The following is a 121896-nucleotide window of genomic DNA, read 5'->3' as shown; positions in this document are numbered from 1 at the left end:
GTCGTAGCCCACCGTCTGAGTGTCATATGAAAGCTTATTAGGGTACAGACAAAAAAAATAGGCACACAATGGGAAAAAAGCACGAAATGTCAACTTTAATCTCGAAATTTCCACTTTAATCACGTAGTTTATTTTGCCATTAAAGTAGAACATCATAAACTTCATCTTAAAATCGTTTAATTTACTAGTTTCTCAAATCCCATTGTAACTAAAGTGGCACATTAAATGCTTTGTTCTGTATTTGATCTTCTTTGTGCTCTGCGTGTGAATCACTACCTGCTTCTTAAGCTTTCTTTTTCTCCGACAGGTCACATAATCCATTACATTCGTGATATTACAGCTCTCTGAATAATTAAAATACTGAGATGTATACGTGATATCTTTTTCATGATGATAGGAATGAAAGCATGTTATTAAACATGGGAACACGGTAGAGCAGTGCTTGTTCATGTCTCACGCAAGAGGCTTGCTGCGCCATGCGCGACCTTCAATGAAATAATTTATTACAGAAGTACTATCTCTTTCAAGGGCGGCACGGTGGCGCAGTGGGTAGCGCTGCTGCCTCGCAGTTGGGAGACCTGGGGACCTGGGTTCGCTTCCCGGGTCCTCCCTGCGTGGAGTTTGCATGTTCTCCTCGTGTCTGCGTGGGTTTCCTCCGGGCGCTCCGGTTTCCTCCCACAGTCCAAAGACATGCGGGTTAGGTGGATTGGCGATTCTAAATTGGCCCTAGTGTGTGCTTGGTGTGTGGGTGTGTTTGTGTGTGTCCTGCGGTGGGTTGGCACCCTGCCCAGGATTGGTTCCCTGCCTTGTGCCCTGTGTTGGCTGGGATTGGCTCCAGCAGACCCCCGTGACCCTGTGTTCGGATTCAGCGGGTTGGAAAATGGATGGATGGATGGATATCTCTTTCAAACGTACTAACCTCCAATTCCTGTCCTTACTTTTCTTTCACCAAATACCCAATCGCCACACAATCAGCTCTGTAATAGACGTTAAGCCATCTGTAAGCTTAGAACGACGATTCTTCAAAACTTTTAAGGAACATTGAAATATCTTCGTAGTACATGTTTAATTATTCTATCCGTCTATCCTTCCAGTGTCACGTCAGCACCAGCAATAATACAACGCAATGCAGGAACAATCCCTGAACTAGCTAGCGCTGCGGCACCGTGTCCTCACATGTTTAATTATTAACAATACGCGTTTTATAAAGTGGCGGAGGTTGTGCAATATTATAACTGTAGTGCAAGTTTACAGTGAGGTAATTGTACTTATAAGTACAAACAGTTCTACATGGAGCACTTGATGGACTGATTGAGTGCGTTTATAGTTCTTGGGATGAAACGTTTTCTAAACCGCAAAGTCCGTACAGGAAGGTCTCTGAAGCTTCATGCTGTATACCGATAATTCTCTTTCCAATCAGCTGCTGCTGTGATTCCCCACTCAAATACAGTGATATAAATACTCTGAGTGGTGCAGTGAGAGTAATATGGAAAAAGATTATCTGCTGTGGCAACCCTTAACAGGAGCAGCTGAAAGAAGAAGAATACTATGGCTATTCCCTGGACCATTATATTGCTGCAGGTTAATTACAATCAGATGCATTACACTAATAAACAATATGCAGTTAGTTTCAGTGTATTTATAAAGCCGCTTCAGGAATGTGGATCTAAGAAAGAAAGGGTGACCACACAGGAACAGTAGCACTGCTTTGACGCTGGGTGCTGCCAGTCTGCAAAACTGAGCGGAGAAATTGCGTATGCCAGGGTATGAGGTACCGTGGAAATGTGCGTGGCTTTACGCCAAGTTTAGGTTTTATACATCGCGATTTGAGCATGGAAACGTGTGTACGCACCGTTTATACATGAGGCCCCAGGCCCCTTGGTTCCAGTGAAGGCTACTTGATGATGTGCAGAGGAGAGCATCCCAGGGTGTAAGGACATGATTTACTCAGACAGTCTCGAACAGAGAAGACTTTGTGGGGACCTAATCCAGGTATTTAAAATCCTCAAAGGCACTGATAAAGTAGATCCAGCAACATTCTTTCAGCTTAAATGTGAATCACGTACTCAAGGACATCAGTGGAAATTAAGGGGAAGTGCATTTAAGATTGAAGCCAGGAAGCACTTCTTTACAAAAAGAGTCGTGGGACTCTGGAACAAACTACCGAGACATGTATGTGATGCAGAAACTTTAACAACCTTTAAGACGTAATCTGGATGAAATATTGGGGCAGCTTAGCTATTAGCTAAGCAAAGGAGCTTGATGGACTGAGTGGTCTCCTCTTGTTTGCTCAAAATTCATTGTTCAGTGACCACAGTGAGTGGGCCTCTGGCAACAATAATAACAAAAGACAAGGAGCAGAGAAAACACATTGTGTGGATGGAGAACTTGGAAGCCAGGATAACCGAGCTCTGGCAGTAAAATCCATGACTTGTCTTCTTCATCAGACCATGACCAGCAGGAATGGGAGAAAGGTTAACCGGAGATCACCCAATGACAACGTACTTCAGCAAATATTTACTAGAAGAACCCAAAATAAACACACCCAATGGTAAATCACATAGTCTACTGTATGTACCTCCAATTCTCTCTGTAAAATAGACAATGTATTTTCCTCATCTTCCTGACCATGCACATGTCCAGTTATGCTTTTAGAGCACAGCAACGCAGGCAACACAACTTTTTTTCTTTCTTGCCATGTAGCCATACTGTTTTTTGGAAAGGGCAAGGCTTAACTGTGGCAAGGCAAGGGTCCTCTGCACATATAGTCTGAGCACACATGTCAATTGGACCAAACTTGTTTGTGCACTTTGAGCACATATTCAACTGGCGACTCTAATGTGTTGTGAATAGTCTTTTGTTTCTGACAACTGCACAGCGTATGCCTGGCCTGAGACTGTTGATTACAAACAGCACCTTAATCTCCACTGAGAAACATTTATTAAATTTAATTTGACCGATTTTCAAAATGCCCTCCTATTTACCAGGTTTATCAAACTTCAGCTCAGTCCATACCACCTTCTAGGACAAGATCAAGAACTCCCAGTAATTACTCAGTTTATCACTCAAACAGCACCCATTTGGTTGAATATCTGAAGAGTTTGGGAGTCATCCTGTCTTCAGTGAAAATTAAGAAGTCCACCTGTGTGTTCCTCAATGTCACTGTGGTGTCAGCTGTAAAGACTATCTAATCAACACGCGGTATCAGAGCTGAAGTCTATAGAGGTGGAGGAGGCTGGTGAGGGTCATTGAGCAACCTGTATTAGTCTGGTTCATGTGTAGGTGAAGCTGAAGCAGGGAGGCTAGGCTGCCTTCTTGTGTTTTGTATTATGTGTTCTATTGCTGTTTTTGTTGTCTTTTTTGATGGGCGGCCACGGCAATTACCTGGAATGGAAGGACCGGGGGAGAGTGAATCACTGAGGCAATACCTCCCCTGGGAGGTATAGAAGATAATAGATCAAGATGCAGAAGACAGGAAGATATGGAAAAAGATGATCTGCTGTGGCAACCAAACCCTAACAGCAGCAGCCGAAAGAAGAAGAAGAAGAGCTATTGTACATTAGATTGAAACAAATGTCACTATCGTTATTGTAAACTCACTTCAATTGTATGGAAAGGCCCTGAAATCTCTAAAGGAAAAAGTAATGTATCAAGAGGTACACATTAGTAGAATCATATCTGAAGCATAATTATCTCTCTGCAACTCATTTCCCAATGATGTAGATGATACAGAAGAGTTGATACTTGTCATTCATTGTGCACCAAGCTGAATGAATCCAACAGTCACAGATTAATTTATACAAGTATACAAGTAGAAGCTGTGTATATAAAATAAAAGAGAGGGACACCGATGCTTGTTTTTATTTGTTTTACTAGAATCATTATTGTTATGCATTTGCGATTCTTTGGGAACACAGACGCACTGTTAGACCAATAAAGCTGCTTTTGAGTTTAAGGGAAGGGCAGAGGTGTCACAATGCTGCACAAACAATACCCCTGCTCTACTCTCTCACGCACAACCACATTCATTTCACATTACTCAATTGCCATGCCTGCTCATGGAAGGAAAGGAGATTTTGGTTTTGGAGTCCAAGTCCAGTCCAACCTCCCCTTTGTATTCTTTGAGAATGCTTCCCCAATGGTTACCATATCAGAATGCTCCTTACAGATAAAACCATTGTCAGTCTGGACCCCTCAGCCCAATCGTTTGTGCATTACAGTATACAGATTTGCCATTTCAAAGTGCTCTATGTAGTCCACTCCTTCCTTAGTTGTGCCATTGACACTTCATTCTTGGTCTTGAATTAGAGAATTAGAGTAGTCGGTAGGAACAGGAGAACAAGTCAGATACACGGCACTTCCCCAGGAGAGTCGTATGTCTTGGTTTTCATCTGCGATTTTTCCAAGCCCATATTTGGGGTGGTGTGGCATGATAATTTTTGGTCCTCATGAAAAGGCACGAATGATAGCCTGTGTATGTGTGTTGGCCAAAAGAAGGCACTTTATTGACCTACAAAAAGGCAGTGGAAATTGGAAAGGGCTGGTGTTTGGTTTAGTTTGTAACGATTTCTGCTGGTGTTTGTTACACGCTTCATGCACTCATCTTCCAGGACCACAGAAAGGCATAAGCTTTGGTAGTGAAAGGTTAAGAGTCAAATTCTTTAAACATGGTTAGGACAAGACTCCTATCACAGTGAAATATTACCTGCAGTAACAGTAAGTGTCATATCGAACTCATCAGTCAAGATAATGTCCGTCAGGTGAAGGCACACAGGCCTTCTTCTCAATACCTGGTTGTGTAGATTCTGTTCATATCAAAGGCCACGTCTTCCTTTCCATTTTTTCTTGTGTTTTTTCTTGTGCGATGTGGAAGCATTTGTTTGGGTGTCCAAACAGGAGTGCGAAAGGAGATCACATCAGGCTGAGGTGGGGGGTGGCCCCCCACTTGTTCCTGTCAAAGCCTTCATTTGTGTTTGTAGCTGGGACAGCTGCTCTGAGGAAGCGATGGACTTGAGCACGCTGTTCTCTCGCTCCAACAGTGAATTCCTCTCAATCAGCTCCTTAATTTGCTCTCGGAGGACTTCAACCTCTTCACGTACTGCGTACATCAGGTGGCTTTTCACTAGGTCCTGAAAAAAAAAATAGCAAAGAATCAAAAATTGAAGGGGAGTGACATATTTTAAACAAAGAGAATCAGCAGGCATACAGAGAGACAGCAAATCAAAGGGGCAGTCTGTCTGGAAGTGCTTGGCATGTAAAGATCCCGTCACACTACAAGATTTTTCCAGTGATTTTCAGTTTACATAATCATAGCAGGTTGGGGACAGTCGCTGTGGGCCTCTGTGACTCCTAACTGTCTGCTATTCACCCCAACTATGAGAAGTTGTGTCACGGGCAGTTTTATTAATTGACTCTAGTGGGTTTTAAGAACTGCCAGATGAATTAATGAATTAGTGGCTCGCGCATGAAGATTACCTACTGATTACCAGACAAGTGGTACAGTAGTTAAAAAGGCAGCTGCTGGAGTAGGGAAGGGGTAACTGTTAAAAGGAGGGCGGAAACAAGAATGAAAACAAAGAAAGAAAACTCGATCGAGACCAGAACAGTGTGAGGTGTCTCCAAGTTGACAGTGTCAGGATGGACAGCTCTGGGAGGGAGCAGGACCGATGGCTGTCATTCAGTTCTGTAGGGAGTCAAAATTCGAGGCTGCTGACTTACTTTCAGAGATAACAGAGGAGAACGAAGAGTTGCCGCAGGGTGGAAGGGGGAAGGACAGAAGTGGGAACAGTGGATCCAAAGCGTAGCAGAATCGTTAATTAAGAGGGCAGAGCTGGCGGAGGTTATTGGGGTTCTCGTCGGAGGGGCATTGCGATTATCTTGCTCTGTCGAATGATCTGCAAGTAACAATGGAGGTGGCAGATTGGGATGCGGTGGACTACGCAGGAGGGATTTGCTCTGCTGTCCTGGCAGTGAAAATGGAATACATCGTTGATGATTTTTTTTTTTTTATTTTAAAAGTGTTAATTTGTATATCGGACTCCTAAAGACACTGCTTTTTCATAGGCACAATTTTAAAAGAAGATTTATTGGTACTTGTGTACTAAACGGACAGCAGTGAAAGCTCCCCCATGGAGCCCACTACTAGAATGAGTAGGGGAAACCTTATGCAACCTCCCCTCTTCCCAATAAATATGTTATGAATTCATCAAAACACTTCCGTTTTCCTTTGTCACGACGTCCGTCCATTTAGTTCACAAGTACCAATTTATTTATTGAATACCTCTGTAAACACTGTGATACTTTATTTTGGTTTTTAATAAACACTATACACTTTTGCAAGGAAAGTTTGGTCTGCCTTGTCACTTGTTAGTGGTCAGTCTTGGTCATGAACTACTAGATGACCAAACAGGTTTGTACATGTTCAGTCTCTCCCTGTGCATTTCCTGTGCAGCTAGAGAGAGCGAGACACACACACACACACACACACACACACACACACACACACACACACACACAGGCAGCCCGAGACGGAGAGAGCCGAGAGAGACAGACACACACAGCAGCGCTAGAGAGACACACACACAGGCGCTCCAGGCTCGCAAAAGAGAGATGCACACACACACACACACAGGGTGAGAGAGAGAACGAGCGAGCGAGAGAGAGGGGGAGGGACGCATAAGGTAGAGAAGGCTTGTTTTTGTTTTCAGTTCTGTTTACAGCGATCGGTTCGTAGCCTGCATTGTTGCAATGTTACTTTTCTTGGTGGTTTATTAAATTACGGATTTTTCAAATGTTCATTTTTTTCCCCTGTGCTTAAAACTCATTAAAAAAGTGTTTTTAGCGAGCGGTTCCTAGCACTATAGCGCGAACTATTGCAGTGTTAGTTTTCTCTGTTGTTCAAGGTTTTCTCGGAGTGGTGGCTCTGAGGCTAGGGATCTGCGCTGGCAATCGGAAGGTTGCCGGTTCGAATCCCGTAAATGCCAATATGGACTCTGCTCTGTTGGGCCCTTAAGCAAGGCCCTTAACCTGCAATTGCTAAGCGCTTTGAGTAGTGAGAAAAGCGCTATATAAATGCAAAAAATTATTATTAATTATTTTTACATTTAGTTTACTATTACGCTGTGCATTCTATGGTATAATTAACTATATTTGTGCTTAAAAACTAAAAAATATATATATTTACATGCAGTTCGTATGGTCTGGAACGGATTAATTGTATTTACATACAATCCTATGGGGCAAACTGCTTCGGTTCCACTGTATTTGTCTAGTTATCTATTTTTTATCTTGATTATATAGTTTCTATGTGCATATATTTGTTCTCCTTCTAGTTGGTGGGTGGACTATCAAGAGGCAGGGCCAGCAACACCTGACCACAAGGACACTTTTAAAGGCGAGCTGGGAGATTGACTTCCTTGCCGTTCACTGAATGTGCTTTGAAGGAGAGTTAAGTGAGTTTTTGTTTGGATTTCTGGTTTTGTAATTTTGTTTTCTTCACTCTAAATTATGATTTACGGATTTCAGATTGGACTTGCTTTGTTTGGATTGTCTTGCTCCTTTTTCTGAACCTGTTTTTATTTTCTGGTTGTTAAATATTTTTATTTATAAAGATTTTTGGAGGACTATTCTTTGCTAAGCCAAAGGCTTTTCAATGTTTTTTTTTCCCTTTCCCTTGAGAGACGCTTTGAAGTATTGAGATATTTAAGTGTATTTAAACATTTTGGACTCAAAGTGCTACCTGGCCAGGTGTTGAGTAGTCACTCTGGCTGCTGGGAAGGGAGCGTTTTCTGGGCAGTCTTGCTAGAATACTGGCCTTTTTCTAGTTCTGTTCTGGAAGCCCCACATATTTGCTTCATTTCTGAATGTACCGATTCATAACAGTCTGATGTCTTGTGTTTGTACCACTGCAGAATGGAAAAAGAAAGGCTGAGATTGTGGCTGAACCTGCTGTACCTAGAAAGCGTTTGTACAGACACTGGTGCTGTCAGGTTGCACTTTGATTGGCTGTCAGCAGGCAGTAATCCCATGATACTTTGGGAATTTGAAATTGTGCTAGAAAGGCATTGAGGAGTCATATAATCTGACATCCTCGAGGAGGTGATATCCAGTAAACACAGTCGTCAAGTTTGACATCCTTTCTAACTAGAAGTCATCTGATGTGCCTCTGGCTTAAGAAAGCTGTCTAAACATGCAACTGGGCTCTGGAAAGGTGCCATTAGGAGGTGCTACAGCTTTTCCAAGGAATGGTGCCTGAAGTATGTCAGATCTCTAGAAAGTGGCACAACTATAACAATTAGAAGCTTTGTGTGCAGCTGCAGAGAAGATGAGGTAGCTTTTCAGTGAAAAAGGATCAGGGAATGAAACATTGTTTAAATTCTAACAGGCCTCATTAACCAGAAAAATCAAATCAAGTCATCAAGCCCGAGCATGTACCAGAATCAAAGACGTAACTAGAAAGTCTTATTAAAAATGCTCACACCACTTTTACATTCTTTTATCCATCAGCTAAACGGTAAGCCTATGTGCTGACATTTATACCTAAGGACCTCTGATGTCATGTGCGAAGTCAGAGAGAAAGTGGCAGCACCCACAACAAAACATGGGGAGACGTTAAAATATTTTAATAGTAAAGCTTCATGAAAACCAGTCGTCAAAACAAGAGTCTACTCAAATCCAAACTACAGCGTGGACAAGAAAACTGAGGAGAAAGTATGAAATAAAGTTCTGAAAAATGTACACCAAAACCAAATCATAGCACTCCTAATTTTGACAGAAAAAGGTGCCACTAGATGATGGTTCACTTTTGACAAGTAAGCATCTTGCCATTTTCTGAATCTACTTATTCCATTACAGGATTGCTTAGAGATGAAGCCTTTCCTGTGCATATGGACAGAATATGAAAACTCCATGCAGGCCAAAGTCCCAGGAACCACCAGGTCTCCATGTCCACCACAAGCAAGAATGTTACAGGTACAAGAGGATGGTGCAGCTCTGACAAGTAAAGCTAGCGGCCCGTATCATTTAAATATCCCAGCAGGCGTACAATCTGGAATTAGCAGCTATATGGGAAGTGAGAACTGAGCAGCCGAGGGCAAGTAAGTAATGATGTCCACCAAGGACAGGAAACAGATGTAGAAACGTCAAGTGTTTGTCTACACATTCTGTCTTTATTAAGGTTAACAACTCTACCAACTTTTCCAAAATTACAAATTATGCAAACACATCACGACATACAGTGGATGCAGAATGTATTCAGACCTTCACCACCCCACTTTATTGTGGTGTAAATTTCATTTTAAAAGGAATAAATTTGCCATTTTTAATCAATCTAGCCACTCAATCCTCCTGCCACTACTTTTATACTTTTTATTTTTTTCTCCAGCTGTCTGGAGTTTTTTTTTTGTTTTTTTTCTGTCCTCCCTGGCCATCGGACCTTACTGTAATTCAATGTTAATTAGTGTTCCCTAATTTTATTTTCTTATTTATTTTGTCTTTTTTCTCTTTCTTCATCATGTAAAGCACTTTGAGCTACATCATTTGTATGAAAATGTGCTATAGAAATAAACGTTGTTGTTGTTTATAGGGAAAAGTGCCACTAGATGACAGTTCCCCTTTGGAAAGAAAGCATCTTGCAGTTTTACATTCAATAACCCATAATGATAAGGCGAAAGCATGTTTTCAGAAAACCAAAACTGGACAACTTTCTAAATTCACTGTCACATGATGATGGACAGCACTTCCAGATGACGTGTAAGTGTGCCCAAGTTGATGAGTGAGTACAATCTCCTCTTTGCCCACGGAGTGTTAATACCAGATCAACAGACTGACGTGACTTACCATGGCCTGCTCAATCTTGTTGTCAATGGCGATCATGCTGCTGCTGGATCCGCTAGAAAGGCAAACAGAGGCACAGTTAGAAGGTGAGATAAAACCATTCCAATCGTAAAATGTGAGTCATAAACCAGACCTGGACAGACAAAGATCCATCAAAAATCCACTTGTAATGTTTTAAAAAGGGTGTAGACTTTTTAAATTGTCCTGGTGACACCATCACTGATGACGTGAAATGGGCACAACAGATGCCAGCTAGCATTAAGAAGGCCAACCAACATCTTTACGTCTTTTGATGTCTGAAGAAGGCCAGGATACCTCATTTATGCTTGCCGCTTTCTACAACAAACCCTCTCTGGTATGGCTCCTGCTCAATTCAGGAGGGGAACGCATTACTGAGTGTGGTACATCTAACATGGAATATTGTGTTCAGGACACATATAATACACGCTGGTCCACACCACTACACCTAACCAAGAGAACAACTGAGTCATCAGTCTAGAAGCAGCTGAGTCCCAGTCATCAATGGAAATGCTGGATGCTCCAAATTAGAAAAGTTACATAGCTGGTCCTTCATTGTAATCAGGTCTGAGGTCTTCCATCTAGAAGCAAGGAGAAGTGTAGAAGCTACAGTGCTCAAACAGAAGAATGAGTGCTGGTGCACTGACACAACAAGGTCTGAAAGATCTAGGCGTATAAGAAGAGGTGGCAAGAGAGGAATAAGAACTGATACCATTGAGGAGAATGAGCAGGAGGTTAGAGACCAAAAAACCAGGACAGAAGGACAAAACCAGTACATATGCATAAATGTGCCAGGGACATCATGTGGACAGAAGTGGCAGAGGGAATCTGGGATGGTATCCAGCAAATGAACTAATTTAGGTAACACTTTAGTTTAGGTACTGCAAAAATGCATCTATTATTCATTTACTGTTATGTAACAGGACCTTAACATACACCTTTTGGGTCTTCATAACTCTTACAGTGCATTAGTAAAGTGTGCATTCATTGCTGCAAGGTGACCTGCTAACAAAAGTCACTTTGTAGTGGAACGAGAGTCTTCACCGAGACACATTTCTCTTGATATTACATATTTAGTATAAGACCTGTGAATCCTTCATATTAACAAGTCATTTCTACCAGCATGCCAATACCCCACACTGCACAGACATGAATAACCCATCTACTGATGATTTGTAAGTGTTATGAAGACCCAAGACGCCTTTGTTAAGAGCAAATCCATAAATAGATGCATTTTTGCAGTAGCTAAACTAAAGAGTTGCCCAAATGTAAAGTGAGTGAATTAATGGTTGAGGTTTCTAAAAGAAAATTTGATAGTTTTAAAAATGCTATCGTGGCCACCATTGGCAGAGGAGAATGTGAGATGCCATGACCAGTGAGGGATAAGGGGTAGAGGCTCATAGGAAGGCTTATATAACAATAAACTGAAAATTGAGATGGGCTTTCTGAGAGGACATAAACAGCTAGCAAGAGAGAGCAGATGATAATAGGACAACGGAGATGTCAGTGAGATGCCATAGGCCATGAGCACTGAACAAAGCTGAAGGTGGTAGTAAAAGGTGAAAATAAAGAATACCAAATCAAAACTGAAGATTTTGGAATGATTTGAGGCCAGAATCCCCAGACAGACCACTCAACGGACTGATACCACTCTTCATTCATGAAGGTAGAAACCTTGAATGACCACCTAATAGCAACACATAATTATTAAATGTGACTGAGTGGATGCCTAACTTCTTTTCAGTTTTATGCCAGATTTAAATAGTACATGCCATAATGTGCACAAGGTGAAGTTAAGCAGTTCTGAGATTTAAGCTAGCACTAAAATCCAATTTAATTTATAGGGCAGTGCAATTGCAGAGGCTGGGAGGATTGAAGTGCTTAACCAGGTCCAAACTGGACCATAACACACAAGCCCATAGGTACAATTCTAGCACTACACCTAGAAGTGCGACATCTTTGTCCTGCCTTTCAAGTCAAGTTAAGTCGGGGAGCATGCACTGGTACAATGCGTTGCCGCACCACTACACAACGAAATAACTTGGGATCCCGGTTTGCAAACCCCTTTGTCCCACCTGTCCTGGATTCAAACTTCAAGTTCCATTCTGGATCTCCTGCTAGGTGGTAGAGGAATCATGGAAGAGGCACAGCTTTTCTCCACAGGTCATACGGCGCCTCAACTGACCATTGCAGTGCTTTTTCTATATCTATAGACAGTATGTGTAGTGTTAACATTCATTGTCTATTGTTGGGACTGGCTGTCATTAATTTGTGGAAGACATTAAAGTAAAAATACCAATGACAGTAAATTTGAACTTGAATCATAACATGAATTGCCTAAGTGAATAAAAATTGATCACCAGTAACTCAAGTTAATATGAGCTGTCTGAGCATTGTGTCCATCTTTTAGCTACAACACAATATTAACCCCTGTGTAACACACACGACATATTCTTGATGATACTAAATAAGTGCGACTTCATGATCTGAAACAATAAAAATAAGTATCTCCCTTTTTTAAAAATAAATTTATTTTGAAGATTTACCCAAATTACCCAACACAACTTGCATATCACATGTGCTTAGAAGTGTAATTATTGGCTAATTTTGTAGACCCACTCAGAAACACTCAGTGAGTTAGCAGTGAGAATAGAAATGGCAACCTGGCGATTTCCAGTTCATCACCTCAGCATTGTGGCTACACCGCCTGAAGCAGACTCACCAAAAGCGTGCTTCAATGTATCAATCCTGGGTTTCTGTTACACGTGACACACCATGACATTCTCAAATTTGCTTAATCCAGTTTAGGATTGTCGGAGGTCAGAGCCTATCTGTACAGCAGTGGGCACGATGCCTGAAAGAGCTCTGGACAGGGCATCAGTCCACCACAGAGCCCACACACTCATGCACCCACAATAACCTAACAACCAGCAGGTCTTTGGAGATGTGTTAGGAAAACTGGAGTGCCTGAAAACTCCATGTGGATTCAAAGCCAAGAACACACTGTGGGTAGCATAGATCCATGTTACAGTGCCACCTTTTTCAGTGATGGAAAACGTACTGAAGTTGTACTTAGCAAACATTTAAAGATTTCAAACCTGAAATGAATCGAGCTATAACAAAGACTTGGACATTGAATAAACAGCCAGCAATCAGGACACTTGGACAAATTCTTTTGAAACAAAACATATTGAACTGCGTGCATCTTTGAACTGAGAGCAGCACAAGCTCCTAGGTATTTAAATTCCAGATTTTTATTGATTTGAACTTTGCATCTAATACTTACTTTTTTTTGTATTACAGAATGTTAGGAAAGTCCAAAAACAACCTTAGTGATTGCATGAACTCTTATAATAACTAACTCCTCCATGTGGACAGAGACACAGAGGTCCATATGTTTGGGTGGCATGCTACACAGGAAAGAACCGAGAGAGAGGATCGTCACCATCACCCAGACAAGAGTTCTGTATTCCCACTGGAACCGCCATAATTCAAGACCTCTGCAGACAGAGGACATGTTTAAGCAGCTATTCATCCTCATCATCATCTTAAATACATTTCCTACTTTTTGCTACTATTAGCTTTATTGTGTTTAATTAATTTTGCTTGATTGCAATAGAAAGCTTTTATTGTTTGGTTGGGCCACAGTATAAAGTTAGGAGCACCTGCTGGCCTTCCATATTCCCACAGTGGTGAATGGGCTTGGAGAAACGCTTCCAAAAGACAAGCAGTGCAGTGAGTGGGCACCTGAATTGGAAAAGTGGCACAGATGTTAAGTGATACTTAGGTCTGAAAAAAACAATTCAATCTGTTTATGTCAAGCTAGGACGTCTCTTTGCGCCCCACATGCAGGTATGCCATACATATGGGGCGCTATAAAGAAGCTAAACCTTTTATTTAATCTCACACCATATAACTATAACTACATGGTGTAGGTGAACCAAATAAGGAACAGAGAAATGTCCACGATAACACAGTCCCTTTTCTTACACATGCTCTTCAAAAACAAAGTATAGGTAAGGGACAGCGGCAAATATGTCCATCAGCTTAGCTTCTAAGATGGTGGCTTTCCTACCTTTCGTCTTCTACTTTAGTTCTCTCTTTCAAAAAGTGAGTATCTGCTGTTGTGCAGAGCCAAAGGAAAGAAGGCACACAGAAATTTCTTAGCACCTTTCAAAACCATGCCAAGGTAGATAATACTTTGTGCTACAGTGCAGCATGGGCAGCACGGTGGCGTAGTGGTTCTGTTTTCTAATCCCACCCCCGGCCACTATTTGTGTGGCGCTTGCACATTCTTCCTGTGTCTGCAGGGGCTTTTCTCCAGATACTCTGTTTTTATTTCCTCCCACATGGCAAATATGTGCTCATTAGTTTAAATGATTATTCTAAGTGTGTGTGTGTGTGTGTGTAGGCCTTGTGATGGAGTGGCACACAATCCACTTCCACCTGAAACATTTTATCTCCCTGGTAATCCTGAAGCTGATTGGAAGTTTTGAAAATGTTATGAACAGCCCACTCACACATTCTTACTAGCAAGAAGCTCAATGAAATCTGGAAAAGGTTTTCACAAAATTAGGGTTTTGCACCTAGCATGACTTTCTGATGCTTAGAGTAGTAAGAAGTGGGTCATCATGGGCACATATTGTCCGGCTTATTACCTGTACAAGAGAAGCAGCAGTGAAAACAGCATCTCGTCAATGTTGCGGTTGAATGGCGTCCTCCGGTGAGAGCAGCTGCTGGATGAGGCATTGCTGTTAATATCTAAGTGCATCTCGGTGGGCTCCTTCTCATTTAACATATTTTGACGTTGCTCCCTGTTCTCCATGTGGTAGCACTTTGACATGGCAGGCAGGACGTGGCTTTTCAGCACTTCAGTGTTGTTTCCATTGCTAGAATCTTCACTTGAAGTGACAGTCATTCTCTGAGGTTGGGGGGTCTTCTGTTTGTAAAGAAGTGGGGCACCTTGTGCACCATGCAGCATGTTGAGTGCCTCAAAAGAGCAAACCATTTTGTTGATGTCCACTGGCATGGCTGAGGAGCTGCTAATTGCCTTCTTTTGAAACCAGTAACTTCTTTAGAAAAGACGATCACAAGAATTTAGGAAGCCAGCAGTATTTCTCTGTGTTACTTGATCCCCCCTTACTAGAATTACTATATTAAAAAAAATAAAGGAAGTCTTCAAACGTTGATAGAGTCTTGATTAGTCTTCCTGCAGGACTTGGCTCTTCTGAGCTAAATGCTTACAGACTTGCCAGTCTCCTTCTCTCATGGCCCACTCTCTCTGTTTAAATGTGTTCCGGCCACTGCCCATTGACTAGCTGGCACCAGCGTCACCACCTCCTACTGATTCACGACCCCCCCTACCGAAGACATTGAATAACCTCTACAGTGGGGCATTTCATATCATACCAACCAAGAAGTGACGGCTAAATGCCAATGTCATTTTAGAGGGATTGACGCAAAGGTGAGTGGCAACCTACGTAAAATGCCCATGATAAAAATCTAACCAGCTGTGATTTGCATCAGCCTGTGGGCAAGGAACTTTACTGGAATTGTTACAGAAAAATAAAAGCACTTATGAACTGGGCTGGCTGGGCACCTGACACCTAAAAAAAAAAAAATCAAAAAACCATATGCACGTCGGGCTTCTGAACCATGCAGTCACTTAGAAAAAATGTTTTTTGATTCATTATGAAAAACTGAAGGCAGGAGCCACTTATGCCCAGTGGAATAAGAAGCAGGAGACAAAGTCAGAAGAAAAAGATCTGAAAACAGAGGCTGGGAAGTTAACTCTCATGTGGATGTGAGAGCAAAGAAAGTGAGAAGTCATTTGAGTCCGGGGATGACAGGACATGGAGACCACACTGCCATCACCCTCCAGGAAAGACAGGACATAAGGAAGAGCAGCAAACAATAATACAGTTGACTATACCGAATAAATAACCAACTTAGGGTGAGATGTCCTCTCTGTTCAAGGAAAAAAGGAACTACAAGGTGTGATCAAAAAATATGGTTAATGTTTAAATAATAAAAAAAATGATTACAGTAAAAGACACATTGCCATTAATCCCCCTTGCTTTAAACACAGTTATCCCACCATTCTTGCCACTTTCTGAAGCAGTCCTGGAAGTCCTCTTTCATGAGTATCTTTAGTTGATTCGAAACATTTACCTTTCATGGTCATTTTGACTGTGGGGAAGAGCCAGAAGACACACGGTGCCAGACCCGGTAAATGAGATGGATGAGGACACACCATAATGTTTCTATTTGACAGAAATTGCTGTACCAGAAACGATGTGTGACATGGAGCGTTGTCATGATGGAAGATGAAACCGTTTGCCCTTTTCTCAGGTCGTTTTATATGCACATTGTTTCTCTAATAAGCCCTTATAATATTCAGAGTTCACCGTAGTGTTCCCGAGTACAAACTCCACTCATACAGTTCCATCAAGGTCAAAAAACACAATCATCCTTACCTTGATTTTGGATCTTGATTGACACACAGGACATTGAGGCAGCCACGATTGTGCAATTCAAAACACTCATGAAAGATGACTTTCAGAACTGCTTCAGAAAGTGGCAAGAATGATGGGATAAGTGTGTTCAAAGCAGGTGGTGGAGTATTTTGTGGAGAATTAACGGCAATGTGTCTTTTACTGTAATCATTTTTTTTTAAAATGTAAACCTTCACCAGATTTTTTGATCACACCTCGTATAGGCAGAGAAACCACCCAGAACTCTGTCAGTAATGTTCAGAGATCCAGACTGTATGAATACTCTGTCTTAAAGAGATCTGGACACAGAAGTGAAGATGCATGGAGATGAGGAAATAAAAACAGAGAAGCTGTCAGAATTCAAGGAAACAGAGGACATGTACATTGAGGGACAGCTCCTGTGGCTGCCAACAGACTACAAACTGAGATCCCCCATTGTCCCACGAATAGACATGGCAATCACAAAACATTTCTACCCAAAATGAGCCACATATCATATCGAGAATATTGAAAAGAAGAGGCCATCTTAACTTTGGAAAGAAAATATACAGTACTTAGGCTGTGAAGCCATCCCTGTTAACTTATACTGGCACAGACATCAAGACACTGAGAGAGGATGGAGACTGCTCAGACAAGAAAGGGCCTGAAGACCAATAGGCTCCTTTCACAAGACTGCTGAGAAACTGGAGGCAATGTAGTAACCTCAACCCAGAGAAGCAGAGTAGCCAATGTCTTCTAAGAAAGGTGGGATTAATAACCAAGAAGCCACCTCTGCCATGACACTAGGAAACTGAAGGCAAGAAAGAAAAAGGCATGAAAATTATGAAGCTTCCTCTAACTCGAGGGAGAAGCTATGTGTCATATGGAGGGGATGAAATGTAACTAAAGAGATAAAGTAGGGCGTGAAGATTAAACAGTAACCTTACCCAGAGAGTGTGGCATGGAATCTGAAGATACACCTCTACCATGGGTAGGTAGATCATAATAGGAAGAACCTCTTCAAGAACAAGTGATAACTGAAGACACAACTTTTATTTCACCGAATCAAAGTCACGTTGCTCAAGCCATAGCCAGGAAATCTGGCCAACATCATCAAAAGGAAAGAAAACAGAGCTGCGCAGGAACGAGCAGATGAGAGTCAGTGTGCCAGAAAAAGAACTCAATGACTCTCAGCAGGAGAAGCCTCAGTGGTTGCTCACATCTCTGTTCTCATGTGTAAAAATGGCATTTTGTTGAAGCCCAACATTTACGCAACAACAGGAGTTGTGAGACTCGGCACGAGATCTTATGAATACTTTTACTACTAGACAGTCTGTGGTCAAACAATGATTTACTGTTTTTCTGCCCCCAGAACATTCTGTGTCTCTGCAGAGGAGTAGCCTGGATCTCAAAGTAACTCTGAAAAGTTGATGTTCTCCCACTCCCCTCATTCCATGACAGTAAGGCGTGGGCACCCGAGTAGCGCCACATCACAGGCCTATTGTCTCCACGGTTTGTTTCTTGTAAATCTGCAGTGATTCCAGTCTTTGTCAGACTGTGAGAATGTTCTGCTCCATCCCACCCACATACCTGCTTGCCTATTGTCACATGTCTGGGGTGGCCACCTCCAGGCCCTGTGCTAGCTCAATGTTTACCACTACTGGGTGGTGGGAGCAAAGACAGTAGCCTTCCTTTTTTTTTTTAACAAGCCATGTTCTGTGTAAAGCTGACAAAGGGGAACTGGAAAAATATACAGGGGACTATAAAGTGCACTGCCAGCAGGGGCATTCAAAGGAAAGAAAGAACAGAAATATCATAATACCAGTAAAGGCGCACTGCACAATAACGTGCAGTGAATACACTTGACTTGAGCATTCATAGTTTTCATCCTCTTTCTCTGTAAATTTAGCATTTGTTTCCTCAGAGGTTGATGTGCCTGCTGCTTCCTGAGCTGCTCCCTAGCGGCCTGCTTCTTCTCTTCTTACATTGGCATCTTTTCGCATTAAAACCTACAACCTGAATCAGCTGCAGGTACCACCTCATGCTACCAGGAGTGAAAAGGACATTAGGAAAATGCAAAACTAGAGAAGAATCTGTCAGGACAGATAAGGAGAGAGCAATTGACCGTGGCCAGCACCTGCAAAACCATTTTGTTTTTGTGGGAGTCTTGCTGTTGCCTCTGCTGGTGAAGATTCACAATTGCTTATGTCTCCTAACTGGACAGAGTGATATCCCTGAAGCTTAACTGACTTGGTGTTAGACTGTGATGATTAAGTGTTCCCTTAATTTTTTGAGCGGTGTATATAAATGTAATAGATGGAAAGAGGCAATGACACTCGCCATTTTACTTGAGTCACTCTGACTAGACAAAGCCATTCCTCAGCTTATATAGGCATAGAATAAGAAAGAAGCTATAAAGTAGTAAATCATTCTTTAGACTGTGGAAAGTTACCATGAAAGTAAAACAATTTATAGTGTACAACTGATCACACAATTCAAGCTACGCCGGGTTTTAGATGAGGCCAAAGGAAATCCTTTGTTCTGTGATAATCTATGAGTGAGTACACATTTGTATAAAATTAGTTATGTATATACTGTATATAAAGATATACAAACATACACAGATAAAATATATAGGAAATAATTTTTTTCATGACCAGGCATGGTTTTTAACTTATTTGTGTATTACACCTTCCAAGGTAAGCAATATATACAGTATATATATATATATATATATATATATATATATATATATATATATATATTATATATAAAAAGCCAAATACCACTGACTCACTCATCACGAAATCTCCTGAACCATGAGGACTTGAAATTTGGAATGTAGGTTACTCTTGGCCCATAGGTGCTCGCTAAGAAACGGTTTTAAAAATTTCGTGGTCCAAGCGCGAAATTTCTTATAGTTTTTTTAGACCCGTTTGTATGTCTGTCCGCTTTTCACAAGAGAACTACTTAACGGATTTAGATTGGGTTTTTTTTCTATAATTTGTTTGAACATTCTAGTTGATTTTCTGCAACTTCTCTCATTGCGCTAAGTATCATAGTTCGCTTGTGGTATCAATTTATTAGCGCGAATCCGAGAGAGACTCATCAGGCTGCGGGGCCCTCGTCACTCACGCGTCTGCCTCAGGGCGAAACCTTAACTCCACTTATTTAGCGAACGGGAGAACTACTTAACGGATTTAGATTTTTTTTTTCTATAATTTGCTTGAACATTCCGGTTGATTTTGCGACTTCTCTCATTGAGCTAAGAATCATAGTTCGCTTGCAGGAGCGATGCATTTGCACTAATCCGAGACAGAGGCTGCGGGCCGAGGGGATGGGGAAGAGTGACGTCAGGAGTAGAGAGCTGCGCAGGGCCCTCTTTGCTGTCCTGTTTCATTACGATGTGGGCGAAGCCTCGGGGGATGGCTAGTGTCATATAAATTAAGAATGTTTCTTCTCCTCTGTATAACACATATGTCTTTACGCAGAAGTCAGTTTTTATTCTATAAGGTACTTTTGATTATGAATAATTTTGTTACATTTATGTAAATGTACATTCCCTGGGCTAGGAGGGTGGGTGGCCTTTCAGCCTTGGAACCCCTAGAGCAGGGGGTCTATAAAGTTGGACCTGAAAGGCTATAGTGGCTTCAGTTTTTGTTCCAACCCAACTGCTTAATTAGAAACCAATCCTTGCTAATATCAGATCTTAGTTAATTTTATGGATTGCTAGTGTTGTCATTCTGCCATGTTAGATCATTTTCATGTCATAAATGTTTACCTTTCCAGGGATATCATCTAAATGATTTGTAGTCTGTAGCGGATTACCAATTCTCAGTCCTTCACTTTTTTATTCTGTAAATATTTCATTAAACCAGTTAGTTTACGATGAATACACACAGGTTATAATAGAAACAAGTTAGATGGAGAACTGCTGATTTATTTCTCTTTGCATCTTACTGCTAATAAGGTGCAATAGATACCAGGTTTAATTTCTCAGGTGCTCCCTGTGTGGAGTTTGCATGTTCCCCCGTGTCTGTTTGCTCTGGTTTCTGTCTACTGTCCAAAGACAAGCAGGTTAGGTAGACGGGTACTGCCAAGTTGACCCCTGATGTGTGTGTTCACCCTGTGATGTGCTGTCACCCTTTGCAGAGTTTGTACCTGCCTTATGCATGATGCTTGCTAGTAAATGACTTGCGGGTAAATGCAGACAGAGGCCATTTATCTGTTCTCATCCTCTTAGATCTGAGTGCCGCATTTGACACCATTTTTCGCAATATTCTTAGAAATCACCTTAGTCAATGGGTGGGCCTCTCTGGCAGTGTCTTAAATTGGTTTGAATCCTACCTGGCAGATAGAAAATTCTTTGTTAGTTGTGGTAATTACAACTCAAAGACACATGATATTCTACATGGTGTTCCACAAGGCTCTATCCTGGGTCCACTGCTCTTTTCGATCTACATGCTTTTGTTAGGTCAGATTATCTCGGGGCATAACGTGAATTACCACAGCTATGCTGATGACACGCAGCTGTATTTATCAATAGCACATGATGACCCCGATTCCCTTGATTCACTAACACAATGTCTTACTTGTGTTTCTAAATGGATGAATAGTAATTTTCTCAAGCTAAATAAAGAGAAAAAAGAAATTTTAGTGATTGGCAATAATGGATATAATGAGGTTATTAGAAATAAACTTGATGCATTAGGATTAAAAGTCAAGATGGAGGTAAAGAATTTAGGGGTAACTGTTGACTGTAACCTGAATTTTAAATCGCATATTCATCAGATCACTAGGACAGCATTTTTTCACTTAAGAAACATAGCAAAAGTTAGACCTTTTATATCACTGAAAGATGCTGAGAAATTACTTCACGCTTTTGTTTTCAGTCGACTAGATTACTGTAACGCACTCCTCAGGACTACCCAAAAAAGACATAAATCGTTTGCAACTAGTACAGAATGCAGTTGCTAGAATCCTAACTAGGAAAAGAAAATCCGAGCACATTTCTCCAGTTTTGATGTCACTACACTGGTTACCTGTGTCATTCAGAATTGACTTTAAAATACTGCTTATGGTATGCAAAGCCTTAAATAATTTCGCCCCATCTTATATATTGGAATGTCTGACACCTTATATTCCAAATCGTAACCTTAGATCCTCAAATGAGTGTCTGCTTAGAATTCCAAGAGCTAAACTTAAAAGAAGTGGTGAGGCGGCCTTCTGCTGTTATGCACCTAAAATCTGGAATAGCCAGCCAATAGGTGGAGTGGTGGCTCTGAGGCTAGGGATCTGCACTGACAATCGGAAGGTTGCCGGTTCGAATCCCGTAAATGCCAAAGGAGACTCTGCTCTGTTGGGCCCTTCAGCAAGGCCCTTAACCTGCAATTGCTGAGCGCTTTGAGTAGTGAGAAAAGCGCTATATAAATGCAAAGAATTATTATTATTATTAATAGGAAATCACCAGGCTAATACAGTGGAGCACTTTAAAAAAACTGCTAAAAACACATTAGTTTAACATGACCTTCTCATAGATTCATCTTAGTTTAATCCTGATGCTCTGTATATCCAATTAATTATCATAACTATTCATGGTGGCTCTAGAATCCATACTAACCCCAACTCTCTCTACTGTTTCTTTTCCAAGTTTTTTGTGGTGGCGACCTGCGCCACCGCCACCTAATCAAAGCACCATGATGTTCCTACATTGATGGATTAAAAGCCAGAAGTCTACATGACCATCATCATCAAGTCTTTCCATGAGAACCCTAAATACAAAGAGGACTGTTCATTTATGTTAGGTAGAATGCCCAGAGGGGTCTGGGCGGTCTCATGATCTGGAACCCCTGCAGATTTTTTTTTTTTTTCTCTAGCCGTCTGGAGTTTTTTTTGTTTTTCTGTCCTCCCTGGCCATTGGACCTTACTCTTATTCTATGTTAATTAGTGTTGTCTTATTTTAATTCTTACTTTGTTTTTTTTTTTTCATGTAAAGCACTTTCAGCTACATTATTTGTATGAAAATGTGCTATATAAATAAATATTATTATTATATAATTATGGACACCAGCTTCCCTGTGACAGTGCTATGGGATAAACTTTGGAAGATGCATGGACAGATGGATTAAAACAGTGAATTCAGCAGTTTATGACATAAGTAAGCAATTAAGGATGTGGAATCTTAACAAACAAGAGACTAAAATGAAGCAGATAAATGTTACTTGAGCAAGAAGTGCTTCAACAGCAATAACTGAATTCTCATTAAGAACTGGGTCGAACAGAAATCCACAGCCACTACAGCCCTACAGGTCCGACTTTACAGGCCCCCATGCCCTAGGCGTTTCATTTCTCCAGAACGCCATTGACTGGAATTTTGTTTCTTTTTCTCCCTGCTACTTGACCATAGCTTATGTTATAAAACTAGACATTATAACTGTTACTGCAATAGTCAACAACTATTTAATTTATGCTTAATTCTCCTGGGAACCTTTCCATTTTTTATTTTTATTTATATGATTTTATTTTTTATCTTTGTAATGGTACTTTTATTTTACTTTTTGTAAAGCACTTTTTGTATGAAGATGTGCCATATAAATATTGTTCATGTGGTTGTAAACACTTTCATATGTAGCAACATTATTCATCCTAATCTGTACATTAATAAGCACTATCATAAACTTCACAAGCACAAGAGTCTTTCTTTTATATAGCTTTAATCTCTTTCTGAATAAGCATTATTATTAGGATGCAATCCATCCCTCTATCCCTTCATTATCTTTATCCACTTTGTCCAATCTGGGGTTCTGAGCACTGAGCACAACTCTGGATGGGGAGCAAGACCATCAGAGGGCAGGCTCCATTAAAACCTCCACCCTACAGGAACAATACCGAGCACTCAGCTAACTGTGATGTGGTAGACAATTTACACCTTCAAATCCAAGACTGCTGTAGCTGAGGCAGGAGCGGGAGATTCTCGCTAGATGGTAGAGTTGACACTGAAATTAATGAGAGAATGGATGCAGCAGTGTCACTGCAGCTACTATACTGGATGGAGGTGCTAAAGTGACAGCAAAGTCCCTGGACATTTTCCAGTTAGCCTACATTCCAATCCAAACATATGGCCAATAGCTGTGGGTGATGGCAGAAAGAAACAGAGCACAAGTATGAGTGGCTGGCAGAGCTGTGCCCCTCACTGCTCATTACAGAATGAGGAACTTAATGTCTTAGGAAAACGTCATACAGGAGGTAAGGGCAGAGCTTACAGTGAGAAGTCTATCCATCCACCAATAACTCAACCTGCTTAATGCGGTTCTGGGTCACAGAGGCTAGTAGAATATTCCAGCATCTTCAGGTGCAAGGCAGGAATCAAACCCAGAGGAGACTTCAGGCCAAGACAGGACAAACCCACTCATGTAAAAAAATGCAATACACATGCAGGGCCTTTTCAATTAACCTCACACACAAGTGTTTGTGAGAAGAATATTGAAGAACCCAGAGAAAAACGCCATGAACATACAGAACCCACGCTGTCAGTGACTGTTATTTTATGTTATTTTATTTAGCATGTCTTATTGCTGTGTGATAAGTCATTGTAAAGCAACCTAACTTACTGTAATATGTATTTCACTTACATGCACACACAAAGCAGATAAAAGTGAATAACCTGGTTAAGGCAGCAATCTGGTTTATTAAACACCTGTGTTTACATGCTCAACCTACTGGAGTTTTCCTTTAGCAAAACACTCCAACATCACTAAACTGTGCAAAAACCACTTAAATGTCATCATCGGCCACAGTAAATTCAAAAATAAGCATAATGCCAGTGATAGTTTTCTTGTGTTTTTTAAATGTGTTTAGTTAAACTGAGGCTTTATTTATAGGTTTCTGTTATCGGATTGCACACAGCGCACTCTTTTCTGCTTGTCAGTACAACTGAGCCCTGCAAAGGACCGGTATGTGTGCCTATTACATTACACCCAATGCAGCTGGAATAACGAACAACAACTTCAATAAGATAAACACAGCCCGTCAATCAACAACAATAACAACAACATTTATTTGTATAGCACGTTTTCATATAAGTGATGTAGCTGAAAGTGCTTTATAAGATGAAGAAAGAAAAAAGGAAAAATATAGAAATTAGGCAGTACTAATTAACAAAGAATAAAGTAAGGTCCGATGGCCACGTGGGACAGAAAAAAACAAAAACAAAATCTGCAGGGGTTCCAAGGCCATGTGACCGGCCAGAAGACAAATCTATGCATCTTATGAGGGGTAGCATTTATATAAGTTAAGCGGCGTACATTCTGTACACCAACAGGCACTCGCTCCTTAAAGTCTGTGGTATATACACAAAGGAGGGCCAATGTCCATTCACTTTGCCCAGGGCTTAAAATGGGCTTCGACTGCACTGAAGATCTGAAGTAATGTGTTAGGCTCCTCATTACTTTTAAAAGTAATTAGAATATGTAATGTGTGTTACTTTTAATGTGTTACCCTACTGCTCCCAAGATTCTGCTGCTGAGTTTAGCACCTGCACCTAAATTGAAATGTCCAGACATCGGTTACAAAGGTACACATCTATGTATATAAGGTCCACAAATTCACAGTACAGGACCTGAAGTTTGAGGTGCCCTTTCTACACCTCCATGATAAAACTGTGGTGAAGCATATAACAGAGACATATGCATTGCATTTGTCATTCCAACATATGGTGCACCACAAACATTAACAGTGTTTTAATGAATTCCACACCAAATGGCATCCAAGTGAGACATATGTATTGCATTTGTCATTCCAACATATGGTGCACCACAAACATTAACAGTGCTTTAATGAGTTCATCACCAAATGGCATCCAAGTGAGACATATGCATTGCATTTGTCATTCCAACATATGGTGCACCACAAACATTAACAGTGCTTTAATGAGTTCCTCACCAAATGGCATCCAAGTGAGACATATGTATTGCATTTGTCATTCCAACATATGGTGCACCACAAACATTAACAGTGCTTTAATGAGTTCCTCACCAAATGGCATCCAAGTGAGACATATGCATTGCATTTGTCATTCAAACAGATGGTGCCTCATAAACATTTGTAGCAATGCATTTTATTACTACATTATAAAATACTTTAAAATAAATGGTGCACTGCAAACGTTAACGCTGAAGTCTACATTTTTACAACTTTGATTTCAACCTGTCTTAGACAGGAAGCACAGCTAGTAAGTAATACCTTTACTGATTAGAAGGACACAGAATAATGCATGCTAGTGAAGTAAAATCCAAAGCAGTAATAACAGGCACGCATTGTTGTGCTGTTCCTGCCAAGGGGTTTAGTTGATTAGTTGACTGATCTTTATTTTAGGTTGCATTTTTCATATTGCACCATCACTTGGCTTTTCAACAAGCAACAGATGAAATTACAAAAAAATCAACATGCTGTACATTGCAAACTTAAATAGCAGATTATAACATATATAAAATAAATATTATGTGGTATACTTGGTGTACAGTTGTCCACCAAAATGCCACTGTTGCTTCCTAGGTATTAAATATGGATATATTGCTCCATTGGTGCCATTAGCCTTTTCAGCACTGGATTGTGGTCAGTTTTAATCTTTAATCCTGTCATTACATTTTCAATCATCACAATGTCTGCTACAGATCACAATCCATAGATTTAAATTGTTTATTTGGTTATGATTTTCCTTAAATATTTTGTTTAAACTACTGACTACTCCAACACAAACATTTTGAGGTTAAACTGATTTCACTTAGCCCATAATTTACAATAACTGCAATACCATCATTGAACGTTCAGTGCTCAGCATATGTGGGGCCCAGTGAGGCTGTCCCAGACTCTCCGCTCCATCTGAACACTTAGGCAGCCACAGAAGTTATGCTCATCCCAATGACACAAACATGCATGCACACGCTTTCATGCAGATAGAAACATCTGGATGCACTTATGATCGCAGAGCTTGACATGCAGACGAACAGATTAATCGAGGAATAATTAGAAGTTCACCCAGAATGCATTGAGCTGATGATGTCCCCTGGTGGTTGCAAATGGGCACTGCGGCTAGGCTACTCTTAAAATATTACAGTTGAGGCACTCAGAGTTACTGCCTTCCCCTCTCCTTTCTCTCTCTGATTAATGATGCCTTAAGAGTCATCGCAGGGAAAACAATAACAGCATTCCAAGGATTTGCCTGCTGCGTGCCTAACCCCTTTTAAATGGCCTTGAAGAAAGGCTCATCTTGTAAAAAAAAATAAAAACACCTCTTGGAGTGTTTAAAAAAAACAAAAAGCAGATTCCTTCATTTTCATCTTGTGGTCGAAATAATTATAATAAACTATGAAGAAGTAGACAAAAAAGGAACAAATCATCACTTCCTCATTAAAATTAGCCTAAAACTATTAATATTCATAGTGAGAGCTCCAACTCTGACTGAGGCCATTTATGATGGGAGTATGAAGACTGAGACCTGTTCAGAAATGAAAGGAATAGTTTCTCCAATATGGTGATGCAATGGGTTTGAGTCCTGTGCTGTTCCTTGTCTCTGAGGAGTGTGTCTGGTGAGTCCATGTGGGTGTGTGAAGAATCAGGCCCTGGGAGGGCTTGTGTTTTGCATCATGTAATGCTACCAGAATTACCTTTACATTTACTTGGCTGACACCTTTATCCAAGGTATCTTACAACATGAGAGATACAACTGGTTACATTTCTTGTTTTTCCAATTTGAGGACAGGCATGTGAAGTGGCTTGCTTAAGGTAAAATGGTGTCAGAAGTGGGATATGAACCCACAATATCAAGGTTGGAAGCTCAGAACCTTAACCACTAAGCCACACTGCATGCAAACTTGACTCTGGAGGGACTCAAATCCACAACCTTTGAATGTCTAAACTGTGACCCATCTAGAAGTCCAATACACTTGCACATGGGAGATGGGACATATAATTCTTGAGGGTAGCCATGATTGATCTAGAGTAAATTCTGAGTAGAAGAGAGTATTCCTATTGGTAGTTTTTATTCTCCCACTCATGCTCTGGAACTTCCTCAGCCAGAGTAGTAATGTGTCTAATGGACACAAAGAATATAGATAAGAGGAGATTGATCAACATGGAGTGAGGTCATCAATGGAGTCCCTCAGTGGTTTGTCCTTGGACCGTTACTTAATGACATTGACCCCAGTATAGTTAGTAAACTTGGGATGTTTGCAGATAATACTAAAATTGGAAGAATGCCTGCAACTGTGAATGCAGCAAAAACAATTCAGAAAAACATGGATAATCTTCAGAACTGGGCAAACACTTTAAAATAGAAAAGTGCAAAGTGCTACACGTGAGCAACAGGAGCATCAATTATAAATACAAGATGGGAGACACTGTCCTACAGAAAACAAGGATTTATGATGACACAACACTTTCATCATCTAAGCATTGTACAGAAGCAATTAAAAAGGCAAATAAAGGATAGGTTATGCTGTTCAATCTTGAATATAAATCAAGGGATATTATGCTCAGACTTTAAAATACACTAGCAAGAACACATCTGGAGTATTGAGTGCAGTTCTGGTCACCATGCTACAAGAAAGACATAGCAGCACTTGAAGCTGTGCAATGGAGAGCAACCAGGTGCATCCCAGGACTACCTTGACAGACTCAGAATTAAATCTGCTCAGTTTAAGCAGAAGAGACTGCATGTGGACCTAATCTAGGTATTTAAAATCATCAAAGGCATTGATAAAGTAGATCCAGCAGAATTTTTTCAGTTTAAGAGTGAATCACGTACTTGAGGACATCAGTGGAAATTAAGGGGAAGTGCATTAATGACTGAAGTCAAGAAACACGTCTTTATGCAAAGTTGTGGGAATCTGAAATAAACTACTGAGACATGTCTTTGAAGCAGAAACCTTAACAACCTTTAAGAAGAATCTGGATGAGATATTGGGACAGCTTAGATATTAGCCAAACACATGAGGTTGACGGGTTGGATGGTCTCCTCTCATTTGTCAAATTTCTTATGTTCTTATGACTTTGTAAGCTCTAGTATTAACAGCAGCAACCAAACACTGGAAAAAAAAACACTCCAGACCATTATCCTTCCTCCCCCAAACTTTATGAACTCTGGCATCCACCAAGCCCAGATTTGTCCATCAAACTGCCACATAGTGAAGAGTGATTCATCACTGCAGAGAACACGTTTCCTCTGCTCCAGAGTCCAATGGTGAGAAGCTTTACACCATTCCAGCTGACCCTTGGCATTACACATAATGATCTTAGGCTTGTGTGCACTGCATAACCATGAAAACCCATTTCATGAAGATCCCAACCCACAGTTCTTGTGCTGATGTTGCTTCCAGAGGTAGTCTGGAACACACTATGGACTTCCGAATTGAGCAGCCCTACAGTTTGCTTGGTCTACCACTTCATGTCAAGCTGTTGTTACTCCTCCTTGATGCCTAGACTTCCCAATAATAACACTTACAGTTAACTGAGGCAGATATAGCAGAACAGAAATTTCACATACTATATATACTCACATGCAAGTCGGGTCTTGAAACCCAAAAAAATCGATCATAAATTCAAACCCCGACTTATATGCCCGTTCAAAAATGTGACGCATTTTTTTTTCTTTTACATCTTCTTGCCTCCTCCAATCTCACACAAGTTTTTCAGACACATCGAATTTTGTTGCAGCAGCGCAATTACCAATTTCTTTCACCACTTCAACGACTTTTAATTTAAAACCAGCTTCATAGTTTCTTCTGATCGAACGCTCCATCGTTGATAAGGGATGCTGTTACGATAAAGGTGTATGAGGGTGTGAGATACAAAAAACACAAAACAGTGCAAACGTCACTTCGGAATAGTTCGGGTATTACCGTGTGGTCATGTAGGCACAATACATAGAAAAAAAGGCAGTGTGCTCCGTGGTTACTCTCTCAGGTGGATGTTAGCATATCATAATCTCTTGGACCAATAGCGTGAGTTTTCCACATTCGACTTATACGACCAACATTATAAAATACCAGAAATTATACGGTAAAATCAAGCTCCGACCATTCTGCAGGAGTACTTAAACGTGAGTATATACGGTACTAATTACAGCTAAGGTGGCATGCTACGATAGTGCCATGTTTAAAGTCACTGAGCTCTTTACTGTGACCCATTCTACTGCCAGTGTTTATTAATGGAGATTGCATGGCTCTATGCTTAATTTTATGCATTTGCTAATAACGGGTACAGCTAAAACACCTAAAATCAATCATTTGGATGGGTGCAGTGCAGGTTTATATTATATTTTACAGCAAGCTCTATTGCAAGCCTCTTTATTTAACAACCAACCATTTCTACCTTAGCTATACAGAGAGCCTGTCAGGACAATTACAAAGAGCTTTACAAATGAACCAGTATATAATGTCCTTCATAGTCAGCATGGCCAATGTAATTACACAAATAGCCAATGAGGGCTTTGTATACAGAAGTGCCTGTTCTAGTCATTATTGTGCTTTAAAATTGTGATTATCTTGTTTTTTGACATTAAACATTTCGACTCTTGCCACTTTGCCTGGGCTAGCAGGAACTGGACTATCCACGATAGTTTAATATTAGATGTTTCTTGCAATGGAGTAAATAGTGAATTCTGAAAACTCACAGAGGCCAGGACTCACCAAGCCGTTCTGGTCCAATCTGCTCTAAAATAGCAAGTCGATCATCCCTCCGGTCTGCACACCCTACACGTCTGGACGGCTTTGGCTTGCATGGCTGGGTCAGCGAATGAGCCTGGTTAGTTATTAAGTTATTGAAACAAACCATCAATCAGACCATGTGGTTTGCTTGAAATGTCTGACGCAAACACATAACAGCGGTGCGGCCAGTGCTGCTCCAGAGACAGCTTTCAGCAAAAGGGGGCTGGTAGAGGGGATCATTCCAAGAAACATTCCCTAAGTAGGCTTCTAGACATTTATAGAGATCTGTGGAAACCTTTATTCCTCCTTCTTGCCAGCACTTGTCACCCCCACCCTTGGTTCAAATAAAACCCTCCTGCTTTTCTTCACGTCCTTCATGTGTGACTGCCTGAAAACTATAAATACTCTGGCACTTTGGTAAGCACACTAACTATAATAATATAATGCACTTTATTCAGTGTGGCCTTGTTAGTAAGGTACAGTATTAGACTGTAAACCTAATGTGACTCTGAGCAGATTAACTATGCTAGGCACTTGTGCTTTGTAAGACACTGGTTAGGTAAACAAATACAATGAATCTGGGCTGGCCCACTACCCAACATGTTAGGGGCAGCAGACAGATTTTTTTGTTCAATCCTGAGGCACAACTTGCTTTAGGTGGAGAACAATGCAGCTTAAGCAGTATGTAGATACTGACCTCTCCAGCACCCCACAGTCCCTTTGCATACTGACATTCTAGTGACACGGTGCCAACTCTGTGCCAGCCAGCAACCGAACAAAGACAGCAGGTGAGAAATTCAGAAACTAAGTCAGAAATTCTTCAGGGCTGCAACTCACACTTATTTTAAAATGAGACTCCATAGAGCATGGAAGAAGGCCAACACAAGGTCTTAATTTAACTAGCAAAGTCTGCTCTTCAATATGCACATTCACATCAACAGGAGCTGCAGAAAACTCTAGTGGGGGGTGGGGGAGGAATTGAATGAGACTGGTGGTCTGCTTTATTGCTTCAAAACCCACACCCTCACCACTGGGTGTTTGTGAATAAATAGACTTGTTCACTTCAACTGATACGTGCAGTGGGCTTCAGCAAGCAGGGTACCGTTCTTTCCCTAATTTTATCCAGTCCCAGCCGGTGCCTGCCAGTTGTATAACCTACGCATTTAAGATTTTGCCACAAGTGAGTCAGTATTCCACCAGGGCATGTAACTAAATCTCACCCTGCTGCTGGACAGAACACTCCTTTCAGAAGCCTCCTTTGTAAGAGTAACAAGGGGGGCAAGTTGCTCCTTCACTGCACTTTTAGGAAAGACGTCTAGGGGTAAGGGGTGTTGAACGAAGTGGGCACACAAGTAGCTTTTTCTGTATTGGATGTTGGGAAGATTGCAATGTTGAAAGTATATCAAATATTGTCGGAGCCATGGGCAGTGGACTAATGTATGTGACGACTGATAATCTGAGATCAAACCCCACTCTCGTACAGCAGACAATCAGGATTGTTGGCATCACCTTCTATCTCTAGTTGCCTTGCTGAGAGAAGTTTGACTGCTAGTTGATGCCATGAAGCAAAACTTCCATCCACTGTGTGACATTTTATAGCTGCTCCAAATGCACACTGCTACTATCTTCCCAGAATGCCTACATGAAATGAACACTCTTCCACGGTAAATCATGTCTCCAGGACTGTCTCTGAAAAACCATCTGTGGGACATACCAATCCACACCCTTCACGGACTTCAGTGGTCCGGAATGAGGCCTTGTGTAATGTGTGGTTGGATATTCCCCACCTCGGTACCTGAATGTCTCCATGCCATGAGAGTTTGCTTTTTGTATTGTTAACCATGGAGATTTCACCCAGTGTTCACAACTAGCTACATCAGCCCTTGTTCTGGAGTAATACATTGCCCCTTTCCTCACAAGGCATCATTTCTGGAGAGGTCATACCATAAATATGTTGTGCTGGACTGGTCACACAAATTGGTCACCATGCAAAACACTATATAACAAGCAGACTAAATAAGTGTCTGTTACTCAGGGCATACAATGTGCAATTTTTTAATATTACGGTCAAGCAACTGCTCACCCTGCCCAACAGAGTCGCCAGCCATAGATGTGCTCAAACTGTACAAGCACGTACAGTCTGAATTGACATGCCATGACATGGGTACACACACTATACATGTACATGGCCTTGACAGACAGTTTTTCTCATTGACATTTTGCAATAAGCCTTTACCTATTCAAAAAAGAAACAACATGGCCACAGGCTTCTCAAAATGTCCACAGAGAAAAGAGCTGTGTCACTAACTCTTGTTGCACTGTGCTTTGAAACTACAAAGAAAATAAAAAGGCATAATGATGATTGGGAAGGCACAGACAATATGAGTTGTCTATTTTACATAGAGAAATGGGGGGGTTGCAGTCTAGTACTGGATCAGTACTTACATTTTCAATTTGGTCCCTATACCGGTTCTTGGACTTCAATATCAGTACCAAAATGGTTCCAAAGCAAATAATGGATAACTCCCCTACCCACCCTCCATCTCACAGCACTTTGTGCCTCCCTTGTACACTGTAATCCATACATCATTAAAAGAAGCCTCCACTTTGGACTATCCAGCACCTTTACATTATTTAATGTTTAAAGATTGGGAGGATTGGGGGGTTTGAATTGGGTCCTCCTTAAAAAAACGACAGAGAACAAGGTGCTTGAAAACTACCGTATATACTTGCATATAAGTCGGGTCTTGAAACCCGAAAAATCATTCATAAAAATCAAACCCTGACTTATACGCCCGTTCAAAAATGTGACACTTACGTTTTTTTTTTTTTACATCTTCTTGCCTCCTCCAATCTCACACCAGTTTCTCAGACACATCGAATTTTGTTGCAGCAGCACAGTTACCAATTTCTTTCGCTACTTCAACGACGCTTCACTTAAACCAGCTTCATATTTTCTTCTGATCGAATGCTCCATCATACAGTTGTGCTTGAAAGTTTGTGAACCCTTTAGAATTTTCTATATTTCTGCATAAATATGACCCAAAACATCATCAGATTTTCACTCAAGTCCTAAAAGTACATAAAGAGAAACCAGTTAAACAAATGAGACAAAAATATTATACTTGGTAATTTATTTATTAAGGAAAATGATCAAATATTACATATTTGTGGGTGGCAAAAGTATGTGAACCTTTGCTTTCAGTATCTGGTGTGACCCCCCTTTGCAGCAATAACTGCAACTAAACATTTCCGGTAACTGTTGATCAGTCCTGCACACCGGCTTGGAGAAATTTGAGCCCATTCCTCCATACAGAACAGCTTCAACTCTGGGATGTTGGTGGGTTTCCTCACATTAACTGCTCGCTGCAGGTACTTCCACAACATTTCGATTGGATTAAGGTCAGGACTTTGGCTTGGCCATTCCAAAACATTAACTTTATTCTTCTTTAATCATTATTTGGTAGAACGACTTGTGTGCTTAGGGTCGTTGTCTTGCTGCATGACCCACCTTCTCTTGAGACTCAGTTCATGGACAGATGTCTTGACATTTTCCTTTAGAATTCTCTGATATAATTCAGAATTCATTGTTCCATCAATGAAGGCAACCCATCCTGGCCCAGATGCAGAAAAACAGGCTCAAACCATGATACTACCACCACCATGTTTCATAGATGGGATAAGGTTCTTTTGCTGGAATGCAGTGTTTTCCTTTCTCCAAACATAACGCTTTTCATTTAAACCAAAAAGTTCTATTTTGGTCTCATCCGTCCACAAAACATTCTTCCAATAGCCTTCTGGTTTGTCCACGTGATCTTTAGCAAACTGCAGACGAGCAGCAATGTTTTTTTTGGAGAGCAGTGGCTTTCTCCTTGCAACCCTACCATGCACACCATTGTTGTTCAGTGTTCTGCTGATGGTGGACTCATGAACATGAACATTAGCCAATGTGAGAGAGGCCTTCAGTTGCTTAGAAGTTACCCTGGGGTCCTTTGTGACCTCGCCGACTATTACACGCCTTGCTCTTGGAGTGATCTTTGTTGGTCGATCACTCCTGGGGAGGGTAACAATGGTCTTGAATTTCTTCCATTTGTACACAATCTGTCTGACTGTGATTTAGTGGAGTCCAAACTCTTTAGAGATGGTTTTGTAACCTTTTCCAGCCTGATGAGCATCAACAACTCTTTTTCCGAGGTCCTCAGAAATCTCCTTTGTTCGTGCCATGATACACTTCCACAAACATGTGTTGTGAAGAGCAGACTTTGATAGTTGCCTGTTCTTTAAATAATACAGGGTGCCCACTCACACCTGATTGTCATCCCATTGATTGAAAACACCTGACTCGAATTTCACCTTCAAACTAACTTCTAATCCTAGAGGTTCACATACTTTTGCCACTCACAAATATGTAATATTCGATCATTTTCCTCAATAAATAAATGAGCAAGTATAATATTTTTTGCCTCATTTGTTTAACTGGTTTCTCTGTATCTACTTTTAGGACTTGAATGAAAATCTGATGATGTTTTGGGTCATATTTATGCAGAAATATAGAAAATTCTAAAGGGTTCACAAACTTTCAAGCACAACTGTAGATGAGGGATGCTCTTATGATAAAGGTGTACGAGAGTGTGAGATACAAAAAACACAAATCAGTGCAAACGTTGCTTCAGAATAGTTCAGATATTACCAAGTGGTCACGTAGGCATAATACATAGAAAAAATAAGGTTGTGTGCTCCGTGGTTACTCTCTCAGGTGGGTGTTAGCATATCATGATCTCTTGGACCAATAGCGTGAGTTTTCCGCATTCGACTGTTCCTCAGCCTACATGCATATGCACCTTCCTGCTTGATACTTCCCATTAGGGTTACCAAGTTCCTAAAAAATGTATAGCCCAATGCTTGAGGTAGACAAAATGACACACCGGAAATTGGGATGCGGTGTCAGAGCGAGAGGTGTAGGTACATACCAAAGCCTAAGCTGCCCCCTTCGAGAAAGATTTCAGAGTGATAGAATTGGTATATACCATCACACAACGGTGTTTAGAATGGTAAAAACATAATGCAAGTGCAAATAGCAGGGGAAGGGGTGCCAGATGGATGAAAAACATGGTAAACATTAGGTTGGGGTTTGAAAAAATAGCCCAGAATACCATGTTGATTTTTAAATAGTAGCCCAAAAAACACAACATTGCTTCCTGTGTGAAGCCTACATGCAGATCTCAACACAAAGCACAAATGAGGTCAGCAACTGAAACACATTCATACTTGTTGAGACCCTTTTCATCGGCTTGTTGATATTCTCCTAGTCAGCAGGTGACAGTTTTTGATCAATATTGCATATCTAACAATGTCACAGCAGAGAAAGTGCGTCTCTCCTGATGGATGATCACTTGTACCTGCTACCACTGGCTTTAAGGGTGGGGGAGGAAGAGAAGGCAGAGTATGAGACCCACTAACCAACCAACAGTATAATCTTCTGAGTGAATGACCTACATGATGAAGACATGTACTTCAGATATTTTTGCACATCTTCCTTGAGCTTTGATGACCTGTTGCGTCATAGTCTAGTCAGCCCTTTGTTCATCGTTCTGGCATGTAATCGTAGTAGTATTAGTAATAATGATAACAATAGCACTACATAAAATTATGATTGAGTACTTTATTCATTTAGTGAATGCTTTTAAATGCAGTACTTTGTGATGATGCAGGTTCAGATCCATGCTCCCATCGGCTGTTAGGGAGCCCTTGAACACAACACCGTCGGTAATGTCACCGATGAGCTAGACAGTGAGGCAATAACAATAAGCAAGGGGATGGTTCAAAAGTGCAAAGTGCTTTTATTAAAAGACAATCAAAAACAGTCAGTGTTCAAATAAAAGTGTTGTGCAGTTCATTGAACAGTTAAAATAAATAATCCAATAAAAGAAAGGTGTGGAGGTTAAAATACACAAAAACAACAATCCTTTAAAACGAGGTTAAAACTCAATGCAGGAAACTGTCCTTTTAAAATCCGATGCATCCATCTTCTACTGCTAGTGGCTTCCCCGTTTCACCCAAATGGATCCCGCAACAGAGGAGTCACCCAACCTGCAGCTGACCTGCTCTGCCTACTTCGGCTGTTCGGTTTTGCTTTACCGATCCCTGGCTCCGGCAGGCTCCTCCAAACAGTGACTTGGGATTCCCCCCACAGCCAAGGCTCTCAAGTGGAGGACACCATATCCCATGTCCAGACTCCCGCTGCCATCTGCGGCATCATGTGGAGAGTCACCCGTCTCCCGGTCAATCCCGTCCTTCCCATAACAAACTCTGCGGGAGCGACAACCACTACTACGCCCTGGGTGTTGGCCTAACCCCAGGCTGTCTGCTCAGCTGCCGCGAGCCTGCTTTCGCTCGGTCACTCACTCGTACTGGTGCATGCTCTCTCTTTCTTGCTTGCTTCCTCCCGTAACCTCCGTCTTTCTTTCTTTCACCTCATTCTCTTTTTCTTCTTTCCAGATAATCCTCCCCTCTAACCAGCTCGCGCTTCCCTTTATGCCGAGGGACATAGCAGCTGCAGCACATTAGCCACAGGAACAATCACGGATGTGGGCAGTCTCTCACCTGTGCACTTAGGTGAGAAACGCTCAAACCACAGATCGCCCTGCGGCTCGCTACAGCCACCACGCCCCCCCCCAAGCCGCGAGTGCGGTGATTATTTATTTAAAAACGAACTGGCCTTTGCTGGGAGAGCTGTGGACCCATAACACCACATACTTATAAAAGTATTCACCCCCTTTGGAAGATTTCACTTTTTAGTGTTATATAGCATTGAGTAACAATGGATGTAATGTGGTCTTTTTGACACTTCTTCTTTCGGCTGCTCCCGTTCTAATCAACAGAAAAAGACTCTTTAATATCAAAGTGAAATCAGATCTTTGCAAAGTGTTTTAAAATAATGACAAACATAATGATAACTGATCATGTAAGTATTCATTCTTTTTAATAGGACAACACACCTAAATCACCACTAGTGCAGCCAATTAGTTTCAGAAGTCCCAGAATTTGTTCAATGAAGGTCACCTGTCTGGGGTTTGGGTTGATTGTGGTCTACATGCACCTTATCTGGAAGGGCCAACTTGTCACGAGTCAGTATGGTGGCCTAACTTACACAATGAATACAAAAGAACCCTCCAAGTAACACTCTGAAAAGATGACTGAAAAGAACAAGTCAGGGAATGGAAACAAGAAAATATCCAACACACTAAATATCCCTTGGTGTCCAGTTAAGTAAATCAGGAAGAAATGGAAAGAGTGTGGCACAGCTGTGTATCTGAATAAAGCAAGACCGTTCACAAAAACTTGAGTGTTTGTGCAAGAAGATGATTAGCGAGGGAGGTCACCAAGACACTTCTAATAACCCTGAAGGTGTTACAAGCTACAGTGGATAAAATAGGAGAGACTGTGCAGACAACAGCTACTGCACGGGTGTTTCACCAGTCTTTATGGGAATGATAAACACTCACGACACTGTCTAAAACACAGTCCAGTTTCACAGGTACAGAGGATGGTGAAGAGCAAACTGGAATCCCCTATGAACAGCCTGCTGAATGTAATGTAAAACTGACCTACTGTGATGGAGTTGTTCAAAGATAATTTATGGAAGTTAAGAGAAAGAAGACAAACTCGGACGAAACCATACACACAAGCAGGCACAGTTCAAGAACACAAATCTAGTGAAAACTGTAACGCTGGGGTGTAGGCAACTGTAATCCAGAAAGGTTTGCTACAGCAGCGAATACAATGCAAAAATACACAAAACAATCACACCTTCCTGACGATTTTCTATAGTTCCCTTTTAATTTCAGCATCTCATCTTTTCTCTCCCAGGAGCCCCAGTGAACAGCTGAAGCTGCCTAGTGAAGTGGTGATCTGGAGACTGCTGGGAATTGTAGTCCATGTTAAGTAGTGCTGCTACAAGCTTGAAGAAGGTTCTATTGTCTGATAAGACCAACATTGAGCTTTCTGGTCATCTGACTAAATGCCATGTTTGAACACTTTGCAAGTTCTCCAAAACACACCTTCCCCATTGTGAAGCATGGTGGTGGCAAAATCATGCTGTCTCGATGCTTCTCTGCAGCAGGCACTTGAAGGCTTTTGAGTGCAAAACGAATGCTGCAAAGTATGTGCAAGTCCTGGAGGAAAACCTGATGCAGTCTGCAAGAAACCTGCTTCTTGGGAGAAAACTGGTTTTCCAGCAAGACAGCAACTCCAAGCATAAAGCCAAAGGCACAAAGGAATGGCTTTAGAATAACATTGTTAATGTCTTGGAGTCCAAATGAGAATTTAAAGCTGGACTTTTTAAAGGCTGTTCACTCATGATTTCCATGCAACCTGGCAGAGCTTAAGCAGTTTTAGAATGAACAATGGGGACAAATGGCAGTGTCCAGATGTGCAGTGCTGACTGAGGCCTATGCACACAGACTCAAGGCTGTCATGGCTGTCAGTTTACATCTACTAAATACAGACATGAAGGATCTGAATACATACTGTATGTAATAAATTATTTGTTTTATATTTGCAATTACTTTAGACCACTTTGCAAAGATCTGTTTTCATTTTGACTTTAAAGTCTTTTTGTTGATAACTTCAAAAACAGCAAATTAAATCCATTGTGATTCAATGTTGTTTAACAATGGAAATGTGAAAACTTCCAAAGGGGTGAATATTTTTAATAGCCACTGATTGTGCCGTAAACTCTTTTTGTTCTTGCACCTCCCATCTCAAAGTGACTTTTCTCCCAGGAAGTTCATTCCAACCAGGCGCCCCACCCCTCCTTTAAATGAGGTCTTTTTAGGACTCGGTGACACCCTGAGGCACCGAGTGGAATTTTACCAGCTTGCCTTTTGCTTTTAATACTTCTGAATTCCGGAAAGTGTCAGGCAGGTCTTTTGGAAGAAACTCCTGATCAGAACAGAAAAGCAAGACCGCCCACTCTAAGAAGCTTCAAAAAGGAATCTTCCTCATAATTGAGACCTGTCACCACCAGTAAGTCCCTTGAGGAAAATGACCTCCCTAGCAAAGGAAGTTTCTTTATGGTTCAAACAGCCTACAACCATATAGAACTTTTTACAACGTGTTGGAAAACAACATTCTTTTGGAACATTTGACTAAAGCATCTCCTCTGTAATGTCGAAAGACTGGAGAAGACCAAAGAATGTTGAACCATCAAAAGAACTGTTACCCAAATCCAGCAATCCTACATGTTTTGTCATGGAATCACACTACATACTGTATATGCACTGTGCGGTCATCAGAAGAATCTCTTTTTCCTATGCTGTTTGTGTCTTTAGGAATTGTCCAGACTGTGATGGATCATGGAGTGAGTCCATGATAAAACACTGCAAATACACTCAGGGTCACGTTCACATACCTTTGAACAGTGGTTTTCAACATCATTGACTGGGCTGGCAGAATACTGAGAAATTGTTCCCTGACCGATACAGTAGAATAGAAAACACAATAAGCTTATTTACTCTTTATCATAATTAGTGCAGCCAGTACAGAAGTGGAAACACATACTGTAAGTACCAGTACTCTCTTTTTTAAGTCTGATTTCTTAATAGACCAGACATTCTAGTGCCCAGAGATTCCGAAATTAATTTGATCGGAGAGAATGTTTAAGGAAGGGTGGTCCTCCTAGGAGTTTGAGCATCCAGGGATTATACTGAATGGTTTTTGGAACCTTTTGAATCAGAAAGGAAATCCAAATTTCAATGTACACCTCATACATAGGACAGAACATGATGTCATTTTTCATTCAAAATGTTACCTGAAAAGTGTTCACCTTGGCTAAAAAAACATGACTTTTGAATCCACTGCCTTCCATGGACAGGCACAAAGTAATGAACTGACGACAGGTCCCGCCGTTAGGGAAACTGTTAAATCCTTTCTTAAGCTCCCTTTCCACCTCAGCAAAGTTTATAAAACAACTTAATAAGAAATAAAACCTCCAAGTATGGTAGTTATGATAATATGGCATGTCCAAAGCGGAAGCTGAATTTTTTTCACAAGAAGAATGCACTGCATAACCCCTTAAATAAGTCAAGACACAATGTCATTTTGGGCAAACAAAAGGTGTGCTTATGCGCAAACTGAACATAGCAATTTGCTCGTGTGTTTATACTTGTAGCAGTCTTCACATTCCAATGAGTTATCGCTTTTCATAAATATTTTTAAATACATGAAGGTGTTTTAGGATGCATTTAACTCTGTCTTCCACCCACGTTTTCACAGTGAAATTCTTGCTAGTCTACATGGATCACATTGCAGGGAGAGGTTAGGGTTGTAGAAACTCAATGAACATTATTTAAAACCTCATTTGCAGTGGGAGCTTTGGAGAGCTGTGGCCTAAAGGTGGTTAATTTCCATCACGGTGACAACCCTGGGTAAATGGATGACATCAAGTTACAGAAAGATGGTTTCCATAGCAGCAGGCTCCCTAGACTTGCAGAAATTCTGGTAGGCTGCAGCAAAGGTCAAGTGATGGAGGAGTATGCAGAGTGAAGACTTCTAGAGGACTTCAAGGAGGTTCTGGCAAACTATTTTGTGACTTGATAAGGTTAGCCAGGATGTTCCTCAAACTGTCCTCAGCAAGGAGGACAAAACTGGGGACTGCTGAGAGGTGGGAGGAGAACCTTTGAGGAGCTTTAATGGGTATGCCCTTATCTTAGAAGCATGGGATGTGTTCATTGCTGTGATTAAAGAGCTCTGTAGTGGATGACATCTGTCTGGAAATGCTGAAAATGCTGGATGTGTTTGTTTCAACTAACGTTTATTTTCAATGTTGAACAAGATGGGAGCTGTGCCTTGGGATTGGCAGATGCAGAGTTGGTCCACATTTGTAACTAATTAAAAAATACAGTGTACACAAGGTGTTACATTTGGGTGTGTTTGGGAACTTCGTTAACTGTTTTTGAAAGTTGGAGTATTTTTTACTTGTGTTAACTTCCTCAAAGACACAGATGTGACAGTTTGGTGCATTAGATATTGTTTTAAGAATTAGTAATATTAAAAAAAAACTAACAGTGATAATAGAATGTACAGACATGGACAAATTTGTTGGTACCCCTCCTTGAAGAAGAAGAACCCACAATTGTCTCTAACATAACTTGAAACTGACAAAAGTAATTGGTGCCTATCATTGTTTATTCCACATTTAACTAAAATCAGACTTTGCTTCATAATTTTGATTCAAGAGAATATTTCAAATAATAATATAATTGAAAATGGCATGGACAAAAATGATTGGACCCTTAAGCTAATATTTCACTGCACAACCTCCAGGGGCAATCACTGCAAACAAGCAATTCCTGGAGCTCTCAAAGAAGACTTTTGCACTGTCAACATGTAGTTGGGCCTTTCTCCAGACTGCAGGTTTCAGTTCTCTCCATAGAAATTCAATAGGATTAAAATCAGGACAAACAGAAGGCCACTTCAGAATAGTCCAATGTTTTATTCTTAGCCATTTTAGGGTGCTTTTAGCTATGTGTTTTTGTGTCACTATCCTGTTGGGAGGATCCGTGACCTGAGACTCAGACAGAGCTTTCTGACACTGGGCAGTATGTTTCGCTCCAGAATGTCTCAATAGTCTTCAGATTTCATTGTTCCCAGCACAGTCTCAAGGCACCCTGTGGCAAATGCAGCAAAGCAGGCCCAAAAAATAGCCGAGCCTCCTCCTCCTCCTTCTTTCACCTGGTCCCATTTAGGGGTTGCCACAGCAGATTATCCATCTCCATCTTCCCTATCTTTTACACCATGTTTCACAGTAGGTATGGTGTTCTTTTCTTTGAAAGCTTCACTTTTTCATCTGTGGACATAGAGCTGATGTTACTTGCCAAAAAGCTCTAGTTTTGCCTCATCTGTCCAAAGGACATTCTCCCAGAAGCATTTTGGCTTGTTAATGTGTATTTTAGCAAATTTTGGTCTGACTTTTTTGTTTTTCTATTTAAAGGTGAAGTCCTGCTGGGTCATCTTCCATCGAACCCACTGTCACTCAAAAAGTGACAGATTGTGTGATCAGACAGTGATGGATCTTGGAGTTTAGCTTGTATGTCTTTGGAAGTTGTCTTTTGTCTTTTTGACTACCATTATCACTATCTTTCTGCCCATTCTGGGGTTGATTTTTATTTTTTTTTATGTTCTTTTCTAGGGGTACCAATCAAATATGTACAGGCTAGTTTAGAATATCTTTGTAGGATAAACAATACTTGATTTGTTTTCACACTTGCTTTGCTTTACTCGATGAGCTATTAAAGGCATGCAGGTACACATGGGATAATCGCTTTTCATTAGGCATATACAGCACTTTCTCAATGAGCCATAAGGGTACCAACAAATTTGTCCATGTCACTAAATATCTGTATTAGTACAGAACATAAAACATGCCTTTTGATAACATTTTACAAACTCTAGACACTGTCTAAATCTGTCTATCAGTCAACCCAACATGGCTAAGAAATATCAGGAACTTCACACATTCTGCTTCACCAGGTCCATCAACTCCTGTGTATCTCCACAGGTCACTGCTCTCCACTGCTGATGTCTGATCCTTTCTGAGCTGCTTCTGGGGTCTGTCAATAGCAAATTGGTCTTTGTAATTGACTGCAGTTTTCATTTTAATACTTTCAGTGATTATCTTCGCAGTATTTAACTTGAACTTATTCTTTCTGCACTGCAGTAGAAGTGTTCACTTTTTAAACATTATGTGCATCTATTTAAATCATCTGTACTCTCCAGGTTTTTAACGTACACATGTGCTACAGCAGTTTTATAAGCCGTAAATATAAAAAGAGAAGTTATGTGTAGTGACTGATGCGAGATTATTTTTGTACAGGAAGGTGAGTCTGATTCAGTCACTCTTACTTCTCAGCTATGCTTTGTCACGCTCGACATATGAACCCATCTCTTCTGCAATATCCTGTGTTTAATTTAGCAACTTTTTCTTTTTAATTTCCTTCACTGTATTCTTTTTTGTTTTCTGCCATTTAGAACCAGTCTTCCCTTTATACAGTGTCCTTCACAGTGGGCCCTAGCACAAACTGCTTCACAGCTTGATTATTGTTATTCATAAAACATTCACTCCACTTTGCTTTTTAAAGAGCGATTCAGAAGTCCCTGTGATGGACTGGCATCCCAGAGATGGTCTGTGTTTTATAAAGTGGCAGTCCTAAAGTGGTCCAGTGTAAACAGGTGTGCTCTGCATCAGACATCTATCTTTTGGTCTTTCTCAGAAATTCTAATATTAATTCCTAGAATCTTTGGCTTTTTAATCATTTTCATTATTTGTATGTATGTGTTAAAATAAAAGAGGTTCAACACTTAATATGTGTGGCTTTTAATACACAATGCCCGTGGAGCATGTTACAAAGTTGTTCAAAATAAAAGGTACTACAGTGATCCCTCGCTATATCGCGCTTCGCCTTTCGCGGCTTCACTCCATCGCGGATTTTATATGTAAGCATATTTAAATATATATCGCGGATTTTTCGCTGCTTCGCGGGTTTCTGCGGACAATGGGTCTTTTAATTTCTGGTATATGCTTCCTCAGTTGGTTTGCCCAGTTGATTTCATACAAGGGACGCTATTGGCAGATGGCTGAGAAGCTACCCAATTTACTTTCTCTCTCTCTCTCTCTTGCGCTGACATAGGGGGGTGTGAGCAGGGGGGCTGTTCGCACACCTAGACGATAGGGACGTGTGCAGCTGCTTCCTGAAGGACATGCTGCACTGTGCTTTGCATACTTAAAAGCTCAAAGGGCACGTATTGGTTTTTGTTTGAAAACCAAACTCTCTCTCTCTCTCTCTCTCTCTCTCTCCCTGCTCCTGACGGAGGGGGTGTGAGCTGCCGCCTTCAACAGCTTTGTGCCGCGGTGCTTCACATACTTAAAAGCAAACAGCCCTATTGATTTGTTTGCTTTCCTCTCTGTTTCCTTTGAAGAGGAAAATATGTTTGCATTCTTTTAATTGTGAGACGGAACTGTCATCTCTGTCTTGTCATGGAGTACAGTTTAAACTTTTGAAAAAGAGACAAATGTTTGTTTGCAGTGTTTGAATAACGTTCCTGTCTCACTACAACCTCCTGTGTTTCTGCGCAAATCTGTGACCCAAGCATGACAATATAAAAATAACCATATAAACATATGGTTTCTACTTCGCGGATTTTCTTATTTCGCGGGTGGCTCTGGAACGCAACCCCCGCGATGGAGGAGGGATTACTGTATACAAAATAGACGGAATGCAAACAGAAAAGAACACAAAACACCATTGTCAGTTATATGTCACATGTTTCAAATGGCATGACGGCACAGTGGTAGCGTTGCTGCCTTGCAGTGAGGTGACCAGGTCCTCCCCTTCGTGGAGTTTGCATGTTCTCCCCCTGTCTGCATGGGTTTCCTCTGGGTGGTGCAATTTCCTCTCACTGTCCAAAGACATGCAAATTGGATGAATTGTCAATGCTAAATTGTCCCTAGTGTCTGTGTGGGCGTGTGGGTTTGCTCTGTGATGGACTGGCACCTTGTCCAGAGTTTGTTACTGCCTTTGTTCCTATGGTAGCTTGGATAGACTCCAGCACCCTCCCGTGACCCCTCACCCCAGGACCCTAGTCTGGATTAGGCAGGTTAGAAAATGACATGACATGTTCCAGATTGTTATAACAAGTAGTGATTAATATAAAAATCATGGAAAACACTGTTATGGAGTGCATGAATGGTGCATTATAAAATAAATACAGTGGTACCTCGGTATACATCCTTAATCCGTTCTAGATCCTTTGACTTATACCGAACAGGACGTATACCAAACAAATTTTTCCCATAAGAAATAAAGGGAAAATGATTAATCCATTCCCATGAAAAAAAATCCTATTGTTATTGGCATATTATACATTGATGGGCTTGTATAAAATAATTTAAACACTGCTTAATACTAAAATACATGAATACAAAAGCAATTAGATGAAATAAATTAAAATTTAACCTCACTTTACTTTTTAATAACGTCTTTGTTTTTCACAATCGTACATACCGTCGTTCTCGGCATACGGTATGTAGCAGCCATGTCCCGGATACGCATGCCACCTTCATACTTTTCAACAATCAATTCAAATTTACGCGAAAAAACACAAAATCACGTGAAAATTCACATAGAGTTATAACGCAGGTTGTTCACTGAATGCTAGCAACTGGCGTACTGACGCTCGTGGGCAGCGTAGGGTAGCGCGCGGTGCGATGATGCAGGTCCGCTCCACACTCCCATACATCCTTACTGGGAGTCCTGAACCCGACAGCGTCAGTAATGTCACCAAGATGAGCTGACAAATGAGGACAATTCTCAAATGAAGCCAGGGGATAGTGCAAGAATGCCAAGTGCTTTTATTTAAAACAAAAATCAGTGTCCAAACAAAAAGTGCAGTGCATCTGGTTTCAATAAATAATTATTTAATAAATATCCATAAAAACAAGTGTTCTGTGGGGATAAAAACAACAATAAATAAATTTGATAAAATCCGAGGTTAAAAATGCAGTCTCACTCTTCCCGATCACAGCCCACCTGTGCAGGTGCGACTTGCTCCAACTACCTCATTAACTTCCCCGCGGTTTTGCAATCGCGCCCACGGAGAACGACACGGCTATACGGGTTAAAACCTGGCCCTTTTTTTGAAGCCGCGGACCCGCTATACCACACGCGGTGTTCTAGCACGCGAGTCATATTCCAAACAAAGGTCGTATACCAAGCAAAATTTTTCGCATCCAAACAGGACGTATACCAAATTGGACTTATACCGAGGTACCACTATACAGAAAAGAGGCATAGCATGTAAGGTTTTGAACTGAGGTTGTGGGCTCATATCCCACTACTGACACCATGTGACCATGAGCAAGTCACTTCACCTGCCTGTACTCCAGTTGGGGAAAAACAAAGGAAATTTAAGCAACTGTATCTCAAATGTTGTAAGTTGCCTTTGATCAAGTAGGCAAACAAATAAGTTACTAATAATAAGAGAGAAGAACAAGCACTTCTTTAATGCTCTATGTAAAGCGATGCAAAGGGCTGGGCATTCCAGTAGGGGACTGGGTGCCAGGTCTTCTGTATAAAGAGAGAGAGGATGGCAAGAAACATACAGTAATACTAACACTTGCTGGCTCTCAGAGGGCACACAGTTACTGGGTGGCCATGCTATCCCTAAAACAGTGCAGGCTGCTGCAAGGCAGCCAGGGAAGTCCTAGGCATTCAAGGCTGATAGAAGGCTTGGCAGGGTCACCAGAAGCTGCTAGACAGAGAGTTCTGGCCTGGTGTCACTTGAGTAGCTAAAAGACTATGTATGAGTGGGACCTATGATGGACTAGCTCCCCCATTCAGGGCTGTTTGTTCTGGCCTCTTATGACCTAGAATTGAATTATGTGGGTTTGAGAATGGTAGGTTATATTTATTCTATATAATTTACACTATAAGGCCAAATGTATGTGGATCTCAGTCCATATTACCAAGTTTAGGTGTTCCAGGCACACACTTATTTTTAATAGGTTCATAAAATCAAACACACGGCCATGTAATCTCTATTGACAAACACTGGCGCTAGAACGGCTCATACTGAACAGCTCACGGACTTGGTAAGTGTCGCCTTGTCATAAGATGTGACCTCTCCCGTATGTTCATACACAAAATTTCTGCTCTGCTAGTTTTGTAAATGCTTTTACTTTGAAGTGGAAGCATTGAGGAGAAGTGGTAAACCATGCAAATTGACTGAGAGCTGAAGTACATAGTGTTTAAAAATCACCTATTCTCTGTTCCATCTCTCACAACAGAGATCCAGACTGCCTCTGGAAGTAACATCAGCACAAGAATGGAGCATCAGGAACATTATGAAATTGGCTTCCATGGCCAAGTAGCTGCACACAAGCCTAAGATTACCATAAGCAATGCCAGCCATTGGCTGGAGTGGTGTAAAGCACACCAACCATTAGACCCTTCAGCAGTAGAAACGCATTCTCTGGAGTGATGATTCATACTTTACCAGCTGGCAGACTGCTAGATGAATCTACATTTGATGGATGCCAGGAGAAAACTACCTTCTGGTATATGGACTGTATAGTGCCCACTGTAAAGTACGGTGGTGGAGGAAGGATAATGACCTTGAGCTGTTTTTCAGGGTTTGGGCTAGGCCTCTTGGATCTAGTGAAGGGTTATGTTAATGATACAACAAACACAGACATTTTAGGCAATTGTACACTTCCGACTTTGTGGCAACATTTTTCTGTTCCAGCAAGACTATGCACAACACCAGGAACATGACTGGACTGTACAATGCCCGTATTGAACACCTTTGTAATGAATGGGAACACAGACTGTAAGCCCGGTCTTCTTGTCCAGCATCTCACATATGCTCTTTTTGGCTGAATGGGCAGAAATCCACACAGATACACTCCAAAATCTTGTGGAAATCCTTCCTAGAAGAGTGAAGGCTGTAAAAGATGCAAAGGAGAGGGGAACTCCATAATAATGCCCATGCTGTTTGAAATGGGATGTACAAACAAGTAAATACAGAGGTGATGGTCAAATGTCCACAAACATCTGGCCATATAGTAAATTAATTTATAAAGACGCCATAGTGGAACATATAGTGGCATAGTGCTGTGCTATAATAAGTGACGTATATACTCACGTATAAGTTGAGTCTTGAAACCCGAAAAATTGATCATAAAGTCAGACCCCGACTTATACACCCGTTCAAAATTGCGACACTTAATTTTTTATTTTTTTTTTTACTTCATCTTGCCTCCTCCAATCTCACATCAGTTTCTCAGACGCATCAATTTTTGTTGCAGCAGCGCAGTTACCAATTTCTTTCGCAACTTCAACGACGTTTAATTTAAAACCAGCTTCATATTTTCATCTGATCGAACACTCAATCGTAGATTAGGGATGCTCTTACGATAAAGGTGTATGAGGGTGTGAAATACAAAAAACACAAATCAGTGCAAACACTGCTTCGGAATAGTTTGGGTATTACCGTGTGGTCAAGTAGGCACAACAGAGAGAGAGAGTGAGAGGTTAGGAGCACACGTGGATACAACGCATTACCACACCCACACAGAAAAAAAGGGCAGTGTGCTCCGTGGTTACTCTCTCAGTTGCGTGTTACCATATGATAATCTCTTGGACCAATGGCGTGAGTTTTCTGCATTCGACTTATACGACATTATAAAATACCAGAAATTATACTGTACAATCAGGTCCTAACTTATCTGCGGGAGAACTTATCCGCAAGTATATACGGTAAAAGTGCAATCAGTAACATAATGTAAAGTGATTTCAAATTTTCTAAAACAAGGTACTACTCTCATCAAAAACTTCCTTCATGAAGTGTGCTATGAGTAGGCTCACAGTGAATGGTTCTCTAAATTTGTATTCTTTTCCTAATTTTTTTTTAATGCTATGGTGTCACCATTACATTTTTCTGTTTTATCTGTCCTATAAATTAAAGTCACACGGTGGACCACTGGTTAGCATTGCTGCCTCCCTGCTTCAGGAGCCCGAGCTTAACGTCTGCCTGGTCCTGGGACTTCTCTAAATGCACAGTCTCACTGTGGCTGTGTGAACTCTCTTCAGGTACTTTGGTTTTCTTCCTACGTGTACATTTTATTTTACTTAGCAATACCAAATCGGGTGCGTGTGCGAGTGTGCCCTGTGATGAACTGGTGCCCAATTTAGGGTTGTTTCCCACCATAGACATTAGGCTACAGGCAGTTTAGAAAAGTAACGGATGGTACATGTGGTTGTGTGAGTGAGATTACCATCCATGAGCATCCAGGGTTGGTCCCTGTCATTCTTCTCTTATTGCCACGATAGGCACTGAACCCCAATAATCCTTACAAAAAAAGGAGGACGACAGGCACTACTCATTGCAGGCGTTGTGCATTTGTGAAGTGTCAGTCAGAGCCCCATGACTGCAAGATTTCTATTTCAGGAAACAGCATAGTTTTTAATGTAAATGTATTTGACACCATTGCTTTTTGGAAAAGCACACATATAGAAGAGCTGTAATGACAGTTTTATTTATAACTATTCATCTCCACTAACCTATTCCCACCTCCTCATTAGTGTCTATTATTCCCACCAGCATGGCTCTATTTGGAGAGGGGATATCCCCAGGGTTCTTGTTCCCTCCTGAGGCACATGCAGGCAGACTCCTGTCCCACCACATGTCACCGCCTACCTGAGGATCACCAGGTTTTTCTTGTTTTCTCGGTTTCATGCATTTAGCCAGCAGCTAACAAAACAGGTTTTAACAAGCTGCTCACTTGGAAGGCACGGATTCCAAACAAGCCTCTTGCTTTGGCAGCTTCCAGATGTGAGCTGATCCTTTTACTAACATGTGCATGTGATACACCCTGCTTTGGACACAGAACCAGGAGAACGTTGCGGAGGGGTGGGGGATGGGGTGGGGGTGGGCTTAGTGACTCTTCCAGCTCTGGTCACTCTCCAGTTTCTTATACTAGTTGGAAGCACAAGCCACAAAGAGTAGAAACAGTGCCATCACTGCAAACCGAGTGCAGTGACCCTCAACGTGAACACAGACTAATGACAGCTATTGAAAGACGTGACTTTTTATGTGTAGACAACATAATTCAGGTACACAATGAGGTAAAAGTCAACAAGGATGAGATATGCTCACCCTGCAATCCTGAAATGAACTGAGCGGGTTTGAGAATGTTATGTATTTTACAATCTCAGGAACATAAGAACATAAAACAAACTCAAAAAGGCTATAATATCCATCACGCATAATTTGGTTAGCTAATAGCTCATTTATTCCAGTAACTCAAAGATAATTTTGAAAAACTAGCAAAAGTTTTTATTCGACTATATGACTCTGTAGTCCGTGAATCTTTACACAAGGAAGCCCATCCTGGCCTCCATTCATTTCCCCTTGTGTCCTTGATTGTTCTCAAAAGTAAGGAATGATGTTTGCATGTGGGAGCAAATCCATCCATTTACCCAAATGACTGGATTTGCTGAGCCAATTCAAGACCACTTGACCCCATCAACATTAGCAGCAAGGCATAAACCAACCAAGCCTGGGGTGGTAGTCCATCACAGGGCATAATTCTGAAGTTTCTAACCAAGCCAGCATGCATTTCTTTTGACTTTTGGGAGGAATGGCAGAGTACCTGGAGAAAAAAAAAAGAACTTGAGAAATTCACACAGATTGTAAGAGGTGTCAGAACACAAAATGAGTCTTCTGAAGCTCTGAGACAGCAGCTTGAATTGCTATGCCACTGCTCATCCTATAAGAAAACTGGAGACGCAGAGATCCGCTCATTTAATGAATCAGAACAAATGTCAAGTTCAGGTGGCACAGTCTTAGTGCTGGACAACTTCAAGGACCTGACTTCAGCTTCTAACACAGTTGAGGTCCAGGTGAAGCATGCTACTTTATTCTATCCACCCAACTATTTACCTTCAGGGTTCCACAGCACCTTGGATGCAAAGCAGGAACCAACATTTGATGAAGCTCCATCTTAGTGCATGGCACACTAGTGCACACACACAGTCTCACTCACACTTGGCCAATTTAGAGTCTTCAAATAAACCTGACTTGCATATTCTTGGGATAGCAGATGAAAACTACATAAAAAAATGAAAAAGACGCAGGGAAAGTGGGCAAACTCCACACAGACAGGACTAGGCTGAGCTTCAAACCCAGTCTCCTGGAATTGTGAGGCAGAAACTTAAACCACTGTGCCACCTTTATGCTGATGATACACAGCTGTACCTGACCTTTCCTCCAGAGGACAACACTTCATCAGCTTGCATCTCTGTATGTCTCACTCATATTGCAACCTCAATTTAGGAACACCATCTCTAGCTTAACCTGGAGAAATGGACCTTCTGGTTATTCCAGCTCATTACTCTGTTCAGCAACCCATCTCTGTTTAGCTCAGCTCATTATCACTAACACCCAACAAGTCTGTACGCAGCCTTCAAGGACTGTGCTAATTCACTCTATACAAGAATCACAAGATCAGAACATATCTGGACTACTGTACTATAACCCTCTGCTGGCAGAGGGTACTGACATTTCTCATTATGCAACACACCTTTATGTTTTCATCTAAAGCACTTTGGCTACAGTATTACTGATGTTTTAAATCCATCCATCCATTATCCAACACAACCGGGGGTCTGCTGGAGCCAATCCCAGCCAACGCAGGGCTCAAGGCAGGAAACAAACCACCGCAGGGCGCGCACACACACACCCACACACACACCAAGCACACACTAGGGACAATTTAGAATCGCCAATGCACCTAACCTGCATGTCTTTGGACTGCGGGAGGAAACCGGAGTACCTGGAGGAAACCCACGCAGACACAGGGAGAACATGCAAACTCCACGCAGGAAGGACCCGGGAAGCGAACCCGGGTCTCCTAACTGTGAGGCAGCAGCGCTACCCACTGTGCCACCTGATGTTTTAAACGTGCTCTATAAATAAAATGACATTGACCTGACGTTTAACCATCTGAGACGGCCACATGTCACTGCACTTTTCAGATCACTGCATTGGCTTGCTGTAATGGCACATACCAAGTTCATATCTTTGATGTTTGCCTAATCAGTGGGTCAGCAGCTACATATATGTAGACACTTGTGAGGTTCTGTGCTCCTTCTCGACCACTGAGGTGTTCTGATATATGGCGTTTGGTGATACCACCCCTGTGTGGCATCAAATCTCAATCCAGACACTTTTCATAGGTAGCTCCTAGCTGGCAGAATGAGTTGACCACCTCTATTTGAAATTCTGACTGTGACTGTGTTTAAGAAGCATTTCAAGACTCTCTTGTTGGGTGAATTCCTGGAACTTGAGTTCAATTCTCAGGCTAGTCATGGTGGGATTTCCTCCCCCATCTTAAACACTTATTTTTTAGAATAATTGACTTGGCCTGGTGTGTGTCTGTGTGTCCTGTTATTGGCATATCTCCTGATGTTGACAATTTAAGCTTAAACACCACCTGTCCTTGTGATGGGATGTTGAAGGATAATCATATGTTTTTTTTTTATTCTAGCAAGCCAACAGCACATGTATTTTCATGGGGAGCATACTGCTCACAAACAGTAAAATGAACTCACTTAGTATCAATCATCCATTCATCCAAGTGACTTCATATTAGTATATGTAACACATATGCTCCAGATGAAAATACACAGCTTACTGGGGAACCCCAAAGAAGATTGTGACTATTTAGCCATTTTCCAAACCCACTTCACCCAAAATAAACTGACAGAGGTACCCATCTCCAGTAGTGTAAAAAAAACAAAAAAACAGCTGATGCCAGGTCACAGATAATGCATGTGACATTCACACAGAAAACACCCATATCCACACTATTCCCGACCATATTATATCAGACAAAAACCAGGAATGGTCATCTGCACAGGCTATCCTGGGCTGCAACATAAGGCCCCAAAATTAATCAAGATGTATAAAAGAATATTTCCTTGAACTTCAAAGAAATGTTCCCACTACTTGACTGGCCGATTGAGTCCTCTTTAATACAGTTATCCCTGAAGTTGCTAGTCTTTGCAAATGGTGAAAATGCTAATGTGTTTTTATTTTTAACTGTGTTTGTAAAATTTATTTTTTATCCATTTTTCTTTTGTCTTAGTTTTACCTTAAAACATGAAAATGCATGATATTGTGAAAGTAAATAGTTGCCAGGATAATGTTTTTAAATCTTTTTTCCTCCCTCTTTTCTTTCTCTTTCTTTCGGCTTCAAAATAGATAGCTAATGAATCACATTCGCTTTTAATGTTCCACATGGTGTTTTGTGCTCCGATGGTTATCAAGTAAGCTAACCGGACAAAAAAAATTAGTCACCCCTGGCTAATTCTTATCTAATAGTGTGCAACTCCTCGATGAGACTGCAGAATAGCTGCAATTCTATTTGGCAAAGATACCACCAGTTTTTGGATCTCGTGGCCTGGAACCCCTACAGATTTTATTTTTTTCTCCAGCCTTCTGGAGTTTTTTTTTGTTTTTTCTGTCCACCCTGGCCATCGGACCTTACTCCTTTCTATGTTAACTAATGTTGTCTTATTTGAATTTCTTATTTTGTCTTTTATTTTTCTTCTCTTCATTATGTAAAGCACTTTGAGCTACTTTTTGTATGAAAATGTGCTATATAAATAAATGTTGTTGTTGTTGGATGTAGGTGACATCAATTTTCATCCAGTACCAAATCCCGCAGTTTGGCCAAATTGGCTGCCGCCATTTCACTCGTTGCCCCAAATTGTCTCACATATTTTCTATGGGATTTAAGTCTGGGGATTTTTCGTGGGCTAGACGAGATACAAGACAAGAATGCTTCAGAATGTTCTTCATGTCAATCACAAACAGTTCCAAGACACCTGTCATCTTGGAAAATTGGGGTAGCCATTCTGTGTTCACTCAGGAGATGAAACACCAAAGGTAACGCAGTTTGTTCCAGCACCGCATTTACACAAACAGTGGGTTTATAAGTAATCAACAAAACCTATAGGAATTGTTTGCTGTCACAATGCGTGACACATGGCAACGGTCTGTGAGCACAGCCTTTCGGTCGCAGTAATGGCAAGGATTGTCAGCTGATTGAAAGCTATTGCTGGAAGACCCATGGGACAGTGCGTTTAGACATCCGTGCAAAATTGTCAGCATTTGTACAGTATACCCTCTGACACAGCCAAAGGCAATAACCTTTTCTTGACAATCATTCATGTCTGTCATGTGACCCATTTTACATGGAAAGTAGCAAACACGTGACACACCACTATTCCTTATTACTCTATGAGCCCCAAAGCACACAACACCTCTATTTGCAGGACGGTATTCATACTGGGGTTCCCATCTTTGCTGTATTTCACCTCTTGCATGGGCAATAACTACATTTTTTCTCTAATGAGCTTATAATTCTGCACTTTTGCATTGCATACTCTGTCTCGGCATATTATTCTTAATTTCAGATGCTGTTTCAGTGTTTCTTGCTGCCATCCACAAACCTCCACCTTGCCCTCACACTGCTTGCTATTATTATATGGTGCCTATTTAACTTTAGGTGACTCTTAAGCTTTGACATTATATATTAGTATTTCTGTGGCTTTCCTTGAGAACACTTAGGTGGAACCCAAGCAATGGTTTAAACCCAGAGAGCCCCTCCCTCTTAAGTCTGCCCCTCTCAACAACCAATGGAAACTGTTCCTGCTCGAACTAAAAAAGTAAAAAGCTTTCAATTCCATTTAAAAAGGCTTCTGGGCCAACCTGCTCACATTTTATGATGTGAAAATGAAACTGAGCTCCTACTATGGGGAACTGGGGGAGGGGTAGCCACTCCATCAAAATATCTTCATGCTGTTATCGAGCATCAGGCTGCTAAAGGGATCACTTGGGTAAACACTAAAGAACGTATTGACTACAAGCTGGCCGAAGACGTTGATCAGTGAAATCGAGGAGTGCCGGGGACTTGCTGTCAGCAGGGGCTGTCCAAAACAGGACACCAAAGGGTTCCAAATACCGGTAGCTGCTGTGTAAACCCATTCCAGCCTTAGGGCAATGAGCCTGACGTATGTATGTTGGCGTTCAGCCCTGGGGCCCAGATTTATATAAACTCACCTTCCCGGTCTTAAAACAGCAAAAGAAAAAAAGAAAAAAGTGAACATGCAGTTGGCTCCCACCCCTCCCCCACTTGCCGGCCCGCCTGCTCATGCCATGAATGAGCTCTCTATTCTGAATGTCATAACCTTTATGAAAACAGCAGTGCGAAAGCTGCAGCACAGACACAAACTGCTTTGGGCTTTGCATTTACTCTCAGACTTTCTTCCTTGTTGCTGTTGATCCCATGGAGACTGTTTGAAAGAAATGCCAGATTATAATTTTCTACCCAATTTATATATATATATATATATATATATATATATATATATATATATATATAGTGTGTGTATAAATAAATGTATACATACATCCTCAGAATCCCGGTTAACCTAATTCAGGGTCATGAGGAGAAGGAGCTTATTCCAGCAGTAATGGGCACAAGGCACTGAAGTGGCAGTCCATCACAGGTGACACACCCCACTCACCCACCCACTCACTCACTCACTCACTCACTCACTCACTCACTCACTCACTCACTCACTCACAATGGGGACACTTTGTCCAACATGAACATCTCTGAGGATGTAGGAGCAAAATTGGAGTACCTGGACAGAAACCTGCACAGACACAGGGAGAACCTGCAGACTACACACAGATAACATCTAGCCACAGGATTTGAACCGAGGGTGCTAACCCAGCATCCATTTTGGAGCTGGTTGCTATGCCTGGTGTCAGGAAAGGCATCCAGGCATAAAAATCAGGCTGAAACCTCTATGAGAGAAGCCCAGTCGAAAAAAAAAAAACATACAAATTGGGAATGGCTAAGGAAGAAGAAGAAAAGAAGACTTGAGCCGAGGGTGCTGGATCTGTGAATCACCACGATTAACCACAAAAGCACTGTTCTGGCCAGCATTTAATAAAAGATAATTAAAATTGACAAACTTAAAAATAATAGTAAATTATTTTTTTCACATTTTTGATACAGGCTACATTTCTGTTTCAATTACAATGCACGTTTGTTGGCTACCAATGCACTGGTGGCGGTGGCCCTATCACAAAGTAGCACATGTTTTTTTTTTTGGAGCACAAATACTGGTAGGTAAATAAATTTGATAAGTGACTTACTTTTTCTTTGTTTCTTTCACCAAGATGTGCAGGACCACCACCCTAAAATCCACAGGTGTGAGCCCTGCAAAATTCCATGTAATAACTTGCTCTTTGTGTGCTGTAGATTCTTGTGACCCTGATATGGATTAAGCATGTCTAAGGATGGATGGATGGATGGATGGATGGATAGATAGATAGATAATTATTAATCCCAAGGGGAAATTCACATATTTATTCACATATATTGTCTGTTTTAAAGCCCACTTTCTGAGTTCACACAGGTTGGTAGGTTTTCTTCCCTCAAAGGACATTAGAAGCAGAAATATTTATGGCCAGAGGCCTTACTGATGCCAGACTTCTTCAGTTGCTTTTTATGATATGCAAGAGGTCTAGTGACCTTATTCTGACCCTAGGTCACTAACACAGTATGTGTGTATTGCTCTGTGGCCACTTTATTAGGCACATCTAAATGTTAATACAGGGTTCATCGTATACAGTATATGTTGTGGCCTGTGGGGCACATCACCGAACCCCAAACCCCAGATACAATTACCTTTAAACAAGTCTCTTCTTTTACACACAGCACACTGCAATGTACAATGTCTTTGTTAGTGTATTTCCCACTCCTCCACACCTCCAAGTGATTGAGGTGAGACCCAGGAGCACAGCATTACATAGTGGAAGTACTTCTCAGTCAGCCTTAAAGTACGGATACTTTGTTTTGTCAGTTTCCTCTGGCAGCACCCACAGAACCCAGCAGGGCTGCCCAATTGGACTACAGTTTCCAGAATGCCCCAAGGGTGTGCACATGTGCTCTAGAGACTTTAGAGAGTATGTAGCCCTGGTAGGTAATCTCCCCCTGCCCTTCTGCTTCGTTGTCCTGCCTGGAAAAGTGAGCACCAACCATCAGGGCCCTCCAACCTTGCTATCAATTATAATATTATATTATATTATATTATATTATATTATATTATATTATATTATATTATATTATATTATATTTATATTGTGACACTTTTATTTCCCAGTGCAGGTTCAAGTATAAAAAACGCACTCTTAGGTAGGAAGCAATTTAGCCATGCAGGACTAAATGCAGGCACAAAGTCGTGCGTCTTGTGTTATTTTTCACACTAGCAGAAACCTATAAAGCGCCGCAGCTTCCTGTATATTAGGTTCACTGTTCGGCCGAGTTTTCTATCCTGTGGATTATTCATGAAGCTCAACAGTGCTAATGGAGATGCTTGTGCATTCTTTGGATTACCACAAAAAGATGACTGAAGTCAAATAACGGAATTTATTGTGTTTGCTGTCTCCCTTTAAAAGACCCCAATATTGTTCTTTCAAGTTCAACAATAAAGTGTGCAGACTTTTATATGTTATATGTGCAACTCTGAACCAGAAATGCTACAATATATAGCATGAGGACAAGTTCATAAGTTTTAGTTATTATTTGACTTAATACTATAATGAGCAAAACATGCCACCTAAGTGGCTTTGACTGTGATACAATTTTTGGTGTTAAATGTGGCAGTTGCATCACAGAAATAACTGCTATCCTTTGATTGTAATGCACTACAGCCAAAGGACATCAAGAGACTGGGATGATAACCAAAAAAAGATCCAGTGTGTGGCACATCTTTTAAATAAAAGAGGTTAGAAGAAAATGCCCTGACTTGTTCAAGGTAACAGAAAAGTCACAAAAGGCTCTTTAGAAAAGTGATGTGCGAAAGACCATCTCTGAATACAGAAGACGTCACACTTTGAAATAGATGGCTTCTGTATATCAACATGAACACCATGCCAGTGTCCATTCCTGTTAGGTAAGAACAAGAAAATGAAACAAAAGTGCACACATGCAACACTGAGCCACTGGTCTAATGAATGTCAATTTCTAATGCAATATACAAGTGGTGGGCTCACAAGTGGAGAGATCAGATCAAAATACAAACTAGCTATAATTCCTAGGTTACAAAAACCTAATAGAGAGAAAATCATTAAAAAAGATTCTTCTAGCACTTCTTAAACACAACGAGGGAGTCAGAATTTCACATGGAGTTGGGCAGCTCATTCCATCAGCTAGAAGCTACACAAGAAAAGAGTCTGGACTGAGATTTGATGCAGTGCAGTATGGTGGAAAGAATATGACCTAAAAATAAATCAAAAGATACACACACCTTTGGCAAAAATACATAAAAAATAAATACATTGTTGGTAGAAATAAAGATACTATTCCTTGCCATAAATGAGAAAATAAATAAATAAATGAATAAATAAGACTTTATTTATTTATTCACACAAAAGGTGTATTGATTTATTTGTTTCCAGATTTATTAATTAAATGATTTATTTCCAGACTTATTTATTTATAGATTTCTTCATTTCTATGTTAATGAGTTGGGCAGCCCTAACCTTTTTCTCAAACACTATTGGTCAAGGTGGGAAAACCAGGCAGAAGCAAGAGTAGATGATCAACTTGTTCTCTTCACCCCTCTCTAGTCATGCAATGGCTTCCACAAGGAAATCATTAATGAAGGTGGTGGGTAACCCACTGAAGTCTGTCCAACACGGCTGGATCTACAACTACTGCATATCTAAGTGGACATTTAGCTGGGCCAAATTATCCATGAATCTCTCCAAGTGAAACTGAAAAACACCATTTGGTGCCCCGTTTTCAACTTTATTAGCTGATGTCAACGGGTCAATAGTAAGAACTTGTAAAGCATTTGCATTCAGCAAAAAATTGTTCCCCTTTTTTTTTTGCTAGCTATCATTAGCTAACAAGAAAGATTCTTCTTGCTTCTTCAAGTAGTTCTTCTTATTCAAGTAAGGCCAAGGTAGTGCTTCAGAAGGAAGTTAGGGCTGCCTACCTCAATAACATAGAGATAAAGAAATCTGTAAATAAACACATCTGAAAATAAATAAATCTTACTTATTCATTTATTCTACAGAATTAGTTATAAATCATGCTGAAACCTCTTTTGGAGAAGTCCACTCAAAAAAAAATTAGCAACCCCATATAAAATGAGAATAGCTACAGAAGAAGCAGAAGAAGAAGTAGAAGAATTCTTTTATTTATGGCAAGGATTTATTTATTTACTGTATTTCTACCAACAACTTACTTATGCCAAAGACATATGTACTGTATATATTTATTTATTTATTTTCAAGTCATGTTTAATTTTCAATAATGCAAAGGTGGCATTATCAGATGCTGTTCATCAGCAGACCAGAGTGGACAATAATTTGCATTGGACCTTACAAGTGTCTCCATATACTGTATATGGGTGGTGACCCACTCACTGCTCTGTAGGCAAGCATCAAGGATTTGAACTTAACATGTGCCACTGCAGGAAGCCAATGCAGTGAAATGTGCCCGCCTCAGCTGATTGGACACCAGACATGATGTTATGTGTGTGTATGTATATATATATATATATATATATATATTATATATATATATATATATATATATATTTATATATATATATTATATACACATACTCTAGCTGTGTAAGCCTGTGCTGCAAAAAGCCTGGGCTCCTAGAAACTATTGAAAAAGTCAGAAAAAAAATTGAAATGCAGAGTCGGCAGTTTCATTTTGCAGATGTGCTCACCCCCCTTGTCTATCAGCAGCTAAGCGAGTTTCTCTCTCGTTTGACTTTCCTCTGTGGTTTCACTTTGGCGATGGAGTTGCTTTCTTTCAGCTTCATGCTGTAGCCTCGTACATCTTTCTTCTTCTGACTCATTAACTTGGTGCCGCCTTGCCGGCTCTTTGAGCTCCATGCTATAGCCTCGCACTTCCGGGCCGGACAGACAGACAGACACACTTCCACGTGTAGACGTTTATATTATATTATATATATATATATATATATATATATATCTCAAAGGAGGATAATGAAGCATGTCACAAAACATGCATCTCTAGCTGTTCCATATACATGACAGTGATTTCAGTGCCCTGCATAATCCCAGCATCTCCATCCAACTGCACACCTTTGGAATATATGGAATCTGAGGGTTATGCATAAAGGGCCGGATGGAAAATATGTAGGAACGAATAATGGTATCGAATTAGCTTGGACTAAAATCTTTAAGAAATGTTTTCCAAATCTTTTAAAATGTATGCCTTGAAGAATTTAAACTGTTCTGGAAGCCAAAAGGGGTACTAGATAGATTGATATATTAAATATGGGGTACTTGTCTGTTATATATAGTGGTTATCGAGAAGGCAGTATATACAATGGAAGTGGTACAAATGACTTGTTAGGTCAGCAGTACTGACCTGGACCCCAAGTGTTGAATGTGAAACCTCACCAATAAAATACAAAAGTATAATTAGCAGGAACAATATAACACACTTTATATTCAACCTCCTAACTCTGAGCTGTACAGAAAAGCATCTGCCTACATCAAGAAAAATTACTGTGTTGACAAGGCACATAACCTAGTGCAAAATGGCTGAAGCTACAGCATATCATACAAGATATATTCATACATGACCAAATGGTACACTTGTCAGAACAGTTTTAGATCCAAACTTTTCTAACTAGTCCAGAGTCAATCAATTTATGGATCTTTACAGTTAACTGGATAAAGCATGCTGACAGGTAAAGCTATGGCATGAAGCAGATATTCTCTTCTGTTTGGGGCCCACACAAGCAGCAGCAGCAGCAACACCAACCCATATGATCTGTATTTGGCACTGTGTACTGTTCTCTGATTGATTTTACACTTTATAATCCTAACCATTTTATAGCAGAGAGCTTAGTGTTGTACCTTAGTATTGTACCTCCAATTTAAAGCCCACATATCCTTCAATTTACAAAACCTTTTAATCCAGTCCAGGGACATGGGAAGAATTCATACTAGCATCACTGAGCACAACTCTTGATGGGATGTCAATCTTTAGCTGAGCACACTGACACAGTCACACTCACGCATGGTGACACAGGGCTAATCTGGAGACATTATGAACAGGTCTTTGGATAGATGACAAAAAACAAACTTCTCACAAACACAACGAGGATAGGCAGTCTCCACCTAGTGCACATGATTTTCATATCACACGTGTTTAACACAGTTATCTCCATATTTCCATTGCACACCTTGCCTGTTATTTGACTTCATCAGGATCCCACTGTCCGACAGAGGTGGTAACCTATTCAACTAGGCCACACTGCCTGAGCAAAGCGCCTTTATTATTCAATAATCTGTGAAGAACTTTCCACATCTTGGTTTCTTTTCTTCAGTATCTATTGCTCGATATTCCACGATTATATTCAAACACACAACACCAGTTAGAACAGAAAACCCCTTTAAACTGAGACCTAGTTAGCTTGTTCAGCCCCAGGACGTTCTGCTGTTTCGTCCACATTAGCAGTGGTTGAGGATACACAGTGAGGCTTGGTGACCTTTATCCCAGTCTCCACCACAGCCATCCTTATGACCCTACAACTGTTGGCAGAACACCCATTTGTGGTTTTTAGATCTTGGCAGCACAGTCACTCTGCCTTTCCACTCTGAGGCCCAATGTCAAAGCAGACATTTATTTCCAGGTTGTGAACAGGTAAGGTGTGAAAGCAGCAAATTAGACCTGCCTGCCAAATAGTCAGCAGTTACCACAATGGGGCCCAAATTCAACAAGGTGAAAGTTGTTCTTAAATAAAAAAAATAAAATAAAATCAAGCAAAGTCATTGACATCGCATGACTTGGAGTCCAGCCAAAGCCACGTTCTATCAACACTGATGAATCTAACAAAGAAGCAATTTTTACATTATATAATGTACATTATATAATATACAGTTAACGTACTTAGACAGGCAGATGACATGATTTGCTCAGTATCACAAAGTGTGTTAATGGTGGGCATGTAATCTGCTGACTTTTACCTTCTGCTGCAGACCCTTACCACTAAGCCACATTGTGGAAGGCACAGGAGTAATCTCAATCAGACATTTAAACACCTAAAAGTGTTATGTTTCTGGTTGAAGTTTTATGTTTTATTATTGTTTTTGCGAGAAGTCAAGCAAAATGACACCTTTAATTGGTTAACTAGAAAGATTACAATATGGAGGCTTTCAAGGCAACTCAGGCCCCTCCTTCAGGCAAGATATTTGTTTTTGTTAATTTTAATTTCTTATTTTTCATGTCTGTGTGTCATTTTTGTGTATTTAATAAACGATTTTGTAATTGTGTAGTGTCACTAGTCATGCTCCTTGAAGAGTCTGCATTGAGAGTTCATTGGATGTTCATGATGGTGTGTACAAGTGCAGAAGAACAGTCTGCCAGCCATTGAACTCAAAGCCAGTATCACTTCATACCAATTCTGGCCTACAGAATAAGGGTAACACACTGTACTGTATATCAAACTCTATGGTGGAGTTTCCATTAAAACGGTGATGGCTGCCCTCATGAGCCTGTTTGCACTGGTGACAAAAGTTTTAGACTAGAGTGTCATGCCTGCCTGTACAAAGAGCACCCATTTAGGTCAAACTCTGTGAAATAAGTTTCATGTGAAAACACTGTATAAAAAGAATTCTGTTTTCTTCGTTATCTAATGTAATGACCTGTGTCCAAATGGAAAGCATGTCTCAGTTGCTCTTAGGCCCTAATCCCACTAATTGCTTTGTAAGGCAGCGTGGCTGGTGTTATCTAACACATGACATAACATCCTCACAGCTGCTCAACCCAATTCAGGGATGCAGTCAGCTGGAGCTATGGAGTCACTGGGAGGAAACCCAAGGTCCCGAAGAGAGCCCACGTGGACATGGGCAGAATATTCACATTGACGTAAGTTCTGTACAGACAATGGATAAGCTGGGGTTTGAACACAAATCTCTAAAGATGTAAGGCGGCAATGCTTACCAAAGTGTCATCTGTATAGCATATCCAACAACTGCACTATACTTCACTTGATTTAATAAATAAAATGTAAATTACAGTTAAATAATACAGCATAGAATTTGGCAAATGACACAGAAGTACAGCAAAAAAAAATGTAGCAATAGACCAACATGCAGCATATAATACATAATGTGTGACCAGTAAAGAAAGCTCCAGTTGTCTTATTTTGTAACTGATTCAAATAAAAACTGAACTTCAGTGGCTTCAGTTGTCACAAATTATGAATGTGCTATTTGTTTCTCTTCATTATGTACTGATGCTATCAGGACAGACGCTGGTCCCCACGCCACTGAATTACCTTAAGCACATTTCTAAACAGACAGGGGGGAAGGACTTTAGGGGTTGTAGTATTTTAGGCGGGGACAAGCAGGTCCAGGAATTAGAAGCTCACACACTTGAGTCCCAACTGGCTTTGAACAATTTTCCAAAATACTCCCCTAAGAAAAGAAAGTAGGGAAATTCATGGCCATCCTAAAAATACATTTGTTCATTTGATTGATTTGGAAAACACCTTAAAATTTTTCAACAGGTAGTGTAACTCATGGTTAAAGATTACGGATGCTGGTTTAATTTATGCCTAAGCCTTACTGTGTGATCTGAACAAATCACTTAACCAGCCTGTGCTTTGTAAATAAGATAAATGAGCAATTATACCCTATAAATGTATTTGACTATAGAAATGTGACATATAAAATTAAATGTACTTGACTATAGAAATGTGCCATATGAAATTAAAGGTTTAATAAAAAACATCTGAACAATATAGGGCTTAGGTTTTGCACCCTCCCCATTATTGTTCTCATTCATTGTAAAGAATGTTGAAAGTTTTTGGACTAAGTACTAAGCCAAAGGTGTTATGTAAAATGTTTCCATATGCCTTGCACTGCACTGCACTGCACAGCAGCAATCTTCTCATCACCCTCTCTTTGTCCAACTTATAATCATCTCAGTGGGCCTCACAAAGCCCAGTATAAATGTGCTAGGAGTGAATACCATCAGTAGTTAGGAAGGAAATCTAGGGTATTGCATGTACCAAGTAAAAATGTTAGATTTAAGCATACCATGGGAGGTCGGAAACTTGAAAGTGCCCCTAATGAGAAGATAATGAGATGGACTCGGGAGTTGTATTGGACTCATTACATCTACATCAAGACAGTGTAGAGAAGCCATTTAGAAGACTAACAGAATGTAAGGTTATATATCATGATGTGCAGAGTACAAGTCAAAGCAAGTTACGCTTAAGCTTTAACTCACTAGTGATGTCTCACCTGGATTACTGTATGCAGTTTGGGCCTCTGAGCTACAAAAAAAGGCATAGTAGTACTAAAGAGTGTCCAAAGAAGAGGAACTACACTGATTCTGGGAATGAGAGATATTATTTTGATTGGAGATTGTTGCAAAGCAAAACAGCCAAGGCCTCAAAAATTCAGTAAAGAAGCAGGCCAGGATCTTCACTGGTCTCCTAGGCCCTAAATACCATCTGCTAGCTTCAGCTGGAGCAAGCCCAAAAATGTAGAGCTGGCAAAAATGGCTATAAATATTAATAAAAAAACCCACTTATAGAAGGGTCACAGTAAACCTTCACTTGATCACCAAAAGGGCAAATAAATAATCTTTATAATGAAAAGATTTGTTTACAAAATAGAAAAAAAACAGAAAATGCTTAAAAGAACAAAAAAGGAATTGCCTGAAAAGGCAGTCCACAGTAATCAAGTCCCAATATGTTAATTAAAAGTGGAAATCCTAAAACAGAGCCAGAATAATGTGAAAAGGCCAGAAAATCCAAAGAAATAATAATAAATACTAAGAGGCAAACTCACCAACACCAAGTGCATACAATGTACCGCAAAGGACTGCATTTCCCATCAGCCTTTATAGAACTCCCTCAACAGCGACAGACAGGTGGCCGTGCCTCTTAGGGGCCCACCCACAAAACACAAGCGACAAGACAGAACAAACTCTCATACATAGAAACTAAATGGCAATGAAAACTGACCAAAAATACGTAATTATACAAATAATAGAAAATAAACAATAAAAACATAAATGATGATATTAAAAAGGTAAAACATGGACAAAAAAGACAAGTAAAAAGGAATTTAAACAAAAGCCAGGGTGGAAACCTGGGTAAAAACATAACAGAAATTACCTAAGAGGAAAGACTGAAGGGGTTGAACCTCCAGCAAATGCAGATTAAGAGGTGGCATGACTGAAGTGTTTAAAATTATGAAGGGAATTAGTACAGTGGATCCCAGCTGCTACTTTAAAACAAGTTTGAAATTTCTTAACAGTGATTTAAATATAAATGTTAGGAAGTTTTTCTTCACACACAGAGCCATAGACACATGGAATAAGATGCCAGGAAGGTGGTAGAGAGCAGGACCCTTAAAGTTCAATTTGATGTTATTTTTGAGAAATTAGGAGGCTAAGATTGGCAAGCTTTGTTGGTCTGAATGGCCTGTTCTCGTCTAAATGTTTCTAACATTCAGACACTTTTAATAACTTTTTAAATATTTTTGTGAGTGATTACCTTGTAGCTATAATATGTGAAATAATACCATCACTTTTCCAACCCTTCTTTTTTTCCTTTTTTTTTTTTTTTTTTTTTTTTTTACAGATTTCAAAAAATCTTTAAAATGGGGGAGGAAAATAGAGGACTGAAGAAAATTCACATGGACACCAGTAGACAGTGTGCAATCCTCACAGACAGGCCTGAGAAGCGGATGCCACTCCCTGTAGCTGTATGCAGGCAGTGCCAACCACTAAGCCAACATGCCACGCGCTACTCTCGTCTTAATTAAATAAAATAACAGTGACATTGCTTGGTTACAAATCCAGATTAAAATGCCCCACAAAGCAGTTTTTCGTATGCCCCCCACCCCCCCCCCCAACCTTTCAGAAAGTTCAAGTACAAGTAATGTTAATCTACTCCCACCATCAGAGACAGAAAAGTAAAACCCACATTGTTAGTTAAGGAATTTTTTTTGCTGGACTTGTATTTTAGACATTGACTTTGTGAATATGCAGCTTCATCCATCCATCCATCTATTTTGACTCCCACTTCATTCACCTACAACCAGCCTGGCTGGGAACCTGCATCTTCTCTTTAATTTCTAGCAAAGTATTTGTCAGATATCTTTTTTTGTAAGCTGCTAATGTAATGCTTAGTAGCTACAAATAAAAAAAGATACTGTATTTTTCTCAAAATGAGTTTAAAATGCTAAAAATGAGTGAATGACACAATTAAACAAACAAACAAAAAAATCCTATCCATCATCTAGACCAGTGTTTCTTAAACTTTTTTCTTGTGAACCAATCTTGCCCTTTTTAGTGCCCTCAAGTCCCAGTCAATGAAGGCCAAAAGTTCCTGAGGGGGTGGGATCCCCTTTTTTAGAATCTCAGCAAGCAGTCATAATGGGGTTGAAAGGGGAGGGGGGAGTTCCAATTGGAGGATCACCACTGTCAGTCTTAGCGAAGCAATGTTGATTTGCTTAAAAAGCATGTAGTGATGTGAGAAACTTTCCAAACCTTTCTCACTATGGACAACAGTGAGTCGCGACCCAGAAGGTGGCAACCCGTTGCAACCCATAGTTTAAGAAACTATGATCTATAGACATTTCTTTTCTGAACCTGCTTCATCCAGTGCAATGTCATAGGGAAACTAGAGGCAAATGGAAGAAGCAGCCCTGGGATAAATGCCAGTCCATCACAGGTCACCCTCAAGGTGACACTTCTAGGTCCTGGAAGGCTGTAGCGGCTAAAAGTTATGGTTTTAAATCAATGCTTAATTAGAAACCAATCCGTGCAAGTAACAGATCTTATTTAATTTCGTGGCCTATTAGTAGTGTAGAAATTTGCCAAAGCGTTTTTTGAAATTAATATGCTGTTTTCGGTGGTGACCCTTTTCGACGAATATATTTTTCTGGAAATCTGCCATGCGGCTGGCTTAGGTAAATATTATTGTCTAAGTGCCCCTTGATGCTTTTCAAGGGCAGAGTGATATCACTGCTATAGCTGCCATGTACAGAAGGTTCACACATGCCTACTGCATGATCGTTGTCGATGTGGCCATCATGAGGTAAATAAATGAATAAATGTCCTATTGTGCTTGACAATGCTGTACAATATTTTTTCCCTGTTTCCAAACACGCTCATTTCACTAAAGGGAAATGCCGCTTTTTCACTCACCTCACGGTTGTTTTTTCAACCAAAACCCCCGATATTTCCATCCTGCATTAGTTTAAAAAATATTTTCATTTGAGTGGTGCATTAATTGATCATAATGAGAATATTACAAATACTGTCACTGGATATATAACACTGATCCCTTTACAAAGGCAATGCAGCACTGCATGGCTAATTATGCATAAAAATCAGCCATGTACCCAGCCTATCCCAAAACATGCCTCATCCTCCACTCGTCAGAAAAAAAACAAGCATGCTATGAAATAAAAAAAACAAAAAATGTATTACTGTTTACAAAGTGGTTCTTCTTGAAGTAAGTATCTGCCCAGATAAATCGGAAACAAAACAGATCTGCCAGCTGCATACTTAGGCAAGTCAAACTGCTACTTATTGGCACAGCCAGTTTGTGCCCCAAGAGTGAAACTCTGTGAGTGCAATGATCTATATTTTATTTATTTATTTATTTCTACTTTGTAGGTATTTGTTGTATTTTATTTTTAACATTTCTTCTGTCTGAGTCTTTTGGTTTTGAGGCACTAGTGGCAACCAGTGGCGCACTGGTTAACACTGTTGTCTCATATGTCAGATCACATTTATGGGCACAATAATCAGTCTGGCAGAGTTTGCAGACTTTTCTCTGGCCCTCAGAGACACTTAAAAGACCACTGCAACATTATATTCCACACAAAACTAGTTTAGTTCCTCCTCTATTGACTTGAAAGTAGAGTTTGGCGAAGTTCTCAAACATTTCTGGGTTTTCACTGAACTTATGGAGAAGCAAATTCAGCAGGGTTCACTCATCACTAGTTGTTAGTGTTTTCATTCTGCCGCCAAGGATGTCATCCACATGACTTGTACTCTGAAGAAGATGCGTAATTCTCTGTCCTTTGCTATTTTCTCTTCAGTTTCCATCTAATGATTTTAAGAAATCATATGGTTCACAATGAATCAAGGTAAATGGACAACTGCTGGTTCCTTTGTCATTTGCACCTTATTGCTCATAAGGAGCCACTGAAAACATTGAATTTGGTTTAAGACCAAAAAAAGCAGTTAAACATTGAGGTGTTTAAAATAAAGTATAAAAATGAGCCTTGAGCAATAAGTGTTTCAATAGCAGCCACTGACTTCTCATTAAGAAATTGGGTTGGAACAAAAACCTGCAGCCACTACAGCCCTCCAAGGCTAACTTTCCAACGGTTAATGACTTTTGGACTGTGTAAAAATACAAACATGAATGTAAGAAGAACATCTAATCTAAATATAAAAACATCACATGGAAGGTGTGCTGGAGTGTCGGTGAATGAGACCTGAAGAACTAGAAGACAGCAACAACACCTCCGTGCACCATGCCAGCTCACTGCCAATTATAGCATATTGCAATATCTCCTATGCCTTGATGACAGTGTAATCATTTTACATTTCTTAGAAACACATGCACACTGAAAGTAGAACCATGTCATCTACATAAACAAGGAGCTCATTTAAAAGGCCAGTGCAATTAATATCGATGTGCTGACAGCCAAGAATCATTGCCATTGATGACACACTGGTTAACTGAGTGATCAATGGCAGTAAGCCAACAAGCACACCTCTCAAGGTCAACGTGAAAACACCTGTAGTAATGATTTGAGGCCAGTGGAAACAGAGTGATGCTAGTAGTTTTAGTTTGAGAATATTTATTAGTAATTTGAGTAGTAGTACATAAAATAATTGCAGCATCCGATTTGACAGGTGCATCTCAAAGTGTGGATTCATATTGTGACACTTCAGAAAGCTGAAACAGCCACAGCAGTAGGCAAATGGCAACATCAAAGAGCTCCATGCCACCTGATCACATGACACGTTTAGCTTTACATTGAGTATTTATTCATGTTGGCATTTGCCTCCAGGAAATCTGCGTTACACCAGAGTGGAAACTCTGCTTCATTGGTTAACCAATATGACCATCAGTGTAACCAAACACTCCTGCCTTCCAGGCAGCAAAAGGGAAGTTACTATGTTAAAAGTTAGATACACGTCTGCTACAAAGGAACTGTCTGCAATCAAAGCAGTTTTGTGTCTACTGAAATTCTCAAACATCCATTTCAAAATCCACAGATACATGCCTTTCATGCTTTGTTTTGGATGGCTACACGGTCAGGACAATACTATGTAAGCTAGTGTTGGATGAATGTCTTCCCCTTAATTTGCCATTTCACAAATTGAGGTAATGCAGAGAGGGCCAAGCAGACTGCAGATATTGTTGACTATGGTTATAAATACTCCTGTCTATTTTTTAACCACTATGCAATGCTGTGTTCTTGCAGCTGAGAATGTCACCAGTGCTTAGCGTATGGTGAAATGATAGAGGGCTTCCTCCATGTAGAACAGAACAGAATGTAACATTTACATTTTTGTTTATTTGCTTAGCAGATTATTTTATCCAAAGTGACTTATAAAAAGGGTAAACATCTGTCTTGGGGACTGTTTGGGAACAAGTGTTACAGAACATGGCTACAGAATTAATTAGCACAAGTGAAGAGCTCAGAACAAAAATACACACAAGTTACAATTCTTAGGTTACAAATGCCTAACAGCCAATATCAGATTGACAGAAATTCACCAAATAGAGTCTTCAAACATGAGTTTGTCCAGTTGCTCTGCTTCTGTCATTCCAACAGATGGCACATCACAAACGTGTAGTAATAAAATGCATTGCATTTGTCATTCCAATAGACAACACATTACAAATATTATCACTTCTTTTATGAATCTCACACCAAATGGCATATAAGAGACACAAGCGTTGCGTGTGTCATTCCAACCGATTACTCATCATAAACATTCATAGGAATGCAATATTCAGAATGGCAAATGCAATACATTTTATTACTACAGATTATTTAAATTTCAACCCGCCTTAGATGGTTAGCATGGTTAATATTCTAACATTACGCTTTGACACGAAAACACAAGTACTGCATGTGACATGACCGTTTCCTTGGACTGACTATAATGAAGGACTGTCAGACATTCACTTTACTGTCTTTATCAGATAATTTTTTGAAATGCACCAAAATGACTTTACTCTTCTACTCCTATCTATGCAAACAATTTGGAAATGAAAAGTTTGACCCAAACCCAAAATGGAGTGTAGAAAGACAGTGAAGCCAAAGGAGAACTCCTTCATCTCAAATGACTAATCTGCCTTCTGACTGCGAAGGTGTTGCTTCTTCCCAGTGGGCTCACTATATTTGAGCCCCACTACAGTTAGATATGAAGATTCTCAGTGCTTGGAACAACACTAAGTTACCACAAGGAGATTTCACTTGGAAATATAATACTAATTTATCGACCTATGTGGAAGATTCTCAATTATATTTATCAATCAAACCTAATGACATTTATTGAGTTGCATTAATAAGTAAAGCCACAGTCACACTATTTGATTTTATTTGACGCTGTCATTTATATAATCTTAGCAAGTCATGGACGGTCATGGTCCGTGCCCATCGGTCATGTGATGTGACATCTTTGACTCATTCAGATCAGTCTGCAACTCACCAAAATCAAGAGCTTAAATTGTAGGGACAGGCTGTTGTGTGTGCGAGAGTTGACAATCAATGAGAGTTCAGCTAGAAATACAACACATACAATGCACTTGTAAGGAAACACGTGGTGATGTAATCAGTCATCCTCTGTACTTCCTATCTGACATCCTCAAGAGAACAGCATCCAGTAACTACTGTACTGGTACTAAGTTTGATATGCTTTCTAGCTCAAAATCATGTAGTGTCCCAACAGCCTAACTTTCAAAGAGATAAACCTCGGGGCAAGTGTAAACTGCTTATCCTTAACTCTGCAAAAACAAATGACACAGAGTTGCGTGGAACTTTGAAAAAAATCAAGAAACAGAACTATCAACCATATAGTTACAGGCCTTGAACTGCTTTAAAATGAGATGTTGTCTTTGACACTTACTAATTCTAAAGTCCTGGGTTTACTGTAGTAAGATTTGCTTTTTCCACTTTGAAAAACAGGAATACGGAGATGTTTTCTCACCATAAATGACACATGCTTTCTCACCATATTTGATGTATTCTTTTATTTCAGGTAGAATTAACATCTTTAGTGCTTTATTCACTATTTTTACATACACCATAAAATCAACTCAATATCCTGTAAAAAGGATCCAGGCAAGAATGGGAAGAACTGTATAACCATGGGAGTCCAGCTGTTGAAGCATCATATTTGATACCAGTTAAGCTTACAGCAGATTTCACAATCCCTGACCTGACATTTAATGCTACGAAACTGTGTTCTCTGCCATTCCTGAACTAAAATTATTCTTATAAATTTAAAGAAACGAAACAAACTAATGCAGGAGGTAAAACCGTCATTACCTAGTATCCACGCTCTAGAATGATCTGCTTACCAATGTATCGAATGACTCACTGCTGCCTTCTGTTCTTCATTTCTTCATAGTATTATTTTGTGGAAGCATTGCTATGAAACAAGATTAACACTACTGGCCTGGCCTCAGTGGTGACACACTGAGCATTTAACTGTTATGTAATCTGAATACAACTTTGTATGCTATTACATACTTAACACATTGCAGAATGGACAGGCTGCATTCTGGGCAGCTGACTGAACTCTAATTATGTTATTTCTAAGAACTGTAGATCTCAAAAGCTTATTTTCTCCCAGAACTTGTCATCTATAGTTTTTTGTTTCCCTCTTCTCTATTTTCTGATACCTCTTAGCTTGCTATTCAACTTGTGGAAAAAAATAAAACTACTAGAAAGCTTGTGATTCATTGAACGTGTTTCCATGAAGGTACATATGTACATGAGTCATGGTGTTATATTTCTGTAGTTATTTTTTTTTTATTTAGGAAGCCATGATAACAGAGTGATGTTAGCCACACAGTGCCACTGAACCAGCCTCCCATGTCAAATCTCGTGCAACAGTCACTGTGTGTGTGGAGTTTATAAGTTCTTCCCATGTCTATATGGGTTTTCCTTCATGTACTCTGGTTATTCTTTCCAAGGATGTACATGTTAGCTGTACTGACACTTCCAAATTGTCCCTGTGTGGGTGAGTGCCTGAGAGGGCCTTACGATGAACTGTTTCCCTGTCTCTAAATGTGTTGTAAGTGCTCAACAGCCATATTGGGGATAAATGTAGAGAAAACATTCTTGAAAGTGACTCAAATCAAAGTAAAAAGTTACCCATGAGATAACTACTCAAGTAGAGTTTTTAAAATATTGGATATTAAGTATACTTAAGTATCACAAATACAAGTTAATGTAGGGTCTCTCCCTTTTATGCAGTATATAGTCAAAATTAAGTTGTTAGAAATTAAAATAACTAAGGTGGCCTTTTTTTTGTGTGTAAGTCATATTTTAACCACTTAAGTATGAGCCAAGTAACTGCAGCCTGAAGCAGTGACATGTAGTGCAAGAGAACATTTTAATGATTGCATTCTAATTCAGTGTCGAGGGCACCACTAGGAGAGGGGTACAGGCATCCCTCTCTTTAAGAAGGAGCTAATGTGTTTCTGAAAAAGCCATTTTAAAGTGAATTTTCTTCACATGAACTTATAATTACAGTTAAATGCAAAATATTTTTAAGCATTCCATGTCCCCAAAAATGACTCCCACTTTTGTTCAAACAACACTAGACTGCATGAAAATTGACAGAATTAGTTTAGTAATAACATTAGTCATTGATAGCATTGTCCTTCATTAAATAATCTACAATAGGATAAAACACTAATGTCTGTGTATCCAGTCCTCAGAGCAATCTGATTGGTCCGTTTTGGCCTTGGTGTGATTGGTCCGTTTGACTTTGGTGACGCGATCAAAAGAGGAAGTGTGAGTGTGAGATGCACTTGCCACAGAAAGTGACCTTTAAAGTGGGAAAGTGCAAAAGCAAACAGGAGGTGAGAAAGTTGCCTCAGAATGACAGAGAGGCTAAGAAGCAAGCCTTGCAGAAACGCACTTGACTGAAGGAGCACTGGTGAAGAGACATTCAGATTCATGTGACTACTGGGGAAAGGCGGTGAAGGTATATGTAGGACAAGAGATAGCAAATATTTATAAATCATTTTATTACCTGTCTTCGATGATTTTGTGCTCAAGGCCAAGCTTATTAGTGTTCGATAGCTAATCCGTGAGGCTGTGTCCCCCCCCCCACCATTATGATCTGCGCCATAGGCGAAAGTCTCATTTGCCTTAATGGTGGTGCCAGCCCTGTCGACAGGTACCATGACTAGTGCATAGAAATGCTTTACCTAGACTTTATCATTTCTACTTTCACATTAAAAGAAATGCCTTTTCGGTTTTTCTTGGGCTTTTCCAACAAGTTTTGGAGCCGTGAGCAACACATGTGGCAAGCTGAGTGACTACCCAGCACACAGTTTCTCTCTCAATTTCCCTTCTCAAGATTTCTTCCATTTTGTTTTTTTCTACAAGGTTTTTTGTTGTCTTCTTGGAGAGTCAATGCTGGGAGGCTGTCAAAAAACAGAGCTTGTTAAAGCCTATTAAATCATTCCTTGCATGATTTTGGGAATATACAAGAAATAAATTGCTGTTGCTGTTGTTGAGTGAACCACAGCATGTGAGCACACAAGTATACCACACAGCAGCTTTCAGGTCTGCCCCACTTTGTTTTGCAGGCTGCCATGAGGACAATTTATGAACACAGCAGAGTCAGCAGTGGAAATAACCTGAGACCACCCAGCTTCACCCCAAAAATCTGGTCTAATCCTGTGTGAGGACAGTGTCATCAGTTTTGAGAATGACTAAGACTGGGGTTGCACTTCACCAACATCCAGCTCTTCCCCATTCTGCAGGCTGCAGCTAGGTGAACAGGGAATGACTGCATAGATGATCAGGTGTTAGCGGCTGTGACATGCATTTGAACATCGCCCCAGATTCGTCGTATACAAGAAGTTTCCTAAAGCAGGGGGAGTCCATATTTTAAATAAAAACCTGAGCAATGCACTGAGCGTGTTTGCATTGCCATTTATTTTTCTGGTTTAATTTTACAGTAATGAATGTTTCTAGCAAAACAGAGTAAAAGTATCCATTTGCATTTGAAAATGTAGTGAAATCAGACATAAAATTGCTTATTCAAGTATAGTAGAAATATTCTCAAAACATAGTTAAATGCAGTAACACAGTATTTCTGCTTCATTACTGTACCACACTACTCTTTACTGCCTAGTGCTACTCGGATAGACTCTGGCTCCCTGTATTTTCAGCTGCTTTTAGAATGTTTTTTTATATTAATGAATCTGTGCATGCTTCTGGGTAGAGTACCACACAGGAGTAAAGTGAACCAACGCAAACCTTTAGCTAAATAAGCTGACAAGGCTTTCTATACCCACTGAAATGTGCAAAAAGGAACCGAGAGGACTAATTAAGCAAGCAGTTCAATGAAACATGTTGAAACACGTTAAAGAGTGTGGCTGGAATAAAATCCTTTAGTCACTGCATTCCAGGAGGAGCGGCACTTCACACCCCCATTTTTAATCCACCTTGAATTTGTAAAGAGAGAACTGAGAAGTCGATTTAAGAAAGGCGTTCCGTTAGGAGGTCAAATTAACCACTGATTACAGATGAATAGAAAACAGCAGCTACTGCAAATTTCCAGAAGAAAATCAGAGACCCCTTCTCTAGTTGCTGGTTCCATTCACGTGCTGAGTCTGCTCTTGCTTCTTTCACAAACCTTCATGCATAACGCAAGTGGATTAAAAAGGTGTCCCTTACCTGTCATCGTCGCTGTCTAAGGATGTCCCTGTGCTCAACATAGACTGAGATAAACTGAGGTGGGGTGGGCTGGGGCTGGAATAATCCAGGGACCGCCTGTGAGGACTTCGCTCTCGGACGAGGAGAGGTGATGGTGAGACTGGACGTGAATGAGACTGGTGCCGCACCACCTGTAAAAACAGAGTAAAGATCATAAAAATGAGCACCTGCTGATTATAAAGACAAATAAGAGGAATCACAGGAATGGAGACTCCGCAGGCAAAGGAGTACAAAGAATAAAAAAGAAAAACAAACAATTAAAACTTTATCCTCAGTTTGACTTTTTCACTAAACTCATATTACTTTTATTTAACCGGTTATTTTATAGGCAGTGTGGTAGCGCAGTAGTTAGCTCTGCTGCTTCAGTGTTGACTCCAATGGCTGGTCACTGTCTGTGTGGAGGCTGCACGTTGCCCCCATGTCTGCATGCAGTGCCTGTTGAAGCATATTTGGAGTCTTAGGCTTGTGGGGATGAAGACCCTTGTTGTCTGGAGCATGTACCTCTTCAGTTACATAAACGGTGCCCCTCCATGTACACACTGCGGAATTTACGGCGCACACTCCCCTTAGCTTTCATAAAGGGCATACAAACAATATTACCAGACCTCAATGACTGAGTGGTTTCTCCTCCAGTCTCTGGGGTGTGCACCCCTTAACCTTCATGGGTTGATTGGCTCAGACTATAATCGCCATTTTAAATTTTGTGGTGCTGGCCCTGGCAAGATGCCATCCTGGGCGGTTGTCTATGTTGTCCATATCAGTCTTGAGCACAGTGATAAGCTCTGGACCCTGCAACTCTGAGCTGGATGAAGCAAGTTTGACCCTGACTGCCTGGCACTTCTCTCCAACCCAACTTGTTCAAGGACACCAGCAGTGGAGGCTTCATAGGTAGCCCTGTGGTTTACAATCTAATGAATTAACCCTTAAGCCGTATTGGTTACCAATCACTGGACAACACAAGGAATAGGATTGTTGTGAACAACTTTTAGGTTATACAGTTCCTTTTTAAACTTCATTATTATACACAGCCATACTCCCATAATTTACAGAAGCAATTAGAACACAAGCGCATGTAATGAGCTACTCAGGGTCACACAACAAGTAGGAGACTGAACTGTCAACCTTGAGGTTTAAAGCCCAGTGCTGGAATCACTTGTCACGCATGTGCACCAGGCAACCATCTTCAAGGTTTTGAGGAGGTAACCAGCGCCACACTGGGACTAGAGGGGGCTTAAGCGCCAAAGGCATCTTCTCATGTCACAGTACAGTCGTGGACAAAAGTTTTGAGAAGTATTGGTTTACACGATTTTACACAGCCATAAATAAAGAATTATACAAAAACATTACCCGTGAGCAACTTCTCCCAACCATCCAAGAACAGTTTGGTGACAAACAATGCCTTTTCCAGTAGGACGGAGCACGTGCCCATAAGGCAAAAGTGATACCTAAGTGGCTCAGGGAACAAAACTTCGAAATTTTGGATCCATGGCCAGGAAACTTCCCAGACCTTAATCCCATTGAGAACTTGTGGTGGACAAGTGGACAAACAAAAACCTACAAATTCTGACAAACTCCAAGCATTGATTATGCAAGAATGGTCTGCCATCAGTCAGGATTTGGTCCAGAAGTTGATTGACAGCATGCCAGGGAGAACTGCAGAGGTCTTGAAAAAGAAGGACCAAAACTGAAAATATTGACTCTGCATAAACTTAATGTAATTGCCAATAAAAGCCTTTGAAACTTGTGAAATGCCTTTAATTATACTTCAGTATACCATATAAACAGACAAAAAGATCTAAAAACACTAAAGCAGCAAGCTTCGTGAAAACCAATACTTTTGGCCATGACTGTAGTGTCAAAAAGCCACCCAAGGAGGACATCTAGCTCTGCCCACAATGCCTGAGAAGGCTCCACCCCTTCCAGTACAGACAGCATAAAATAGAGCTGCTCCCAGTAGGTGGCGTCAGACAATCAAGGAGGACAGATCTCAAACAACTCTTACAATTGCTTAAGGCTGTCTGAAGCCATTTTAATTTCTGTTTGTGTGCCCAAGTGGCTATAATTTTCATTTCGTTTATTAAAAGGGGTGACATGGCTAGTACCCTAACATTTCTTTAATGTACGCTGGTCTGCTTCCCCTGGACACATACTACATCCCACTGTAGAAGCAGCTGTCCTCTGCAGTGAGTTAGCCTTGTTTATGACAGCATGTCTGTACAGGTCACTACTTTCATGGCCTTGGGACCCAGTTTTATTTGTTTTTGTTCAATGACAAGCCTCTATTTGAAGTCATTTTAATATAAAGTAGCCAACATTTTCACCTGAATGGTACACAGTAACAACAGAAAATACAAATTCAGCATTTAACTATGGTGAAAATGACAGAAGAAATACAAATAGTACTCATCCAAAAATAACTGGACATGAGTGTATAATGCAGAATCAAATTTAGTGTCCATTTGTCTTTATAACTGGTAACCTGGGCTTGTCTGACTGTCACAGATGTGTGGTGTTTTATTTGTGTGTTTTATTTGGTGCAGATAACACACAATAGCCATTGCTCACCAAGCTTCACAGTAAAAGTAATCTGGGTTGTTTAACATTCCTATTTGGATCAGATTTTTGGGATGAATCTTAGGTTGATAAGGAATTAGAAATGCTATGGGGCACCCAGGGAAATTGCCTTTCTTAATGAAGATAACTGGACTTGTTTCAGTCATTGCATTTCTTCAGCATGTTGAAGTAAAGTGTCTGGGTGCAAATCTAAAAATCTACTCCCTAAAATACTAAAGTGATGGCTGATGAAATTATTATTGTTATTTTTTTAAACTTAACCTAATGACTAGTGCTGGGAGGTATACTAGTTCATACCGAAAACCGTTTTTTATTTTTGTTATGATGTGGATTTTTCTTATACCGCAACACCGGCTTAAATAGCCTAAACAACGTTCAGAACGCAGCACAGCCGGAAACTGTTTAAGTGGGGGACCTTTTTCGCTGAAAATGGACAGAGGACATTCTGAAACTGAAGCTGTAGCAGATGATAAAGTTGTACTTGTTGACACCGAATAACTTTTGCCGAAAAAAGGAACCATGTCTGTTGTCTGGAGATACTTTGGTTTTAAAAGGTTGGATGTGGACCAAACAACTATTTACTGCAAATGCTGTCGAGCAAAAGTTGCCACCTGCCGCGAGCAATTTGCAGCACCCATCTTAGCCGTAAACATGATTTGGAGTACCATGAATGTATGGAACTAAGATTGGCACCCTCCACGTCCTCAGGTAAAACTGACAAAGCTAGAGGACACTCGAGTCAGATGTCACTTGTAGACGTGTTTGCTAGAGGCACTGCCTACAACAAAAAAAAGCAAGCAGTGGATCGAGATGACCAACGCCATTACAATCCATATAGCTAACATGTCAGTGGACAGAGATTGTTAACATTAACAGAAAGTGTATTTAGTTTACAAAAAATATTTACTATTTATTCCTTTTCTAAGACATGTTCAGTGCAATACAACTTTTGACAAGCATCTCTGGATATTTTACCAAGTCTAAATGCCTGTTTGGATGGTTGAAAACATGTTGTCAAAGTTGTTTGCAAAATGTGTTCAATAAAAAGGTTCTATATTTTGATGGCAACTGTCATGCAATGTGATTCCTTCTCTTCATTAGTGCCACCCCCTTGAAAAATATCACTTTATGGGGCCATGCAAACCTGTATTAATACTTGTGTGCACATTAAAATGTTTTTTTGTACAATGTACAATTCTCATGACGTGGAATAGGTTATTCTTAGCCAGTAATTCCAGTGGAAAATGTGGTTAATATCCACTCATGCATGAGGAAAAAAATACCATCCAATACCGTGAAACCGGTATAATTTTGAAAAATACCGTGATATTGAATACCCAGCACTACTGACGACCCTTCTAAGGTGTCCACCCATGGATTGAGAAACACTGACCTACTGTACAATGACAGTCCACTCAGTTCCTTTAACCAAGTTTTAATGCTTTGATTTAGTATCAGGTTTCTAAGTACATACTGGTAGACTTTGCTCATCTTTTTGTGCCATGTAAAACATTACTTGTATCAGATGACATTACAGATGCCATTTTCCCTTTACTTTGTTCTGAACACTTGGAAAAACAAGTTCTTAATTTATGAAATATTTATTGCTGAATGGTATATTACAGTACATTCTTTAACTTTGTAATTATTGTACTTATTTCACTTTCAGATTTAAACTCATCTTTCAGAATTGTTGAATTTAAATGTGTTTTATTTTAATCAGGTTCACTGCTGTGGGCTGCACACTGTCCTAGTCTTTGTGGCTGCAGCCTCACAGCTCCAAATCCCTGCTTACAAATGTGACGGTCGCATGTTCTCCCGTTGCGTGTTTTTCTATGGGTATTCCAATTTTTCTTACACATCCTAAATAATGTGCACGGCGTTTCTAAATTGACCCAGCGTTTCTATGTGTGCTCTATTTTGGACTGGAAACAGGAAAGAATTGATTTCAGGGGGGATGAGAAAGTACATGAACCATAAATCTGTCTATGATCAATCAGCTGGAACTGTCACAAAACGTATATCTTGGGGGGATTCAAAATGCTTCAGCTATGCCAATGTCCCTTTGGTTTCTGCTTTGTGCCACATGCTGCTAAGTCAGGCTCCAGCCCCACAACCCAGAACTGAACTAAGGAAGTGTGCAGAATCGCTGGTTTTTCCCCTGAGCTGCCCACTTTGTAAAAGTTCTAATAGCCAATTAAATTAAAGCAGGAATTTACATGCTAGCAGTAAGATTTACAATGTGTTTTATTTTGGACATTATTGTGTTAGTGATTAACTGCTTTAAAGCTGCAGGCACCTGCCTTTGATGCCAGGCCTGAGTAGCATACCAAATCATTTCTTGAATCCCTTCTCCCTGGGTAGAATATGAAAGAAATGTTCCAAAAAATGAACTGGGACCAGCTTAAGTTTCATTAATCACAAGAGGGTACATGCTGCCAATGTGTAAAACAAACTGTATGTCATCATTTTATATGACTATTAAAAAGCCATTCTCATTTATAATAAACACAATTCAAGACTGAAAACACATTTGAGAATACAATTTTCATGCTAATCAAGTTTCACACTGTAGGACTGAGAGTTGTAAAGGTAAAATGTTTTCTGCCACACTATACAATAAACGGGGATTTTGGGCACTACCTAGGTGGACAGCTGGTATCTTGAGCTTTTGCTTTACTCTTCTCCGTAGCCACAAAGCCATATCTTGGTCATGTTAACATTAACATGATTCTGCTGTATTTACCCATTAATATGTGTACATTAATATGTGTGTATTTATGTAAGAAAATTGTAGTACTTTACTGTCACAATATTATAAATCTAACTTCTTGCTCACTATGCTTAATACTACAGTAGCAGAAACAGAGAGGCCACAATGAGATTATGGCGTACACTAAGTGACAGCTGTGTCACTTGCTACTATTCTGTAAATTCAGATAGAGTAGCATTATACAAGCCATTTGTACCTTTGACTACAGGATACAGTTTGTTGTCAGACCAGAAGAGGAAGACCCAGACAAACAACAGCTACACAGGAAGTGGTTATCAGTTGACCATCTGAACTTTCATGAGTCAGACCTCATTGCCTTTTTTGCTTTTTCTTGGCAAATAAACCTACAGTTCAGGTTTGATCCCTAACCCTTTGTAATCATCCTTTGTGTCATTATTTATAAAATATAACAATGTGATAATTGATGCAGTGACATGTGCATGTCACCCAAACGGAACTCAAATTCTGAGTCCTCCTATAATGGCTGGACTATATTTGGTTGTAAAGTTATGGATGCAATGGTGTGAGATATTTCAACACTTTAGGGCAATGGTTCTTAAACATTTTTTTTTCTCGCAAAGTAAATGTTGCTTATTCCTTGTTCTTGCAACCCATAACCGCCACTTATTTCAATCATGCAAGTGGTGCCCCAACACAGAGCTATACGTGATCCTTTCTTAATCACTTCAATTGTAATTCACAACTCAAGGTGAACCAATTAGAAATGTCTCACAACCCATAGTTTTAGAAACTCTGCTTTAGGATGCAGGGAACTCCTTTGACCACCTTTGAATGATGCACTACATCTCAAGCACATTATTATACAGTTTTCAGAAGTCTTATGGGGTAACGTATCACAAGTCAGTGCATTAAATTCAAAACAGAAGTGATGGGAGAGTGTACCATGCTTACAGCAGATTTAGAAAGCATTCAGACCTCTGCACTTTTTTCACATTTTGCTATGTTGCAGCCTTGTGCTAAAATCATTTCAATTCATTTTTCCCCTCACATCAAGCAACACTAAATACCCCAGAATAACAAAGTGAAAACATGATTTTAGAAATTGTTGCAAATGTATTAAAAATAAAAAACTGAAATCTCACATTGACACGAGTATTCAGAGCCTTTGCTAGGTATTCTAAAATTTGTCTCAGGTGCATCCCATTCTACTGATCATCACTGAGACTTTATTACACCTTGTTTGGATGTCCACTTGTGGTCAAATCAAATGTATGGACAGTGTTAGCAAAGGCATACACCTGTCTATAGAAGGTCCCACAGTTAATGTGTATTGGAGCAAAAACCAAGCCAAACATATCAGAGATGGGACCCTACTTGTGAACAATGCCTCGTAGCTCCAGCCTCTTTAGATCATATGTTTTGGGAGTGTCCAAAATAAAAACCATAAAGACAGAAGCCTTTTTTGTTATCTATCATTTAAGATATTTGCAGATATGTTTGGGAGTTATTTCAGAGGAGTTTATACAATCTACTATTAAAAATTACCATTATTGCATTAATGATAGATTATATAAAACTAAAAAAAAAAAATCTTATTTTCGTTGCGGGTAACTGTGCAAAGCTTCTGGGATATATGAGACTGACTGTATTTCTAATTGAACAGACTATTACATTTTTGTTTTGCTGAAGCTCATGTTTCATTGTCATATTATAGCACTTTTGTAATACATATGAAATATATGTAAATGAAATTTATAAAAGAACTGAACAGCTCTGAGGTGAAGAAAAGGACAAGCACAATGCCATGAAATGACTGTACAGACTGCACACGGCATGACTCGACCTGCACACTGCACATCTGGTAGCAGTGCTAACTACCATGTGGCCAGGTGTTTGATGGTCAGGGTGGGCCAACAAACAACTGAATAACGACCTTGTACATATATATCTGCCCCTTCAACATCAGGACTTTGCGCTTCTTTGAAACAACGTTTCTAGTGAAGTAGAAGGAATGCTGTCATCTTCAACATGGGTGAAATCAAGATTCAGCCTTATATCTTGTGAGTGATACATTCCTTATACTGATCACCTTTCTTGTTTTCAAATTACTGTGCTTATCTTAAAGGCAGAAAATGGTACTGGACTTTTTGTATCTCTTGCTGGTATGTGCTATATTAGCTCCAACTGGGAAAATCTTGAACTGGAAGTGCAAGTGTGTGATTAAAAATAAAAAAAAAACAAGTAAAACAACATGTGATCTACATTTTATTGCAACTGATGACCTGCAATATCCATTGCTAAACTGGACAGTTCAGGTTGTGCACATGTAGCTCAAGAATAAGACAACACTGAAAGGCCTATTGGTCTTGTCGTGCTGGGCACGAAGACAATTTCACATACCACAAGAAGCAATATTTTCTTAATTACCTGGTAAATATTGCTTCTTGAGGTATGTAAAATTATTGATGATATGGTAGAAATTTTTAAAAATTGTTGCTTAAGAATACAAAGCTGAGGGTTTTTATAAACATGTTAATAAGAAGCAAGATTACTAATGGAAGACTATTATGTATCTTGTACAACATCTGATGAAGCTTTGGCCATTAATGCAGAAATGCCACTGTTCAATAGAAAGAATACTTTACTATAACTGCCCTTAGACCCCCCGAGGTGTTATCTTCTGCAGTAATGGTGATGACTGGGAGTTTTGTTTTTCCTCTTTTCCATTGTCAACTGGCCAAATCTCAATTATAATGTTAATGAACAACTTCAAGGTGGATATGGAAACAGTCCACAGCAAAAAGATGATGTCCTTGCAGTCAGAAGCCCACTTGATCACTAGAGTGAAGGGGACTCTGCTTTAGCTCATCGGGCTAACAGTGTTACACTCTGCACTCTAAACCCAGCGAACCAAGATTATACCCTGCAGTGGCGAGTGTGAAGATGTGTAACTGAGAGGGGCACCAACCCAAAAAATCTGTCATACTGATATGGACTTATGTCATCATGACTGAAACTGGTCTGTTCTACTGTCTGTGATTCTAATTTGTGTGTTCATGTTGAACTTTTTCTACCTACTGTTGCACATTGTCCAGATGATGAGATTGGTTTTTCAACATCAACCCCAAAGTTCTTCTCAAAACTGAAATCTTGCAGAGGTTATTGTCCATCTTTTCTCAATCTTCCCACAAGTTTTGTTCCCAGTTAAACCAATTCAGAAGGCCAGCGACATTGCTTACAGATAGGGACCTACAGAACATGGGATCACTCCACTGAAGATCATATTTGCTCATGCTGGACCAGTTTTGAATTACTGATGAAGCCAGCATAGAAATTTATAAGAAAGAAAGAAAGAAAGAAAGAAAGAAAGAAAGAAAGAATATGCTTATTCCACACAAGCAATAACTAAGACTCTGATTCAAACCTTGCCTAACAAATCAGGGTCTTTTGTGTCTTTGGTGTTTCTCATTTTCGGACTGTTTTGGTTTTTATTTTTGTTTCTTTATATATTTTTCACATTTTGTGCCATATTTTTTAATGGTTGCCACCATTTAATAAGTATGTTTGGATGGCCACAATCATGTTCTTCATAGTTGCAATGTCCACTTCATTTCATGTAATGGCTGGTGTCATTAAGCACAAAACAAAAGTTTTCTGCATTGTTACAATTGAGCAATAAATACGTGCTTAAACCGTTAGGACCTTTGCAACATTATGCTTACTTACATAGTTCCCTTGGTTTTCCGATTCTCTGCTTTCTCTAAAATGACGTTTTACGCCTGATCCTGTTTGCCTAAACCTTTCATCTCTTTGTCATTTCCCCTTCTTTTTCTTTTCTTTATTTTTTCAAAAGTATCCATAACATTCATGACTCTGAAGCTATCATGCAGTCATTACATCATAACTAATCAATAAAGAACTCATAAACCTATAATGTACCTTTAGGCGTGGCATACATTAAACTCCATTTTCCAAGAGTTTGCTCTCTTTTGAAGATTGTCCAGGTCTTTTTGAATTGTTTATGCTTCCTCCTCAGTATTTGCTAAGTAACCAATTTTGGTGTAATCAATAAAACTTCTCAATTCCACCCACTATGTCAAAATAATGTTATTAATATTAATAAAAACCTAAGGAAAGCTGGAGTGCAGGCCACTGAGAGACACTACTGACTACTTGCAGCCAACATATCTTGTCCATTAAATAGTTTACAATCCAATTTTATAATTATGTTAATGTCACTGAAACCCATGCCCATTTGTCTATGTGCTTTTCATGGTTTCCTTGTACCCGTACGAGTTCCTCACCTCTTATTTTCCCTCCCGCCTCCCAAAGACATGACAGTTAACTGGCACTTCCAAACTACCTCCATGTCAATCTCAGTGTGGGTGTTTGTGTGAGTTGGGTCTCTGGCATTCTATCCACTTCCTGTCTTGTGCCCAATGTTGTCAGGGCAGACTGGCATATTGGAGCAAGCAGAATCAAGAATCAGAATCAAGAAGGTCCCTTTTGTCCTGTGGGACTCTGGAGGCAGCTAATAGGTACCGGCAGGCCAAGCGGAATGCGGCTTTGGTGGTTGCTGAGGCAAAAACTCGGGCATGGGAGGAGTTTGGGGGTGGCCATGGAGAACGACTTTTGGACGGCTTCGAGGAGATTCTGGTCCACCGTCCGGCGTCTCAGGAGGGGGAAGTAGTGCAGTGTCAACACTGTGTATGGTGGAGATGGTGCGCTGCTGACCTTGACTCGGGATGTTGTGGGTCGGTGGGGGGAGTACTTCGAAGACCTCCTCAATCCCACTAACATGCCTTCCAATGAGGAAGCAGAGCCTGGGGACTCAGAGGTGGGCTCCCCCATCTCTGGGACTGAGGTCACCGAGGTGGTCAAAAAACTCCTTGGTGGCAGGGCCCCGGGGGTGGATGAGATACGCCCGGAGTTCCTCAAGGTTCTGGATGTTGTAGAGACGTGTCAACCAAGACAGCCCTACAACATCGCATGGACATCAAGGACAGTGCCTCTGGATTGGCAGACCGGGGTGGTGGTCCCCATCTTTAAGAAGGGGGACCGGAGGGTGTGTTCCAACTACAGAGGGATCACACTCCTCAGCCTCCCTGGAAAAGTCTATTCGGGGGTCCTGGAGAGGAGGATCCGTCAGAAAGTCGAACCTCGGATTCAGGAGGAACAGTGGTGTGGTTTTCGTCCTGGTCACGGAACAGTGGACCAGCTCTACACCCTTAGCAGAGTCCTGGAGGGTGCATGGGAGTTCGCCCAACCAGTCTACATGTGTTTTGTGGACTTGGAAAAGGCATTTGACCGTGTCCCTCGGGGAATCCTGTGGGGGGTGCTCCGGGAGTATGGGGTACCAGACCCCCTGATAAGGGCTGTTCGGTCCCTGTACAACCAGTGTCAGAGCTTGGTCCGCATTGCCGGCAGTAAGTCGAACCCGTTTCCAGTGAGAGTTGGACTCTGCCAGGGCTGCCCTTTGTCACGGATTCTGTTCATAACTTTTATGGACAGAATTTCTAGGTGCAGCCAGGGTGTTGAGGGGGTCCGGTTTGGTGGACTCAGGATTGGGTCACTGCTTTTTGCAGATGATGTTGCCCTGTTTGCTTCATCAGGCCGTGATCTTCAGCTCTCTCTGGATCGGTTCGCAGCTGAGTGTGAAGTAGCTGGGATGGGAATCAGCACCTCCAAATCCGAGACCATGGTCCTCAGCCGGAAAAGGGTGGAGTGCCCTCTCAGGGTTGGGAGCGAGATCCTGCCTCAAGTGGAGGAGTTCAAGTATCTCGGGGTCTTGTTCATGAGTGAGGGAAGAATGGAGCGTGAGATCGACAGGCGGATCGGTGCGGCATCCGCAGTGATGCGGGCTCTGCATCGGTCTGTTGTGGTGAAAAAGGAGCTGAGCCGTAAGGCAAAGCTCTCAATTTACCAGTCGATCTATGTTACTACCCTCACCTATGGTCATGAGCTATGGGTAGTGACCGAAAGAACGAGATCGCGAATACAAGCGGCTGAAATGAGTTTCCTCCGCAGGGTGTCTGGGCTCTCCCTTAAAGATAGGGTGAGAAGCTCAGTCATCCGGGAGGGGCTCAGAGTAGAGGCGCTGCTCCTCCGCATCGAGAGGAGTCAGATGAGGTGGCTCGGGCATCTGATCAGGATGCCTCCTGGACGCCTCCCTGGTGAGGTGTTCCAGGCACGTCCAACCGGGAGGAGGCCCCGGTGAAGACCCAGGACACGCTGGAGGGACTATGTCTCCCGGCTGGCCTGGGAATGCCTTGGGATTCCCCCGGAAGAGCTAGAAGAAGTGGCCGGGGAGAGGGAAGTCTGGGCATCTCTGCTCAAGCTGCTGCCCCTGCGACCCGACCTCGGATAAGCGGAAGAAAATGGATGGATGGAGAATCAAGAATGTTGCTCAATATTACAAGAATTTAAACATAACAATACCACCATTCTATACCACTTTTTGAGGTAGAGCACCCTTCCTGTGCTTTAAGTGCTTAGCAAACATTCAGGTGGAAACAATAGAAAACATAGTACAAAGTCTAAAAAATAATGAGCCAAAGACTGGCTTCTAGTTTCAAGATCAATCCTAGGCATGGAATTGGATTAAAGGTCTTAATAATCTAACTAGGTCATCGTCTTGTTGTGCTAAGATTGGAAAAAGAGTAATGAGATGGGTAAAAGATAAGGAGAAGAGATGTAATAAGTTGGCATGTAAGGATTGATACTGGGAAGATGAAAAACATGCGAGACTAAACTTTAAAAGTGAACCAAAAATTAAACACAAAAAGAATAGCCAAAAATTTGTTAACAAGAAGACAAAAAAACTTTTCAGAAACCACAATGGGGTTAACTGCAATCTCATACTGAGCCACAACTCAAGTGATAACCTTTTATCCCATCGTCCAGATGACATCTGGGTCATAACTAAGCCATAAGCAGACAAAAAAAGGCAGTGGACCGATAAAATCAAATATGAAAATACCACAGAAAACTCAAAAACAAAAAATAACAAATCAATTCCTTCTATTCATAAACTTAGTCAGGATGAGAAAAAAAACTAGGAAAATTGTGCAGAAAGCGCTTAAATAAAATGTGAAATGCCATCCTAACAGTTGAAGGGTTTGACAGTTCACACGAGCCTACTGGGACTAAGCAATGGGAATCAAATGTGAGGTCTACAAAACACACCAGGGAATTCGTGTATTTGTGTGCTTCCTCCACCATTCTGACATCGCCAACCTTTCAGCAGCTCCTCCACCAGTCGTGGCTGAACTCTTGGAGAATGTCTCATTTTATTGTATTGTGCTTTTGGCATGGCTGACCATGTCTTAGCGCACCTACTACTTAACCTTCCTTTAATAAACAGGGCTTTCTATACAGAATTGCCACCCCTGTGCTTTATTTCCATATTTCCTATTACTCCAATTGCCTGTTCAAAGAATGCAAATTTGTTTGGTTGGATCATCACCCTCCAAATACAACTTTGCTGGTCTTTTACAATGCATTTTTTTTTTAAAGTTGTCTTCGAGCCTATGTCTATCTTTTTCATTATTGTGCACTTGACAGACAGAATGTTTAAGGATGTATAATTACTTGGATCCAATTTATTTCCTGTCTTATGAACTGGACTCAACTTTCCGGTCATCAGGTAAATCTGCCTTATGAAGTGATTGCCGGAATGTGGTTGCTGACTGATTTTAAAATATAAATATTAGAACATTCGAATTTTTCGTCAAGAACAGGTCTTTTAGCCCAACAAAGCTTGTCAATCCTATCCACCTAATTCCTATTAAGCATCATTGAGTCTCATTTTGAAGATCCCTAAAGTCCTGCTCTCAATCACACTACATGGTAGCTTAATCCAGGTGTCTATGGTTCTCAGTGCAAAGAAAAACTTCCAAATTGTTTGTGCAAAATTTACCCTTAACAAATTTTCAATTGTGCCCTATGTTCTCGTTGAACTTATTTTAAAGTGACACCATGTATCCACTGTATCAATTCTACTCATAATTTTAAACACTTCACTCATGTCATCCTGTAACTTCTTTTGCTTACGTTAAAAAAGGTTCAACTCGTTTAAATACTTTGTCATAGATCATCCCCTGTAGCCCTGTGATCAGCCTAGTCGCTCTTCTCTGGACGTTTTCTAGTGCTGCTATGTCCTTTTTGTAGCCTGGAGATCAAAACTGCACACAGTACTCCAGAGGAGGCCTCAACAGTGCATTATAAAGGTTGAGCAGAACCTCCATGGACTTGTACTCTACACATTATGGCACTATGTTACGTATCCTGTCATGTAACAGTCTTTTAGCCTTCTTAATGGCTTCCCAACACTGTCTGACAGTATATAGTGTTGAGTCCACTACTACTTCTAAATCCTTCTAATAAGATGAACTTTAAAGTTTCAGACCTCCCATTGTGAATTCAAATCTAACACTTCCTATGTTTAATAAGTTACATTTACTTACATTAAATTTCATCTGCTGGAATTCTATGAGGAAGCAACAAAAGAATACAATCAGGATGCTGTGGGTGCGATAGAATTTATCTTGACTTTCAGAAAGCATTTGATAAGATGCTAGTGTTGGATAAGTACTAAAATTTTGCCATCAGTATCGATACCAAGCTTTCAGACTTCCGTAGCAATACAAAAACGGTTCAAAAGCAAATAACAATTAACTTAGTTTAAGTAAAAGGAGATCAAGAGGTGAAGTGACTGAAGTGTTTAAAATAATGAAGGGAATTAGTGCAGTGGGCCAAGACTGTTATTTTAAAATGAGTTCGACAAGAACATGGGGACACAGTAAGTCATGATAATTCTCACACAAAGGTTAAGAAGTTTTCGTCACACTTAGAACCATAGATGAATAAAATAATAAATTACCAAGGAGAATGGTACACAGAAAGACCTTTAAAATTAGACCTGATGTTATTTTAGAAGAATTATGTGGATAGGACTGCCTAGCTTTGATGGGCTTAAAGGCCTGTTCTTGTCCAGATTTGTAATATTTCTAAATCTGCCCAATGATTCGATTGGTAATACACTGTCTGTCAGTCCCTCTATGTTTGGTGTCATCTACAAACTTAACCTACATCTTGACTATATTCTTATCCAGATCATTTATCTATATTAGAAATAATAGTGGTCTTTGCACTGACCCCTGAAAGACACCACTTTTAACTTCACCTAATTCTGATATGGTTCCACACACCATAACCCTTTACTTCTGCTCCTACCCCTTAGTAATTGGTAGTAGTTGTAGCTTTGTCACATGTGAGAGTGAAGTTCGGGGTAATTTATACTTGCACATCTGACCAACATGCAACACAATGATAATGCATTTAATAATGGGGGAAGTGATTAGGGCTGCTGGCTAAGGTATAAAACATTCTGTGTTCAAATACTGTGTCCATGTGCCTGTTGGGTTTGCATGAGTTTCTTGTGCCCATGTAGGTTTTCTACCAAGCTCTTCACTTATAAACTTTCCCTCCTACCACCCAAAGAATTGGTGGTCAACTTAGCTATCCATCCATCCATTTTCCAATCCGCTGAATCCGAACACAGGGTCACGGGGGTCTGCTGGGGTCAACTTAGCTAGCAATTCCAAATTGGTCTCATGTCAGTGTCAGTGTGAGTGTTTGCGCGAGTAGGCTCTCCTATAAATCCTATGCTTTCTGCTTGATAAGGCCAGGACAGACCAGCAAATTGGATTAAGCAGAATAGAGAATATTCTTCAAAATTACAAGAATTTAAATACACTCTATACAGCCTTTCGAGGTAAAGCACCCTTCCCATGCTATAAGTGGTTAGCAAATATTCAGATTGGAACAAATGAAAACATAGTACAAAGTCCAAAAAAATCCAACACAATAAGACTTCTCTGCATGGAAGCTAATATTAGAGATATTAGAAACTAAGGAATTAGATAAATAAATAAAACCTCAAATCTGAATCAACAATGAATGGGAATACAATTACAAAATGTTTAAAGAAAGTGAAAAAATGTAACTTAAGATTCTTGTGTTTTTAAGTAAAAGCATAGGTTAGCAAAACAAGAACTTGGTCAGAGAGAGACTGGTATTTAGAGGTAGAAGGATTTAAGGGGTCTTTTAAGGAGTGAACAGGTCTAATAACTAGAAAGAACCCATTCAGAGGTCTGGGGGCAACAGAATCAAGGGCTTTTATTGTAACCAAACACAGACACCAGAAAGGCTTACTGACTGGACCATAAAAGTGTGGCCTTACCAGAGCTGCTGGTAAAGCTGGCTTCATATTTCTTATATAAGGAGCCTACTGTGGAGGTCATCTGGTGGTCTGTCATGCTTTAACAGGACCCGACTATTTTTCTATGTGCAAAATACCAATGGACTCTTGTGTGACACATTTCACAGGCAAAACAACGCAGTGAACCCAGTGAGGACTTCAAACACGTACACTTGAGGGGACACTGTAGGTAAATCAAAGACAATTCTAGAATGTGGCCTTGTCAGGCGACAGCGACCCCATCTGTATCAAATGGAGAAGTGGTCACTGCCCAGCTCTGTGGAAATGATGCTGCTGGCAGCAGAAAACTAATCTGGCAGTACAATTTGTTTCTAAGGTAACTACAGCCCTGATCCAATAAAGGCTTCCAAAGGTGTAGGCTTATTAATTCACTTAGTAAACAGAAAAATGCCATAAAACTTTGCATGCATTTTTTAATTGCTGCTCAGTGTGACAAGAATTTGTTTGCATTCCGCCCTCTGGATGGGTAATAATACCTCAAACCTCCTAACAACACTCACCTTCCTGCCACGGTCAGAGTCAAGGTGCAGAGGCAGCATCCCAGCTAAAGGCTTTGCAACTCCATGTTCTGCTGTTGGCACACTAAGCAATAGTGACCGCGGGCTGGTAGGAGACACTAATTTAGAGCTAGGGGTCTGTGGCCTCGAAGGCTGTTCCTTGGTCAAGCTTGCTGGAGGAGAGATCAGGCTAGCAGTAGCACTTCCGTTAGTTGGAGCTGCCCCTTTACTGGAAAGATGTGGGTTGTCTTCAGGGATCATGGGCCCTGATTCACTGCTTGGTATCGGAAGGACATTTGGGGGTGCCCTCTTGGCAGTCTGGGTTGCAGAAGCCGGTTGTGGAAATGCAGCTGGAGCTTCAGTCCCTGTCATTTGCTGCCCACTGGCTGGCGTCTTTGCTAGACTGAGAGCCGTGTTCTGGACCAGCAAGTGCGTCGTCCCCTGTGAATGAACTACATGAGGTGGCTGAGAAGGTTTCAAGGTCCGAAACTGAGTCAAAGGCTTGTTACTGCTGTTGCCAATACCAAGGACTTCCAAAGATTCCATTGAATGTGCATGACGCATGCTATCCAAGATTTTGCTAATGGCATGGTTCTCAGTGTCCCCATCATAGAAATCAACACATGTCCAGCGGCCTCTCTTGTAAGGTTCACCTGGCCCTTGGTCAAGCTTGACTAGTCTAAAACGAGAACTACTGGAGGCTACAGAGAGCTGGGGGACGCTGCCAACAGAGGTCTGCAAAGACAGAGACAGGGGCGCCAACAGGCTCCTGGAATGGGATGTAGTTCCAGTCAGGGAGGTCTGTCGTCTGGGCAAGGTGGGAGTGCTCGGGGTGCTTAAGGATGAGCCAGGCAACTGTAGAGAAGGACCGTTTGGCAGGATTGATGACACAGACAAGTGTGCCATTACTGCCTCTGTGCCCAGTGATTTTCTCTCAACACCACCAAAAGCCAAGGTCTGTTTGTTAGGTATGTCTACTTCATCCACCTGCCCCGTGCCCCCCGTACTATCGTGCTCCACTTTGAACCCAGTCCCACGCTCCACATTGATAAAAGGGCAGGGTGAGGCACTACGGGAAGACAAACCAGGTGAAGATGTGCCAAGACCCTGGCCTCCATTTATGAGGTGGTTTGAGGTTGAAGTGGGGCTAAACAAGCCACCAGATTCCACTGTGTATGTGTCCTTCCTGGGTGACCCACCACCTGCCTGCTCATAGTCAGAGGTGACGCTGGTTATCTGGAAGCCACTCTTCTTTTTTCCTCCACTCATTTTAAATAATAACTTTATTTACTGCTACCAATATGCGCCAATTTCATGACACAGCTGGATTCACTGTGTGTCAAGGCCTGCTCATAATTCAGTTCATTTGAACCCATGCATCATATTTATATGGAATGAAGAATATGTTTCACAGCGATTTCCTTGAATTTAGTGTTTGTAAAATTGAAAAATTAAAAAAAAAAAATTAAAAAATTCAAGTCAATACATATCAATTAAAAAAAGATCACAAGGCCATGCAATATTTTTCACAATAAGGACAAATTTGCCTTTAAAGATGTTATTAATATGTTTCCACACACACACAAAAAAAATTTGCAAAGGAAAGTTTATATATTAATTTCACTCCTCGTTTTGAAATCATTTTCAGGAGGCATTCTTTAACTGGCAGCTTAGTCACCAGTTTTCATATTTCGCATGTCCTGTCATTTTTCTCTCACTGCCACTCAGTGTCAAATGTGTTGCAGCAAGTCACCTCACCTTCAGTTTCCGATTTCTTCTTTTAAAAAAGCCAGCAAGTTGGCTCCCCCCTTGTCGACTGGCATGGGATTTCTCTCTTTTGGCGTCGAACAAGCTTTATTCCGTTGTTAGTTTAGCTATCATTTGTACTTTGGAAGACCTCTTGGTTATCTTTTTGCAAGTGTGCTCTGTTGCATCACTTTGACACTTCTCGTATTAGATGTTTCTTCACTTCACACTGCGACCGACACTTCTTATTTTCAGCTTACCGACTACCCCCTGCGCTTCTTAATTTTCACTTTTAGTGTCTCTGAACAGCTCATACAAGTCCAGGTATACGGAAACCTGCAGAGGTCTGCCCGTTGTCATCGTCCGCTTTGCAGTGGTGTCACCCGATTTGTTTAATAAGCAATTCCACATTTGTTTAAACAGACAACATGGGGCACTTTGATTGCAGCTGGAATGAGTGACCACCTGAGCTCAGCCGTGCGCCGCTCCTGTGTTTCTAACGTACCTTCAGGATTCAACAGGTTCTGCGTCCACGCAAGTCCCTGGCCACTCAAACACGACCCCTTTCTCAATACCTCCACAAGTCTCCCTCGCTTCTCCAAGCACAGAGGCTTCAGTGTGCGCGGAGGAATTAAACCACTCCCGGCGAAGGGGAACGGGGATTGCTGCGATATCGGCGGACTCCTCGAGACTTGTGTGCTCAGCTGAGGTCAGCCTCGAACTCGCCGAGGTGCTTCTCGGCGAAGAAGACGTGCGCGTCTGCCGGAGCGCATGCCTCCGCAACTGTTAAAGTCAATCTCAGTTTTCGCACCCACTTATTTTCCACTGTTTCAAACACCTTCGGCCTGGCCTTGCCAAACTTCCAGCTTATTGTCCGATTGACCGAATCCTGAAATCAGTCTGGGTACGGGGCAAGGCGAGCCAGTGCCTGGAGCAAGCTCACATCGCATCGAATCCGAATGGCTCACCACATCGCCTGGGGGTCGCGTACTGGATATTCAAAAATAATAAGTTTTCGAAGACAGGCAGAGTTGTCAGCTGCTCATCTCCCACTGTCAGAGTCTTTTAGGCAGGACTGAAATCCGAAGTGCAACAGGAACCCTCTTTGACACACGCTTTCGCCTATCTTCTGTTGCGCTCGGCTTCTTCATTTAAGATGCAAAATCACAAGAATTTGTGCTGTTGACAAGTTTCAGACCAGGAAGTCCCACCCCGAGCCTCCGATTGGATGCACTGTCTCCTAAAAGAACAAGTTTCTAGCTGGAGTGTGAGGTCTGTAAGCGGGGGTTCGTTTAAAGGGACAGCAGCGCGTAACACAGGACGTCCAGCCGTCTCTCGTGGCCTATATTTTTGATTAATGTTTCATCCTTGTCCACCAGCATCTAGACAGCACTGGGGACAGAAACAAAAAGCACACTGCGCATCAGATACGTTTACAGCAACACCCGAAAGAGAACATCACGGCAAGCAAGTCGCCCTGTAACCGGTAGAGAAGAGCGCTGAGTGCGGGACGGCCGTCCCCGCACAGCCCAGTCACCGACCCGACGGAAGAGCGCTTCACCTGCTTCGGCTGTACCTTTAAACCCAATCCTAACCAAACTATCGAAGAATTCTGTGAGTTCAGAAATACGCTACTTAGGGAATCCATTCTTCACAGTCTACTATGAGTATGTCCATAGCGGAAAGCAATATTACTGATGCGATAAAGTATTATTTTTATTTTACGTTAATCTTACTGAACGTAAAGATCACATTATAATATGTAAAACCCATCCAATAAAAATATATAATTTCAAAAACAGAATTAAGTAAATGAAAATGACCACTTCAAGCCCCACAATTACCCCAAAACGTAACATTACATTTAGCATACAATTAGCACAATAAGAATAAAAAATATCATTCCCTTTTAAAAGTCTTACCTTTTGTCACATTTAACTCTGGAAATGAAAATACATTACGTATAAATATTTTCAGTTGCACTTACTTATTATAACCCTCAACATCAAAGCGTGAATAACATTAAAAAAAAACAGAACAATTATTAAGATTTAATTAAATACCTAGTTTGGATAAGTAAATTAGACTCTTAAAGTAACCACTACACAGGTCTGCAAAATCAAACTCATAAAAAAAATGCTTGTGAATAATTATTTTTATTTGCGTTCTTGAAAACAAAAAATAATTAGAATGTTTCTGTGACATCATATTAAAATACAAAATTGAAAAGAAATGTAATTCAGATTTAACAAATAATGTATTCATGCATACAGTATTGTTCAAAATCAAAATAATATGAAAATATTTAGTCAACCTAATATTTTTAAACATACATATAAAGAACGTAATACAACCCAGCCACAGGGGATGCACAAACTAGTGTGTTTCTTCGTGCCAGTCCCAAGGCAGGATAAATGGGGAGGGTTACATCAGGAAGGGCATCCGGTGTAAAATTTTGCCAGTTAAATATAAGGAAAACAATACAGATTTTTATACAGGATCAGTTGAGGCCCGGGTTAACAATGGCCACCACCAGTACTGTTAGCCAAAAGAGTGCTGATGGAAATTCGGCTACTGTTAGCCAAAGAAGGAGAAGAAGAGAGTGAAGGTGTGTCCAACAACAACAACAACATTTATTTATATAGCACATTCTCATACAGATGATGTAGCTCAAATTGCTTTACAGGGTGAAGAAATAGAAAAAAGATAAAATATATAAAAAATAAAATTAGGCAATACTAATTAACATAGAATAAAAGTAAGGTCCGATGGCCAGTCAGGACAGAAAAAAAAAAAAAAAACTTCAGATAGCTGGAGAGAAAAAAAATCTGCAGGGATTCCTAGGCCATGAGACCACTCAGCCCCCTCTAGGTATTCTATCTAACATAAATGACCTCAGTCAGTCCTCATGGTATTCAGGGTTCTCATGGAAGAACTTGATGATGATGGTCATGTGGACCTCTGGCCTTTAATCCATCAATGTAGGGACTGCAAGGTGCTTTGTTCAGGTAGTGGTGGTGCAGATCGCCACCACAGAAAACTGGAAAAAGAACAGCAGAGAAAGTAGAGGTCAGTACGAATTTCGGAGCCACCATGAATGATAATGATAATTAAATCATATACAGAATATCAGGATTAAACTAAAATGAAGCTATGAGGAAGCCATGTTAAAACAATGTGTTTTTAGCAGTTTTTTTAAAAGTGTTCCACTGTATTAGCCTGGCAAATTTCTATCAGTAAGCTATTCCAGATTTTAGGTGCAAAACAGCAGAAGGCCGCCTCACCACTTCTTTTAAGTTTAGCTCTTGGAATTATAAGCAGACACTCATTTGAAGATCTAAGGTTACGATTTGGGGTGTAAGGTGAAAGACAATCTGAAATACAGGATGGAGCGAGATTATTTAAGGCTTTGTAAACCATAAGCAGTATTTTAAAGTCAATTCTAAAAAATGCTGTCCTAGTAATCTGATTAATATGTGATTTAAAATTCAGGTCAGAGTCAATAATTACCCCTAAATTCTTTACCTCCGTCTTGACTATTAATTCTAATGGATCAAGTTTACATTTTTCTGTTTTCTCCTTATTTAGTTTGAGAAAATTACTACTCATCCATTCAGAAACACAAGTAGAACATTGTGTCAGTGAATCAATAGAGTCAGGGTCATCAGGCGCTATTTGTTTGTCATCAGCATAGCTGTGGTAGCTCACGTCCAGAGGCAGGGGGAGAAGAGAGGGTAAAGAGAGTGGAAGTGAGGGTAGGAACATTGAATGTTGGCAGTATGACTGGTAAAGGGAAAGAATTGATATGATGTAGAGAAAGGTTGATATATTGTGCATGCAAGAGAACAGATAGAAGGGGAGTAAGGCCAGGTATATCAGATGTGAGTTCAAATTGTTCTTCCATGGTGTGGATGGGAGGAGGAATGGTGTAAGGATTATTCCGAAGGAACAGTATATCAAGAGTATTTTACAGGTGAAAAGAGTGTCAGACAGAGTGATAATTATGAACTAGGAAACTGAAGGTGTGATGATGAATGTTGTTAGTGCATATGCCCCACAAGTAGGGTGTGCAATGGATGAGAAAGAAGATTTCTGGATTGAGTTGCATGAAATGGTGGGGAGTGTTCTCGAAAGAGAGAGTGGTGATTGGAGCAGATTTCAATGGGCATGTTGGTGAAGGGAACAGAGGGAACAAGAAGGTGATGGGTAGGTGTGGAGTCAAACAGAAGCATGAAGAAGGTCAGATGATAGTAGATTTTGAGAAAAGGATAGACATGGCTGTGGTGAATACACATTTTAAGAACATTTTTAAGAACAACCAAGATCCAGGCCTTTAATGACTTCTTGGGCACAGCCATCAGCAGTGTGTCTGTTTGCGGAGAGAGTGTTGACCTTGTTGAGAGGTTTACTTACCTTGGCAGTGACATTCATGTCTCTGGTGACTCTTCCTATGAAGTCAGTAGACGGATTGGGAGAGCATGGGTGGTCATGCGGTCACTGGAAAGGGGTGTGTGGCGCTTCCGATATCTATGCAAAAGGACGAAGGTCCAAGTCTTTAGAGTCCTGCTGCTTCCTGTCTTGCTATATGGTTGCGAGACATGGACACTATCCAGTGACCTGAGACGAAAACTGGACTCCTTTGGTACTGTGTCTCTCCAGAAAATCCTTGGGTACCATTGGTTTGACTTTGTGTCGAATGAACGGTTGCTAATGGAGTCCCGAATGAGACACATTACCTGCATTATGAGGGAGCGTCAGTTGCAGCACTATGGCCATGTGGCGCGTTTCCCCGAGGGTGATCCAGCTCACAAGATCCTCATTGTTGGGGACCCGAGTGGCTGGACCAGACCAAGGGACACCTGGCTGTGGCAGATAGAAAGTTATTTCCGGAGGGTGGGACTGGACCGCGTGTCTGCCTGGGGGGTTGCAAACCAGGATCCCGAGTTGTTTTGTTGTTTAGTGGGTGCGACAACGCACTGTACCAGCGCGTGCTCCCCAACTTGACTTGACTTGACTTGGTGTGGTTAAATCTCTTGGCACAAAGTCTTATCTTGCGGGACGTGAGTTCTTGATATTTTATAGTTTATAATTTAAAAATGGAATAAGAATCTGAAAATCTAAAAAATCACATTAAAGTTCGATAAATGCTGAAAAGAATGATACCAAACATATATATTATGTGTTAAAATAAGCCTGATTTAAAGCGTGACATAAAAACGTCACATAATATCGTTGCACAAAATAGGCTTAGGACTTTATATATAGAGTAGATACATATTAATATACAGTACACATATACTGTATATATATATATATATATATATATATATATATGTTAGTAATAAGGCGCTATATATGTGCCCGACCTGACACAAACTGACAACGGAGGCACGTTAAAATAAATCAAAAGAATTTATTTTCCTTCTTCAGCTGGGGGCCCACGTCTTCCCCATGTCCCTCAGTCACAGCCCAGTTCCACAAAACCACAAGTCACAAGCACAAATAAACTCTTCAAGTCCTCCACTCCTCCTTGGCAGCTTTGTCTCCCTTCTCCCAACACCGGCTTCTGGAGTGGTGGCTGCTGGCCCCTTTTATAGCTCACCCGGAAGCGCTTCAGGTGCTTGACCACCTGCGTCCAATTGCGCCTCCAGTTGTGGCTGAACTATGGCCCAGATGGGCTCAGGGACCTCTGCAGCACCTCCTGGTGGCCACCCCGGATCCCAACAGGGCTGTGGAGAACTTCATCTCCCATGGAGCATTCTGGGTACCTAAGGCACCACAGTCACCCAGGGGGGCTGCCACCAAGTGGTCTGGGGGAGGTACTGTGCAGCCCATGCTTGCTCCCCTGGAACATATAGAGAAGGGGTGTCCCGGCCGGGCATGGGCCCTGGCGGTCCGCCACAATATATATTAAATACAAAAAATGTAAATAGATGATTTTTTTTTTTTTGAAAGAGAAGTGCCTTTCTAAAAACACTGATTATGTTTCAGGCCTACATTGGTTATTCATTGTTGGCATAAGCTCAATGTTATGTTAGACAGGAACTTGTATGTATATGCAAAGTCAGTCATGTATACATTTACAATGCAGAGACTATCATTTGTTTCAAATATTATAATGTGAATATTAGAAAATGTCTAGGATCACATTGTAAGCCATTATTATAGCTGAGGACCCCCACATTGATTGATGGTGACTGGGAACAGAATACAACTAACAAGTGGTAGGAACAGCGCTAGTTTTAACCACAAAGGAGGCTCTACGCAGAGTCAGACAAAATCACAAGTGCTAAGTTTGTTCACTATGGATCATGTGGGCACAAACAATCCTAAATAAATTCTACTGAACAAACACTGAGGGAGCTCCTTAGGTGGCATGTTATCATTGTCATTGCTCTCTGCTTTGCTACATGTGTGCACATCTTGCACTCGCCCTGGAGTTTGTCCTGAGTATACTGTACATATGTGTTGTTTCTGCCTTGGAGATGTTGATTGTGTAATTATTATACAGTACTGTATAGCATTCGGTTAGTATAATGCTTGACTCATACATTGTTATATTATACCTACAGAATCTGCTGTCATGTTCAAAACATTTAATGCGTTAATTGCCTGATTGCATTTTTGTGCTGTTTTTTGGTAACTCTAGCTTGGCTTCTAAATGAAAGGTCCATTCTGATAATGATAGTTCATCTGCAGGAGCATAGCACATCTGCTCAAGGTAGCATTGACTTCTTGCTATGAACCATCTCTTCAATCTGGTGCATAGCTGATTACATCATCTGCATCACTGCTTTTTGTTTAATTTAAATTATTCTGATATTGATGCTTTATAAAAAATATTTTTTATAACCAACACTTAATTAAGAATTAATTTAATTTTATATTGGAAATTCATATTAACAAGTGTCCACCTCAGAAATGCCAATGCCTGCCTTGAGATTTGGTTAGGGCAGGGGCGGGCAAATTCATTCCTGGAGGGCCGCAGTGGCTGCAGGTTTTTGTTCCAACCCAATTGCTTAATAAGAAGCACTTATTGCTCTACAAACACTTCTGCTTCATTTTAGTTATCTCCCTCGTTAAGATTATGAACCCTTATTGCTTATTTAAGTCTTAAACAGCTGCGTTCTTGGTTTTTAATTGCTCCTTATTAGCAATAAGATGCAAATGACAAAAGAAACCAGCAGTTATCCATTTTGTTTGTTACCCTTTACACCTGCGTGTATTTATTGTGCACTAGTTGGTTTAATTAAATACTTGGAAGGAAAGAGAAGAGAAAAAAGTGAAGGACTGAGAATTACCCATCTGTTTTACACTTCAAAGTATTTGGATGATATCCTTAGAATGGGAAAAAAATCTAGAATATGAGAATGACTTGACATAGCAGAGTTAAAGCACTAACAAGCCATGAAATGTAATTATTGGCAAGGATTGCTTTCTAATTAAGTAACTGGGTTGGAACAAAAACCCGCAGCCACTGCGGCCCTCCAGGAATGAATTTGCCCACCCCTGGGTTAGGGAATCATGTCTTTCTGGCACTTTTTCTTTATTTAGCCTTTACATCAATTAAAGCTGACACTTGGTAAACTATATTAATCCCGGAGGGAAAATTGTCTTTTCACATGACCTGTGGAGGTCAGAGCGCAGGGTCAGCCGTTGTAGAGCGCCCCTGGAGCAATTGTCAGGTGAAGGGCCTTGCTCAATGGTGCAGCAGAGCAGGATCCCTTCTGGCAATAATGGGATTTGAACTGGCAACCTTCCCGATACCATCTAAAGGATAAGTTTCTTTACAAACATGGTATTCTGTAAATGTTTTGCCACACAAAATTGTGTTCTAAAGTTAAGTGCTTTCTATAAATTAAAAAATATATATTTTGTCCACACTGCCACTTTACAGTAGAGAGTATGGGGTATGGAGGAAAAGATTAAAAATGTACCAAATAGGTCTATTTTTCAACCCAAGATCAGATGTTGAGTATTGATCCATGCCTTCCATTTTTCCAATGCATGTTTGTGATAACAAAAGGAATCTTTATATAATCTTTTATTGCATTTTCTTGGTACTCATGGCCTTGGAACCCCTGCAGATTTTGTTTTTTTCTCCAGCCATCTGGAGTTTTTTTTTGTTTTTTCTGTCCTCTTTGGCCATCGGATCTTACTTTATTCTTTGTTAATTAGTATTGTCTAATTTTTTCTTTGTTCTTTTTTCTTTCTTCATCTTGTAAAGCACATTGAGCTGCACCATTTGTATGAAAATGTGCTATACACAAAAATGTTGTTGTTGTTGTCCTATTTTTCTCATGGTAAGGATATGTTTTCTATTTGTTTGTGTGAGTTCTCACATAAATGCAGTACATAAATCAAAACAAAACCAACCACGCTGCATGAAACGTTCACTGTGAGTTGGTCTTTTGAGAGGAAAACACCCACTGGGGTTTTAAAACAAGGCTGCACAAGAAGACTAAATGTTGAGCTATCGTACATGGCTGATTTTCTTATAACAAGGCTGAATCTCAAAATATTGATTATTTTGTGCAAAAATTACATATACAAAGTATTTTACAATGTGTGTGTAATTGCAAGACATGGATAAATACTCAAGAGCTGTCTTAGCTTGAAAAATGGATGTATTTGGTGAGTTTTTTAAGCTTTTCCTCTGTGCCCCTTAGCCTCCAATGTAAAGTGCCAGTGTGGGAAAGTGATGATTTTTTTTTAATTATAGAAAGTGGTTAACTTTAGAACACAATTCTATGTAGCAAAAGTAATGTATATTTACTATGTTTGTGAAGGAATAACTTCAAGTTGTAAAATGCCAAACTTATCATTTAAGTAAGGGTGTGCAGACTCTTGATGTCTCCTCTCTTTACCCACAGACACTGGGCCTTTTTATGCCATGCCAAGGGTTGTTTTTCCTCCTCGCACCCTGCAATGCTGGGATAGGCTTCAGTCACTCAGTGATCCTGAATATCTGTTATAATTATAATGAATTATTTAGTACATATGCTTGTTAATGCAAATAGCCTACCCTTCCAAACAGCCAATTATACAGTGTTATTCAAATAAACAATAGAACAGCCAAGACGCATGATCTAAATGACTTCAACTACTGTTTGATTGTTAGTGCCAGACATGGTGGTCCCATCATCTCAGAAGCAGCCAGACTTCAGGGGTTTTCTTGCACTACTGCTGCTGGAATTCACAGAGTACTGTGTAATAAACATCACCCAGTGAGCAGCAGTCCTGTTGCCACATATCACCTTGTTAATAAGAGAGGTCAGAGGAGAATGGCCACACTTGCTCAAGCTAACAAAAAGGTTTTAAATAGTGAAATAACAGCTCTTTTCTGAACATGCAACATGCATGGGATAGAGAAGAAGAAGTCCACTTTGGGTTCTGCTCCTATTGGCTAACAGTAGGAGATAGTTGGAATGAGATCACCATCCATGTTGCCATGTTTCAGCATTACAGACTGATGATGGCAGTATAATGGCACGGGGAAATGTTTTCTTGGCACATATTAGGTTTTTAAATACAAACTGAGTGCCATTTTAATGTCACAGAATACTCAACTGCCATTGCTGACCATGTTTATCCTTTATGGTCACAGTTCTTTCAAAAGGATACCTGTAGAAGAATAAAGTGGCATGTCACAAAGCACACATCATCTCAAGCTGGCTTTCCTAACATGACAGTGACTTTATTTTACTCCAATGGCCAACATAGTTCCCAGAACAGGGGCAGATCAACTATAAAACTAATGAAGCTTAAGCTTCAGGGCCCCTAATCCCAGAGGAGCCCCAGAAGCAACTTAAGTCTACATTGTGTCTACTGTATGAGAAGGTGTTTTTAAAATCCCTACATGTAGTGGCTAAATTAAAAATACAATTTTGGTGTTCTGTCATGGAACAACAACCCCATTGAAGAGAATAACAAATAACCAGACCTCATTGCTGATTGCAAAAGGGCCCAGATACAAGTTTAAGATTCAGGGACCATAAATGTAGATTTGACACTGCTCCAGATCTCAATCCAGCAGAACACCTTTGGAGAAGATTACAACACAAGATCTACTAGAAGTACATGATGCTTATGAGTCAAAATGGACAAAAATCCCTATGGAATATTTCCAGCACTTTGCTGAATTTATGCCTCGGTATAACATACATTTTTATATAATATATAGACCTAAATTTTAAATATTGAATTTATTGTTCTCCATCCCATTTCTTCCACAGTAAAAGCTAATGCTTACACTGCATCTTTTAAAATAAACACATCTTATGCTGACACCAAAGGTCTTTCTACTTTGATCCGAGTACCCCTTCATTTCAATCAGGGATCGGGGAAGTCAGCCCTGGAGCTCTCAACTTGCTGCCTGCAGTCAGTCTGACAATCAGCAGCTCCTTTCAGTCTGAGATGGAAAATCTCATCTAATTCTTCTGGCTGTTTACTGATTCTTGCCTTAAAAAGAACTTGGCAGAATCAATTTCAAGTTTTTATCCAAAATATCAGCTCACATTTGTTTTATTTTTCCATACCAAGACTGTACTTTTTCAGCTCTGTCATTTATTTGCAAAAAGGTCAAAGCACTTGTGAGGCAGACGCCAATGTGTATGACAAGAAAGAATTACACTTTATCACTGACACTGCTTTCTGCTCATCTGAGTTTTATTCTTTTATAAAAACCTTTTAAAAAGAACTAGCCTTTCTCATTTGAACAGGCTCATGTCAAAAATAAGACAGATCCAAGTGAATATTTCTTAGAAGTCTAGTCATTGGTGTAACCCAGCATTAGTTGTTTATTTGCAGCCATTAAATTGTAAGGCCATCTTGACTAAATATTCATAACATTTGAATGGAATGTTCAGGCAGCCATATCTGTCTCTTGTGATAGATGGCTGCACAGTCGGAATGCCTGGGATGTGGAAGGACTGGGAGAGCACCGATACCTCCCCCGGGACACGAGAGGGCAACCGCCCTGGGATGCAGGGGAGCCACAGGATTGGAGTTTGGAGGCTCCATCCAGTTGGGTCATGTGGCCACCGCAAGGGGACGCCCAAATGTTTCAGGGAACATGGACTGCAGCACTTCCGCCACAAGAAGACGTGCTGCTAAGCCCAAAGGCAAATACACCCGGTGTGCTTCCGGATGCTCATGCAGCACTTCCGCCACACCCGGAAGTGCTGCAGGAAGCTCGTCAGGTAGCACCTGGAGCACATCTGGGTACTGGATAAAAGGGGCCAGAGTTGGGAGGTAGTGTGAATGAGCTTTGCGAGAGAGGAGCGGCGGCAGCAGGACAAGAAAAGTGTAGTGGAGGACTGTGAGAGTTGTGTGCATTGTGCTGTGTTGGAGGAAGAAAAGAACAATAAACGTGTTTTTGTCAAAACAGTCTTGGGGTCTGTTTGTGGTCGAGGCCGGTCTTCACACTCTAAATGACAGGAAAGGGTGAAATGCTCAGATTTGAACACATCTGTGTTATCTGAGTTTTTCTAGCACCCTAATGTGTTACATACTAAGCTAGAAAACAGTGTCAAACTTAGAAAAATATGATCTCTGCACATGAGTCCTCAAGTCGAGATTCAGGAGGACTTTGGCTCTCATTGTCACACAAATCATAAACAGGATCTAATGTGGAGGTTAGTAGTGCTCATCACAGTCCAAGAGACTTGAATTCTAGCCTAGCCTTGTCACTTCCTTGAAGAGTTTTTATGATCTCCCCATGTCCCCACGTTTTCCTCTCTCATCCCAAATCGGCACAGTATGGGTAAATTTGTGACTTTAAATTGGCCATGTATATGTAAGTGTTGGAATATAAATGTATTAATATTTCCTGTAATGGACTGACATTAATTCTAGTGCCACTTCCTATCCTGTGCTTGATGCTGCAGGAACTGAACCTGGGTCCCCACATCCCTTTATGATAATAAGTGGAAGTAATGATATGAATTTGCCTTGTTAGAGAAAGTATAGGGGTCAATGTGTGAGAATGACCTACGATGAAATTTTGATGCCCTGCACCTAATGTTGCCTGCTCACTGAAAAGCTCACTGAAAAACAGGTTAGAAAATGCATAGATGGATAGATCCAGTGTTAGGTTTTAGCAGGCCTATTTGAATAATTGCACTTTTGTTTCTCTCATTACGCTTAGATATATCCTGAAAGGCTGCTCATCAAGGAAGAAGCACACTGCTCTTAAGCCTCCATTAAAAAGGCAGACTGCAGTTTGCAGTGGCACATGGGGTCAAAGCACTTAACTTCTAGAGAAATGTCCTCTGGCCTGATGAATCTATGATCGAACTGTTTGGCCATAGTGACCATCATTATGTTTGGATGAAAAAGCGTGAGGCTTGCAAGGCAAAGAACACCATCCCAACTGTCAAGCATGGGGATGGGAGCATCATGTTGTGGGGGTGCTTTGCTGCAGGATGGAATGGTGCACTTCACAAAACAGATGGGATGATGAGGAAGTAAAATTATGTAGATATGCTGCAGCAACATCACAAAAACTCAGCAAGGAAATTGTAAACTGATCATTCACAACATTGAAACCATTGACAGTTGAAGTAAATAACGTTGATTATATCATTACAATGGCACCTGTCAAAGGATGGGATGTATTAGGCAGTAAGTGAACGGTCAGTTCTTGGAGGTGATATGCTGAAAGCAGGAAAAATGACAAAGCGTAACGATTTGAGAAACTTTGACAAAGGCCAAATTATAATGTCTAGACAGCTAGGTCAGAAAATCTCCAAAACTGCAGGTTTTGTGGCGTGTTCCTGAATAAAATGGTCAGTACCTATCAAAAGTGGTCCAAAGAAGGACAACTGGTGAACTGCCAGCAGAGTCATGGGTACCCAAGGGTCATGGATGGGCATAGGTAGCAAAAATCAGCCAATCAGGTCTGATATCACAGAAGAGCAAATTGCTGAAAAATGTAATGCTGGCCATGAAAGAAGGGTGTCAGAACACACAGTGCATCAAAGGTTGATTTGTATGGTGCAGTATAGCAGAAGGCAAGTCAGAGTGCCCTTGTTGATCCCTGTCCACCACTGAAAGCGCTGACAATGGTCTTGAGAGTATCAGAATTGGACCATGGAGCTATGGAAGAAGGTGGCCTGGTCTGATGAATCACATTTTCTTTTATATAATGTGGACGGCTGGATGTGTGTGCGCCATTTACCTGGGCAAGAGATGGCAGCAGGATGCAGTATGGGAAAAAGGCAAACTGGCTGGGGCAGTGTGATTCTCTGGACAATGTTCTGCTGGGAATCTTTGGGTCCTGGATGTTACTCTGAGATGTACCACCTACTTATTGAATGCTGCAGACCACACACACCCCTTCATAGCAACAGTATTCCCTGATGGCAGTAGCCTCTTTTATCAGGATAATGCACCCTGCCACACTGCAAAACTTGTTCAGGGATGGTTTGAGGAACATCACAAAGAGTTCAAGGTATTGACTTGTTCTCCAAACTTCCCAGATCTCAACCTGTTTGAGTATCTGTGGGATGTCCTGGAAAAACAAGTGTGATTAATGGATATCCCACCTTCAACTTACAGGGCCTAAAGTATCTGCTGTTAATGCCATGGTGACAGATACCACAGGACACCTTCAGAGGCCTTGTGGAGTCCATGTCTTGACAGGTCAGAGGTGATTTGGCAGCACGAGGGGGGTCTACATAATATTCGGCAGGTGGTTGATCAGTGTATACCTCATGTTTATGATTTCTATGCCGATATGTACAAAAAAGTCAATCAACAATATTGTTAACTTATTAGTTTGACACGGTTATCCAAGGTGACTTACAACACTTAAGATACAATTGGTTACATTTGGAGCACAGACAGGTGAAGTGACTGGCTCTTGGTCACACAGTGTCAGTAGCAGGATTTGATTCCTCCATTTCAGGGTTTGAAATACAAATCCTTAACCACAATGCCACACTCTCTAATAAAAATGTTAAATAAAAATAAGGTTAAGAAATGTTGTAACTAGCATGCAAAAGAGATTAAAAACAAGTGAACAAAATAAGGTCTCCTAATAAAATTAAACTTCACACCAGATTCAATTCATACTGTAAGCATACACTGCAATTAAAATGGTCTTCCTCTGATTATTGTTGTTTTCAAATATTTAATATCATGGGTCTGACTTAAAGGTGGCACAGTTGGTAGTGTTATGCCCTGTGTTTCTATTCTTAGCCTTTTTTAAACATTTTGCATATTAATATATTTTTTATACACTGCTATGGGCTTGATTTGAAGGACAAATTTCTTAAGGTAGTTCAGTTTTTGGTAATTTCAAAATTTCATTAAAAGTACATATTATGAAAGTATAAGGTGAGTGACTAGACTAATTGAGCAAATTATGAGAAACATTTGTGCTCCTGCTTATCCATGCAATTATCTATTAGCCAGTCATATGTCAGCTGTAAAATGCATAAAGTCCTGCAGATACCAGTCAGGAGCTTCAGTCAATGTTCACATCAAACAACAGAATAGGCAAAAATGTGATTTCAGTGATTCTGGTCATGGTGTGATCGTTGGTGCTAGGTGGTCTGGTTTGAGTATTTCTGTTACTGCTGATCTCCTGGAATTTTCATGCCCAACAGTCTCTAGAGTTTACTCAGAATGGTGCAAATAACACAAAAATACATTCAGTGAGAGGTAGTTATGCTGATGAAAATGCCAAGTTGATGAGAGAGGTCTAAAGACAATAGGCAGACTGGTTCAAGGTATCAAAGAGGCTGCAGTAACTCAGATAAGCACTCTGAACAAATGTGGTGAGAGGAAAAGCATCTCAGAATGCACAGCACATTCAAACCTTGTGGTGGATGGGCTACAACAGCAGAAGACCACATCAGTTTCCATTCCTGTCAGCCTAAAAAAGAACGCTAAGTTTGCAGTGGGCATAGGGTCAGCAAAACTGGACAGTTGAAAGCTGAAAAAATGAACCCTGGTCTGACAAATCTCAGTTTCTGCTGAGGAACACAAACGGTAGGGCCAGAATTTGTTGTCAACAGCTTGAATCCATGCACCCAACCTGCTTTGTGTCTACAGTCAATAATAGTGGTGGTGGTCTAATGGTGTTGGGAATGTTATCTTGACACACTTTGGGCCTGTTAATACCAATCAATCATCACTGGAATGTTTCTGTAACCCTTTATGGCCACAATGTACCCATCTTGTAATGGCTACTTACAGCATGATAATGCACCATGTCACAAAACAAAAGTCATCTCAAACTAAGATTCATAAACATGACAATGAGTTCATTGTTTTTCAGTGACCCGTAATCACCAGATCTGAATCCAACAGAGCACCTTTGAGATGTGATAGAACCGAAGATTCAAAGCATGAATGTGCAGATGACAAACCTGCAGTCTTGTCAACATGGACCAGAATCTCAAAAGGATGTTTCCATCATCTGTGCCACCCATATTAATATAGTGGTCCTAAGAATTTGTTCAGTGAGTGTATATCAAGCCATGTCTGTACCATTGATCTGGCCCTGGGTTAGTTGCAAGTCTCACCTATAGATAAGGCAGCCCTGGTTTAACCATTAATCAAAAGAAGCCCATGCTTAAAGCACCAAGGGCTGGGGGCAACACACAGTTTTGTATTCTAGCTATCATGATCTTTACTCTTTGACTGCCACACTTAACTTTAGTCAATTTCTTTTTTTGTAATTATCCTTCTCTGCCTTGTTCGACCAACTTTAATCTGCATTATTAAAAAACAATTTCTTCGGCATAGTGAATGACTAAAGTTTAAAAGATTGGTTTGAAGTTGTCATCAGATATCACATTTGCTTCCTTCTCATGATGTAAGTGTTTCTCTTCTGTGGAGTGTAAACACAGCTGGATCTGGCCAACATTTAACTCATCAGCTGATTTGTGTAACGGCCCTTAAACTCTTTATTTTCTTATTTCTCTTACTGATTTTCCCATAAATGGGTTACGTTTTTAAGTTCTTATTTCACCTCCAGCACTAATTAAGCCCTAATATTTTGTCAGTTAAGCAAAAGAAAGGCTAAAGGGGGTTGGGCCACCATTATTGAGCTGTGCTTACTTCATCGTTCGGATTTAATCCAATCCAGAGATTAGGTGACAAAAAATTAAACTGAACAAAATGGACAGAAAGAGGAGGTGCTGGTGAAGCATGGATAATTCCTCTTAAAGACCTCAGAGTTTAAAAAATGCAAAGAGTGTAAAGACAGTAGAAGTAAATCAATATGTCAGCCTTGAGCTAATTCATCAGCAGAAACTTTTATCTGGAAGCTAAACTCAGAAAGATGCACATTATTGGCAGTATGGACCTAATTAGTAATATGTATGGCAGGGCAGTTAAGATGTCCCAGGGAACAAATGTATGTTGTGAGTGTCAGATACTGTAAAGATATTTTGTTAAAGATCTCACAGGAGAAAAACTGGGTAGGTTAAGCCAATGTCACATTGAGCAACTTCTACTTGGAGAGGATGCCAACCAGTGACTCCAGTTGCAGATCTTGTCACTGGATAATGTCACACTACAAATCTCAGGATATGTCAAAATAAATTACTCCTTTATGACTTTCCTGTGGACTTTCACATTTCCAAAGTATTGGAAGCTTGTCCTTTTCCTGACAGCCAAAAACCCGCTGCCTGACAGATACATGAAGGTTTACAGGTATGGCGAGTTTTACTTCTTCCATTCTATTGTGTTACGTAAAACACACAACATCAGACTGTTAAGCTTCTCTTCTGATTGCAAGGTCCAAAACACCTGGTTACCTTATTCCTCATCACTGCATTATGTACGTTATACTTCTGGGTAGGCCCATATTGGTTACAATACAATACAATACAATTTATTTTTGTATAGCCCAAAATCACACAAGAAGTGCTGCAATGGGCCTTGACTCTCTAAGAAGACAAGGAAAAACTCCCAAAAAACCCTTGTAGGGAAAAAATGGAAGAAACCATGGGAAAGGGAATTCAAAGAGAGACCCCTTTCCAGGTAGGTTGGGCGTACAGTGGGTGTCAAAAAGAAGGGGGTCAATACAATGCAATACACTGCAGAGAACACAAGTAATCTTCAGTACAATATAAAATTAAAAATATTACAAGCACGAGGCAGAATTTAGCAGTAGATGATATCACATAATATGATTTGGATTTGTTTAGAGTCCTGGAGACCTCAGTCATCAAGCTGCCTCCCCCAATTGGCCATTTCACAGCTGAAACATTTCAGTACTAAGAAGAGAAACAGAATAGGTGATGGTTAGTAACAAATTCTAACTATCATGTTACTTATGTTTAAGTGCTAATGACTAACAACAGAGATGCAGTCTGTACATTTAATCAGCAGCACTAGTCAGGATATGCTAAACTGAAGTAGTGAGTCTTCAGCTGGGATTTGAAAGCTGAGATCGAAGGGGCATCTCTTATAGTAGCAGGCAGACCATTCCACAGTTTAGGGGCCCTGTAACTAAAAGCTCGACCCCCCACTGTTATTTTATTAATCCTTGGAATCATAAGCAGACCAGCATCTTGAGATCTTAATGTGCGCTCAGGTTTGTAAGTCATGATAAGTTCAGAGAAGTAAGTCGACTTGGCCATTTAAAGCTTTATATGTTAAATGGAGGATTCTGAAATCTGCCCTAAACTTAACCGGGAGCCAGTGTAAGGATTTAAGAACTGGAGTTATGTGTTCGTATTTTCTTGTTCTTGTAATAATTCTTGCAGCAGCATTTTGGATTAGCTGGAGGCTGTTTAGAGAACAGTTTGAACATCCAGTGAACACCGTATTGCAGTAGTCAGTCCTACTAGAAATAAATGCATGAATTAATTTCTCAGAATCCTGTTTATTTAGAAAGCCCCTTAATTTCCCAAATTTTTTAAGATGGAAGAAACATGATTCGAACAACTTTGTAATATGCGCTTTAAATGACATGCTAGAGTCAAAGATAACTCCTAGATCGTGGGCTGATTCAGTAAAATTAATGGCGATTCCAACTGAGTTAAATGATGACAAAATATTGTTGTGATCAGCGTCATTCCCTCCAATAATTAACATCTCTGTTTTATTGGTGTTTAAAGATAGGTAGTTCTCCTCCATCCACTCCTTTAATTCACTAACACAACTAATTAAAGACAACATCGGAGAAACGTCATTTGATTTAAAAGAAAGGTATAACTGGGTGTCATCTGCATATGAGTGAAAATTAACATTATGTTTCCTAATGGCAGATCCCAGTGGAAGCATGTAAAGTGAAAACAGTGAAGGTCTGAGTACTGAGCCCTGCGGGACACCATATTTCACTTCTGTGTATAATGATGGAGTACTGTCAGCACATTTCTGTACATATTGGAATCAATTTGATAAATAAGAACTAAACTAAGCGAGCACAGTGCCTGTAAGCCCAACATCATTTTCTAGCCTGTGCAGTAAAATAGAATGGTCAATGGTGTCAAATGCTGCGCTTAAGTCTAACAAAATAATTACAGTGGAGTTTCCTTCATCAGAGGATATCAGAATGTCATTTACAACCCGCCTTAGTGCCGTTTCTATACTATGACCAGTGCGGAAACCAGACTGGAATTTCTCAAATAAATTGTAATGCGTAAGGTGTGACTGAGGCTGATTGGTGACTACTTTTTCTAGTATTTTAGAGAGAAAGGATACATTTGAAATAGGCCTATGATTATTAAGGATGTGTGGGTCTAGGTCTGACTTTTTAAGTAATGGTTTAATGTCAGCTCTCATGCACACAAGCCTGCACCTACAACTTAAGACAACATCCAACCTGTTAGATTTTGTCTGGGTAAGTCACAGACTGCTTGGACTGAGTCACTGGGGACGTCAGACTACACAACCAGTGGTCACGGAAGCATGCAGCATCTGCCACCCGTTCACTAAGATTATGTAAATGAAGTCTGCAACTAAAAATCAGCGAAAGAGTCATGTAATGTGACATGTCCTTTAGCAGAGTCAGTACGTGGATAATCATAAATCATTACTCATATTATAAGGACTGAACCAGAGTCACAGCCATGAAGTGAAACAGTCAAAAACAGATTTTCTTTCCTAAATTGCTTTTTACTTCTGGTTTCTTTTGATTTTCACACACACCTGTCACTAACAAAGTCTTTCCTTAGAGTAGTCAAAATTTGAACACTTTTCGCTGTTTACCAACAGGAGACAAAGAGAACAGACGAAAGGTGAAGGCTCTATGTGCAGTGAGGTCATCAGAGCAGTCCCTCAGGGGTCTGTCCTTGGACTTTTAGCTTTTCTAATGTATAGTAATGACAAAGATTACGGCATAGTTACCAAATATTTGAAACTTCCAGATGATACCACAATTGGGGGGATAGCAGAGACTGAGGAGGCAACAAAAATAATTCTGAAAGACCTGTGAAGCAGAATCTCCTTCTGTTTGTTTGTTCTTTGAAGCCACCGACTTGACATTTGGTACACAGATCCTCCTCTCCCTAACAAAAGATCCTAAAAAATAATTTTGGACCTCTGGATTTCTTGAGAGAGTATCAAGAAATACTACAGTGTAGTCTATAGACAGAGAAATCTAGGGCCATGTAGATTATGAAGGTGGCATAATGGTTAGCTTACGTGTGTTTCAACCTGTAATGCCACCATTAAATCAAACTTTTTCTTCAAATATTTAACTTACAATTTTTGTGATGGGTCCCAAGCCATCCCAGTGTGGGTTATATTGTCTGCACACTTGTTTCTTCAATTTGTGGTTCTTTATACCAGAAAGAAAAATCAAGACTCATTTTATGCAAAGACATCTTCCAAAATTAGCTAAAGAATCTGAAGGTAATTAAGTTTTGGTAACACATAGTTTATAGTGACTTTTAACCCTTACACCTTTCAACATTCTTACCTAGACAACAACGGGTAACTGGGTTTGTTTAAATTATTACCACAAATTGGCAAATATAAAATTGCACATATAATGAGTGAATCCCAGAAATTTCCAGATCCCAGTGAGCCTTTGTTCAGAGACCACAGTACTAATCACACTGAACTAGGAGTCCATGTATTAGTGTCACTTAGCATTTGGTCACTAGTTTGCAGCCACAGTGTCCATCCACTATCAATTTCAGGATGAAATGTCCAGGTAGAAGCCATATCTGTCACTGCAAGACAAGAAGCTGCAAGATACTCAGCTTTGAACACACATTGCCTAATTTTTGATGGGGCCCCAATGTTTTACATGTTAAGCTGGAAAACTATGTCAAACTGAGCAAAACATCATACTTGTGCTCAGGACACCCTGTTAAGGTCTAGGAGGGCTTTGCTCATCATTGTAACACATCTTATGTTAAGATTTAAATATGGGTGGAATAGCACAGCTCCACACAGTTCTAGACTCCCGAAATCTAAAGTGACCTCTTTACTTTTCTTGCAGCATTTATATGATTTCCTCATGTCCACATGGATTTTCTTCAACTATTCTGTTTTTTCTCCAACCTCATAAGGTGGCACAGGTTGGGTTAATTGGTGACTTGAAATTGGTCATACAGTATATATGCAATGGTGGCAGAGAGAATCGATGATCAATGAACGAGTTCTGTGATGGACTGACATCCACTCCATAATTGCTTCCAATCTTGTACAGTACTTGATGCTGCAGAGATTGAACCCAGCTCCCTGCAACCCTGGGAATGAGTGCAGGAAATGAAGTAAACTGGCTTTTATATATACATATATACATATATTTTGTGACAAGTGTAGAGGGTGTAGCAGCCACTCAACCCGACACAGAAAGACGCAAGAGGCACATATAAAAACACAAATTTTTTTAAAATTTTTTCTTCACCTCGTGGGAAACGCCTTCCCCATTTCTCACAGGCAGAACACAGTCCCACTAAGCATAATCACAGCACAATATTCTTTTTCTCTATTCTTTTCTTTCTCTTTTCATTCTCCTCCACTCCTCCTCGGGAAGCTTTGTCTCCCTCCTCCCGACTCTGGCTCCCCGAATGGAGTGATGTGGCCCATTTTATGTTACACCCGGATGTGCTCCAGGTGTTTCCTGATGCTCTTCCTGCAGCACTTACTGGTGTGGCGGAAGTGCTGCAGTCCAGGGATCTGGAATTCCCTATGCGCCCCTAGGCAGTAACCACAGGCCCCACCGGGGGAGGTATTGTCCCCAATATGTCGCCTCCCCTGGTCCTTCCATCACAGGGGCATCCTGGTGGGGCAAGCTACACAGTCGTCTGCCAATTATATATATATATATATATATATATATATATATATTTATATATATATAGCGGCCTGCAGAGGGTTCACCAGCTCTCCAAACCTAACACAGACAGACTTGGACACAAGTTCTTCAACACAATACCAGCTTTATTCAGTGAGAAATGCTTTTCAATCGTTTCCCACAGCACAGTACCAAAGCATAATAATAAAGAACACAGCACCTCTTCTTCATCTCCTCTGTCTCTCTCTGTCTTTGTCTCTCCTTCTGCCTCCACTCCTCCTCCTCACTCTGGTTCCTGCAATGAAGGCAGCAGGCTTCTTTTATACCTCACCCAGTAGTACTTCTGGTGGCCAATTAGCATGGTCCAGAAGTACTTCCAGGTGAGGTAGAAGCCTGACAAAGGAGGACTCTGCAATTTCTGCAGCACCCCTTGGTGATACCCACGGTGCCAAACTCCAACTCCCATGGAGCCCAGTGGGAATCTGTGGCACTGCTACAACCCACGGGGCTGCCATCTAGCACTCCGGGGAAGATAATACTCTATGCATGCAGGTCTTTCCTTTAAGAAAGCGTCCTGGCCAGGTAAGAGCCCTGCCCGTCTGCCACTATATATAGGAAAGCAGGAATGACAGGTTGCCACAAGAAAAGTTAGGGCACCAATTGGGTCATCCTGTTTAATATACAAACAAAAACAAACAAGAATGAACACTCCTTAGGTGTAGTTGCCCTTATCTCTTGGCTTCATAATATAGAAATAATGTTTTATGGATAGGGAATCGGAGTCAGTTGTCCACACGGGGCAGATTCACTGTGCTGTCCTGCTGGGTCATTACATACCTCAACAGAGCCCTTAAGAAGATCCTCTGATGCACATGCATGACAATATATATGCATAAATAAATGTTTTTCCTGGTAAGCCTGTTTGGTGTCAGAGCCCAGTCACCTTAATAAAAGTAATATTAATAAGTATGTGTGTGTGTCCATCGATTTGTTGTGCCAAAAAGGTGCATTTTTAGTAGTAAAATATATTGCATTTGTTATTCCAAAAGATTAGGCATCAGAAACATTAACACAGCTTTTATGAATCCCATGCCAAATGGCATGTAACAGAGACATATGCACAGTGGCATCGCTAGGGGCTGACAGTGGGGGCGGTCTGCCCTGGACAGCACATTTTTGGAGGCGACCTTATTGACCAAAAGTCTCAGTACAATTCGTGTGTAAGCAGCAGGGTTCGAGAAAATATCACTCATGAATGAAAAAAGTAAAATTCTCTAATTGTTATCCACAAATGCTTCAGTAATAATTTTCAGACTGTCTTTCTGTGACGACATCAGACACAGCAGTTGAAATTAATGAGGCAATAACAAAAATAAACATAAACATTACACCGATAATAATTTCTAGGAAGATAAACAACTAATTAACAATTTATAATTTCGTTTCGTTATCAATCCGAATGCGTTCTTGCTATGCGCAGGACACATCCCCACCTATCACTTGTACACTACGCTGGTTCTGGTTTTTGCAGCGTATTTATATTAAATAATTAGAACGCGGCTTATCAGTGCGTCTATACTATATACTTGTCTAGTTGATGCTTATAAATAATTATATGCGAAAAATTATTGCTGTTTATATATATGAATAAATCTATGCAAAATTTATCTTAATTCTTCTCTACGTCATTTTAATTTTCAATTTAAATAGGTTAACATATTCAGATATGTTGGATGGCGGCAAATTGAAGCACCGCCCCCCCCCGAGCGGTATGAACTCGAGCTACGCCACTGCATATTCATTGCATGGTGTACTACAAACTTTAACGATGAGGTCTACGTTGATTATTTAGATTTCAACCTGTTATACAGGGACACTAGTTCACAACTGGATTCACACACCTCAAAAATGATGAGATACCACTTAGCTTTGCAGAATGCATAGTGAGTTTTGAGATTAATTCTTCCTTCATAAACACGGGAGAACATACAAACTCCACACAGATGACATACTAGCTGAAAAATGAACGGGTTTTTAAGGGCTACGGTAAACAAACAAAAGTGCCTTGAAAGAATTTCTCATCCGAGCATTGAATTTCACGTACCTTCTTTTTCTATTCCTGGAATATCCCGAGATTAAGGACGCATAATAATTAAAACTTGTAAATAAGGCCGGTGTTTCGCCGGCCGGAGGGTCAGCCGCGGCTCGCACTCAAGAATCTTTAAAATGCGGACCCAGTGACGTCACGCATTCCTTCTTTGTAAACTCCAGCCGTGGTGCTGCGTAAGATTTGGAAAAGCCACTTATGAAGAGAGCGTTTGGCAACAGCCTGTAAACTCATAGTGAACACAAAATGTCGTAAATGATCGTGAATAGTTTAGGTTCAAAACATTTCATGTATCATGTTTTGAAAACATTACGACTGCATGTAATAAGTAAATAGCCTATAGGGCTAGGGCTGGTGCCACCATTAAGGCGAATTGTGTATTCACTTGGGCTCAGATTAGAATGGGGTTTGGTGGAGAGGGGGGTGACCCAAGGGTTAGCTACCGAACGGTCGGGTTGGCCCATTAATAAGCTTGGCCTATGACTCTGAATAACCTAGCACCGGCACTATGTAGGGCTTTGCTTCCAGACCGAGTACACAGTAGTGCCCATAACGCTGGCTATAATTCCAAGCACGAAATGATTTCTGTACAACGGACTTGGGCGGCTTCTACAATGTTATGGACCCCACGGCCAATGTTTACCTGAAACACACACACCACACCTACTCTTCTGCAAAGATATTTAACGCTCCCCGCTAGCAGTAAAACTAAGCGAAGTCGCGCTTTAATAATGGTTGTAAGTTTAATCTTTTATTTACTCTGTGCAGCTCTGCGACAGATCATAGAAAACGCGCTGTACGAGAGAGCGTGCCTCCGTTTTTCTTGATATTATTATTATATTCGCATTGCAATGGATTTAATTGCTCTGGTTAAGTCCTAAATTAAATAAATTCGGCCCGATGATGTACTATTCAGTCAAATCCGTTCCTGGTTGATTAATGCGACTGAGCGACCGAAGCCCTTGTCGATTTCCTTCAACTGACATTCCGTGGCGTTGTCTTTTTTACTGATTTATTTTTATTGCAGGCAGGGCGGATATGTTTCTAGACTTCTAAAGCAACGGCAGCACATTCCAGTCAACCATTATTACAGGAAAAATAACTACAAACAGATCAACGTTTCATTTAAAGATGCCATAAATTCTCTTTTCTAGCGCAACCAAACCCTCAATATTTATAAGCCAGTCTAGAGTAGGGGTCTCAATCTCGGCTCTTGTAAAGCTTCAGTGGGCGCAGACTTGGCGTGAAAACAGCTTTCTGTTAGTATAATGGACCGAGTCATTCGAAATGACGTGGGTCTCTGCTGCCTTCTAGCGACACACGCAGAAATTATCGACAGTGCACTGCAAAGTACTCCGGGCTTTGCTTTAATGTACAGTATGCGGATTTATCCATCCATCCATTTTCCAACCCGCTGAATCCAAACACAGGGTCACGGGGGTCTGCTGGAGCCAATCCCAGCCAACACAGGGCACAAGGCAGGGAACCAATCCTGGGCAGGGTGCCAACCCACCGCAGGACACACACAAACACACCAAGCACACACTAGGGCCAATTTAGAATCGCCAATCCACCTAACCCGCATGTCTTTGGACTGTGGGAGGAAACCGGAGAGCCCGGAGGAAACCCACGCAGACACGAGGAGAACATGCAAACTCCACGCAGGGAGGACCCGGGAAGCGAACCCAGGTCCCCAGGTCTCCCAACTGCAAGGCAGCAGCGCTACCCACTGTTTTTATAGTTTTTGTTTCGTTTTACTCATTTCAGTTCACTTGATTGACATCTTTTAACCTTTTTGTTTAAGTGTCTGCCTCTTAACAATGTGAGGCAAAATATAGGAAGGTAGATATGAACTAAGTGGGTAATTGAGCACAAACCTATCATATCCATCTTAATCGTAGAGCACATGTTTTAGCAAAATATTTTTAAAGGAAAATGGGAGCTAATTCACCGAGGTCCAAAAGTGATTTCCTCATAGAATATAAAGTATACACTGGGAAGAATTACTTGTGACCCAGAACAAGACATTCAATTAAATAAAAGACATACTTCATTAACACCAGGAATTGAATTAAACAAACAGCAGGAGCTGATTATGAGGCTGTAGGTGTAGAGCAGAGGATTCTTGGCTCTTACAAAAGTTGTATGTGTCATCTACACCGATCTGTCACAACATTAAAACCACTGACGGGTGAACACATCCATTGATTATCTCATTACAATGGCACCTGTCTAGGGGTGGGATAGATTAGGTAGCAAGCGAACAGTTAGTTCTCAAAGGTGGAACCAGGAAAAATGGGCAAGCGTAAGGATCAGAATGACTTTGAGAAGGGCCAGATTGTGATGGAATGACAACTGGGTGAGAGCATCACCAAAATTGCAGGTCGTGTGGGGTGTTCCCAGAATGCAGTGGTTAGTACCTATCACCAGTGGTCCAAGGAAGGACAACCAGTGAACCATGACTCACTGATGTGTGTGGAGACTGAAGGCTAGCCTATCTGGTTTGATCCCACAGAAGAGATAATGTAGCACAAACTGATAAAAAAAATGTAATGCTGGCCATGAGAGAAATGTGTCAGAACACACAGTGCATCTCCGCTTGCTGCATATGGAACCACATAGCTGTAGATTGGTCAGAGTGGCCAATGCTGCCCCATGTCCACCACCGAAAGTGCCTATAATGGGTATGTGAGCATCAAAACCGGACCATGGAGCAATGGAAGAAGGTGGCCTGGTCTGAGGAATCACTTTTTCTTTTAGATTATGTGGACGGCAGGATGTGTGTGCATCATTTACCCGGGGAAGTGATGGCAGCAGGATGCACTATGGGAAGAAGCAAGCCTGTGGAAACAGAGTGATGTTCCAGGCAATATTCTGCTGGAAAAAAGTTTTGGGTCCTGGCATGCATGTGGAGGTTACTTTGACACGTACTGTCTACCTGAAGATTGTTGTATATTACATGCACCCCTTCGTGGCAACGGTATTCCCTGATGGCAATGGCCTCTTTCAGCAGGAAACTGTGCCCTGCACGACTGCAAAAATTATTCAAGGAATGGTTTGAGATAGGGCGGCACGGTGGCGCAGTGGGTAGCGCTGCTGCCTCGCAGTTGTGAGACCTGGGGACCTGGGTTCGCTTCCCGGGTCCTCCCTGCGTGGAGTTTGCATGTTCTCCCCGTGTCTGTGTGGGTTTCCTCCGGGCACTCCGGTTTCCTCCCACAGTCCAAAGACATGCTGGTTAGGTGGATTGGCGATTCTAAATTGGCCCTAGTGTGTGCTTGGTGTGTTTGTGTGTGTCCTGCGGTGGGTTGGCACGCTGCCCGGGATTGGTTCCTGCCTTGTGCCCTGTGTTGGCTGGGATTGGCTCCAGCAGACCCCCGTGACCCTGCGTTCGGATTCAGCGGGTTGGAAAATGGATGGATGGATGGTTTGAGATACTTGACAGAGAGTTCAAGTTGTTGACTTGGTCTCCAAATTCCTCAGATCCCAATCCAATCAAGCACCCTGCCACACTGCAGAGATTGTTCAGGCATGGCTTGAGGAGCATCACAAAGAGTTCAAGGTATTGACTTGGCCTCCAAATTGCTGAGATCTCAACCTGATTGAGCATCTGTAGGATGTTCTGGAAAAACAAGTCCAATCCAAAGAGGCTTAACCTCACAACTTATGGGACTTAAAAGATCTGCTGCTAATGTCTTATTGTCAGATACCACAGTCCACCTTCAGAAGTCTTGTGGAGTCCATGCCTCAGTGGGTCAGAGTTGTTTTGGTGTCACAAGGGAAACCTACAGGTGATTTTAATGTTGTGGCTGAGTGATGTATAAAGCCATTGTCAAATACACAGTGTGACAATGATGGCACTATAGCAGCGCTTAAGCCAACACAGACAGACACGGGAGGCACACTTATAAAAAACAAAGATGCTTTTTATTTTTCTTCCCCATCCCCACGAGCCCACAACACAGTCCAAAGAACAAATCACCTCTAAACAATACTTTACTTTCTCCTTCTTTCTCCTCCACTCCTCTCCAACAAGCTTAGTCTCTCTCCTCCCAACTCTGGCTCCCAGAGTGGTGGCTGCTGGCTCCTTTTATAGCCCACGCGGAAGTGCCCCAGGTGTATGATGACCTATTTCTGGCTGCACTTCCGGGTGTGGTGGAAGAACTGCCCACACAGGCTCAAGAACAACTGCAGCACCCCCTGGTGGCACCCTTGGATCCCAACAGGGTTGTCTCCCATGGAGCCCTGTGGGAATCCGAGGCACCACTGCCACCCATGTGGGGGTGCCATCTAGCATCCCGGGGGAGGTACTGTTCTGTCCATGCTTGCTCCCCCGGTCCACTCAGTGAAGAGGCACCCTGGCTGGACAAGGATCCCGACCGTCTGTGACAACAGGTATGTTACATCTCTGATGGAGAAGGTTTTCACATGTACATCAGGGAAGGATTTGAGGGTTTTATGATTGTCCATCTTCCTATTCCACCCACCGAAAAGAAGAAACCAGCCAGAAAGAGGACTCCTGACTCCAGCCTTAGCGCGGCTCCTTCTGCTTGTCATGATATAAGAAGAGCACTGTACACGGAAGTGAACATTATTCTGACCAGCAGCAAGAGAATGCCAAAGTGGAGAAGGGGCTACTGTAGCTTCAGGTGTCCAGAGGTCTGTTATTTAGGTGTTCTTCTTAACAGCCAGTCGGATTGCATGTTTATGTCAGATGATTTACACAGTGAAAAATCTGAGAAGAGTTTGACAGTGGCAAGCAGCACTGCACGACACTCCTAATATACAACATGGCTACCACTCAACAGTTGTCATAACTCCTGAGTAAGATGATTCATTCATAGCCCTGATCTTAACCATAGTGTAAGTATGTTTTATGAGAATGATGCATGAGGTAATTCCTTGAAATGGTTGTGTTGAGAAAGATGCAGATGACTGGCCGTGTTGCTTAACATGACTGACATGAAATGCTAAAGCCACTAAACATCATCGGATGTATGCAATTTGATTGGTTCATCAAAGGAGCTGGCTGTGCTATGCAAGTCTGCAGCTGGACTCATTTCCAGAAGTCACTACCAAGTGCTGCTATTTATTCTGCCTAACAGTGTCCATCCTATTTAGCAACAAAGTTTATTTATACAGAACATTTTCATACATATAAGTAGCTCAAAGTGCTTTACTTATCTTTACTGTTTGCCTCCTGCCAGTTGATTATTTTTTCTGGTTGTTGTTCAGCTTTGAGTGCCATACCCTCACAGGTGTACAAATACCTAATGCATCAAATATTCAATACATATACACTGACATGCACAGTGAGATTATGTGGTGATTCTAAAGTGTTTCTTTGTGTGCCCATGGTGAACTGGTTATAAAATGTATGCATAATACATTATTCAGTATATGTATTTTATATATTACATAATTAACAAGTTCCCAGTGTGAGCTGATCCCCTGCTAGACACAAACCTACAACCACCCACTAACCAGCCAGGCCATGGATTAGAAAACAAACAACTTATCCAACTCAGTTAAACAGTGCTGAGGTGTTGCAATAATTCTTCTTCACGCCTTCATTCTTTTACAATGTACATTATCTGCTCAGACGGCACGGTGGCGCAGTGGGTAGCGCTGCTGCCTCGCAGTTGGGAGACCTGGGGACCTGGGTTCGCTTCCCGGGCCCTCCCTGCGTGGAGTTTGCATGTTCTCCCCGTGTCTGCGTGGGTTTCCTCCGGGCACTCCGGTTTCCTCCCACAGTCCAAAGACATGCAGGTTAGGTAGTTTGGCGATTCTAAATTGGCCCTAGTGTGTGCTTGGTGTGTGGGAGTGTTTGTGTGTGTCCTGCGGTGGGTTGGCACCCTGCCCGGGATTGGTTCCTGCCTTGTGCCCTGTGTTGGCTGGGATTGGCTCCAGCAGACCCCCGTGACCCTGTGTTTGGATTCAGCGGGTTGGAAAATGGATGGATGGATTATCTGCTCACCACAGAATGATTTCTCAAAAAAAAAACAAAACAAATGTTGACTCAATATCTGGCTGAGCAAACATGTTCTGTTCAAAAT

At 40.8% G+C, this 121896-nt stretch overlaps 1 protein-coding gene across 1 annotated transcript; it reads right to left on the bottom strand.

Annotated features, from left to right (window-relative positions):
* Positions 1 to 3843: 3843 nt before the first annotated feature.
* Positions 3844 to 93749, bottom strand: LOC114648900 (TSC22 domain family protein 4-like). Its single transcript, XM_028798219.2, has 4 exons — positions 90780 to 93749; positions 74651 to 74820; positions 9838 to 9889; positions 3844 to 5129 (listed from the first exon to the last, which is right to left on the bottom strand). Exons 1-4 carry the CDS (start codon positions 92043 to 92045, stop codon positions 4917 to 4919), a joined length of 1701 nt encoding a protein of 566 aa, XP_028654052.1. The 5' UTR covers positions 92046 to 93749; the 3' UTR covers positions 3844 to 4916.
* Positions 93750 to 121896: the final 28147 nt, after the last annotated feature.

This window comes from Erpetoichthys calabaricus, chromosome 3, assembly GCF_900747795.2.
Source record: "Erpetoichthys calabaricus chromosome 3, fErpCal1.3, whole genome shotgun sequence".
NCBI classification, from domain to species: Eukaryota; Metazoa; Chordata; class Cladistia; order Polypteriformes; family Polypteridae; genus Erpetoichthys; species Erpetoichthys calabaricus.
This window is presented reverse-complemented; position numbering and strand designations above follow the sequence as displayed.

Bases quoted from the DNA above. Each gene is read 5' to 3' on its own strand.
- LOC114648900 (XM_028798219.2), bottom strand. From the start codon at position 92,045: ATGAGTGGAGGAAAAAAGAAGAGTGGCTTCCAGATAACCAGCGTCACC. The intron at 9,890-74,650 runs GTAAGGGACACC...TTGCCTTTCTAG, and splicing joins TTAGACAGCGACGATGACAG to CGGATCCAGCAGCAGCATGA. The intron at 5,130-9,837 runs GTAAGTCACGTC...TTTTTTTTTCAG, and splicing joins ACAAGATTGAGCAGGCCATG to GACCTAGTGAAAAGCCACCT.